This window comes from Homo sapiens, chromosome 1, assembly GCF_000001405.40.
Source record: "Homo sapiens chromosome 1, GRCh38.p14 Primary Assembly".
Lineage (NCBI taxonomy): Eukaryota > Metazoa > Chordata > Mammalia > Primates > Hominidae > Homo > Homo sapiens.
The window spans coordinates 170,432,289-170,572,827 of record NC_000001.11 but is presented as its reverse complement, the minus strand read 5'-3'; the positions used below and the strand labels follow the sequence as shown (position 1 = coordinate 170,572,827).

The 140,539-nt window shown below is 37.4% G+C and overlaps 1 protein-coding gene and 2 long non-coding RNA genes across 7 annotated transcripts, besides 2 other annotated features; 1 reads left to right on the top strand and 2 right to left on the bottom strand.

Moving 5' to 3' along the window:
- Positions 1-2,197: 2,197 nt before the first annotated feature.
- LOC124904453 (uncharacterized) lies at positions 2,198-5,310 on the bottom strand. The gene is made up of 2 exons (XR_007066728.1): positions 5,114-5,310; positions 2,198-4,690 (listed from the first exon to the last, which is right to left on the bottom strand). It is a non-coding gene; the product is annotated as an uncharacterized LOC124904453 (long non-coding RNA).
- Positions 18,994-40,662, bottom strand: GORAB (golgin, RAB6 interacting). 5 transcript variants are annotated; one of them, NM_001320252.2, is made up of 7 exons: positions 40,544-40,662; positions 39,177-39,364; positions 36,407-36,518; positions 33,261-33,618; positions 30,236-30,337; positions 27,983-28,123; positions 18,994-20,813 (listed from the first exon to the last, which is right to left on the bottom strand). In NM_001320252.2, exons 5-7 carry the CDS (start codon positions 30,289-30,291, stop codon positions 20,366-20,368), a joined length of 645 nt encoding a protein of 214 aa, NP_001307181.1. In that variant the 5' UTR covers positions 30,292-30,337; positions 33,261-33,618; positions 36,407-36,518; positions 39,177-39,364; positions 40,544-40,662; the 3' UTR covers positions 18,994-20,365. The 5 variants fall into 5 exon arrangements, 4 of the variants coding, with proteins under 4 accessions (NP_001307181.1, NP_689494.3, NP_001397823.1 ...); NR_027397.2 differs by lacking the exons at positions 36,407-36,518; positions 39,177-39,364 and having other exon boundaries at positions 33,257-33,618; NM_152281.3 differs by lacking the exons at positions 36,407-36,518; positions 39,177-39,364.
- On the top strand, positions 40,219-111,511 carry GORAB-AS1 (GORAB antisense RNA 1). Its single transcript, NR_125958.1, has 3 exons — positions 40,219-40,380; positions 110,409-110,619; positions 111,251-111,511. It is a non-coding gene; the product is annotated as a GORAB antisense RNA 1 (long non-coding RNA).
- Positions 53,513-53,713: a silencer, noted in NCBI's record as "peak452 fragment used in MPRA reporter construct". NCBI's record gives its function as "represses an SCP1 promoter by STARR-seq MPRAs in K562 erythroleukemia cells {active_cell/tissue: K562}" and the evidence as "EXISTENCE:reporter gene assay evidence [ECO:0000049][PMID:32103011]".
- Positions 84,757-85,472: an enhancer, noted in NCBI's record as "OCT4-NANOG-H3K27ac hESC enhancer chr1:170456497-170457212 (GRCh37/hg19 assembly coordinates)". NCBI's record gives its function as "activates a minimal SCP1, AML or CMV promoter by ChIP-STARR-seq in naive and primed H9 embryonic stem cells {active_cell/tissue: H9 hESC(naive and primed)}" and the evidence as "EXISTENCE:reporter gene assay evidence [ECO:0000049][PMID:30033119]".
- Positions 111,512-140,539: the final 29,028 nt, after the last annotated feature.

Below are 140,539 nucleotides of genomic sequence, written 5' to 3'. Positions count from 1 at the left end.
AGTAGTTTCAGAAGGAATGGTACTAGCTCCTCTTTGTACCTATGGTAGAATTTGGTTGTGAATCCATCTGGTCCTGGGGTTGTTTTTGTTGGTAGGCCAACCAACCATAAATAATTACTGCCTCAATTTCAGAACTTGTTATTGGTCTATTCGGGGATTCGACTTCTTCCTGGTTTAGTCTTGGGAGGGTCTATAAGTCCAGGAATTTATCCATTTCTTCTAGATTTTCTAGTTTATTTGCATAGAGGTGTTTATGGTATTCTCTGAGGGTAGTTTGTATTTCTGTGGGATCAGTGGTGATATCCCCTTTATCATTTTTTATTGTGTCTATTTGATTCCTCTTTCTTTTCTCTTTATTAGTCTGGCAAGTGGTCTATCTATTTTGTTAATCTTTTCAAAAAACCAGCTCCTGGATTCATTGATTTTTTTGAAGGGTTTTTCGTGTCTCTATCTCCTTCAGTTCTGCTCTGATCTTAGTTATTTCTTGTCTTATGTTAGCTTTTGAATGTGTTTGCTCTTGCTTCTCTAGTTCTTTTAATTGTGATGTTAGGGAGTCAATTTTAGATCTTTCCCACTTTCTCCTGCGGGCATTTAGTGCTATAAATTTCCCTCTAAACACTGCTTTAGCTGTGTCCCAGAGATTCTGGTATGTTGTGTCTTTGTTTTCATTGGTGTCAAAGAACTTATTTCTTTCTGCCTTAATTTCGTTATTTACCCAGTAGTCATTCAGGAGCAGGTTGTTCAGTTTCCATGTAGTTGTGTGGTTTTGAGTGAGATTCTTAATCCTGAGTTCTAATTTGATGGCACTGTGGTCTGAGAGACTGTTTGTTATGATTTCTGTTTTCTGTTGTTTTTTGTTTGTTTGTTTGTTTTTTGCATTTGCTGAGGAGTGTTTTACTTCCAATTATGTGGTCAATGTTGGAATAAGTGGTATGTTGTGCTGAGAAGAGTGTATATTTTGTTTATTTGGGGTAGAGAGTTATGTAGATGTCTATTAGGTCTACTTGTTTGAGAGCTGAGTTCAACTCCTGAATATCCTTGTTAATTTTCTGTCTTCTTGATCTGTCTAATATTGACAGTGAGGTGTTAAAGTCTCCCACTATTATTGTGTGGGAGTCTAAGTCTCTTTGTAGGTCTCTTAAGAACTTGCTTTATGAATCTTGGTGCTCCCGTATTGGGTGCATATATATTTAGGATGGTTAGCGCTTCTTGTTGCACTGATCCCTTTACCATAATGTAATGCCTTTCTTCGTGTTTTTTGATCTTTGTTGGTTTAAAGTCTATTTATCAGAGATTAGGATTGCAACCCCTGCTTTTTTTTTTGCTTTCCATTTGCTTGGTAAATATTCTTCCATCTCTTTATTTTGAGCCTATGTGTGTCTTTGCACATGAGATTGGTCTCCTGAATACAGCACACTGATGGGTGTTGGCTGTTTATCCAATTTGCCAGTCTGTGTCTTTTAATTTGGGCATTTAGCTCATTTACATTTAAGGTTAATATTGTTATGTGTGAATTTGATCCTGTCATTATGATGCTAGCTGGTTATTTTGCCCATTAGTTGATGCAGTTTCTTCATAGTGTCGATGGTCTTTACATTTTGGTTTGTTTTTGCAGTGGCTGGTACCAGTTTTTCCTTTCCATATTTAGTGCTTCCTTCAGGAGCTCTTGTGAGGTAGGCCTGGTGGTGAGAAAATCCCTCAGCATTTGCATTTGCTTGTCTGTAAAGGATTATATTTGTCCTTCCCTTATGAAGCTTAGTTTGGCTGCATATGAAATTCTTGGTTGAAAATTCTTTTCTTTAAGAATGTTGACTATTGGCCTCCACTCTCATCTGTCTTGCAGGGTTTCTGCAGAGAGATCTGCTGTTAGTCTGATGGGCTTCCCTTTGTGGGCAACCCGACCTTTGTATGTGGCTATCCTTAACATTTTTTTTTTCATTTCAACCTTGTTGAATCTGATTATGTGTCTTGGTGTTGCTCTTCTCAAGGAGTATCTTGTGGTGTTCTCTGTATTTCCTGAATTTCAATTTTGGCCTGTCTTGGTATGTTGGGGAAGTTCTCCTGGATAATATCCTGAAGCGTGTTTTCCAACTTGGTTCTATTCTCCCCTTTCCTTTCAGGTACACCAATCAAAGGTAGGTTTGGTCTTTTCAAATAGTCTTATATTTCTTTCAGGCTTTGCTTATTCCTTTATTTCTTTTTTCTCTATCCTTGTCTTCATGCTTTATTTATTAAATTGATCTTCAATCTCTGATATCCTTTCTTCCACCTGATCAGTTCAGCTATTGATACTTGTGTATGCTTCATGAAGTTCTCATGCTGTGTTTTTCAGGTCCATCAGGTCATTTATGTTCTTCTCTAAACTGGTTATTCTAGTTAGCAATTCCTCTAGCCTTTTATCAAGGTTCTTAGCTTCCTTGCATTGGGTTAGAACATGCTCCTTTAACTCGGTGGAATTTGTTATTACCCACCTTCTGAAGACTACTTCTGTCCATTTGTCAAATTCATTTTCCGTCCAGTTTTGTTCCCTTGCTGGTGAGGAGTTTTGATCCTTTGGAGGGGAAGAGGCACTGGTTTTTGGGATTTTCAGCCTTTTTGCGCTGCTTATTTCTCATCTTCGTGGATTTATCTACCTTTGTCCTTTGCTGTTGGTTACCTTCGGATGGAGTTTTTGCATGGTCATCCTTTTTGTTGATGTTGATACTATTGCTTTCTGTTTGTTAGTTTTCCTTCTAACAGTCAGGCCCCTCTTCTGCAGTTCTGCTGGAGTTTGCTGGGGGTCCACTCCTGACCCCGTTTGCCTGGGTATCACCACTGGAAGCTGCAGAACAGCAAATATTGCTGCCTGCTCCTTCCTCTAGAAGCTTCATCCCAGAGGGGCACCTGCCAAATGCCAGCTGGAGCTCTCCTATATGAAGTGTCTGTCAACCCCTTCCAGGAGTTGTCTCCCAGTCAGGAGGCATGCGGGTCAGGGACCAACTTGAGGAGGCAGTCTGTACCTTATCAGAGCTCGAGCGCTGTGCTGGGAGATCTGTGATGCTCTCTTCAGAGCCAGCAGTCAGGAACATTTAAGTCTGCTGAAGCTGCGCCCACAGCCGCCCCTTCCCCCTGGTGCTCTGTCCCAAGGAGATGGGAGTTTTATCCACATTCCTCTGACTGGGTCTGTTGCCTTTCAGAGACACCCTGCCCAGAGAGGAGGAATCTAGAGAGGCAGTCTGGCTACAGCAGCTTTGCAGCACTGTGGTGGACTCCACCTGGTCCTAACTTCCTGGTGGCTTTGTTTACACTGTGAGTGGAAAACCCTCATACTTAAGCCTCAGTAATGGCGGACGCCCCTGCCCCCACCAAGCTCAAGCATCCCAGGTCAACTTTAGACTGCTGTGCTGGCAGCGAGAATTTCAAGCCAGTGGATCTTAGCTTGCTGGGCTCCATGGGGTTGGTATCCACTGAGCAAGACCGCTTGGCTCCCTGGCTTCAGCCCCCTTTCCAGGGGAGTGAATGTTTCTATCTTGCTGGCGTTCCAGGCACCACTGGAATACAAAAAAATATTCCTGCAACTAACTCGGTGTCTGCCCAAACAGTTGCCCAGTTTTGTGCTTGAAATCCAGGGCCCTTGTGGTGTAGGCACCTGAGGGAATCTCCTGGTCTGTGGGTTGCAAAGACCTTGGGAAAAGCGTAGTATCTGGGCAGGATAGCACAGTCCCTCAAGGCGCAGTCCCTCATGGCTTCCCTTGGCCAGGGGAGGGATTTCCCTGACCCCTTGCACTTCCCAGGTGAGGTGATGCCCCACCCTGCTTCTGCTCGCCCTCCATGGGCTGCACCTACTCTCTAACCAGTCCCTGTGAGATGAACCGGGTACCTCAGTTGGAAATGCAGAAATCACCCGCCTTCTGCGTTGGTCTCGCTGGGAGCTGCAGACCAGAGCTGTTCATATTCAGCCATCTTGCCCCTACCAATCTAGTTTTAAAATGTAGATAAAAGACTAGAAAGAGCCATACACACTGCTTTTTCCCAAGGCCATGGGATTTGGTGGACAAAAGGTTTCAAGTCTATTTGAGCAGTTAACAAGGTATGCAAAGGGGCAAAATAATCCTGGTGTCTTTTTCAGTGTTGCTCTGTTTCTAATAGGACTTGAAGAAGGAAGGCATTTGCTAATGGAAATAGAGCAGTGATTCAAAGTTAAAACCATTTTTCATGACATAGCAATAAAGAATAATATAACGCTGAAGAAATAACATTAAAACCCAAGGCTTAATAAGAAAACAACTATGAAGTTTTTCCACAGATAGACAAGAGTCACCTGAAAAATGAGAGACTAGAACCTCCTGAACAAAGATTTGTAGGCCAAAGAGTAAGAAAGATGAGACTCTTCCAGGTAAGCAGCCTGTGTGTGTAGTCAAGGAGGCCCCCTGGAGGGAGGGGTGGAATGCCAGCTGCCAGGTGACAGATGATGCAAATTCTTGGACATTACACTGAAATCTAGGACTTCCATTCACTGTTGTTTGATGAAAAGCTCTTCTGTGTCCACCATCTGATTCTTCCTGGACCTGGCTTCTTTGTTAAGACTCATTCAGTCACCTATGTCCTGTGCTCTGCCCTTATGTCATTCTGGACTCTTCTAATCTCTTTTGGGCTGAGTACAACATGCTTTTTTTTTTTTTTTTTTTAATTCTCATTGCTTTCTGATTTTCTGTTTAGGAAAAAATAAAGGCAAATAGGAGAGGAATGAGAATGGGCGGAGAGCAGTGAGGAGCATTAGACCTGCCTATAATCACAGGTGCCTCATTAGGACTGATTTATGTTTGACCAACCTAGAAAATGTTTTTACCAAAACAATCCAGTCCTAATTCATAGAGCTGTGTAGTCTTTCACCCTCAATCTGACTTAAACTAAAAACACGATTTAAACTCTGTAACTCACACATTGCCCAAGGCAAGGATTTAAAGTGAGAGTCAAGTGTGCAGTCTTTGACAAAATATACTTTCTCACCCCCTGTCACTTCTCCAGTTACCAAATCTTTTCCAACTTGTCTGGGCCTTCTGTGGCTGGAGCATAAATCAGGAGAAATGGGGGTGGAAATGGCTTTTTTTTCTTCAAAGCAACAGGTACCCACCTCAACGGAGCATTAGAAATCCATAATGGTACAGGACACATGGTTTCCATTATGCCAACGGAAAGCCTGTCCTAGCTGCTCTCGACTGTCTCTCTGGTGCACGACATCACAGCCTCTTCTTTGGAGAACTCGATTTTTAAAAATCTGGAGAAGTTCTTGGATTCAAATCAAAAAGGGATCTTTTAGGCTCTCAGATCTAGTTTCTTATTTGTATATATACAGAGAGAAAATGCTGATGGTATGGAGGCTTGGCATAGTCTCTGAGAGAGATTCTGTTAGAGGATTACTGACTTTAAATATCACTATCCTTTTGGGATTTCAGACTCCTCTGAGGCTGTTCACAGCCTGAGCCAGAATGGTCACGAGAGGCCTGGGAACAAACATGACATGCAACCTGAGGCAACAGCAATATGTTTATGACTTTGTTTCCTTCTCTTTTTTTCTTATTTTTTCTCTCTTTCCCTTTTTCTGTCCTTCCCTCTCTGCCTCCCTCTTCCTTCTTTCCTTCTTCTATTCCTCCCTCCCTCCTTACCGTCTTTTTTTCTTCTTCTTCAATACCTTTATTATTGATCTTTTGACTTTTCTTTTTGGGTTTTATAGTATATTCAGCATGCTAGCCCAGTGGAAAAGTTAATAAATATTTCATATTTTTAAAATGCCTTATTTCACTCCTTGTTTTTCCTAAGATTATTATTATTTTTACTCTGCTACTACTTATATCAGTGGGGAGTAGCAATTGAGGTTCATAGACAAATGGGTCAGCTCATATGTATGATAAATGGATCTTTCTATGCCATTGAGAATTATCTAGTAAGTAGGAAGACCAAGGACTCATGAGAAACCCATTCATCAAATCTTCTCACAGTGAAATGCCAAGAGATGTATGCGTAAGGCCTGTCCTGCAAAGAATTACAAGCTAGTGGATGGGGTAAAAACAGAAGAGAACCAATGTTTATTGAGTATCAAATAGTCACTAATCCTTTCAGTAAGCATACATTGAGTATCTACTATGTGCTAGGAACTCTTCTAGGTGCCAAAGATACAGCAGTGAACACAACAGACAAAACCTGACCGACTTACTTTGTAGTATAAACCCTAGGCATTTTTTTATGTAACTTTATTTGATACTCCCAAGAACTCTCTAAACTAGTTATTATTATTCTCAGTTTAAACATGAGAAAACAAAACTACAGATAGGTTAAATTACCAGTTTGTTAGGGAGAGAGCCTGGATTTCAAGCTAAATCTGCCTGACTTTAAAGCCTACATGCTTTCTATTACACCACATGGTCGTTAGAGATTAATGAAATCCTAAGAGATACCTATAGGGCAAGACAGAGTAGGGTAATTGCCAGTTGAGAAGAATCCAGATGAGTGATGCCTGGCAAAGGGCTGAGGCAGCCCAGGAGAATTTCTTGGAGGCCCTGAGTCTGAAGGATAGATGGAGCTTTGGCAAGAGAAGAGATAAAACAGGGCATACAAAGGTGCACAGACAGGTATGTCCATGGCTCATTTAGGAACAATGAGTAGAAATAGCTTAAATGAAAAGACATGGTCTCACAGGGGAGAATAGGGAGACAGAGAGAAGGGTCTGGGACAAATTGTGGTGTGTCTTAAACACTAGGGTTTGTACGGCATCCTGGGGCAGTAGAGAATGTGGAAGATGGGACTTAGACATTACGACAGTAAATGTCCTACTGCTTTATTACTACTAAAAGATGTTCCTCTTTCAAAGTTATCATTTACTTATTTGTGAAAGAGGATAATCTTGGACATATTTTTAGGTGACTTCAAAAATAACTAATAAAAACATTTGTAAATTGATGGACAAAGGACCAGCATATTATTAAATTTTCATGCTGGATATATTTTTTAATATCGATCAGATTCTTTTTTGGGCAGGCTTACTGTTCATACAACTGGATACATGAGTATTAAGCCAATAAAACGGGTTGAAGAATGTGAGAAATTTATCTACTACATGAAGTCATTGTTTCATATTTTTCTGAGGCTCCCAGTGGACTCTGAACACCAGATTTTTGTTACTCTCTGCTTTCCACATTGTACTTTCCCATGAGGAGATTCTTTTGATATCAGCATGGGGTATATGGAATTCTTTGGGGGTGAAAGGTGTACTTTCTATTATAGTAACTTTCAATTTAACTAGTGCATTTCCATGCAAAAACAAAAAACAACAACAAAAAAAAACTGCTATCAATGCAATAAAATTTGAAGGGACACACCGGATCTGTGTTTTAATTTTATTCTGGTGGGGTAAAGTTGCTGAGTAAATTTGTTGAGCAGCTGGAATTATTAAAGTCACACTAACATTGAAAAAAGAAGGTCCTGACATCAACATACTCGAAGATCTGAATAATTTTGGTCAGACTCCAGTTTTGAAATCCTTTGCTCTGACTTGTTCCTTCCTTCCTTTCCTTCTTTCTTCCTTCCTTTCTTTTTCTTTCTCTACCTTTTCTTTCTTTTTCTCTCTCTCTTTCTTCCTTTCTTATATTTTCTTTCTTTCTCTCTCTTTTCTTTTTCTTTTTCTTTCTTTCTTTCTCTCTTTCTTCTCCTTCTTTCTTTTCTTTCTCTCTCTCTCTTCTTTCCTTCCTTCCTTCCTTCCTTATTCCCTTCTCTTTCTTTCTTTCTTTCTTTCTTTCTTTCTTTCTTTCTTTCTTTCTTTCTTTCTTTCATCTCTCTCCCACACTGATTTGGTTTCTGGCTTTTCTCCTTTTTCTAATGAACCCAATTCTATGTGGATTTTTAAATTTCGCCTGCTATAGTGCAAACAGTTCCTGTGGTATAACCTTTAGGTCAATTCTTCAAGTATTATTTGCTTGGTCTGTTCAGGAAAAATAAAATCACTTTCTTCTGCCCAGATCCTATGTAATTGCATGAATGCTCTGATTTAGTTGGCTCTGCAAATTTATCCCAAGGTGCTTTGACTGCAAAGATGGAAGAGAATTCATTATACATTCCTTGCTGAAATAGTGACCTGCAAATAATGATGGGGAATCAACCTTGATCGCTGGACTTTTCCTTTAGTCTAATTTCTTCTGAACTTCAGACTGTAACTTTTTTTGACTGGATAGCCTAAGGACATACTGGAGTCTGACCAAGGGGGTGCACAGACCTGGATTTTCACACCATGAAGCTGGTAACAGTTTTGACTTCAATACCTTGAAAAGTAGGTGATTTCAATTGCCCTGTTTCCTTTCAGGGGAAAACGCTCTCTTTGCACCTAAACAGTCTTCCGGTGCTTTTGACTGACAAGCATATTGTTATGATTATGACTGGACTTCTTGACTCCTGCAGGGATAGCATTTAAAACTGCCTGAGACTGGCACAAATCAAAATATTCATCAACTTAAACTATGTCAGCTAAAATGGGAAAGCCAAAATTGTAGTGTTTTATATCATGTCAGAAGTCCATGAACACAGTGCAAAACCTCTTAACTGTTTCCTTGCCAAGAGAAAAGCCTTGTACGCTGCATAATCGAACTTATTTGGATTTTTTTTTTTTTCAAAATTACACCTGTCATGAAAATGCCTTGTGTTTCCCCTTTCATAGTGCCCATCAGTTTTTTGGGTTTGTTAACTCTTCCTTCCCATTCATTGATTCATTTGATCATTCAATGCACACTTTTGAATGCCTATTGTGTGCAGGGCACTGTGTTTGCCTTTGTGGAGAAAGGGAACTAAGTCCTTGCACACTATTTACTGGTGGTCTGCTACAAGGTAGAGATATATCCATAAATGGCTACAAAATAAGCAGTATAAAAAGCAGTATAAAATGTGGTATGTATAGATAAGCTGCCAGGATAGTTCAATAAATATGAAATCACTTCTACCCAGGCAATGGAAAGCTGAATATTGAAGGGATTGTCTGCCCAGCCTCCACTTTTTCTTTCCTCCATCAGTGGTGGGTACTTCATAGCCATTTTATAAAATGGGATCCTATCCTTCCCTACAAGGGGTCTCTCAGCTACAGTTAATTGATTATTGACCCTGTTGGCCCAATCAGAAGATCCATTAGAATCCAAATATCAGAACAAGAGATTTCAGTCTCAGCATGGCAGGACGAGGAGCATAAATTTAGGCCCTGTCTACAGAGGGGAAGAGAAAAGCCATGAAGAGAATGAACAAAGCCACCACGCAAAGAACAGAAACCAGAGGAAGCATGGTTCTGATAGAAATCCACAGCTTTGGTGCTTTCATGAAGCATGATCACATTTCTGTCTTAGACTCCAGTCCTTCCCGCTCCTTCTAGCACCTGCATTATATTTTCTCTGAGGGAAGTGGTGGGCAAAAATGAGTTGATTTCTATTACTCACATCCCAAAGAACCCTATCTAATGTGGAAGGCTTTGTAAGAAAGGAGGAAGACGAGTTCATTTCAATTTTACAGAGAATAAAAAAGAGAATAGAAATCCTAGTGTAACAGGATAATATTTTGATGTATTAACCAATGTGTTTTCCCCGTGATTTCCTGTTACCCTTGACCCTCCCCCATCCCGGCAGCTAGACCATGAGTCATTCCTTGCCTCAAGGGAGGGTTGTCACAGCAGAACCAGAGAACAAAAGAGACAAATTCTTGGCTTTCAAGTTTAAAAAGCTGAGCTTCAGGCTTCAGACAAAAAATATTTGGAAGAAGAAGATTTGATTAATTTGAGCCAATTTTTTCCCCTGCCCTCGTATGATAAAAATTCCCCTGGCTGGGATACAAGAGGCGATTCTAAGGCAAAGCAAGATGGTTAGATGCCGCTGAGTTCCTGGGAAGGGGCTCCTGCACTCTTCTGCTGCCCCTCCCCTTGCTGAGCCCTGGCCTGTGTGTGGGTTTTTCAGGTTCTGAGAATCAGGAGACCTGTGGCTTATTTCCTTGTTGGAATCTAGGAGATGGCAAACCTCAGAGAAATCCTCTATACTCAGCATTGGATCAGAGGAGCTGCCTGGTACATCTAGAGCAGAAGCGTCTAGGGTTTCCTCAGAGAGTTTTCTGTAATCTCAGAGTGGTAAGGGAGGTGAGCCTATTATTTTCTGGGACCTTGAGATGAGTGTAGAAGTGGCTGAGAGAGACCCAGACCTAGAGGAATCCTGCAGTCTGGTCTAAGGGATAATGAAGATGTAATCCACATGGGAATGGACTGAGTACTGGGTACCAGTGGTACTATCTACAGCTTAAAGGATGCAAGCCTGGAAAGATAACAACCAACAACCAAACCTGAGACACACCAAGGACCTTGAGTCATTCTGGGAAAGCAGCTTGGATACCCTCCGGGTAGCAATCTGAGCATGTTAGACCCACAGCTCTCTACTCTTTGCACTGAATACTTCCCCAAATGGAGACTCTGATTAGATAGTTTAGACATCATTTAGATATGGCATACACCTCTATGGGGCAGAGTTCCTGCTAATCACTCTAAGGATGGCTGGCCTCCCTTTTGGGTCAGCCTATATTTCACTGCCTGAAAGAACTTGCTGGAGTTCCTGATTCAACCCACTATGGCATATCAGTTTTTTTTTTTCTTTTAATTTTTTTTTTGAGTCAGAGTCTCTGTCTGTCACCCAGGCTGGAGTGCAGTGGCATGATCTGGGTTTACTGCAACCTCCGCCTGTAGGGTTCAAGCAATTCTTGTGTCTCAGCCTTCTGAGTAGCTGGGATTACAGAGGCACACCACCACACTTGGCTAAATTTTTTGTGTTTTTAGTAGAGACAGGGTTTCACCATGTTGGCCAGGCTGGTCTCGAACTCCTGACCTCAGGTGATCCACCTGCCTCGGCCTCCCAAAGTGCTGGGACTATAGGCATGAACAACTGTGACCGCCCAGCATGTCAGTTATTTATTGCTGCATTAAAAAACACCCAACACTTAATGTCTTTAAACAACAACCATTTTATTTGCTTCTGATCGTGGGGATAGAACAGAAGAACTGCCCATTTGATCCTAGCCCAATTCGCTGACGCACAGAATGGTGAGAAAATAAAATGGTTGTTGTTTTAAGCAACTCTTTTTCCTCAAAGTCATGCTGAGACATGGTTTTTATAGAGTGAAGTCATGCTTTTTAGGTGTATAGTTTTATGTAAGCCGTTGAGTTTTGGGGAAGAATTGGTACCTAGAACTGAGATGCTGTTGTAACAAAAATCTAAAACATATGTCTTTGGCTTTGGGACCAGGTAGCAGATAGAGGCTGCAAAAGCTGTGGGGAAACCGCTTGCAGAAAGATGGAAAGTGGGCAGCCCATATTATCCAATGGTGGAACAACTGGCAAAAAATAACGCCCATGATAACTCAGAAAATAGAAAATGTGCCTAATGAATTTCTGGCAAAGGAGATTTCTAGACGGAATAGTGATCATTTGAGTGCTTCTAGATGCATATCGTAAGGTACCATGAGAGAGATACTACAAAAACAGACAAAAATGTTTCAGTTTGCAAGCAGAATTTAAAGAAAATAGAGAGGGCTAAGACTTACTGGGTTGGAAAATAAAACTGTTTCTCATCCTTAGCCTTGCCAGCTGCTAGAAGATTGTGAAAGTAAGAAACAGGCTGAGGGTAAATTACACCAAGGGCGTGACTATAAGATCTTTTGTTAAGGCCTCAAAAATATTTAAGGTGGTGATGCCTTGAACTTCTCAGCCAGACAAAAGGGCTTCTAAGAAGCTTAGTGACTATATTAGTCAGCTTAGGCTACCATAATAAAATACCACAGGCTGGGTGGCTTAAACAACAAAAATTTATTTCTCACAGTGCTGGAGGCTAGAAAAATCTAAGATCAAGGTTCTGGCCAATTTGATTTCTGTTGAGCGCCCTCTTCCTGGCTTGCAGATGGCCACCCTTTCACTATGTCCTCATGTGGGGAGGTGTGTGTGAGCTCTCTGGTGTCTCTTTTTATAAGGATACTAATCCTATAGATCAACGCCCAGCCCTTATGACCGCATTTAAACTTAATTACCTCCTTACAGGCCCTATCTCCAAATATAGTCACATTGGGGATTAGGGATTCAACATGTGAATTTTGGTGGAACACAGCTCAGTCCACAGTGGAGGTATTGTTTCACAGCTGCCTAAAATAAATATGTCTTTGGGGTTATGAATGAACCCCACCAAGACTCTGTATTAGTCCATTTTCTTTTCTTTTCTTTTTTGTTTAAGATGAAGTCTTACTCTGTCGCCCAGGTTGGAGTGCAGTGGCGCGATCTCGGTTCACTGCAAACTCCGTCTCCTGGGTTCAAGTGATTCCCTTGCCTCAGCCTCCTGAGTAGCTGGGATTACAGGCATGTGCCACCACGCCCAACTAATTTTTGTATTTTTAGTAGAGATGGGGTTTCATCATCTTGGTCAGGCTAGTCTCGAACTCCTGACCTCGTGATCCGCCTGCCTTGGCCTCCCAAAGTGCTGGGATTACAGGTGTGAGCCACCGTGCCCAGCCATAGTCTGTTCACATACTACTATAAAGAACTGACTAAGACTGGGTAATTTATAAAAGAAAGAGGTTTAATTGACTCACAATTCAGCATAGTTGGGGAGGCCTCAGGAAACTGACAATCATGGCAGAAGGTAAAGGGGAAGCAAGGCACCTTCTTCACAAGGCAGCAGGAAGGAGATGTGCCAAGCGAAAGGGGAAGAGCCCCTTATAAAACCATCAGATCTCATGAGAACTCACTCATTGTCACAAGAACAGTATGGGAGGAACTGCCCCCGTGATCCAATTACTGCCAACTGGTCTCTCCCTTGACACATGGGGAAAATAAGGATTATAATTCAAGATGAGATTTGGATGGAGACATAATGCCTAACCATATCAGATTCAAAGACAATCTACCAAATTTTAAAAGAGTTGTATTGACAAAGCACCACCTGCTTGAACTAAAAGAGGAGACTTTACAAAATGAAAAAAGGCCTCAGGACCATCAAAAGTTTTTATGGTCAGGAAGCTGGCTGAGAAAGTTACTAAGTTGCAAACACGGATCATTCCTTGAGGAAAAAACAAAAACAAAAACAAAAAACAGATATCTCAGAGTGCAGAGCCAAGAATTGTGGAAAACCTAGAACTAGGTAACCACTCCCAGAAAGCAGAATTAAACCCAAATTACACTCACTGTCTCCAGAAAAGAGAGTCCTGACAATATGTCCCAGGCTAGATTTCAGGATGCTTCCCATTTGCTTCCTGTTCCTCTTCTTCTTTTTGTTGTTGCTATTTTATTTTTTTCAGACTGCATCTTAGTCTGTTGCCCAGGCTGGAGTGCAGTGGTGCAATCATAGCTCACTGCAACCTTAAATTATGGGCTCAAGCAATACTCTTGCTTCAGCCTCTTGAATATCTAGGACTACGTGTGTGCCACTATGCCCGGATAGTTTTATTATTTTAAAAACTTTCTGTAGAGATGAGTTCTCACTATGTTGCCCAGGCAAATTCATGGCCCCAAGTAATTCTTCTGCCTCAGCCTCCCAAAGTGCAAGTAATACAAGTGAGAGCCACTATGCCCAACTACCTTTCCTTTTAAAAAGGGACTGTCTCCTGAAGCTATCCTATTCCCCTCACCACTGTATATTGAAGTGTGGTGAGGACAGGTAAATTTTCATTTTAGTTCACAAGTTTTTAGACTAAGAGGAGTCACGTTGGCAGTTCGAAACCTGAGGTGCCTCATTCACATCTGGACTTGATTAGATGACGAAATCCTGGACTCCACATCTGAAACCAGAATGGGATGGATGAGGCTTTTTGGGGAGGCGGTGAATACATTTTTGTATTTGTAATGGATGTAAATGATTGTAACAAGGCAGCCAGCCGACTGTGGTAAATTGTTTGCAAAGATCACAACAATCCCTCTCATTCCTATATGAATGCCCCTTTGCAATGTGACTTTCCTACTCCTCCCATCAAGTTGTCAAGACTGTTTGTTCACCACTTGAATCTTGGCCAGTCCTATGACTTGCTTTCATCAGTGGACTGCAGCAAGTAATGTGATATGACTTCAAGAAGCCCTGCATCTCCTACTGTTGCCATCTTGGAACCCTGGGACCTCCATGAATAGAAGCCTGAGCTAGCTCCTTGAGACTGAGAGACTAAATGGAAAAAAAGATCTAGGTGACAGGCATCACCAACAGCCAGAATGTGAATGAGGCTGCCTTGGATCATCCAGCCCTAGGAAAGCCACCTGACTACTGCAATCACATGAGTGATCCCCAGCAAGATCAGCAGAACTTTCCAGCTGAATCTAGACCAAATTGCTGACCCACAGAACCATGAGCAAATAAAAGTGGTTATTGTGTCAAGACACTAAGTTATGCGGTGGTTTGTTATGCAGCCATAAACAACAGATATATGTGGCTAGAATGGCATAGTTGGTTTCCCTTCTCTAACAGCATGTTGCACCAGCAATAGGAACAGGACAGGTTGGGGTAATTTTCCTCAAATGGAGATTATCATAGTATAGGCAAAGGCTTCAGGAACTCATTTCTCAGCTCATGCACTAGGATATGATTTCAGGATGTCCTCAAGTCCTCTCCAGGCACACCATTCCCCAGTTCTCTCACCTGGTCTCTGATGCTTGGCATTTCTTTAGCTAGGGGCTAAAAGTTATACTACACAAATTAAAATACATTACTTTAAAATATTCCACTACATTAAAATGCAAACACTCTTGGGAGAAGTGATCTACTAACTTAAAATTTCCCCAAGATTCAAGTAACTGTCTTCAGATCTTCTCCAAAGAGCATATTTTGAAAGAAAGAGCACTGGCGCCCTGAAAGAGGGCTTAGGCTAAGAGAAGCCATTGTTTGCCTAGACTTTTGTCTAGAATACAGACCTGTCTTGTGCCATGGGAGACTAGTAGGACCACAGGAGACCTTGCCCTCTTCATTTCGTATCTTCTGAAGTGGTCAGACAGACACATGGAGAGGAATACAGCAATAAGACACCTGCTTCTATCTGCCGGGCTTTCCAGTGTCTCTGTCAGAGTTGGGTACTTCTTGTCCCATCTTATGGCTACTGGGCATCTCATTTTTCATCCTGTTGAAACACCTGGCACCACCATAGTGTGCAGTTTAGTTGATCACTAGTTCTAGGGTCCTCCCTCTCTTCCACCAACAGCATAGTGGTAGGGAAGGAAAAGCTCAGACTAAAAAGTTCGAGATGCTTCTGGCTGTGACACTGGAGCCATGCCTACTGGTAATTTCTGAGGGAAATGCACATGAGGTGAATGAACCACAGTATGGGAAATGACCCAACATGCTTCAGGGCTAAGCAACTGTAATCATAATTCTACCAGACTGTACTTCCATATTTATGGCTACTGATTTTCAAGTTTGTGTCTGAACTGCCTGGTTTTTGCTTGGTTACAGATATGAGATAGTTAATTCTGCAGTTTTAAATTTAGTGAAAGCTCTGGCATAAATACACAGCTTCAGAATGCTGGATACAACTAATGGCCACATGTACTATACACATGGTAATATTACCCAACAACTGAAATAATGGCTCATGAAATGACTCTTCTAACTCCAATTGTTCATTTCCTTCTCATTCTCCCTCTAACAGCAGTGACACTATACATTGCAGGGTTGTTTCACTCCTCAGCTGAACCTTTGGCCTACTGACTTATCCCTTGAGGCATGCTATAATCACTAAGAAATGTTATCCCTGTCACATCTTATTGCTTAATTATGGTTCTATTTTAGGCTCATGGAATCATTTGGCTTGGAAAGACCTCCCTTATATGTGATCTTTGAACAAGCCTCCATGTTGAGTTATCCTTGAGCTCACATTGTCTGTTCCATTTACATCTTGTTCTGACTTAGGCAATACTTACTGACCCTTGGTTCCACAACACCCTGAAAAATTGTAATGAGTGCTAACATTTATGCTGTTTTTCATCTAACGAGATACCATCAACCCTCAGTCAGAAAGGTCTGTTCTTAAAGTAATTTTTCCCAATACTTGATGGAGTTTTGCACTGATGAATCCCAATGGGTCCCCTATTTTAAATCAGTGACAGTCAAAAACCTTCCCTCTTTCCAATTCACTCTTGTCCTGGGGACTGTACTTTTCAAACTCAAAATCTGCATATATTGTCTTTTTTTTTTCTTTTTTTGACAGGGTCTCACTGTGTTGCCCAGGCTGGAGTGCAGTGGCATGATTTTGGCTCACTGCAACCTCTGCCTCCCAGGCTCAATTGATCCTCTACCCCAGCCTCCCAAGTAGCCTGGACCACAAGTGCACACCATCATGTTTGGCTAATTTTTTGTATTTTTGGTAGAGATGGGGTTTTTTTTGCCACATTGTCCAGGCTGGTCTTGACCTCCTGAGCTCAAGTCATTCGCCCACTTCAGCCTCCCAAAGCACTGGGATTACATACACTGTGTTAACATAGATATTTTTGTTTTTTGTTTTGGTTGTATATGTGTTGCTCCATAGTACTAAAGGCAAACTGAAAGATATGGTAGGTCCTAGGCACATGCATAGATTGCAAAACTAGATAGAATAAAATTAAGAGTGTTTTACAAATTTGGGACTTCTGGAGGATACATCCATGTTCAATGTTCCAATCACTTAGTTTGCTTTCCATTAAGACATTGTTTCATATCAACCTGTTTTATGAGTGTAAATTCTATTGCTTCAATTAAAGTATAAGCTTCTGAAGAACAAAAGGCAGAGATCATATGCCTCTTACATAGCTCTGTCCCTATAGATAGCTATACTCAGTTGTTTGATCAATTGCATAAATAAATGATATCGTATTTTCAAGACAGCTGTTTGGCTTTAGAAGCTTGCACAAATAGCCTGACATTAAGATAAAGCCAGATTGGAGAACAGTGTCCTGCTTCATCCCACCAGAGAATAGTTCAAATCAGGCCTAGGATAGATCTATGTTGAGAAAGGGTATAATTACCCTGATCCAGAGTGGCCCCAGGTCTTGCCTGGCAGACTGAGTTACATCTATCAGGGCCTTTTAAAAGGCTGACTTGGTTCCTTAGAAATATAAAACTCAAAACATCATTTATAAAGGTCACTGGGAATGGCCTGGGTCAGAATAACTTGAGTTCATTTTGTGCCAATGCCATGAAGAGGAAGTTGCTGAATATTTAGATAAGTTCCTTGAGAGTACTATGTTGCTAAATGCAAAGAATGAGAAGTTTATAGCTGAATTTTTACTCTATAATTCAAATGCCAATCCAGCAATGAAATATGCTGTAGGAATTCCAGTAAGAGATTATCATCTGACTTGGAAACCAGCTGTCCTCAGTGAGTACAAAGATTTACCACCTGCAAGTGCTGTAATTCAGCAGAACTATGCGGAGGTGAAAAACTCAAGTTTTTATTTAAGTGCAATGAGGACTGTGCTTTAAGAAATTTTGCTTCTCTGAAACCCCCCAAAAATGGCCCTAAAGAAAGGAATAGAAAATCAAAGTATAAAAACCCCTCTATTCAGGAATTTAAGTTTACCCAAGTAAATGTATACTTTAAGTGAGAATTACTACAATTTGGTAAAGATTGTCTTTTAAATAGAACAAGTGAGATAACACAAAGGAGGTGGCCCCTAGGTTACTTTTCACATCATTAGGAATCCTGATACACCTTTGCTCTAACAATTTGAGAAGTGGAAGCAAGGAGAGTAGTTTAACCCAAGGAGGGACAGCTCTATAAAATGCTGCAATAAACTCATGGCAGTAATTTTGAGCCAGTAATTTCCTTCACAGAAATTAACAATTATTGTGTATTTGTGAATTTATATATCAAAGCCCTTCAAATGTACTGTATTTTATTTTAAATATGTCTGTGTCAGGGCGATCCCGGAAAAGCCAGTGCATATGGTCTTCATACCAATGAACCCTCACTTCTCATTCATTTGCTCTTGTTCCTCCCACAGATGGGATACAGCTGCCTTTGTATAAAACTGATGCAATATGATTTTGTCACTTATATCATCACCTGAGCACTCTGATACCACCCTGGGAAAGCCAAGCAAGATAACATTTTTTCAAAATAATGGGTTCAGTGGACCTTTTACAGCCACATTTGAAAGCACTTTTCTCTCCCTCTCCCTCTCTCTCTCTCTCTCTCTCTCTCTCTCTCACACACACACACACACACACACACACACACTCTTCCTCAACGGGTTATAGAGCAAAATTTGCAAGTGGAGGGATGCAGTGCAGTGAACTTCACAGCCTGAAATATGTAAGTGACACACCTGGAATATGGAACTGCAACTTTACTAGCACTTTAAATTTCAAATGAGCCAGCTGGCCAAGCTGCTACTGAAATCTTTGGCTCTCAAATTCTTCACTATAAAATAAAACGAGGCTGGGCGAGGGGGCTCACGCCTGTAATCCCAGCATTTTGGGATGCTGAGGAGGATCACCTGAGGTCAGGAGTTTGAGACCAGCCTCGCCAACATGGTGAAGCCTCGTCTCTACTAAAAATAGAAAAATTAGCCAGGTGTGGTGGCAGGCACCTGTAATCCCAGTTACTTGGGAGGCTGAGGCAGAAGAATTGCTTGAACCTGGGAGGTGGAAGTTGCGGTGAGCCGAGATCGTGCCACTGCACTCCAACCTGGGTGGCAGAGTGAGACTCCATCTCAAAAAAATAAAAGATTAAATTAGATTATCTCTGAGGTCTCATCTAACTTATATTTTTTTCACGGTTCTCATTTCTTCATATATCTTTGAAGGGTTTACACTGAGAATTAAGATTGCACATGCCTGCATTTAACCAATATTATAAAACCTCACTGATAATGAATTTTCCTTAACAGAGGCTTAATAAAAGTAAGTAACTGTATGTACCACAAGGAGATCCAAGATGCATTATTGTCACACAATGCTTAATACATACTAAACTGTTTGAAATTTTTTTAAGGTAAATGAAAGACACTATAAGTACATCAGACTTGTTTATTCCTTAGAAAAAGAAGTGTGTTAGACAATGAAACTGTTGGCTTTTATGTATTTCATAAATAAAAGCACAACTATCTATAGAAATGCTTCTGTTTAGAGAAGTCAGTAGTAAAATGTTATACTTTCAACTCAAATTACATAATATAAAAATATAAAGCTCATCTATATTACCAGAAGATAATACCCTCAAACAAACCCATTTAAAAACAGGATGTCCCTAAGTTTTTCAGAAACTTTTATGGATACAATCTTATACTTGTGCTTATGTTCTCTGATAATAATTCTTTTTTTAAAAAAAAAAAGTCCTCAAAGGTAATATTTTTACTTTTTGGAATTTCTGATAAATAAATCATAATGTGATATTCACAGACTTTGTGAGAAAATTACAATATTTATTTACACATTTACATATAGCACAATGTATTGGTCAAGTACTAGTAACAGGCAATTAACAAACTAATAAGAAAATCAGCATTTTAACAATTTAAACGCTTCATGACAGGGTAATTCATGTCCAACATATCAAAAACATATTTATAGATAACTTTAGAAAGAAAATACATACTTTTTTTGATAATCACAAGTAGCAATGAGATTTTCTATATTATTTTCAGTCTCACTTTAGAAATGTTTTAATTGTCTAAATTTAATCAATTCATCGATTAAAGGAAAGACAATAAAATAGTAAAATTACATGTGTTTATATATAAGTGTGTGTGTTTCAAATAACAAAACGCAGGTTGTAAACTAAAATCACTGGAAGGCAAATTGAAGACAAAAGTGATGCTGGTTTAAGTTGTTTGGTTCTTCACATAAATTCCAGTTTCCAAGTTGTGTTTTACAACTCTAGTAATATCCAGATAGATAATTCAACCTGCAACTTTTTTCTTCTATTCCTGTTTTTCTCTTGTTCACACTGTAATTTTTGTCTTTTTACTGATACTGATTAAATAAAATAGGACTTCCAGTCTTAATACGTCTCCCAGGAGAAGTGAAATGAGTTTAACTAGGTATTGAGTATCATTTTCCATTTTACTTTTCTATATTTATCTGATCTAAAAACACTCCAACCATGTAGTTTTTCTTCCATCCTTTTAAGTCACTTACTTTCAGTAAAAAGGGTAAACGGAACACTGAAAGAACCGGGCCAAAATCAAGGTGAAACATACCCCTAGAAATACAGTTATCATAATTTTGGATTTTAGAATGGCCAAACCTATTAATTTACTAAAACTAATCATGAATTCAAAAATCAGCATTGTTTTAAAGAGGTTTTTATTGGAGGTCAGGGCATGATCTACTGCAAAAAGTATACTTTACTCAATACCATATTAGCTCAAAAGAATACCAGAACTTCATGTGGCCAAAGCAGCTGAAATGTCATTACCTTCTTGATTTGGGCAGTTTGGACTAAGAAAGGGGATGCTACTGGAATTTCCACACTGGTCATCTACCTTTGGGGAAACAGCTTGTTCTTGACACTTTCTGTTCTCTTTAGCAAATTCTAATGTCACACTCTCCTCCGCAGGCTGAAATGGCCTCTCTAAACGAACCACTGGTCTCCTTGATTCTACTTCTTGTTCGTGTAGCAATCTCTCGACCTCCACCTCAAGCTCCAAAGTCTCTTCATCGGCTTCTACATCTAGTTGTTGCATCAACTCCTCCAACTTCTTGGCCTTTCGGAGCTCATTTTGCTGTATGATCGTACAAAGGTGTTCAGTGAGTTGCTCTTTTATCTCAGTCTTGCGCTGTATATCTAGCTTTGCTGCAATGTACTCTGCTTCAGCCCTGTCAAACCGCTTCCTGTAAGGATGTGTATAAAGATAGGTCCATCAGTTTTCCATTGAAGAAGATATTCAAAAGAGGATCTAGAAACAATAACTCAACTCCAAAATTGGGAAAAAATATATAATGAAGATACGGATATTACTACTTTACAAACACTTGTCTACATGTTGGCCAGACTAGGCTATGGCTGCTGAAACTTTCACAGTATCCTTACTTGAATTCACCTAATGAAAACATGTTATTCTGCACGAATGTTTTCTTTACAAAGCTGTTTTTGAGTGAAGGCAGGCTAAAAGGTTAATTCAGTGGTATGCTAGTTCTGGGGTGGGAGGATGGGGAGCCCTGATTTGTAGCGTTTACATTTCCATGGGATAATTACTACCACCCTGTCCAATTTCAAGCCACCAACGTGATATTACTGAATGCAGAACTGGGAAGAGATACACAAAATCCACATGAACCAGGGTAAGCTAGCTTCAGCACACAGCTGGTTAAATTTATGAGAAGACAGACAAGAGATGGAGAAAGTGGAAAATTGTTCTCTTGATTAATAAATTAGAAAAAAAGAAAAATTCTGATGGAGAAAGATACGGACAGTGGTCGGGAGATGAATATAAATGGAACAGAGCACACCCAGCAAAATGATACTGGGTGAGGGCAAGAAGTAAACATCAAGTAGAAAACCTCAGGATAGCTATATGCAGGATTTCTCAACCTTGGTGCTACTGACAATTTGGGCCATATAATTATTTGTTGTGAGAAGCTGTCCTGCACTGCAAGATGCTAAACAGCATCACTGGCTTCTACCCATTAGTTGCCAGTAATTCCCAAAATTTATGACAACCAAAAATGTCCCCAGGCATTGCCAAATGTCCCTTATTGGACACAAATGCTCCCAGTTGAGAATCCTTGGGTTAAGTTGTTCTCATTCTCTCCACTACTCCTCTTACACTCTTACTAGGAAATTTTACATAGTTACACATGTATAAACTCTGTTGACAGGTAATCTTATGTGAAGTCTTATGTGAAATAGGGCAATTCTACTAGAGAAGTCACCTTGCAATCTCACTTTTTTTCTTCTGCATTAGGTCAGTACAAAAAGAAGAGTTATCGTGTCTTAATTTATTGTCTTTTGCCTTTTCTATAAAATTTGTTGCTTTTCTTTTTGCAACAAGAGGGTCCTTCCTCTCTTGCAAGAAAAAAGATTGATTTCCAACTAGTTCTTTAATTTCATTACCATTAGCAGTTGTGAAGGCCATGCTGCTTTACCTGTTATGAGTGCCTACATCAACTTAGTGTAATAAGTAGCTTCTAGTACAAGAGTTATAGCAAAAAAGAAACAGGTATATCTCCTAATTTAGGATTCTCTGTCTTGGAAGAAAATACAGTGAAAATAATAAATGGCTTTCATTTTAGAAAACTCAGGGTTCAAAACCTTCCTGACATTTACCATGTGTACCCATTTCGGTCAAGGCTTCTTGTGGATACAAAGAACAGATATCCAGTCAAACTAGCTCAGGTAAAAATTGGGTTTTATTGTAGGATACACGAGGCAATTTCATAGTCATGTCATCAGAATCAAAGGCTATTCTTTTCAATGCTTAGAAGCGACACATTTTCTCTCATTTCAGCTTTCCTATCATACTCACAGGCCAATATGGCCACCACCTGCACTCTGTATCAAATTCACTCCACCCAATCTCTCAGTGATCCAATTCCACACTCTCAGAGGAGAACATAGGTTTGCCCGGCTCATCTCAGTTTAAACAGAACTCTTAGTGTCAGGCCATGCCGTGAACCACTATTTAGCCTATGGATTAAATGTACTGGAGTCGGTAGCCCATCACTATTCTAATTAGGTATGCCCCAGGTCAGCATCCTGAGTCCAAAACACAGCCAGGTTCCTCTGGAAGGGGTTGGGGAAGAGGCATGCAATAACTGAAAATTCCGGCACAGTGACTCTGAGCAGTTACTTAAGCTGAGTCTTGGTCTACCTGTAAAACAATGATGATAATAATACCTCATAGGAGTTTTGAAGATTAAACAGTATAAATGGGGCAAACTTCCAGTTTTGTGCCTGGTAGGTGCTCAAGAAACAGAACTTCTCATTTAGAACACCAGAATCAAAAAGTACTGTTAATATATTAGTAAGCATGAATCTAAAATTAAGATTATGGAAAATTTAGGGACCTGGTATTTATACTTGAAAACTCATTTACATAATGTTAATTTATCCTATTTCCTTTTTTAACTGTAAATATAGTAAATGTAAAAATGAGAGCACCCATTATCTTTCAATAACCCTCTATGTTAAAAGAATTGTTCTAAAGGAACTCTACTGGATACCTAGTTCCCTTATCTCCATACTTTATAACATACCCTGTTCATGTAATGTTCTTGCAACAAGACAAGAGTTCTGACATTCTCTATAGGTGTATGAATACCCTGCCCTGACCCTGCCTCAAACCTCCCTTTTCTGCAAGTCTGTGGTCTCCTTCAGCCAGTCAAAGTCAATCAGTAGAGATTTACAGTCTGGATTCATGAATACTGAATTGAAATTAACATTTGCGAACAGGTCCCTTGGTTTCCATTGATCTATCACCCTGGATAAATCACTGAAGATTTTGTATTTTGTTTATTTATTTAAAGTCCTTCTGGCCAGAAATACGAATATATATTCTCCCACAGAGTGATTTAATGTTTAAAATATTGATTAGTTTCACAAACTGCACTACCAGCCTATGGTCAGGTGGGTAATACCAAATTAGTGTATGATGACATTCTGGAACAAAATAATAAGAGCATTATACATAACACAGTAAGACAGAGTGAACTGGAAATGTAATTATAGAACTGTTTTGTTATTTTAAAGGGGGATGGAATGAATTAATGAATGTTATTTTTAAAGGATTCTAGAAATTGTCTCTTTGTTTTGGTATCCCCTGAAATGTTTAAAAACTCAACCATTAACCCTCAGTATACCACTGGGTTCCACGGGTCCACTTTTAGTTTTTCAGTTCCTTTTCTGAGCAGTTCTCACTATTTGTATAAATTAGCATTTCATAATTTTTATCTTTTCTTAAGTCTTTCAAATAATGAGAAAATTTACTTATTTAAAAAAACAGAATAAAATAAATTATATTTTGCAATTACCAGAGAGGTCCAAAGAACCCTTTCATAAATCTAAGATATATTATAGGATTATTGCAGTATTTTTATATTTCCTGTATCTTGAAACATTTTGCCATTTCATCATCCTAGGAATTATTTCATCATTACTTATCAATTATTCCCTTTTGTAATAAAAAGAAATTAAAATAAGAAAATGATCTGAAAGGATGATGCAATAACTTATCATTGTTGAGCTTCTTTACTGTGCTGTACAAAGTATCATGTCACCTCCAGAAAGTATAAAAGAAGACTGAAAACACCATTTTTGTAACCTGTTTTTAGTTTTCATTTTCTGCCTATCCAGTATTTGCAAAGTGGAGACAACTGACAGAGGAAGACATCTTGCCACTGTTAAAGAAATCAAAAGATGAATGGTGTGGTAGGCTAAAAAATGGCCTCCCAAAGATATTCACTTTCTAATTCCTGGGACCTGTGAATATTACTTTCTATGACAAATGAGTGAAAATTATCTTATATGGAAAAAGATGTGATTAAGATAAAGGTTTTGAGGAGTTTATTCCAGATTATCCAGCTGGACCCTAAGTGTAATCACATGCATCTTTTTAAGAGAAAGGCAGAGGAAGTTTAGAGAGAGAAGAAAAAGCAACATAACTATGGAGGCACAGAATGGCATGGCGTGGCCACAAGCCAAGGGATGCCCACAGCCACCAGAAGCTGGAAGAGGCAAGAAATGGATACCTAGAGTCTCTGAAGAAATCACAAATCTGACACCTTGATTTTGGATATGTGGCCTCCAGAAATGAAAGAGAAGTAATTTCTGTTGTTTTAAGTCACCCAGTTTGGATTACTTCTTATGGTAGTCTTAGGAAACTAATACAAATGCAGAGACACATTCTAGAGTCTAGATGATAAAATCGATCATATGTGAAATCTCAGATGAGTCTTCAGCAAAACATATCCTAGGTGAATTTTCTCAAACTTAAGAATCAGTCAGTAAAAAATATATTTCTAAGCATAGAAAGGAAAAATGATTTTATCATAGAGTTAATCATTTCAGCAGGGAGAACATACACCCAATATTTTACAAGTATCTAGACTATCTTGTGTTGCTACAAGGATGTAACTATACTCTCTCAGCTTTTTATGTTTGTGAGTCAAACATTACTTGATACAAAGATGGTTACCATGCTTACATTCTTATTAAAATTTTAAAGTTGTTTTACACAATCCCTTTTAATCTTACTTTTAAAAATTACTCATAAAGTGATTTAAAAATATTCGTCTGTGGGTGTATGTTTGCATGTATGAGGGTGTCTATGAAACCTAGATGGTCAATAGTGATTTAAAAAAATGTTCTACATGCAGCCACTCTGGATTTTATAAACTGGTCTGCACAGCATATGGCAACATTGTAATCCCAGTGGTGAACAGTAGCAGTAGTAGCAGTAGCAGCAGTAGCAGCAGTAGCAGCAGTAGCAGCAGTAGCAGCAGCAGCAGCAGCAACTCTCTCAAATTGGCTCAAAGTGCTAGTCTTCTCAGAGGTGTCTATCCAAACACTGCTCTACAGAAGCCAATTTTAAAGCAAGTTCTGGCCTATTCACTATCCAAGAACCTTTTGTGGACATAGCACTGTACCAAATACTATAGAACTAAGATATCATTTTTATTAAAAAAAGAAAAAACAAGGAAATCTCCCATAAAAACTGACTGTCCTAGGGATTATCTTTCACTTCAAATCTGGACCATAATATTATTTTACCGATCTGTAATTTCTCAATAACCACAAATGCAAGTTTAGAAAATAATACCTTAATCTTACGCATGAACAAGACACACTACGGTTCTAGTCACCAAAGTCTTTGTTTCCCTTTGACTCAACGCAAGAGCTTCGGCTTTTGAAAATAGCAGCACATGGCCAGGCGTGGTGGCTCACACCTGTAATCCCAGAACTTTGGGAGGCTGAGGCAGGCGGATCACCTGAGGTCAAGAGTTGGAGACCAGCCTGGCCAACATGGTGAAACCCCATCTCTATTAAAAATACAAAAAATTAGCCAGGTGTGGTGGTGGGCACCTATAGTTGGGCTACTCAGGAGGCTGAGGCAGGAGGATCGCTTGAATCTGGGAGGCGGAGGTTGCAGTGAGCCAAAATCGCACCACTGCACTCCAGCCTGGGCAATAAGAGTGATACTCCGTCTCAAAAACCTAAAAATAAAAACAAAAATAGTGGCACACAACATCTACTTACATTCAACTACATCAATATTAGTACCATGAGAAACTGTCATCTGTAACTTACTAAAGATTTAAAAATTTACTAAAATTTCATTTAGGATACTTATAGACTATAGGATGTTTTTTCCTTTAGTAATCCCACCTTCTTTGTTGTGGTTCTTAGAAGGCTAAAACTATGACATTTCTTATATAATACTGAATATGAAAAAGCGTCTTTCTCCAGTTTCCACTAGGACAAAATTAAAATCAAATTACTTTTCTTTCTTTTTTTTTTTTGAGACGGAGTCTCGCTCTGTTGCCCAGGCTGGAGTGCAGTGGCGCAATCTTGGCTCACTGCAAGATCCGCCTCCCAGGTTCACGCCATTCTCCTGCTTCAGCCTCCTGAGTAGCTGGGACTATAGGCGCCCACCACCACGCCCAGCTAATTTTTTGTATTTTTAGTACAGATGAAGTTTCACCGTGTTAGCCAGGATGGTCTTGAACTCCTGACCTCGTGATCCACCTGCCTTGGCCTCCCAAAATGCTGAGATTACAGGCGTGAGCCACCGTGCCCGGCCTCAAATTTCAACTGAGGTACCTAGTACTTCTACCTTATAATATGAATTATTCATATAAAAGGCTACAAAGGCATAAAAATGTTCCTCTGGCAAACTTATGTTACAGAGAATAAAATGTGCTACAAATCAAGGCTTAGTTTAATCTTAAATAAAATCTCTGTTATCTCCCTTAATGACCTTATTAATGGAAACCTGGAACCTCTGGTTATCAGCTACTGATGGCATTCTTTTAAGTAGTTAATTAATAAAGACAACTCTAAGTCTAATAGCATATGGTCCAACAACAATTACAAAAGTCACAAGGACAACCACAAGACTCTTTCTTAAACACTCAACAGTTTATTAAAAACCACAATCAAGCATTTCCGCTTTAATAAATTGTTATATAAACATTCTGATGTTGTGGTTTACCCTGGCCTAATGAGGCATTCTGATTCATTTCTAGTGTAACAGAGTAAGATAGAAAACTGAGTCATTAACACAGCATTCCCTTGTGAAAAAAGACAAACCAGGATGATTAAAGCAATGTTGAAAGGGCTGAAAACCCTGAAATTGGACATATTTTTTTGCCCTTTTATCTGTCTGCAAAGTCCATGTAATTCATTACATGTGTTAGTTCATTTTAAAAATACTCCATGGTATTTTTTCTCTTTTAAAAAATGCCAATGGTTGAAACCAAGGAAACATATATTAAACCATTTCATACAGAGTATAATTGAAAGGAAAAAAAAAGAGAAAATATTTCAAATTTCCAAGACAGAGGATATGCTTAAAATATTCATAAGCTTTTAAAAACTAAACTAGATCCTCTTACTCTGATGAAAGCTAAAGTGAGGACTAGACTTCAATCCTATAGGACTATATCAGATATCAAAAATTTTAATGGAAAGAACACAGACTTGGTGTCAGAGTAACAGTTTTGGCGAAACCACTCAGATATTTACTTTGCTAGATGCTGAAAGATGAGCAAAAACACTTCCAAACATTAAATAGCTGAGGGTTTCGCAGCAAAGACTAAAACGTAAATAAATAATGCAAGAACTGCTCTAATGGCACACGAACAAGGTTAACTAGTAGGGCAGAGTTAAGGAAGACTTCACTGAAGAGGAGACACTTGAATTAGCACAAAAGAAGAATAAATACAGCACTGAATGGGGTTGTTTTGAGGCTTCAATGATGATATACATAAAAGCCCCTGGAACAGCTGGCAATAAACATTAATTAAATCATACTCCTTGTTCAGATTCAATTTCCCCAACTCACCGAGCGTATGAATAGTCTAAGCTGGCCTGATCAATCCGGTTCCTGAGAATTCCAATGTCAGCTGACACCATGTCATCTAAAGCCTGCAACTCCTTCTGGATCCGCTTTAGTTTCATGGTCTCTGCCTGAGTTCTTTTGGATCTAGAAAATCAGGTATGTGAGTGGGAAAATAAGAACATTTTAAAACCATGTGTCCATATACAATGTAAGTGAAAAAGCAAGATACTGCATATACATTTATAATTTATATTTTAAAAGTTAGAAAAAAATCAGAAAAATTGAAATAAAGTAAAAGCTGGTTAACATTTGAGTTTTTGAAATTTTATATTTGCATGTTTCATAAAGTAACAAATAAGTCTAAAAAAACTCAGCAAATAGTTCATTTTAGATTGATATTCATTCTGTAAAGAGAACAAACACTAAAAGAATATATCTGTGTTCCCTTTACATTGAAACATTCAACAGAGCTTTCCAAATTTCTAGTCTTTAATTCTTCCTCTTGCTAAGCCCATTTTCATTTGTCTGATACTTACCTGACATTAAGAACAGATAGATGTCTATACTAAACCACACCTCTTTATATATCTGAGAACATCCACTTAGTTTTAACTTTCTTGGGACCCATTTCCCCAAACTTTTATTGCTTTGATTCTTGTTCTCTAGGAAAACTACTAGTTACGAAAATTCTTTATGGAGCTGAACATCAAAACACTCATTTTCCTTATTTAAAAGCACATCCAACCTCATAATTTCTCAATCCCCTCTCCCAAGTACAATATATACTTAAGAAAGGGAACAAACAAATAAAAAAGCAACCCTTTAATCATGATTTCACTCATTTCAAATTTTCACACACATTGTGAAGGAAGAAGAAAAATCCCCACATAAATCCACCATGTTACATAGCACATTCTCTTGATTTCTACTCTTAGGCATTTACCCTTCCTTTCTGCCTACAAAACTTCACTTAACAGTATGATTCTTTTACGTCAAGTACTTCATTGTCCATTTATTAATAGTTCAAACGTTGTATTTCCTTACACTTCTGTTTATACTGGTGCTGTCTAAAATCAAAAGCACTTATGAGAAGAACTGCTGAGCCTGTACATCTTTTTGTAAAACCACAGAAAACAGCCTTCCCATCTCTTAGAAATTGAAGACTACTAAAATGCTTTAATTATTTTTAAATAATCACTTACCAAAAAAAAAAAAAAAGAGGGCACTACTCTTTTATCTGCTGGTTTTTTCCTTTGAAACATAGTAACTCAGTGAGTTGCATTATTTCCTATGCTTCAAGAAAGATCAAGGTGTACCAGTAGTAGAAAAAGAAAAATCACCATTTCTCAACTACACTCACTCCTCTGGCAGACAAAATTCTGAACTACTCTTATACCCATCACCTTCTTCCCTCTTCTCCTGCCCCTACACATACTCTAGCTTCAAGCAGTAACAGTTTGACAGACTTTTCTGGAAGTCTAAAAAGAAAATGTACTTCCTTGCATTTAGTTTTCACTATTCACAACCATGGATATATTGACTAAGTTTAGTTTCCTAAGGCCACAGGAGATTAGACAGAAACTACAAACTCAGCAAGAGTGGTGGGGGATGGGAAGAATGATTCCAATGGGAATGTTGTTGTGTGCGGCTGGTACAATGCAGTAAATGTGAAGGGGCTGCTGATAGACACTGGAAGGTGAAAGAAAAATTGAATCTCACACAGTGCTCATAATAATGACCCTGAGTCATCAATAAAAAGTTAAACTATATCATGTATCTTCTACTTGTGGAGGCGGGGCAAATTATTTAAGAAAAATGCCCATAGGAAATCCAATTAAGATTCATGGGAGTATGTCACTTATGTAGAAAACCTTATTCCTCTACACATCAAATGATTAAGGCCTCCCCACATAAAAATTAAAACTTGCATTTGTTGCTAATTTACATATACTGATAGCTATTTACTGCTTCCCTTATGAATGTGTAGATGGTTAAAACTGGGAGCACTAATGAAGGTCTTTAAAACTGCAACTATATTTACAAATTTAATATGCTCTATGCTTAAAAAGTTCTCTTTAATAAATTATAACTAGTATTTCAGTATCACTTATAAAGCATAATTTGTTTAGTTAGTCTTAAAAGTAATGGTTGAAGAAAAAATATCAGTTTATTAAAAGAGACATGGGAAAACAAATATAACACATGACACAACTGGTTACAGGTTACAAACAGCCTCTCCTGGTTCAGGTGCCTCACCTTTCTGCAATAGCTTTAGCCAAAAGAGCTTTTTTACGTTTATTTTTCTCTTCCATTAGCCGTTGTTCTTGTTGGAGGACTTCCCAACGAGATTTTTCTTGCCTAGGGGGCAAAAAAAGCATAAAAATGAGTTTATGAAAGAAAAAGAAACTGCTACCCTATCCAACACCTTACCAGTCTCAGTCCTCTAAGTATAAAATTTAATCAAGAAGATTTATGTATATGTTCTTTCAAAAGTCCTCTTAAAAGAAACCCATCTGCAGTTCATTATTTTGCTCTAATGGGAACAAAGACTACGATCTAAAGTAAAGAGGCTTACATAAATTGGACCTCTGAAATCCATTATATATATAATCTAGGAATCCACAAACTGGAAGCCAGAATACTGTGGCATGTGTTTAGGAGTACAAAGAAATTTGTGTAAGTTAATTATGTATTATATGCAGAATGGAGATTAATAAAAATTGGTTTGTAGCTGATGTCATATTATTTATACCTTTTAGAGTTTTCTATAAAGTCTCCACCACCTTAACATGTTTCAGACAATAACCAATGTTTATTTCATATATTAATATTTTCTTTCAATTTGCTCACTTTTTCCCAACTCTTAAGACTTTTTTTTGTCTTTCTTTTTTCCTTTTTGTGGAGAACAGGGTGTCGCTATATTACCCAGTCAGGTCTCGAACTCCTAGGCTCAAGCTATCCTCCCGCCTCTGCCTCCCTAAGTGCTGGGATTACAGGTGTGAGCCACTGTGCCCAGCCCAACTTGGACATTTTTAAACAAAGTAAAACACTAAGAGCTAAGACTGGAATGCTGGGCTAAAGAAAAAAATTCAAAGATGTGAAAACATGTATTGTCTTACAATCTGTCCAATTCTAAAATAAATACATTAAAATTTCCCATAAAGTCATGAGCTTGATGTCAACTCAAATTAAACAAGGTATTGGCAAAGCTATTTATTCCTATTACTGTCACTTCTTACAGCCATTATATCACATACCTCTATTCCCAAATCTAGTAGCCCCTTCCAAAATTGTCCTTCTCTCTCCATTTCTACACCTTCCACCTTAGTGCTGGGACTGGTCATTTCTCACTTTTACTACTGCAGGCATCTCCTCACCAGGCGCCTTAGTTCCACAGCTCACTATGCACTCTCTTGCATATGATCTACAATATTGACACCTGGGATTTCTCTAACCTTTATTTTGATTGCGGCCTTTAGCCCTCAGAGAGCTTCATGGTAACTTGCTGCATTAGTGAACTTGCTAGGAAGGAAGGCATCCCCTGCTTCCGATCCTTTCTCATTTCTTTAATTCTCTACTTATTCATCCCCTGCTTCTGCTTCTGATCCTTCCTCAGTTCTGCTTTTTTTTTTTTTTTTTTTTTTTGGGACAGAATCTTGCTCTGTTGCCCAGGCTGGAATGCAGTGGCATGATCTTGGCTCACTGCAACGTCCACCTCCCAGGTTCAAGCAATTCTTGTGCCTCAGTCTCCCAAGTAGCTGGGACTACAGGCATGCACCACCACGCCCAGCTAATTTTTTTGTATTTTTGGTAGAGACAGGGTTTCCCCATGTTGGCCAAGCTGGTTTCAACTCTTGGCCTCAAGTGATGTGCCTGCCTCAGCCTCCCAAAGTGCTGGGATTATAGGTGTGGGCCACCACGCCTGTCCTCCTTCCTCATTTCTTTAATTCTCTACTGTTCTCTGGCTTATCCTTTGCCACCTCTCCCAGAGAAATGAGGTATCATCTCTGAACATTCTCTAGGACACAGCTTTCCTTTCTCCTCCTTAAAACCTCAAAATTTCTCCTTTACGTGAATGGTTTGAGGTTACAGGTCTTTTATGAAAATTCTTCCAAGTATCCAAAAAAAGAATAAGTTTCCCTATAACATCCAATCCAAATTGTCCAGCTCAATGTAAACTTACCTCCTATTTGTCTCCGGCCTTTGTTAGTAAACTACACTTAGAGACACTTTAATGTATGCACTTGTTCAATATAGGTTTCATAATTCATGTGGTTTTATAACTCTTGTCAAAATGATTTCTTAGTTGTAAACCCCTAGTGGACAGGAAACATTTTAAATTCACAGGATAGAATCTGGATCAGCAGAGATTAAAAAGATGTCAGAGATTAGAAAAAAAAAAAGATACTTTGAAAAGAACTCAGAAAAGAGAAAACAGAAAAATGTCATTCCTTCTCTGTGAGAGATAAATCAGGAGCAAACAAAGAAATAAGAGTATATATTAAAACACAAGCTATCAAATAAAAAATTCTAAGAATTTGCAAATCAAAAAATGGCATCTTCCACAAGAACAGTGTAGCTAAATTATGAAGGTTGTTTCTAATACAAAGACAGTAAAGAATAAATAAAAAGAAATCTAATGATGAACTGAGTTATATCATTAGTCCCCTAAATTTCCTACACTCTCTCCTTTGACCATCCCTTCACGTCTCTCCACAAGTTCCAATTTCTGGGCCAATGGAAATAGTCTGGAAGTTGAAAAAAGGGGTCAATTTGGGCAGAGGCACTATGCATATAAGAACTGCTTCTGAGCTGTGATTGCGCCATTGCACTCCAGCCTGGGCAACAGAGCGAGACTCCATCTCAAAAAAAAAAAAAAAAGAAAGAAAAAAAGAACTGCTTCTGCTCAGTGTAAAAGGCATAAACTTTGGATCCAGACAGACTTATCTGTAAATCTCTACTATTTACTAGCAGTGTATTAGCTTTAGAAAGGTATCATCTTTTCTGAGTCCCAGATACCTCATGTATAAAGTTTAAATAATAAACATGCATTGTAAGGCTGTTATGAAGACTAAAGAACATAAAACATACAGAATGCCTGTGTCCAGCTTATATTTAGGCAGTAGCTATTTTTCAATAGTTTATACATCACATTCCTATGATTGAATGAATATAAAGGAGAGAAAATGTTAAAATAAACAAATTATATTTCCTTAAAGCCCATTGGGAAAAAACGGGTTAAATGAAAAGTCTCATGGACTTTTCACATAGACTTACTAACAATTCCACTTTCTTTTTCTCCAATTTGCAATCTGGCTTTGGAGGTAGAATCTCAACATTGTTGTGACCATCATGGGAATTCTCAAGTCCCAGTTCCTTTGGCTGACTTTCAATGCCCTGTGGTTGTCCATCACCAACGGGGGAGGTGAGAGTGAAATGACTCGGAAGAGTAGGGGAAGAAAAAGGTGGTTTTTGAACGTTAACTCTCTGTTTTGGTGCTGAAAGCAGCTGCTCTGGAAGTAATGAGGTTGATCCATCTTGAAGCCCAAGTTTTTGGCTTTGCTCTACAAGGGCTTTTTCTCGCTGAAGTTGTTGTCGACTTTTCTTCGCGGGGAGACGTCGCTGTGGTTCAAATGGATCTATGTAAAAGAAAATAGAGGAAAATTCCTTTGTGTGGGCAGCAAATAATTATAATTCCTCTAAGAAAATAAAAAATTAACATTAAACGTTGATAATTCTAGTGGTTCTCCTACCCCATTCTCTATCTTGAAAGTCTAGGGGAAAAACAGCCATCTTCCTGTAGAGTTTCAATAGTTTTCAGATCATAATGTTAATATTTAACAGAAACTGCCCCATCTCTTAATTTATCTTCAGAGAAAGTCCATCAGTGAGTTAGGCCTTAGGTCACAAAGTGAAGTTTCTTTTTCAACTTGATTTCATAGTTGTCAAAAGAAAGCAACTAATTTTGACCAAATCAGGGAGGTGACTGAATTATCTGGTTTTAAATTTGATTTATGGTTCTGTCTGCTCTACTGAAACAAAATGGTGGTTGCATTTTCAAATGGGATTACCCTCTCTTAAATTTTAACAGCTTTTAGGGCAATTTGGTACATATGTGATACATATTCAGATGCTATAACAGGCATGTAATTGAGTGAAGTCTCTTATTTCTAGGAATGCTAGTTAACCTTAAATTGTTGTCTTTCATCCTACAGAACAATCCAAGGTTGTACTCCCCGAAGCCTAGTCAGGCTCTAATCAATGCATTCAAACTGATTTTAATAGTAGCCTCAGTAAAGCAATAGAAGATAAAACAACTGGGGGGAAATATCTTTAAAGTTATAAATAATAACACTTCTATTATACTTTTTGGACTGTCCATGCCAGTGTTAACATCTTAGGGCAGACAATTGGAGAATCTGACCCACATTCATACTATATTTCATAAGATCTATAAATAGCATTCTCTCTTAAATGCCTGGGAAGTGAAGTTATCAGTTCTTGTAAATGAACAACTCAAATGGGACTTTCAAATTTGGCATATTGACTTTTGAAGCAAAACAAGCTTATTATTTGAATTTCCCAAAGTATAGTTAAAAGCTCTAGAGTCACAATTCCAGCTTTGCTTCTGCCCAGCTCAGTGACCTCAGGTAAGTCAATTATTTATTCAATACCTTAGTTTCCTCATCTATCAAGCTGGTTGAAAATTAACCTGCTCTACTTAATGCATGAAGTTGGTGTAAGAATTAAATGAGATATGTACAGAAAATATTTTTTAAAAGACTGAAGTACTATCAAAAGCAAATGTTATTGTTGACTTTAGCCAGAAACACAAAGTATCCTGTATCTTGCAACAGGAACACATTCTTGGCTCTGATCTTTATTCACACCATCAAAAAATGTCACTTAGCCTGCTTATCTCCCTGTTGAACTCATTAGCTGAATTATTAATAGTTCCTCTGAAATTCAGGTAGTAACTTCTATTTTATTTTGCATTTTTACAGAACCTACCTATAAGACTGAAAATGCTAATTTTAAACAATAAACAATAAGCAAATCAGGCCACTTAAACACAGAACATATTGCTTCCCACACTCTGTATTAGGGGCTGCAAATATCAAGGAGACTGTGGTGAACTGAGAAGCGTAAGTCTAGTGTAAAGGGGGCAAATTCCGAGTCACCTTTAGTCAATTGCTATCATTAAAAAATTTAGGTCACCATAGCCAGATATTTTGATTTTTATGATTACAATTTAGACTTTTATGTAAAATATCTTGATTTTTAAATGTAGGGAACTGTTTCAATCAGGAAAATCTAGATTACGCTGTAGGGGCAAATCTTAGTGGTTTTAAACCACAAAGGTTTATTTTTCATTAATGCCAAGTGCCAACTAAAGGCTAACAGAGAGGTTCTGCTGATTAGTCTCTCAAGGCTCTAGGCTGACTGTACAGTCAGTATTCAGTGTTGCTGGCCACCACAACACAAGGAGAAGAGAGAGGTCAGGAAGGTCTTGCTATAGCAATTAACTGCTGACCCAGTAGTGACATAACACTTCTGCTCACAATGCAATGGCTAACCTAGTACATGGACCTACCCCCAAACAAAGGCAACAGGTATAGCTGGCTTAGCAAATAACACAATGATTATCACCATTATTAACTAAAAGAAATGTAAAGATTGGATAAAAGAAAGAGAGACAAAGAAGAAAGAAAGGAATGAAAGAGGGAGGGAGGGAAGAAGGGAAAGAAAGGAAGGCAGGCAGGAAGAAAGGAGGGAAAAAAGAAAGAAGGGGAAAGAAAGGAGGCAAAGCTGAAAAGCCACATACATTTTTGGGTTAAATTAAGCTAATGGGCTACCAGTTTGTGATATATACTCCATATCCTTTATTTAAGCCCTGCTCCCTCCACCTCAGAAAACTATCATTTGAATCATATGTTGATTATTCTCTTCCTTCTCTAATAGTCATATTGCATCTACAAATATTTCTAAAAAGTATTTACTTAGTTGTTTGACTTTATAAAAAGGGTTTTGTGCTGTACATCTGTTTTACTTAATATTACACTGTCAATAGTCATTCATATTGTCTATGTTTCAGCAGTCATTCATTTTGTTGTATAACATTTCATTGTGTGAATAAACCAGAGTCTATTGATCTTCTTCCACTGATAGACATTTAGGTTGGTTACAGGTTTTTGCTTTTGTAAATTTCAATAATGTGTCTCTTATTTTACATGTACAAGAATTTGCTTTGGATATTATCTAAGAACTACTGAGTCACAAAATATAACTTTAGAAGAAATGTGAAAATGCTTTCCAAAGTGTGCTCCCTCTAGTAATGTATAAGATCCTGTGGATGCACTTTCTCTTCAATACACGATACTGTCAGATGTTTTAATTTTTGTCAATCAAATGGGTGTAAAATAGTACCTCACTGTATTCTTGATTTGTAATTCTCTGCTCCTTGGTGGTGATGAGCATCTCTTCATATTTCCTTTTCTAGGAAATATCTATTCATGTCTTTTGTTGACTTTTCTTTTGTCTTGTATTTTTTATATATCAGCAGAAAACAATTAGAAAATACAATTAAAGAGAATATATTTCAATACCAGAAATTATTACTTATCTAGGAACAAATCTAACAAAAAGATGTTTAGTACCTCTATAGGGAAAACTCTAAAATTTTATTGAGAATTTAAACAAGTACTAAATAAACGGAGACATATACCACGTTAGTGGCAATGTTAATAATATGAAGATGAAATTGATCTAAAGATTCAATGCAATTACAATCAAAATTCCTAATGGGTTTTCCATTAAATTTGGTAAAATTATTAAAATTTTTATATGAAAAGATAGAAGGTCAAGAATACTGGCTGGGTGCAGTGGCTCACACCTGTAACTACTATACTAAGTATAGTAAGAAACTAATTTCTTAAGACATGGAAATGTTGGCTATTAAAAAAAGGTTGACATATTTGAATACATTAAAATTAAGGCCTGGAGTGGTGGCTCATGCCTGTAATCTCAGCACTTTGGGAGGCTGAGGAAGAATTTCTTGAACCCAGGAGTTTGAGACCAACCTAGGCAAAATAGCAAGATCCTATCCCTACAGAAAAAAAAAGAAGAAAGAAAGGAAGAAAACTAGCATGGTGTAATGGCACACAGCTGTAATCCCAGCTACTTGGAAGTCTGAGGCAGGAGGATCGCTTGAGCCCAGGAGTTCAAGGTTATAGTGAACTATGATCGTGCTACTGCACTTCAGCCTGGGCAACAGAGTGAAAGCCAGTCTCAAAAAATAAAATACTTTGTTCATCAAAAAGATAAAAGTGAAAAGATAACTTAAAAACTGGGAGAAGATATTCATAATGTAACTGGCAAAGAATCAGTATGAAGAATAACTCTTCTGAATAAATAATTTAACTAAAAATTGACAGCATGTGGCTGTACTGTTTTCTTCCAATTTTTCATTATGAAATAGACCATACATCAAATATATGCATGTGTTACACTCATAAACACACACACTCAGTCTTCCAACCTATATGATTAAAAAGAAAGTTTAAGAAATAAAATATGACAGTAGTAGAAGTAACTACTCTTTAAGGATAGACATAATCCTCCTTTTAGAAGAGAGAATTTATTTCCTGTCTCCCAAGTTATATGACTTGCTTTTGGTAAATAAAAGTAGGAGTGTCACATGTCATTTACTGGTGAAAGGATTTAATTGCCAATGTTCAATTTTCAATCTTCTTTTCTTCCTACTATGGTAAACTCCTACAAGACAGCACCAAAAAACGGAGTGACTGTGCAACACAGTCACCTGCCAAACCCACATTAAACATGAAACGAGTGAAAACCAAATCTTTATTTTAAACAATTGACTTATTAGGGCTATTTGTTACTTTAGCTTAACTTGTCTTAACCTGATTTCATAAATACCAATACCTCTGAAATTCCCTCTCCCTGATCACATTCCCACGCCTCCCCACTATATACAATCATACGTCACTTAACAAAGGGATACATTCTAAGAAATGTGTTGTAAGGCAATTTTGTCCTTGCGCAAACATCAGAGAGTGTATTTACACAAACCTAGATGGTACAGCCTACTATATACTTAGGCTATATGGTACAGCCTTTTGCTCCTAAGCTCCAAACCTGTACAGTATGTCACTATACTGAAGACTGTAGGCAACTGTAACAACGGTATTTGTGTATCTAAACATAGAAAAAGCATAGTAAAAACAGGGTATTATAATATTACCAGACCATCACCATATATGTGGTCCGCTGCTAACTGAAATACTGTTATTGAGTGCGTGACTGTATATATTATATATACAGCTAGCTGATCCTTGGTATATGAGGATAATTGGTTCCAGGATCCCCATGTATACCAAAATCTGTGCATACTCAAGTCCCACAGTTGGCGCTGTGAAGACCACATACACCAAAAGTTGGCCCTCCATATACTCAGGTTTTGCATCCCCCAAATACTGTATTTTTTAAATGCACATTTGTGTATAAGTGAACCATCACAGTTCAAACTTGTGTTGTTCAAGGGCCAAGTGTAACTACATATACTGTATTAACAAACATTTTAATGCATGTGGCTACAGTTAATACTAATATATTCCCACCAGCTGTACAGTAGCCCGCTAGATGAGTATACCACAATTTATTTATCCATTCCCTTGTTAATGGACACTTTGGTTGTTTCCAACTTCTTAATATTATAAACAAGACTATTAACAACTTTCTTGACTATGTTCCTCAATGCCCATACAGGGGTCTCCAGAGTACTACTGTCCTTATTTTTCCTGGCAACCAACTCCATCTTCCTAAATTATTCAATAAATTTTTAAAGATAGAGAACAGCTAGAAATGGCTTTAAAATTAAAGGGCCAAATCCTCTAATTTTACAAATAAGGAATCCAAGGAGAAAAGATTTAGAGGAAGAGCTGGAAGTTCTATATGCCAATCACTGTGTTTAGCTACGGGTATACAAGGAGGTTAAGATATTTTCCGTCCTCGAGGTGGTCACGGACTAGCGATTTGGTTTCCACACTACAGTGGGCCTTGAAGTTCAGGTCCTCACCATCCTCTATCTACCCCCGGTTGCAAAGATATTTCAAAATATACTTCTACATAATGAATATGTTGTTTAATTTAGATTTTTATATTAAGTCATCTTTACCCTGGAAAATGCGCCTCTGCTAACACACAAACTTTGTGAAATCTTCCCAAGCTCCATCCAATCCCCGGCAGAGTGAGGTTCCTCTTGTCTCTGAAGCAAGTTCTTGCAATATCTACTATCACATAACTTTGTGGTTTGTCTCCTCATGAGTCTACTGGAGTCAGACCAGAGGCCAGGGCACTTGTACCCTGTATATCAAAGTATGTGAATGGATGTTGAAAACACAAAGCAAAAGAATTTGAGTATATCAAGCAACACAGAGTCAGTTAACTACATAGCTTAGCCTAACCTTTATGATAGAGTTTTTAAAGTCCCCTGGACCAGTCAAAATGTCCCCAGTCGATATAATCTACATTGGCCCTATCTTACTAATTTACTTCTTTTCCCACTTGTCTGCCCTAGATTATTCTCATATTTATGCTAAAAATGCACAAGCTACCAGAGCAACATCCAATTTCCCCACAAACGCTAACAAAAGGTTTACTTCATTTGCTACCAAAATAAAGTATTTGAATTAAGGTACCAAGAGTGATGTACACTTCTTACAGAAATTGTGTGTACTACCACGATAACCATACAGATCACTGCGAAATTTCAACCACAAGCAAAGTGCAATTAATATTACTAAGTTTTCCACCAACAATCAGCAAACTTAATTCCTTCCACAACAACAAAAAAATTGTACAAGCCCATTCAATGATTACTCTATAAAGCCAGAGAGAGAAGCACAAGGTTAGCTTACTCCAAAGTCAGTAAGACTGTATGTATATAAACATATAAAGTCTTCACATCTACCCTCTCAAAGACCCTTTTGGTTTGCTGATTCTCAAAAATTGGGAAGTACTGCAAAAATCATCTGGCAACCAGAAGTGAATGCAACACTCCAGATGAATTGTGAAAAGTACCGAATTTTTGCCTTTATTCAGACGCCTGTGCTCCTTTTTTCCAACCATCTGCTTCTATAAATTCATCACAATTCTAATACGGTGTGCGCCCCTCCTCCTTCCCTTACCCTGACCCTAACCTTCCAACCGTTGATTCCTGCAGCAATCTTCCCTAAGGGAGACACCCCGGCTGTAGGCTCACTTCCTCTCCCAAGTCCCATTCCTTTCACAAGAGTCAAATCCCTACAGTGGATTCCTGGACCGTTTTTTCTAAAAGAAGATCCCAGTCCTCTGGCTTGCCCCTCCCGTCGTGACTCCCAGTAAGTCCTCCTCTGAAACCCCCTAATCCAGTCCACGTACTTACAGCGCCTTCCGCTAACACAAACGTAGCCGCTTCCACGCCCCCTTTCCCCGCCAAAGCTGCATCCCCGCCTCTTCCCCTTAAGACCCAAGAATTAAACCACTGTAAACCCATCTTGTAACCTTTAGTCTGCTTTAGTCTCCTCAGTTCCTCCTCAGAGAATCCTGCCCAACCTTGCGCCATCGGCCCGGGCCACCGGCACCCCCAAAAGTGCCCAAATCTCGCAGCCGCGACTGCCAACACTGCTGCCCAGCTCATCCGGGTTTTTCCCCGGCCGCGGCCAATCAGTGCATCGGGCTCCAAACACAAGGCCCTCTCTCCCCGGCCTCAGGGTCCGGCTTCCTTCCAGGCTGCCTTCAGCAGTGCCTGACAAACTGCCTAAGGAAACCTTGCCACGCAGACATTCGTTTCCTCTGGCTTACCTCTACTCTCTCTCTCTCTCATTGTTTCTCACTGTTGCTGGTTAATCGCTTCAGGAGCTAAGGGGGGAAATGGCGATGGGGATAAGGGTGGAGATAAACAGGTATTTGGGAAGGAGCAACAAGTCGGTGGCGGAAACGGGAGATCTAAGTGCCTTTGGGGTCCTGTACCTGTGGGGCGGGAGCGGTGCTCTCTGTGGCTCTTAGTGTGCCCTAAAATCCTTGTGTTTTGCTGGGAGTGTGCACAGCGCTGGAGGCCTCCTTCAGATTAACTCAGGAAATGATCAGATTTAGGATTTTGATGATGAAGAAACATTTAAAAGGGGTGGGGTATAATTGATGAAAAGGGAACAGGCATAACCAGGTCTCTCGCAGGCCGGAGCGGCTCTCAGATTTCTTTTGCTTTGGGTTGTTTCCTTTGTGAATAATTATAATATGTAACTTTCCTCTTAAGGGATTTCTTTTTCTTTTTTTCTTACTTTTTTTTTTTTTTTTTTTTGAGACATAGTTTCGCTCTTGTTGCACAAGCTGGAGTGCAATAGCACGATCTCGGCTCACTGCAACCTCCGCCTCCCGGGTTCAAGCGATTCTCCCGCCTCAGCCTCCCGAGTAGCTGGGATTACAGGCGCCGGCCACCACACCCGGCTAATTTTCTGTATTTTTAGTAGACACGGGGTTTCACCATGTTAGCCAGGCTGGTCTCGAACTCCTGACCTTAGGGTATCCGCCCGCCTCGGGCTTCCAAAGTGTTGGGATTACAAGCGTGAGCCACTGCGCCCGGCCGGGATTTCTTAGTCTCCCCTTTAAATCTGTTTTTCAGAGAAGACATTGTAAAACGTCGGTGCTGGGGGATGGGAAAGCATTTCTTAGGATCCTGCCTGGAATCCTAATACCGTAATTCGGGTTCTGCCTTGAACACTAACCTGAGATCCCATTTCCTCATTTGAAATATGGTTGCAAAGATTAAAAGATGCAAGCGTTGTCAAAATACACATAGATAAGGATGATTCAAGAGAGACCTAGTTATACTATTTTTCATGGTTCTCTTTCACTATTTTTGCAGTAAGAACAACAAAACACCTCATCTTGGCTTACATTTTAAAATACTTTGGCTTTAGTGTGTTGATATTTTTAAACAAAATGAAAGAAAGGAGTAAAGTACAAAATAAAACACGTCAAGAAAAGTTGAAATGAGTACTTCAGATTTAGTAAGTGATAAAAAGTGAAGGATGTTTGGAATTTCCCATGTAAATCCGAGCTTTTAAAACTTAAAGTGGTTTCTGAAATTTGGGGATGCTGCAGATGCGTCATTTTAAATATGTACTCATTTTTTATAATATTAAACAATCAAAATGCCTGGAGGAGACAGTTACCACCAGTTTCTGAATATAGACTGAATATAGACTACGTATATTCAAGTTATAGATTATCTAGCTCCAAAGTAGTAGATGGGGATCAGTGGCAATCTGGTAGTTAATTCAGTTTCCTAGTTGCAGGCAACCGCCATCTAGTTCATCTAATAACAGTAAACCACCTTGTGTGCCCCATGTTGAATTTTATACATAAATGTTCTTTAGTTCACTCTGGGGGAATTTCAAAAATTATCCGTAATCTTAATAAAGATGTAAATTAGGATATTTTAAAAGGTTTTGCATTGGCCCTTAATGAGAACCAAAGCGAAAGTGACACGTGGTAAAAGATAATAAAATCCGTCTGTATAAAAGTTATAATTTCCAGTTTGCTAGGTTCTAAATCTCCTGTTTGTTGTTTCTGTTGGCTCTCCCTCATGGTGGCTAGTTTCTTCAAATGTTGTGTAATATTTAAGTGGGAATTTATCTTCAAAGTTCTTTGTTCTGCAGAAGTCTTCTCTTCCTTGAGTTAAGAAAGTGTCTCTACAGATTGGTTTTATTGGTCCTAAAGTTTCAGTTGTTTTAATCCAGATTTAAGGTAATTTTTTCAGCTTCTACTGTAAATTTGGTTCTTGGGTCCCACCCCCATATATGATATAGGACTCAGGTCTCAGTATTTTTTAATTGCCTTTATATGTATACAAATTATACACAACTTTATTTCAACAATCTTGTCTTCAAATATGTGAAGGAATCCCAATCCCTAGGATCTATATTTACATAGAATCCCCCTTTCTATATCTCTTTAGCTTTCTTTTAAGTTCTATGATGTATTTTTTGATTATGTAAATAAAAACATGTTATATGTTTTTATGTAAACAAAAAACATAATAATATTACTCACAGATAGCAAGCCTCCTTACTGCTTTTCCAAAGCAACAGTCTTAAGTTTTTGTGTTTTTGTTTTTTTTTTAAAGACAGGGTCTCACCCTGTCACGTAGGCTGGAGTGCAGTGGCATGATCTTAGCTCACTGCAACCTCTGTCTCCAGGACTCAAGCGATCCTTCCATGTCTTTGTCTCCAGAGTAGCTGGGGCTATAGGTGCCCACTACCATGCATGGATAATTTTTATATTTTTTTGTGGAGACGAGGTTTGCCATGTTGCTCAGGCTGCTCTCCAACTCCTGAGCTCAAGCGGTCTGCCCAACTGGGCCTCCCACTTGCTGGGATCACAGGCATGAGCCACTGTGCCTGGAGTTTTTCTAACCCTCTGTGATCATATGGTCTGTCTTTTCTAGACTCAGCTTTATTTCAGCAATCTTGTCTTCAAATTATGTGTAGGAATCCCAATCCCCAGGACCTATATCTAGGTAGAGGCCCCCCCTTTCAACATCTTCTTTGCTTTCTTTTAGGCTCTGTGATATATATTTTTTGTTTACATAAATAAGAACATGTTATACAGTATTTAGCATCTTTATGTGTTTATAGAAGGGGACCACCTATGACAATTTAGACAATATCTCTGGTTGATTCTCCATCAGAGCGCCTAGAATATAAAAATGAAGACTAATTGTGTCTGTAGCCTGGTCAAAACAGTAAAATGCTTTCCCAGCACACTTTGAATAAAATCCCAGTTCCTGCATGTTCCTACATGATCTCACCCCTGTCTACCTCTCTTATGTGATCATTAGGCTGTCTTTCCCTTTACTCTGCACTCACTATAATCCAGCCAAAATTGGCATTCGTTGGGGTTTTGGAATACACCAGACTCTCTTTTCTACTATCCTCTACTACCTACCCAGAGCTTTCCCAAATGCTGTCCTTTAATTATTATCTTTCCCTTGTCTGGCTGGTTCTTCCTGCTTCTTTACGCTTTGGCCTTAAATATTCACATAGACGTTCTATGACCACCCTATCTAAGTAGCACCCGCCCACTTCTATGTTTTTTATAACTTTTTACAGCACTAATTAAAAGTTCTCATCTCTTCTGTCTACAGACTGAGCTCCTTGCTTTACCAGCATTTATCCTCGAATGTAAAGTGACCCATCCAATTCCCTTTTTTATACTGCCAGTTGCCTCTCTTCCTTTCCTGTCCCTGCTCCTTTGCCTGACTCTTCATTTCTACCTACGACTTGGGGATATAGGACTGCCTTTCTAACCCTTATGCCTTCCTTACTCAGGATCTGTAAGTAAAAATCTTTGAACTTATTTCCTATTGTGGTTGTGTATTGAATTTGTGCCTTCCATCTGGAGAACATGGGGCTACCCCAGACCAAGTTTTGCCCTGGAGAAACACAGGTTGGACTCCCAGTGCCAGAGCAGTGGTCAGAAAGGCATTGAGTGGATGTGGGTCAGACAAGAGCCACAAGGGTGTCTGCCAGTATAAAAGAGATCACCCTGTGAGGGACCCCCTGGTTGTGGGTCAGACAACTAGGATGTCTACCAGGTAAAAGAAGTATCCCATGAAAGGCACTCTGTAAACACCCATATCTAGTTCCCCTTCATTTCCTGTAAGGTCAGGGTTGCTGTGGTACTACAACCCCAGTTTAGCTCTGGGCTCTCAAAACAGTAAGTCTTGCACACCTGTCAGATTTACTTTAAAATACGATGCTATTATAAGTAGCGTTATTTTTAATTTCAATTTTTAATTAGTTTGTTATTTATACCTGCTACAGTCTTAATTTTGGTATACCTCACAAAATTCATATTCTGGAACTTAATCTTCATGTGACAGTATTAAGAGGTGGGGCCTTTAGGAGGTAATTTGATCACGAGGTCAGGGCCCTCATGTATGGGATTAGTGTCCTTATAAAAGAAGCTTGAGGGAGTCGGATTGCCTCTTCCATGTGAATATGGAGCAACAAGATTCCATCTATGAAGCAGAGAGCAAGCCGTTACCAGACACCAAATCTGCCAACACCTTGGTCTTGGACTCCCCAGCCTCTAGAACTGAACAATAAATTTCTGTTGTTTGTAAATTATCTAGTCTAAGGTTTTTTTTATAGTAGCCAAATGAGCTAAGACAATATAGAAATAAAATGGACTCATTGTTGATCTTGTATCCTCTGACCACAATAAACAAATATATTAGTTGTAATCGCATTTTTTGGTAGATTTCATTGGATTGTCTACAAAGACAATCATGTCTGCAAATAAACAGTTTTACATCTTTTTTTTTCTAATCTAGTTGCTTTTTATTTCCTTTTTTGCCTTATTGCACTGGCTAGACCCACCAGTACAATGTTGAATAGAAAAAGCGAGATTGTATACCCTGACTTGATTCTGATCACAAGGGAAAAACATAAAGCCTTTCACCATTAAGCATGATGTTAACTTTAGGTTTTTCATTAATGCCCTTTAACAGCTTATGAAATTCCTTTCTGTTTCTAGTTTTCCGAGAACCTTTCTCAGAATGGATAGTGGATTTTGATGCATGCTTTTTCTGAGTCTATTGAGATGATCATATGATTTTTCTCTTTCATATTGTTAATATAGTCAATTGCATTGAGTGGCCAGTGTTACACTAATCTTGTATTTCTGGGATAAACTCCATTTAGGTATGATATATTATCCTTTTTATATGTTGGGTTTAATTGTTAATATATTTTATTTAGAAATTTTACATATGTTCATGAGGGATATCTGTCTGTAGTTCTGTTTCTTGTAATGTCTTTGTCTGATTTGGGATCAGGGTAATATTCTGACACAATGAGTTGAGAAATAGTCTCTCAAATTTTTTGGCTGACTGTGCTACTGATATTCATTATATACTTGATAGAATTTACCAGTGAAGTCATTTGGAGTTTCCTTTGTGGGAAAGTTTTTAACTTCAAATTTAATAACTTTAATAGATACAGGGCTATTCACATAATCTTCTTGAGTGACTTTGGTGTTTTTTCTCTCAAGATATTTGTCCATTTTATCCAAGTTTTTCAATGTATTGGCATAAAGTTGTTTATAATACTCTTTTATTGCTCAGTAAAGAGTTAACTTAGTGGACTTGGGATGCTCAAACCCTGCACTTGCCCAAGAAAAGACTAGCCTTTGACTGGCTCCTAGGAGATAAGCTCCAAGCTTTTAGAATATCCCACCTAATAAGATCATCTTTATGTACATGGGGCTTTTGGCCTTACCAGATAGTTTATGCTAACAACGTGATTCAGTAAATGGCTGTTTTTGTTTGTTTGTCTTCCTGCGCCATGCTGTATCAGTTTGATGCCTGGAGGGGCTGGAGATTGGGTAGCTAAAGTTAGTTGTATGAGTGCTCTCTGCCTATGTGATTGACCCCCAATAAGAATCCTACACGTCAAAGTGAGCTTCCTGGTTAGCAATCAATACTTTGTATGCATTGTCACACATAATTGCTGGGAGAATTAAGTGCTGTCCACACAAATATACTAGGAAAGGACAGCTGTAAGCTCACACCTGATTTCTCCTGGACTCTTCCCTACGTGTCTTTTAATTTTGCTGATTTTAATCTGAATCCTTTCATTGTGATAAACTGTAACTGTGAGTACGACTGCTTTTCTCAGTTCTATGAGTCTTTCTGGCAAATCATCAAACCTGAGGGTGGCATGGAGACCTCTCATATACTTATCATTCTTTTAATATCTGTAGACTTTGTAGTGATTTCGCTTCTCTACTGATATTGGTAATTTGTGTCTTCTCTCTTTAAAATTTTTTTTGTCACTGTCATTAGAGGTTTATCAGTTTTATTAATTTTTCTCCAAAAAGTTTTTGGTTTTGTTGAACTTTTCTATTGTTTATTGGCTTTCTATTTTATTGATTTCTGTTCTAATCTTTACTGTTGTATTTCTTCCGCTTTCTTTGGATTTCATTTGCTTTTCTTTTCCTAGTTTCTTAGGGTGGAAACTGAGTTCATTAATTTAAAACTTTTCTTCCTTTCTAAATAAGTGCTTAATACAATAAAATTTTCCCTAACTATCACTGTAGCAGCATCCCATGAATTTTGATATACTGTGTCTTTATTTTCATTCAATTCAAAATTCCTTTTTATTTCCTCTTGATTTTTTGATTCATGGATTATTTGAGATTTTGTTATTTGGTTTCCAAATATTTTGGAGCTTTTCTGGAGAACTTTCTCTTATTGGTTCCTATTTTTAGTTCCATGTCATCAAAATTTAATTTGTATAATTTAAATCCTTTTAAATTTATTAAGACTTCTTAAATGTCTCATAATATAGTTTCCCTTTAATTTTTTTTTTTTTTTTGGAGTTTCGCTCTTGTTGCCCAGGCTGGAGTGCAATGGCATGATCTCAGCTCACTGCAACCTCTGCCTCCCAGGTTCAAGTGATTCTCCTGCCTCAGCCTCCTGAGTAGCTGGGATTACAGGCATGCACCACCACGCCCAGCTAATTTTTGTATTTTTAGTAGAGACGGGGTTTCTCCATGTTGGTGAGGTTGGTCTTGAACCCCCGACCTCAGGTGATCTGCCTGCCTCAGCCTCCCAAGATTAGGTTTTTAAGTCCTCTATAGCCTTACTCATTTTCTGACTCCTTGTACTATTATTTATTGAGAGATGAGAAATATCCTATTATAACTGTAGATTTGTTCATTAATCCTTGCAGTTATCTCAGTTTTGTTTCATGTATCTTGAAACTCTGTTATAATAATAACAGGTGAATAAATGTTTGTGTTTGTATGTCTTCTTGATTCTTAGACTCATTTATCATAATGAAATGATCTTTTTCTTCCCCCTAATTTTGGTCTGAAATCTACTTTATCTGATATTAATATAGCCACTGTAACTTTCTTTTGCTAAATATTAGCCTTGGTATATCTTTTTCCTCTTTCCTTTTTCTAATGACTGTATCTATTTCCTTTATAAACTTATTAGCTATATTCTTTGTTTTGTTATTTTAGTAATTGCTCTAGGGTTTGGTATGTATTTTTAACTTATCATAGTCTATCTTCAGGTAGTATCATACCACATGTACTATAAGAACCTTATAAATATACACCTCTGCTTTTTCTCTCCTGGCCTTTATGCTATTGTTTCATACCTTTCATTTATACGTATGTCTTAAAATCCACACTGCAATGTTATCATTTTTGCTAAAATAGTAAGTTAACTTTTAAACAGATTTAAATAAAAATATATATTTACACATGTAGATAAAATTTCCTGTGTTCTTCACTTCTTTGTGTAGATTCATATTTCCACCAGGCATCATTTTCATTCTACCTGATGGGCTTTTTTTTTTTTTTTCTTTTTTAGTATTTCTTACAGTGTAGGTCTGCTGCTGATTAATTCTTTCAGCTTTCATCTGTAGGAAAAGTCTTTATTTTGCCTTAGTTTTCGAAAGACATTTCACTAGACATAAAATTCTAGTTTAACTTTTTTTAAAAAATTACTTTATTCTCTTCCACTCTTCTAGTTTGCATTGTTTCTGATGAGAAATTTGTATCATCACCTTTGCTCCTTACATAATGGGTGTTTTTTCTCTGTCTTTTAAGATTTTTACTTTATCACTGTTTTTGATCAATTTGAATATGATGTACCATGGTATAGTGTGTAGCTTCCTTGCTTTCTTTTTTTTTTTTCTTCTTTTTCTTTCTCTTTCTGTCTTCCTTTTTTTCTCTCTTTGTCTTTCTTTCCTTTTCTCTTTCTTTCTTTCTTTTTCTCTTCTTTCTTTCATTCTTTCTTTTTGTACTTCGGGTTCTTTGAGATACTTGAATGTCTGGGTTTATAGTTTTCATCAAATTTGAAAGTTTTCTGACCATTATTTCCTTAAATATATTATTGTTCTCCCTTCCTTTTTCCTCTTCTTTTGGGGCTTCCATTACATGTTAGCTACTTGAAGTTTTCCTGTAGCTCACTGATGGTCATTTCATTTTTAACATCTTTTTCTCTCTCTTTACTTCATTTTGTATAGTTTCTATTGCTACATCTTTAAGTTCACTAATATTTTTAATAATTTTTTCTCTAATGTCTAATCTTTTATTAATTGAATCTAGTATATTTTTTTATTACAGACGTTGTAGTTCTCATCTCAAGATATTCAATTTAGATAGTTTTTATATCTTTGATTATTTAAGGTATTTTTATATCTTTTCAACATATGGAATACAGGAATGACAAATATTAATATCCATGTCTGCTGATTCTAATAACTATGTTAGTTCTAGGTAAGTTTCAATTGATTAATCTTTTTACTCATTATTTTTATTTTCCTACTTCTTTGCATGACTGGTAATCTTTTGTTTGGTTCAAGACATTGTCAGTTTTACCTTGTTGGGTGCTAGCTATTTTTCTTTTCCTATAAATATTTTTGAGCTTTGTTCTGAGATACACTTAAGTTACTTGAAAATAGGCTTATCTTTTTGAGCCTTGATTTTGGAATTTGTGACATAACCAAAGCAATGGTTAGTCAAGGACTAATTATTCAATGATTAGTCAGGGACTAATTATTTCCTGCTACTAATGCAAGAATCTTCTGAATACTCTACCAAATGCTCTGGGAATTGTAAAGGTTTCCAGTCTGATTGATGGGAACAGGCACTATGCCTGGTCTGGTGTTTTTGCATAGTTCTTTCCCTGGTGTTTTATCCCATTTTGTGCTGCCATATCAGAATACTACAGACTGGGTAATTTATAAATAATAGAAATTTATTTCACAGTTCTGGAGGCTGGGAAATATAAGGTCAAGGTGCCAACAGGTTTGGTGTTGGTAATGGCCTGGTGTTCACTTCCAAGATGGCTGTTAAACATGACGTCCTTTGAAGGGGAGAAAAACTGTTCCTCACATGATAGAAGAGTGGAAGGGCCAAGCAAGGGAGAACCCACTCCTGGAAGCCCTTTTATAAAGGCATTAAACCCGCCCATGCAGATGGAGCCCTTGTGACATAATCGCCTCTTAAAGGCTGTACCTTCCAAAACCATTTTGTTGGCAATTAAATTTTAACATGTGTTTTGGAAGGGACAAACAGTCAAATCATAGCTTCTGGCTCATGTAGTTTCCTCACTTATATGTGCTGATCACCTTGAGGGAGACTGTCTGCTGGTCTCCATGATTCTTCTTCTATGCAGCTCACTCCTTTCTGATACCTCGTCATACAAATTCTAGTTTCCTTGCTCTTCTTGCAGTCTGAGCTTCACCTCCTCAAGTAGGAGTCCTCTAGGATTTGTCCAGTCCCTCCCCTGCCACATGCTGTGGCCTGAGGACTCTCAAGGCAGTCAACTGGGGAAATCATAGGTCTTGCCTCAATTTTTTTCTCATCTCTTAGAGATCACTGTCCTTGGTTGCCTGATATCCTGTCTCTTGAAAACTATTGTTATTCTATTTATTTGTTTATTTTGGGTTTAGAAGGAAACATAAATTAAGTCCCTGTTACTTACTCTGTTTTTGTCAAAAGGGCAAGTCCCAGCAAAGTTTCAACTATTATTCCATTTTGTAGATGAGGAAACTGAGGCACCAAGAGATTAAGTTAGTTGTCCAAGCTTTCACAGCTTGTTAGTCATAGAGCTAGAATTCAAATATTAGCTCTTGAATACTTGAGCAGTATAACTTCAGAATTTACAATTTTAACTACTACTATCTACTTTCATATTACTTCTAAGCTTGCTAAGAACTGGGCAAACATTTCATTAAATGTTTATGTAGCTCATATGAGCAGAATGTGGATGACTAATGGTCCTTAACTCCACATCCCCATGATATTTGCATTTTCAAAAGAATATGCTTATTTATTCAGTATGCTTGTTTATCACATACTATTAAATATATGATAGAAATATGTATTCTAACAAAGAAAAATGAGAAATATTTATGAAGTGTAGCAGAAGCTGTTTTTAGTTATTAACTCTTCCAGTTTCCCTCTACCTTGGAATTTTCTGGCTTGGTTTTCCTAAGTTATTCTTAATTTTTGCCAATTTCTCTTAATCCATTCTCAGACTATTACCAATGGATTAAAAGTTTCCCTTTTTTAAACCTTTGTATCCATTCATCAAAGACTGGGAAAATGGTGGTTATTTGTATGTAAATCACTTAAAAATGAAGAGCTACAAGTAATTTAACAGCTTGCATTTTCCTTTGGGAAGCATTCAGAGATCTTTTCCAATAGCTTTCGGATTCCAATTTGTTCTTTTTTGTTAGAACTTTTGTCTGTCCCTGAGTGCATAACTATTAGGTAGGCAGGAGAGATATGTGGGAAAGTACTTTTTTTTTTTTTTTTTTTTTTACTGCTGCATTACAGGTAACTAGAAACAGTGCTGGAGATGGTGGCTGAATATTGTTGAATGAATGAGTGGATGGATGGATGAATCAAGCTGGTGGCCAGCTAGAGGAGCCTAAGGGAGACTAGACTAGACTGGGCAAACATACGCTGTAGACAGCATATTCAGACTGAAGTGAATACCCAGCACCCAGGCAATTGAGTCTTGACTATATTGTGTTCTGGCTTTGGGATATGGTTATGTTCTACTTACATTTGAATACAGTTGCATTTTGATTTCATCTAAAATAAGGAAATCATACTGATGACTCAGAAGATACAAGAAAATTGAGTTTCTCCTGTCTTTTACTTATGCTGTCTTCACTGGAACATTTTAAATATGTATTTCAATGAAGAGGCAATTCCATTTAAGTGAACTAGTATTTCAAGCATTTTTAAAAAACAAAAACACATAAAAAGCATTAACTAGAACTGCCAGGCAAAATAGCCCTCCTGTTTAATAGTTTCCATCAGTCCTCAGTTTAATTACCACATTATTCTGCCAGCTTTCTCCAGAAATAATTGACTGAATGAAGTCATTTCATTTGATATTTACAAACACTAGACTTGTAAAGGGGGTATCTGTCAATTCCCCCTTGGCTTGGAAATGACTAAGGCTGACCTGGCAGTACACAACTGCTATTTTGGGCTCAGCATATTTTCATAGTCACCAACTCAGTAAGATGATGGGAAAGAAAGAGAGGCAGGTAAAACTTTTGGCATTTGTGCTCAGTTTTCTAATTTTGTAATTTTTGCTGTGAAAAAATGAGGGAGTAAAACCCTGATTTGCTCTAAGACACAAACAGGTTGGAAGTGATGTTTTTGTGTGTGGTTGTTAGAATATCCTGTTAAATTCTGAATAGTCTAGAAGGAATCTGCAAAGCTTTGGGTAGCTATAGTGAAAGCTTAAACTGGCTTATCAATCATGATAAAAATGAATTACAAAGGTCAGTCTGTTAATGTTATTGATTTAATGTTCTGGAATCAAGTGTTCTTCATTTAGATTAAATAATAAAATATTATTTTGAAGGCATAATGTCAAATGGATAGGAGATAAGATGAAGATTAGGCTGGAAATTATTTTATCTCAGGCAGCCAACAGGAAATTTCAAAAGACAAGGCTAATATAAGTGAAGTTTTTAAAGAATTGAAGTAGAACACCAAATCGCGGCACTATAGATTCAGGTTTATAAGTGTCAGTCATTACTACATAGAAAAAAATGATTCAGAAGCTTCTGGTGGTCTTCAGAAGGAATTGTAGTAATATTTACAATGTGATGTTTTCATAGTGACTATTTATAGTCTTAAAATTTTGAAGGGTGGGGAGATTGGAAGAAAGACCATTTTGGGTAAGGTGTTAATTTAAGAAACAACAGAATAGTAGAAGTGATAAACATCTTAAGAGGCATATAAGAAGTGAGATGGGCCAGGTGCGGTGGCTTTTGACTGTAATCCCAGTACTTTGGGAGGCCAAGGCAGGCAATCAACTGAGGTGAGGAGTTCGATACCAGCCTGGCCAACACGGCAAAACCCCATCTCTACTAAAATTAGCCGGGCATGGCAGCGCATGCCTGTAGTACCAGCTAATTGGGAGGCTGAGGCAGGAGAATCGCTTGAACTGGGAGGTGGATGTTGCAGTGAGCCGAGATTGTGCCACTGCATTCTAGCCTGGGCGGCAGAGTGAGACCCTGTCTCAAAAAAAAAAAAAAAAGAGATGGTTGAAGCTAATATAATTATGAAGAGTATAGAAAGAATGAACTCAGATTTATTTCTTATTCGAATCTACATTTCAGCTACACAGGAGTATGAAATCTCTTAAAGATGAGCCTGAGTAATCCAGAGTATATTTTCATCCATAATATCATCAATAATTTCAGTTCAGTCATCTCAGTGACAACTTAGACATTTGGTGAAAACTCATTTTCATTTTATATGATAGCAGCAGGTTGTGCAGGACATGAAGGCTATACAGTTTTGTGAGGCCTCCTTAAGTAAAAAGTAAATGCAGCACTGTAAATATACACTGAGTTATTGGGACTAGGAAGCCTGATGAGAGGCCCACAAGCTTGAGCTTTAGTAGCTTCAGGTCAGTCTGCTTCTGGTTAACAAATTTAATTTCATTTATATAGAGTGAAAAGATTCATTGTAAGTAAAGCGTAACTAGAATATGAATGTGGTGGAAAGAGGAGTAGATTGGGATTTAAGACCTGTGTTCTAGCCTAGGCTGACTCATTCATTTTCATTGCTCATTTACTGAATGCAGCATTGTAAAAGGTATTATGGAAGTGGCTGTGAATACAGTGAATACAAAGGTCCGTGCTTCTGGAATAAAGCACTCCATGCCCAATCTGAATTTAGGAAATAGTGTACACTCTACCCTTCTTAGTGACACACTATAGGCTTCGGCATATTAATGGCTCTGAGGGGTTTTACTGTTAATAAAAACAAACACATCATAAACACACAAGGTTTAACTTCATTTATTCCAGTTTTTAGGTTCTTTTCTTTTTTAATTTGTATAACACATACTGACATCACCTAGAAGACATTTTGGAAAATGCTGTTATAAGAAATTTTCTCACTCTGCTTTCTTGACGATTATACCTGTTCTTAGGTTTTCCTCTTTGGTCAAGTAGAAACTCTTGTCAGGTAATGGAATCCATATTCCCAGCAGTGTATTTGAGACAGACCTGTACACTTTGGACTCAGCCAGCAGTTCTTATTAAATGATACCACCCATCAAGCAGATATTGGCTGTGTGGGGTGTGATAGGTGCTTAACTGGGATGTAGGGACTGGCTTTTCACAACCCAGGCTTATTCTTCCTGATTCCTGGGAAGACTTTCCTTTAAGCATTCTTCAGTCGTCTTAAATGAGCTTTCTGCGTTAGTGGTGTTGCCTTCTGTGCTTGTTTATAGAGGTTACTACACTTGGCATGTGGATACCACCCAAGCAGCCTGTGCAGGGGTTGGAGGCTCAAGCAAAAGTAAGATTCTACTCCTTCTTCAGACTATTTCTGAATGTGGAGGCTGCCTGAAAGAAGGCCTCTTGCCAAGTATGGCTTGGAATTTAAACTTAATGCCAGTCACCACACCTTTTTTAGGGTAATTACCACTTAACCAAACATTTCTGAGTTCCTTATAAATTGGCCCCCTCAGTCATTTAACCATTTTAGTAGCTCTTCTCTGAACTCGGTCCAAGTTTTCCACAATTCTGGTAACAAGGGACTCTCCAGGGAATTCCATGTCCAGGTGCGGCAACCTTGCCAGGGCATTTGGTGGAGGGGGGCGAGGGAACAAGAGAAAGATGACAATCATCTAATATCCCTTAGGCTCTCATAAATGTATGGCAGCTTTCCAAATAACAGAGTTGAGCTCACAGTAAATGAGTAGGCGAGTAGACTGGAAATGGCTCCTTCTTTCGTTTAGGTGAAAGAAAAGCCAATGGCCACTGGCCTGCAAACAAGTAGTGATGGGGTGTGTGTGAATTTGAAGAAATCCTTCACTTTTAGGATTAACATTATAGCCGTACTTAATGGTAGGAAATCATTCTAAAGCAAAGGTTGAGAGGTTCTTAACAGGGATATTCCAAGGAAAGGCAATGGCCTAATCCAATGTTACCATTGCCCTTTATTCATCATTGGCGCTGTTTTTATGTAAATAAGGTCAGGAAAGTCTTGTCTATTATTTTTGTTTTTTCAGTATTTGATGGGTCTGAATGAAAATCTGATGAAACAGATGTTACTTGAAGCTGAGTGACTTTCTCAGGGTCAAGCAAATAAGTAAATGGAGGAGCCAGAATTATACCCCAGGTATGTATAGTTTCAAGCCCTGTACTTTTTACTTGACTGTAAACAAACAAAGCAAACAAAACAAAAATATTCCTGTTCGTACATCCTGTGTCTAACACTGGTTCAAAAAGTGAAATGTTAACATTTATTGGCAAGTCTTTTTTTTTTTTTTCTTAGTTACTGTCTTACTGTGTCCACATTTAAAAAAAAATTGTGGTCATTAGCTTACCTTTTTTTTTTTTTTGATAACTCCCTTTTATACCAAAAAATAAGATTCCAAAGACATCAGCATCTGGTACTCAGGTGAAAGTACATTATGTCAGTTTGTTGGGGTTCTGGGTGACCCTAACAAGGATACTGGTAAAAGATTAAGATTTAAGTTCAAAATCAATAATAAATTCTTGAAAAATATAGGGTACTTTTATTTGTTGATGTTCGGGACATTAAAACAAATATTTAACATCTGATTCCAAAGCTAATTAAATATATGTATAATGGACCACCCTACAAAATACATTAATAAGTTACTTATGCATGGAGCTATGTATCTTTGTGGCCACTAATGTTTAAACCATATTTAAAATGCATAAATATTGTTATAAAACAAAACTAGGCAAGGAGAACCATACCAGAAGGAGTATAATAGTTAACAACAAATATGCATATGGTTGTAGTATTTTAAAGATACTTTTTGTAATTATGAGAGTTTAAGATTTCAACTGAAATGCAATTATTTCCCACAACCTAGAAAATTACTTGATACTAAGATTCTCAATTCACCATTGCTGGCATGGGATCACATGGCTAATACTGCTGGAATTGGGCTTTTGTTCTAAGCTCCTTGCTCTATCATAGATTTCTCCCTGATCATCACGGGATGATTGTTTCCTTAACAATAATCCTGTAATCAAGTGAGGCTTTTCAGGGAGTCGAATGCTAATATCGAACTCAGAATTCTTCTTTTCTTCTCTGGTCTAACAACTGTTTGTGCCAGCCCTATCCCACTGTAGAGGTTGAGTTCTGTAGATCCGTATCTACTTTGAACACAGCTGGACTCTCAGGTAGTTTGGTCTTTGGGGGCTGATATACCTAAAATAACTATGAATAGTTAAATCTGACCACGTGTGATATGGCAGTTGCCTTTTAATTTTAATGGAATATTTTAGAGCATTTTTATGGAAAAGCTCTTAAAGTTCTTTTTTTCACTACCTTAATGAAGGGGAAAATGTGTTGCTGTAGCTGTTATTTTTTATAATAAATTTAAAGGAGTTCCTACAAATCTTAACAAGTAAAATCAAATATTTAATGCTTTTGGCAAAATGCCTTTATAAGATTTCCAGAACAAAATAAAATGTTCTGTAGTTAAACTTCTTTGAATAAATTAGACTGAATTTCTAAGGGTACTTACATCATGTATCAATATTTTCAAGTTAATTTGATATAAGGAATCATCAAACAGCATCATTACAGTAGTTACTGTTGCAACTGAAAAGACTTATGCTCACATTTTAAACCAGAACAAAAAGCTAGATTCACAAATATGAACATTCCAGATAGAAACCCAATTGTTTTGCCGTTTTTTTAAACACCACATTTCTTTGATATATGCAAATCAGGATAGCCTCTAATACTAGCTGTTGGTATGGGCTACGATTATAAAAGATATTGTGGGCATTCTAACTCTGAGACTTTGTGAAGGCTGGTTCTTTTAGACTAGGGGCAGTGATGTGCTGGTAATGTTTAATAAAAGCCTCTCCAGAAAGAAAACAAAAAATTTGATTGTTGGTTTCCATAGTGTAAACGTGAATTGTGGAGTTAAGAAGAGATATGTACAATCACCCCTTACCAGCTGATGCCAGTGGCATCAACCAGCTCCAGGAGACTACTGAAGAGGAATGACTTTATATTTGTTAAACATGCAATATGGGAGCAATCAGTTATAAAGGCCCAAGTTTAACAGGAAAAAATGTTTAACTGAGTAAGATGGACTAATACCATTACTTTGGGCATAGACCTTCTGAGACAGTTTTGACAAGATTTAGTCACCTTATCAAATGGAGCATTTTGAAAAAATGCCTAGTCATAAACTTAAGTAGCTGTAGAATCAGTGGCTTGACAAAATGAATAGAAATAGAAAAAATTAAAGGGGTAACTTTATGTTTCTTGTTATTCATAAAGAATTTTTACCATTGCTTTGCTCTGAATGAGGTTTGAGTTGGATCCTTGAAAATCATCATCATTTGTATGATAGTTCTGGGAAAGATGTTTTCCAGGAAAAGTATTTTATTAAAATAATTGTAAATAATATTTATTTTGACAGTTTCTGTTCTTCTGTATTATCTCATTGAATCTGCACAACAACTTTCTTATTATCTGTCCCATTTTTCAGATGAGGAAACTGAGGAACAAATAATTTAAGTAACTTAAATTCCACATCTAGTAATTGGGTTAACCCAGACAGTCTGACTCAAGGGTTTGTGCTGTTAGTCAATACACTTTTTTTTTTTTTTTTTTGAGATGGAGTCTCGCTCTGTCACCCAGGCTGGAGTGCAGTGGCACGATCTCTGCTCACTGCAAGCTCTGCCGCCTCCCAGGTTCACGCCATTCTGCCTCAGCCTCCCGAGTAGCTGGGACTACAGGCGCCTGCCACCATGCCCGGCTAATTTTTTTGTATTTTTCGTAGAGATGGGGTTTCACTGTGTTAGCCAGGATGGTCTCAATCTCCTGACCTCGTGATCCATCCACCTCGGCCTCCCAAAGTGCTGGGATTACAGGCGTGAGCCACGGCACCTGGCCAGTCAATACACTCTTATGCCTCAAATATATTTTTTTAAAGAAACCTAGTCATTACTATAGTTAGCCAATGATTTCATATATTTTAATGTTCTTTACAGTAATTGAAATTATGTAAGATTCTTTCAACATATGTGGATAAGAGACATATTCAGAGGGGTAGACAGTTTGTAAAGGGCACACATTTTAAGGTTAGAATAGTTCTGGGCCAGATAATCTTTAGATTACATTAACAAAATGGAGATTAAATAGTAATGTGGCTAAACTATACTCTTGCCTTTAGTTAATAGAAATCATCTGTCAAGAAACTATAAATTTGTACTCTTTATATTGCTGCTTAGGCCAGAAAGAATTTAAGATGCCTTAAAAATACACAGGCACAAATATATATATGTATATATACATATATATATGTATATATATATGTATATATACACACATGTAAATATATATACATATGTGTGCAACTATATTATATATATGAAAATAAAGAAATGTAATTTAAGGGAAGATAAGACTAGGAAAAAGAAAACATGGCAGAGAATGAGGGTAGTACACAAACACTATGTTTCTAGGTATCATATACTTTCTAGAGCTGGATCATACTTTTGCCCTGAATCTTTTCAGAACCAAAACAGAGGGGGGAAATGATATGCAGTGTCATATATATATATATATATATACACACATACATACATATATACATATATATACACATACATACATATATATACATATATATACATATATGTATATATATGTATGTATGTGTATATATATATATTAAAAGTACTTAAAAGAAGCGTAGAAGTTTCTCCCATAAGTGATAATAAAAGTTATATTATGAAATTTAGTAAGCAATGCGCTCAACATATTTAGAGTACAATGCATGTTTTGCCATTTAAAAATATATATATATAGACTGATTGATTAGCATAATTCTATGGCCAAACAGAATGGTCAAATACTGCAGTCCAGGTATGTAAGCAGCAATGGCTTTGTCTGGCTACCTAATGCTAAAATGGATGGGTAGACAGATAATTATGTGCTACACTTGATGGCATATACTTTTAGTCTGGGAATTAATTTCTACTTTTTAATCTGACAGGCTTTTGTTAAAGATTCCAAAAGAAAGATCTTTTTGATTAAAATTGTGGAGCACCTAGAGTTAGCGAGGTATTAGCATGTAATGTAAAAAGAAACAAACTCAAATTGGATAATTTGAGAAAAATTTAATGAAGGGACCATTTACAAAGGTGTGAGCTATGTTAAAGGAAATTAACAAGGAATGATAGCAACTGCTAGGAACCATGACCACCAAGGCCACAGGAACAAGGAAAGGAAGTGGTAACCAGAATCCAAGAACTTGGTGGCTGTTGCTTGCTGAAGTTGTAGTTGTAGAAGGTACCTTGACAGGAGTTGTGGCCCTTTGTAGAGAAAGTCAGCCACTGCTATCCTGTGGCCTGCCAGGGAGGGAGCTGGAGGAATAAATACCCCATCCTTTTTCTCTTCCTACCTACTTACTCCTGCTGGTGCCTCCCACTAGCCTAACCCAACAGGAAGTCAGAGGGCAAAGTGCCTGATTGAGGTAGCTCATAGAAGTCAGCCTCGCAGGGCACAAAACAGAAAAAAGAAAGATTGTGAATTTATCTGGATGGGCAAATGGAGATTACCTAGCACAATGTATACATTTCTTCATTTTCTTAAAAAAATTTATTTGGAGGAAATTTTAAAAAATAAACAGAAGTACAGGAAATAAAACATAAACTTGTATTGCCAGCACACAGGATATAAACAACTATTAACATTTTTCCCCAATCCCAGCCTCTGGCAACCACTAATTTGATTATTGTTGCTGTAGTTTTGAACTCCCACCAGGAATATATGAGAGTTCTAGTTGCTCCACATCTTTGTCAGCACTTGGTATTATCATTAAAAAGAAATTTAGGCATTTAATAGGTGTATAGTTGTATCTCATTGTGATTTTAATTCGCATTTCCCTAATGGCATCTAATGTTGAGCATCTTTTCATGTGTTTATTTGCCATCTGTATCATTTCTTTGGTGACATGTCTATTCAAATCTTTTTGCCCATTTTTATGCTGGATTGTATATTTTCTTATTATTGAGTTTTGAGGGTTCACTTTTACTTCACAAAAAAGTTACTGACCATCCTTCTTTGAACAAAGTTCAAAGCATGGGCAGGGGCAAGACATATGGGGTACCTACCTCAAGCATTATAACTTTGTAAGCAACAGATGGAGCTTTAGCTATGGAGAAACCTTCAGAGGCCTGAGAGGTCAATAACACCTAAGCAATTTGTTTCCAGAGTGAGCCCATTAGGACAGAATTAAAAACAAATAATTCTTTAAGGATAGTATCTTATTCTCTTCGGGCTACTGAAACAAAATACTATAGCCTGGGTGGCTTAAATAACTAACATTTATTCTCACAGTTCTGAAGTTTGGAAGACTGAGATCAGGGTGCCTGTATGGTTGGGATCTTAATAAGGGCCCTCTTCCTGGTTTACAGATGGCTGTCTTCTCCTAGTGTACTCACATGGCAGAGAGAAAGAGAGAGAATCTCCTGTCTCCTGTCTCTTCTTATAAGGGCACTAATCTCATGATTTATTACTCCCAAAGGCCCCCTCTCCAAATCCTATCACACTGAGGACTGGAGTTACAACATATGAGTTTTGGTGGTGGGGGGGTGGGTGGGGGGCACTGAAACATTCAGCCCATAGCAGGTGGCCTTACATTATCTTTTAGATGGCTTCTAGCCAGGCCCTAAAACAACTGTCACAATGGAAGTGAGACGAGTAAGTCTCTCCTGGAAAAACATGTCATCCACCCTTTTCCTTTTCTCTCCAAATACATACCACTTTCCCACCTCCATCTAAAATATTCTAATTTATATTTTATTGAAATTTGTACCAAGGCTTTTGTTAATGAACCATTTTCTATTATGAAGGGGCCTTAAAAGGGATGTGATGTACAAAGTACCAAAGCATAGGTCAAATTATTTTTTGACTACGTACCAAACCAGGAAAATTGTATATTTTTAAACAGAAGAAAAAAGAAGAGGAGGAGAAGAGAGGATGAGTTAAGAGGAGAAAATAAACATTTCAAAATCTTATTTCAGTGGTACTTAAAGGATCTCTGTTACTTTCAGAAACTTTTGAGACAGCTTAGGTATTATTTATTTATTTATTTATTTATTTATTTATTTAGTAGCCTAAAGCAACTTTCCTGTCAATGACCTATCTAACCTCTGTCACTAGAAAGCTATGTGCTGGCAAACTGGCCTCTACAGTTCAAGGTTGGAGAACCCCAGCCAATGCCCCGAGGGTGGGACAGAACCTAGGCGCCAAGCAGTATCCTCAGGCTGCAATTTGCTGGACACACAGAGTCCTGTTCTGCAACCTCCCCCTACGTTGTGGGTGAGTGGAACCCATTAAAATTTAAAAATATTTGCAGAAATCAGAGGGGGGAAAAGGTATTTCTGGAGGGCCAGTACTCAGTGCACTTTCATGCGTGCCAAAGTTTGCTGGCATGGCTCAGGCTTTGATAGAGAACATCTGGGCGACTGCTGCTGCAGCATGTAGATGGGGCGGAGGGCAGGGAACAAAGGGGGCCTGTGAGAGAATGTTCAAGTGGGGGAAATGCTCTCCACGAAGGAGGCCTTACTTAATGTCTATTCCATGCTCAGCTAGGGGAGGGGAATGAGGAGAGGAATGGAAGGTTTTGCCCTCATGTGGCCTCAATAATGAACACTGGAGACTGAGTGGCAGCATAGAACTGGCTGGTTGGGCTACAGAGACCCTTATTTCCACCACTAGACAGACATGCATCTTAGGGTGAAGATGCAGCCAACAGCAGTCACCACCACCAGTGGCATCCTAATGCTGCTTCTTCTCCTAGAGCCTCTTTGTTGGAACCCAAGGGAACAGAAGATGGATTGGGGAGGATGGAGGATTCTATTTTCAGTGGACACAGATTTGTCATTGTTTCCCCTACTGCCAATTCCATTCATATAAACAAGATTGCATATTTTGAATAGGTATATTTCAAACACAAAAGTGCTTTTATTAACTGAAAGTTAAAGTCAGACTGTTGGAAATTTATCATTTATGAGTAGGATTTTGTATCGGATTCTTATTTATGTATGTCTTACCTTACTCAGTATCCATGTATATGTAAGAAAAATCCATCTTTAGACATTTATCAAATCATACCAATGCTGATGTATGATGGGAACCACTGTAGTTCTTTATAAGAATGAATAAACTAATACCCCCTTTACTCAGATAATGATTGTGTTATAAGCTAGCCTGTGTTCTCACAAACATGATGTATATATTTCATTTATAATATCTTTCCTTACCTCTTCCCTTTCCTCCCAGCTCATTGCTTACCTTCTGACTCAGCTCTGAAAAACTAGCTCCACATTTTTAACGCTGCCAAGAGCTCCCTTCTCTGTGGATTCATCTAAGACAACAGATATTAACACTAGGATTGTGATGGCAGTGGAGTCAGTACCAACTGACCCAAGTATTCCTAGCCTGTGGAATCTTTAGACTCACTTAATTCATTCAACATATACTTATTAAGTGCCTACTGTGTCATGAACTTCAGGGATATGAAATTCTGCAAGATAGTCTCTGCTTTTCAGTACCAGGAGCCCCAGATATTATACTTAATGTTTCAAATAGTGGATTCTGGGTTGCTTGAAAGTCAGTAGGCAGCCTTTTTGTCATTAAATTTCCTTTATTGCTCTGATGCATTTTATTTTATAGTGACTCTGACTACTTCAGATTGTTCACAATATTTTAAAACTTACGTTATTAAGATTGCTCAATTCTGCTGTTCAAAAACTGTTAGTAAAATGATAAGGTTACCTTATGGCTTTGAATTTTAGGTGCTTTGGTATCCATGATACATACGTGTATATATAGTCATGCACCATGCCACGACGTTGCAGTCAACTACAGACCACATGTATGATAGTGCTCTCATGAGATTATAATGCCATATTTTTATGGTCCTTTTTCTATGTTTAGAAATATTTAGATATACAAATAATTACCATTGTGTTACAGTTGCCTACAGTATTCAATACAGTCACATGTTGTACAGATTTATAGCCTAAAAGCAATAGGCTATACCATATAGCCTAGGTGTGTAGTAGGCTATACCACTGTTTAAGTCCACTCTATGATGTTCACGAAACAACAAAGCCATCTAATGACATATTTCTCAGAATGTATCCCCATTGCTAAGCAACTCCTGATTGTGTGTGTATATATATACGTGTGTGTGTGTATATGTGTTCCAAAATCAATTTTATAATTAATATTGGTCCTAAGTTCAGAATTCATTTCAACTGTTTATGTTAAGAATTACATTTTGCTAGATCATATGGTAGCTTTATTTTTACTTTTTAATTTTACTTTCTCATAATGGCTATACTAAGTTAAATTCCTGCCAACTGTGTGTAACCGTTCTCCTTTCTCTGTATCCTTACCAGTGTTTGTTCTTTTTGTCTCTTTGATAATAACCATTCTAACTGGGATAAGTTGATATTTCCCAATGGTTTTGATATGCATTTCCCTGATGATTAGTGATGCTGAACATTTTTTCATATACCTGTTGGTCATTTATATGTCTTCTGATCCAATAATCCCACTACTGGGTATATATCCAAAGGAAAATAAATCTGAATGTGCAAAAAAGATCTGCTTTCCCATGTTTATTGCAGCACTATTCACGATAGCCAAAATATGAAATGAACTTATGTGTCCATCAGTAGATCAATGGATAAAGAAAATGTGGCATATGTACAATGGAATCCCATTTAGCCATAAAAGTGAACAAAATTGTGCCATTTGCAGCAACGTGAATGAGCTTGGAGGACATTATGTTAAGTGAAATAAGCCAGGCATGGAAAGATAAATACTGTACATTCTCACTTATATGTAGAGGCTTAAAAAGTTGATAAGAAGTATGGAGTAGAATAGTCATTACTTAGAGGGGGAGAAGGGTAAGGGGGTGGGAAGATAGAAAGAGGTTGGTTAACATACAAAAACTAAATAGGAGCAATATAGTTCACAGCGCTATAGGGTGACATAACAACAACTTATTCTATACTTTCAAATAGTAAGAGAGAAGATTTTGGATGTTCCCAACACAAATGATACATGTTTGAGATGATGGATATGCTAATTACCTCAATTTGGTCATTATACATTGTATACATATGTTGAAGTATCACACTGTACCCCATAAATGTATACAGTTATCTGTCAATTAAAATAATAATAATTTTTTAAAAGAAAAAAATTACATTTTCCCGCTAGTACTTTCACATTCCTAATTATTATTTTTTAATATATTAAGACATTACTTTTAAATTGTTCAAAGACTTTCCCTTTTCCTTTCCCTCCTTTCCACAAGCAGTAAACCAGATCTATCTGAATGACAAATTTATGGTCAGTTACTCCAAGAAAAGCAGTTTTTCAACTAAAATAGTTGAATATTTCTTAAGATCTATCAAGTATTCTCTCTATACAGTTTGTAATTATAACAAACTGTCAGCCTCCTTATTTCAGAAGTAATAGACATCTGGTACTATATATAAATAGAGTCTACAACTCAAACACCAAAATAATGATCTTGGCCAATTTTTAGGCTGATAAAAGCGATGATTCCTTTTCTGCAGAAAAGAAATACACATTAAAGCCAACTTTTACCTTCATCCTCAAACAACTATGTATGTGTTAGTCTCTCAGACCACAGTGCAATCAAATGAAAACTCAGGATTGAGAAACTCACTCAAAACCACACAACTACATGGAAACTGAACAACCTGCTCCTGAATGACTACTGGGCAAGTAACAAAATGAAGGCAGAAATAAAGATGTTCTTTGAAACCAATGAGAACAAAGACACAATGTACCAGAATCTCTGGGACATATTTAAAGCAGTGTGTAGAGGGAAATTTATAGCACTAAATGCCCACAGAGAAAGCAGGAAAGATCTAAAATTGACACCTAACATCAAAATTAAAAGAACTAGAGAAGCAAGAGCAAACAAATTCTAAAGCTAGCAGAAGACAAGAAATAACTAAGATTAGAGCAGAACTGAAAGGGATAGAGACAGGAAACACCCTTCAAAAAATCAATAAATCCAGGAGCTGGTATTTTGAAAAGATCAACAAAACAGATAGACCACTAGCCAGACTAATAAAAAAGAAAAGAGAGAAGAATGAAATAGATGCAATAAAAAATGATAAAGGGGATATCACCACCAATCCCACAGATATACAAACTACCATCACAGAATACTATAAACACCTCTACGCAAATAAACTAGAAAATCTAGAAGAAATGGATAAATTCCTGTAAACATACATCCTCCCAAGACAAAACCAGGAAGAATTCGAATCCCTGAATAGACCAATAACAAGTTCTGAAATTGAGGCAGTAACTAATAGCCTACCAACAAAAAAACGCCCAGGACCAGATGGATTCACATTGAATTCTACGAAAGGTACAAAAAGGAGCTTGTACCATTCCTTCTGAAACTATTCCAAACAATAGAAAAAGAGGGACCCCTCCCTAACTCATTTTATGAGGCCAACATCATGCTGATACCAAAACCTGGCAGAGACACAACAAAAAAAGAAAATTTCAGGCCGACCTCCTAGATGAACGTTGATGCGAAAATCCCCAATAAAATACTGGCAAATTGAATCCAGCAGCACATCAAAAAGCTTATCCACCATGATCAAGTTGGCTGCATCCCTGGGATGCAAGGCTAGTTCAACATATGCAAATCAGTAAACGTAATCTGTCACATAAACAGAACCAATGACAAAACCACATAATTATCTCAATAGATGCAGAAAAGGCCTTTGACAAAATTCAACAGCCCTCATGCTAAAAACTCTCAATAAACAAGTTATTGATGGAATGTATCTCAAAATAATAAGGGCTATTTATGATAAACCCACAGTCAATATCACACTGAATGGGCAGAAACTGGAAGCATTCCCTTTGAAAACTGGCACAAGACAAGGATACCCTCTCTTACTACTCCTATTCAACATAGTATTGGAAGTTCTGGCCAGGGCAATCAGGAAAGAGAAAGAAATAAAGGGTATTCAAATAGGAAAAGAGGAAGTCAAATTGTCTCTGTTTGCAGATGACATGATTGTATATTTAGAAAACCCAATCGTCTCAGCCCAAAATCTCCTTAAGCTGATAAGCAACTTCAGCAAAGTCTCAGGATACAAGATTAATATGCAAAATTCACAAGCATTCCTACACACCAATAACAGACTAACAGCCAAATCATGAGTGAACTCCCATTCACAACTGCTACAAAGAGAATAAAATATCTAGGAATACAACTTACAAGGGATGTTAAGGACCTCTTCAAGGAGAATTACAAACCACTGCTCAATGAAATAAGAGAGGACACAAACAAATGGAAAAACATTCCATGCTCATGGATAGGAAGAATCAATATCATGAAAATGGCCATACTGCCCAAAGTAATTTATTGATTCAATGCTGTTCCCATCAAGCTACCATTGATTCTCTTCACAGAATTGGAAAAAAAAATACTTTAAATTTCATGTGGAACCAAAAAAGAGCCTGCATAGCCAAGACAATCCTAAGCAAAAAGAACAAAGCTGGAGGCATCATGCTACCTGACTTCAAACTCTACTACAATGCTACAGTAACAAAAACAGCATGGTACTAAAACCAAAACAGATATACAGACCAATGGAACAGAATAGAGGCCTCAGAAATAATGCCACACATTTTCAATCATCTGATCTTTGAAAAACCTGATAAAAACAAGAAATAGGGAAAGGATTCCCTATTTAATAAATGGTGCTGGGAAAGCTGGCTAGCCATATGCAGAAAGGTGAAACTGGATCCCTGCCTCACACTGTATACAAAAATTAGCTCAAGATGGATTAAAGACTTAAATGTAAGACCTAAAACCATAAAAACCCTAGAAGAAAACCTAGGCAATACCATTCAGGACGTAGGCATGGGCGAAGACTTCATGACTAAAACACCAAAAGCAATGACAACAAAAGCCAAAATTGACAAATGGGATCTAATTAAACTAAAGAGCTTTTGCACAGCAAAAGAAACTATCTTCAGAGTGAACAGGCAACCTACAAAGTGGGAGAAATTTTTGCAATCTACCCATCTGACAAAGGGCTAATATCCAGAATTTACAAACAACTTAAACAAATTTAGAAGAAAAAACCCCATCAAAAAGTGTGCAAAGGATATGAACAGACACTTTTCAAAAGAAAGCATTTATGCGGCCAAAAAACATATGAATAAAAGCTCATCATCACTGGTCATTAGAGAAATGCAAATCAAAACCACAATGAGATACCATCTCATGCCAGTTAGAATGGCGATCATTAAAAAGTCAGAAACAACAAATGCTGGAGAGGATGTGGAGAAATAGGAATGCTTTTACATTGTTGGCGGGAGTGTAAATTAGTTCAACCATTGTGGAAGACAGTGTGACAATTCCTTAAGGATCTAGAACTAGAAATACCATTTGACCCAGCCATCCCTTTACTGGGTATATACCCAAAGGATTATAAATCATTCTGCTATAAAGACACATGCACACGTATTATACCCAAAGGATTATAAATCATTCTGCTATAAAGATACATGCACACGTATGTTTATTGCAGCACTGTTCACAATAGCAAAGACTTGGAACCAACCCAAATGCCCATCAATGATATACTGGATAAAGAAAATATGACATGTATACACCATGGAATACTATGCAGCCATAAAAAGGATGAGCTCATGTCCTTTGCAGGGACATGGATGGAGCTGCAAACCATCATTCTCTGCAAGCGAACACAAGAACAGAAAACCAAACACTGCATATTTCTCACTCATAAGTGGGAGCTGAACAGTGAGAACACATGGACACAAGGAGGGGAACATCACACATAGGGGCTTGTCAGGAGGTGGTGGGCTAGGGGAGGGATAGCATTAGGAGAAATACCTAATGTATATGACGGGTTGATGGGTGCAGCAAACCACCATGGTATGTGTATACCTATGTAACAAAACTGCACATTCTGCACTTATATCCCAGAAATTAAAGTATTTAAAAAAACCATAAAAAAAAAGGAAACTGTACCCTGGGTGACAAGCTCAATTTCTTTTTGAGGTTAAGTTACATTTTTATGAGATGCCTGTCTTTTGGACAAAGACCATTCCTAATATATCTAAATATCAGTATTTTGAGTATTGTAGATACTTAAATGTTAAATAGAACTTGCATTCCTGAAATCAAAACATCATACAAAATGAGAAAATGGGATATTAGTCTTTTATGCCAATAGGTACAGAAATTGACGTCAAAATCCTGAAAATAGTCTCGCAATTTTCTAGCCTATATTGATTGAGAGCAAACCTATATGTAGAATGTTTGTTTCACCCATCTCAAAAAGTGTTGGGTCCCTTTTATGTTATGTAAAGACTTAAATGCCAGATATAATTCATTAGATTCAAAAGAAAATCTAGAAATTATCATTAAATTCAAGAGTGATTCTCTGAATTCACTCTCCTGAAGCAAATAATTAAGTCTGGACTAAAGCCTTAGAAGATGCTACTCCTATTATATTTTCTTCACCAAGCTAACCATATGAGTCCTTTCAAATTATTTCTCCATTTAAGAGTAGTTCTAGTGCTTTGGATCCATATTATAATTTCTTCCTTAATCTGTATGCAATCTCTAATGACATCTAATATTTGATGTTTTTTTTCCTTCCTTCATTTACTAGAAAAGCACATGGGAACCTGTCCTGGCTTGCAAGGCAATTGAAATGACAAAAGCATCCAGTGGTCAGTCTTACAAATGCAATGACTTATTTAAATAGCCAACAGTTACACAGTTGATTTTTAAAGAGGTCTTCTGAGTTTGATGTAGGGACCTGGTGCCAATGAATTCAGCATCTCAACAGTTAAGTACACCTCATGCAGTTGTTGTCTAGTCATGAGCTGTTCACGGGATAAAACATCTGCATACAGAAAAGGAGTTTAAAGTTGCCCAGCTGGACATGAGGGGAAGACTGTCCTAGCTGCTATAGATGATCCAAAAGCTCTCTGTTTTCCATGACAGATTTTATAGTCTTATTTTAGCCTATCTCTGGATGAGCTCAGCTGTCTCGTTCAATACTTTATCTGCAGAGCAGCCTTGCTCCGCAGTTTCAGCCAGTCAGTCCTAGCTTTGGCACATATATATTGGGCTTTATCAATGGCAGTAAACACTGTCTTTATATATCCCTCATGCAAGGTGATGTAACATGTTTACTGAACTGGGCTGCATAAGCATTTCTGCTACACAACTCCACAAACAACCTCCACTGCTGTTTGAGATTCTGAACTGATTATTTGCCACCTACTTGGCCTCGAGGTCACCCTTATTTGAACTATTTTATCAACCAGGACCCAAGAATAGCAAAACCCCAAATTTTTGTCACAACCCACTCAACAATAACCCAGAGCCTAACATCGATGCCATTCAGTTTCATTTGAATCATTCTGCATTCCCATTATATTAATAATATAGGCTGGGCACGGTGGCTTACACCTGTAATCCCAGCACTTTGGGAGGCCGAGGTGGGTGGATCACAAGGTCAGGAGATCGAGACCATCCTGGCCAACATGGTGAAACCCCGTCTCTACTAAAAATACAAAAATAAGCTGGGCGTGGTGGTGCATCCCTGTAGTCCCAGATACTCAGGAGGCTGAGGCAGGAGAATCACTTGAACCCAGGAGGCAGAGGTTGCAGTGAGCTGAGATCATGCCACTGCACTCCAGCCCAGTGACAGAGTGAGACTCCGTCTCAAAAAATAGAATAAAATAAAAAAAAAATAATATAAACACTGCAGTGGTTCTATTGATGTAAGCTCGAGTATCAGCTGATAATTTTGACAATTTGAATTTGCACTTATAACCATGATCTATCTAAAAACTTTCCGGAGTCATTCAGAAATTTCGTAGCAGATGAGATATCCAGACTTGCCATTATATAGTTGTTGAGATCTGTACAAATGATCTTGGACTAGTCATTTTGCCCAAAGAAAGGTGACTTTTTCTTTTCTGTAAAGTATTATTTTAATTTAAAAATCTAACATTGATGGAGAAACACATCTAAGAAATGAGATTGAAAACACCTGAGCAGATGTCACAATGATGCAAAGAAATAAAAATCTAATAGAAGGTGCTGAAGTCATATACTTCATAACACAAGGCAACCATACTTTTAATATAATAAAAAACCCTCTGCTTTTATAGTAAAATTGGGCATATCAATACTAGTCTTATTTAAGTGAAAGGTCATTTTAAAAATAGTAATATGTATTAAGTTTACATAAAATTGACAATAATCAGGGCAATATTTATTTTTCCTTTTAAAATGAATGTAGGATTAGCAGTTCTGTAAAGCAGTGAATCCCCTTTCAGGGATCTCGTTCATCCAAACTAAAGCTATTGCTCCTAATAGAACCAATAACAACAAAGGTCTAATACAGTTACTGCAATAAAGTCTTTGGTGGAACCACTCAAGCTAGTATTCCAATGTTTACAATCTGATTTTTGGGGCTCCATTGACCACAGAGGAGATTAAAGACTACAATTCATCTCCTTCCTGCAACATGCCTCATGGGGAGAATATGTTGTCCCTAGTGATGTTTAAATAGTTCTCCAGCTGATATGTTTCTATAGGTGTTTTTCGACCTTTTTATAACCTCTGCCCTTTTTGGAAAAAGAAAAATCTCCTATTTCTCTGGAAATTATCTTATGCTCTGCCTGCAAAAAGAGAAAACCAAAAAGAGATAAGGAGTGATCATTGCTCTATTTGTTTTCTGGGTTCCTTTACCAGTCGAGAAAATTAACTGAGCCTTTTTCTTTCTGTACCTTTGGGAAAATCCTTTATCATTCTTTTGTTTCTAAATATTAAAAAAATAGAATGTTGAACATGTTTTATTCAAACTGTATACATTTCCTTCTTAGGTTCTATTGCCTCCCTCTGGACATGCAGCTTGTCCTGAAAAATGGAAATAGCAGTTTCTCAAATGTTTAGGAATAACTAAATTTTGGGAGGCCAGGATATGTTTTTAGCCCTTTCAGGGATAAAAATATGGATTTGGCTTATGTATATGTGAAAATTATAACCTAGTTTCTTATCTATTGAACAAATAGTTTTCAGATAAGATGGGCAACAACTGACTTCAGAAGACAATGAAAAGACTATTGTATCATTCTCCACTTATCCAGCCAAGTACACATGAAGGAATTCCTAAGGGGTATATTGAAACTATTAGTTAGAAATATTCTGAAGGCTATTGTACTTTCACCTTTATTGCCAGAAGACAGACTTTGGGCAGTAACAACTGGTTTGAGATGATTTGCACAGCAACTATATAAATGGAAAGTCCTGGTATCTCATTTGCTACCAAATTTCTGAATGCTTCAGGAAAGTTTATTAATGGAAGATCATGATTACAAGTAACAATTCATATATTAAAAATTATCAGCGATACTTGAGCTTACATCAGTGGAATCACTTGAGTGTTTATGTTGTGCATTGTTCTTTTTGTCTTCTTTAGCTGATAAACTTCTTCATTGTCAGATGATAATACAGTTTGATATCTTTACCCATATTGTTCTTAAAATCATCCCCAGTTATTACTTAAATCTGTTTTTTAAATTCTAGTCCTAACTCCATTTACATGGTTACTAATAATCAATCATTTACTTAGAAAAAGAGAAGATTTAAATGGAGTTTCTGGACTTGTCATGCCCTCTCACTTATAACGATAGCACACTACTCCTCTGTGCTTAGTACATATAACCTTTTGTTAAACCTTTTGGTCACATCTCCAATCCCCTGAATTAGACGTTTTCTCAACTCTTGCTGTGTGCCAGGCACTGGGTTAAGCATTCACATTCGCCTGCCACTTAATTCCCATAGTAGCCCACTGTCCCACGTACAGAATGTTATCCCCATGTACAGTCAATGTTATCCCCACTTCCCACATACAGAAACAGGTTCAGAAAGGTTAAGTGACTTGTCCAAAGTCACTCAATTAGTGAGTGATGGAGTCAGAATTCAAACTCAGATCTGTCTGACTAGAAAGCGTCTGGTCTGCAATGTGACTCCATATAGCCTTCAGCAGTAATATCAGACCCTTTATCTTACAGGATCCTGAGGATCCTCACTGAACTACTTCTAGAGCCAATCAATTTATTTCGCCTATCTGGTCTGACTTTTGATAAAGAAATAGTTCACACCCCCTTGAACAATACACAGGTCACATGTTGATGCTCTCATTCATCTCGTTTCCTCTTATCACCCTGAGGTAGAGACTATTGCTAAGAAAATCCCTGTTATAGTTTGCTCAGGCCAAACTATGTGGGATGTTGGGATGTCTTCTTTGATCCTGTAGAAGCAGTTTCTCTCCTCTGGAACTTCTGTGAGTGAAATAAGAATAAGATTTCCCTAAACTTAAATATTCAGGGAGCTGCTAATAGACATTAAAATATTGCTATCTGTTATGTGTAAACAAAGTTTACCCATGACCATAATTAACACATCAAAATTCTTGGGTGAGAACAACCTAGAGAGAGCATTGCTGTCACAAGATATGGGGATGATGACCATGTCTCTGGGAGCATTTTTCCACCTTTGAGAATTGAAAAATGTCAGTTGACAGAAATGTAAGACCCCAAGAAAGTTTTGATCATGGCAGGGGAAGCTGTGTATATTAAAATGCACTATCAGGAATTTCTTCAGTGAGGGAAACCAAATTTGAAGATCATCTGGTTTCTCTCAGGTATCTCATTTCCTTTGCAGTAGTACCATTTTATCTGGTAGAATTTGGTTCTGGAAATTTCTAATGATGAAATTAACTAGTGTTGCTATGCTCCAGAGCTGAGAGGTAAAATCAAGTTTGTTAATTTGGACCAGTTTCTTTCCTGACAGTACTGGCGGCAAGTTGGTTGAATTTCACAAAATATTAATATATTGAGATTCAGCCAATTTCACAATGAAGGAAGGTATCATTCTTATGTACCGAATGATAAATGTTCTCTGAGAAGATGCAACAGAATAGACATTAGCATAAGACATTTGATGTCCTGGTTTACAGGAAAGACATTTTAAAATGTACAGAGACAAATAGAAACCAAAAGCCAACATTTTATGAATTTAAAATAACTTGTATGTTCTCCCACTTAAAACTAGGTAGCAAATTAAATATTGTCAGCTTGTATCAACAGAGTAGGTTCTATTTTTAGAAAGTTCAAATGCTTAGCTTAAACTGAATTATTATTTGAGATATTTAATGAATGAGTTGGTTCATAAAGACTGATAGTATTTTTAAGTAGATGTCAATTATATTGAATCATTACCCGATTGAGTGGTCCTATATTTTATATTTATTTGGTTTGCTAATATAGGAAAGATTAGTTTCAGTAGAAGTCTCCTCTACTGAAATAGAGAAATAAGGAAAAGAAGTTGCATAATAATTAGAAATTATTTGTTGGGTTCCAAAGTCTGGAAATGTAATAATTTTTTTTTCCCACCCAGCTTTATATCACTGAATTCTTACTAGATGTGATCACCAGATCTAAGACTACATTGCAGATGGGTATTGCTTTTCCCCAAAGAGTACATTTATTGTTTTGAGTATTCAATATAGCCTTCTTGGAAGTCGTTCTGCTGGACTGTTTCCCTGTTGTACACAATTGGGTTATTTTGAGTTCATAAAAATTGAAGATAGTTCAGTTCATTTCACTGATATTTATGTAATGTCTGTGCTAGAACCTGGGAAAGATACAAAGTTAATACCCATCCTTAAACTTCAAGAAGATACCATCTGGTAAAAATATTTTATTTTTGAATAGTACTATTTGTCTTTTATAATGAATGCTACATGCCGCATCTTCATTTTACTCTAACCATGAAACAGAGGAGATGAGAAAACTGGGCATAGAGAGATTATAGAGTCTTTTTAATGTATCATAGCTCGTTGGTTTAGGAACCAGGGCTAGATCCAGTCTTCTAATTTCTAAACCAGAGAACACAAAAAGTCTGAAGGTGGGCTCTAGTTCTGGGTGTCCTGTTACTAGCTGTGCAACCTTGAATTAATCACTACCTGTGGTGCCTCAGTTTCCCCAGCTATATTATAAGGGGTTGGCATAGATTATTTCTAATATTCATTATGGTTCTAATGTTCCAAGACTGTTTTCCCTAAGAGAGGAAGTGTGACAACCTGAAAGAGAGACCATGCTGTTAAGGCATAGTCTTCTCAACTTTCTCATCCTGGGCTAATCCCCTTCTGTGTCTTTCTGTGAATCGAGAAATAATGATTTTTTTCTAAAAGCATCTGCTTTATCCTTTTTCCTGACATCACTTAATTATGTAGGTCAGTGCTTTTGGCATCTTCTTTAAGACTTCACTGCTATGGTTCCCATTTTTAGGGTCTCTTTTTCAAAACTATATTTGGCCCCTTTGTACATGTTAGAGTTCTATGTATTAGCAAACCCTTTGGACTCTCCTCAGTAGCAGCAACACTTGCTGTCTAAGGACTCATTGTAAAGATTTAATGCCACTTCCACATCATCTTCCATGACCTCATTAAGACTATCCAGTTGTATAAACCATGGAGTGTTGGGAATTTGAGGCCTATCAAGTTCAAGACTAAGGAAATCATGTCCTTTCTCAAATTAGACTCTTTTCCACACACTATCCATATCACTTCCCACCATCATTTTTCAATATTTTTCTTAACCTGGTGGCAGGGGATTGTACCAAAATCCCTGACACATTCCACCCTCAGCCTCAGTATCCTTGATGAGCTATAAAAGTGGGTGTTACATCCAGTGCATCCTGGATACACATTTACTTTCTGCTTTATCAGCTGCTGTATCATTTTGTGTTGCATGGAAGAAATTTAAAATGTAATGTTTTCTTCCAAGGACATGTAGTATTTGAATACCATATTCAAATACTATATTCAAATTTGAATACTATAATACAGCAAATTTGATTTATTTTTAGCTTGTTTGTATTGTATGGTTATCTGTGTGATGAACAAGCTGGAGTTTTAATTTTAAATTCTCTGTTGAGTTTCTGCTAAGGAAGAGAGTAAGATGGTCCATGACTGCCTTAAAGCCAGACACAGTTTTTTCACATGCAATAAATGTGAAGGAAGTTATCTGTTTCCATGAGAGACTGATTCCATCTGCATTAAGAGCAAATTGTCGAAGACATTCACCAATTTCCATCATGAACTTGAGAAGTCCAGGAAATTTCTCTACTGTTGCCTAGTCTGTATTTACTCCCTATTCTAAAAGTTTGGTGCAGGCTAGTCACTGCAGCATTTAAGGTAGCTAAATTGACCATGTCTGGAATTTAAAATTCCTTTAGCTACACTCTTATATTTACATAAACTGAGTACCTTATCTATTAATGGTCAGAGACAGCAAGTGTAGTAGAAAAGGCATTGAGGCAATTTATTTAGTCATGGCAATGGGACGTATATGGTGGTGATAGTTGCTCTCTCTCTCTTTCTATATGTGTGTGTGTGTGTGCATGTAGGGTGAGGGGGTGTAGTTGAAGGGGTACTCACATAGCAAGCAAGCAAAATCTGATAAAAATACCACTGAAATTATTGCATATCAACTTAGGTGTGTCCCCAGCCTAATTGGAACATATTATGCCCCAATGAGGAAATCTGGCAGCATTGAGTTCTTGGACTCCTTCCTCTGAGAAACTCTTTTGGTTGAGTCTGGTTGATTCCACCTGACAATCACCTTCACAACTCATGTCAGGAGGCACCTCTTTGGTAAAACCTTTCATGACATTTCCAAACTCCAGGAAGAACTAACAGCTTGCATCTCTGTGCTTAGTGTGTTTTATATACCGGTGATAAATACTATAAAGGATGTTTCCAAATCTATCTCTCCAGCTAGATTGTGTGTCATTGAGGGTAGCAATTCTGTTTATATTTTTTAATAGAGGCAGTGTAGCCAGTTAGGAAGAACCTGATCCTCAAAGCCAAACCCAATTTCAAATTAATTTCACTGCGGTGTGTTGTGTTGCCTTGAATAAAGTACTTAAAGCTTAGCCTCAGTTACCTCATATGTGAAATGTGTCTAGTAATGCCTTTTTTTTTTTTTAATGGAATCTTGCTCTGTCACCCAGGCTAGAGTGCAGTGGCACAATCTCGGCTCACTGTAACCTCCGCCTCCTGGGTTCAAGCGATTCTCCTGCCTCAGCCTCCCAGGTAGCTTGGATTACAGGCATGTGCCACCATACCTGGCTATTTTTGTATTTTTAGTAGAGGTGGGGTTTCACCGTGTTGGGCAGTCTGGTCTCGAACTCCTGACCTCAGGTTATCCGCCCGCCTTGGCCTCCCGAAGTACTGGAATTACAGGTCTGAGCCACTGCGCCTGGCCAGTAATGCCTAATTCTATAGAACTTTTTGAATAAGTACAAAAAGGTCCTCACATATTTCATTTCCTTGTATCTTAATTAAACACTATTGCCTACCAGAAACATAGAAACATTCAATATTCTGATGTTCTTGGACCTAGACTGTCCGGGTAACTTAAAGTCTGTTCTCCCTCTTCCAAAAGAAGTTACCGCCTTCTCAGTAAGGATGGCCTGACAGGGGCCTTGGTGATAGCCAGACTTCATCACTGAGTATTTTCAGAGAGACCACAGAGTCAACTGTTCAGGAAACTATAAGAAAGGATGCCATCTCTATGTAGAAAGCTAACTCAGATGATCTCATTCATTCAACAGATAGTTTTGGAGTACTTACTGTATGCCTGTCAACTGTGCCAGATGCTATGAAGATTACAAACTAGTGAATGACAAAGATTTTAAAGTTAAATTAATACAAAATTACAACTAAATAAAGTATTATGAAGGAAAGAAATAAGAGCTGAGATCCTGAGTTCTTTTCCAAATCTAACCTATATGATTCAATGTCTACATTTTCATGAAAGTAGAACATTGACCCACAAATTGCAAATGGAAATTCCAACATCCTTTGTAAATGTGTTCAACTCTACTTATTTAATCTTTTGTTCTATTCTTCCTGATAGCCCATCTAGTCAAAGTCTTCCTCTGGTGGCACAATCAGCATCCCGGCGTCTACGCAGATGTTGTTTCTTTTACCTGGAGCTTACTCCATTCCACAACCTAAAATGTTGTTCATCACCCAGAGCCTAGTTCCCCCACTTGTAAAATGAGCTGGTGAGACTAAATGGTCTTTAAAATTTCTTAGTTCTAGAATACTTTGGTTCATTTAACCTTGCCAGTGAAGGAAGAGGGAAGATTTTGTTCCCTTCATTTTTACTTCTAAATTGCATTTTCTGTGCTTGGTCATCATGATGTATTGTTTTTAGCTTTTCCTCGTATCAGAACTCCAAACAGAAGAAGCTGGAATGTAGGGCATGCATTACATGAAAAGTGAAATGTTTTGAAAGGGCTTTGAAGTGTTGAATAGGAATATTGTATTAAGAACATTCCACTAAATGGAAGAAACCTGGAAACTGGACAAGCTGTGGATGTGCAGATGGTATTACTAACCATCAGTCAAATAGAGAACACAGGCTATTTGTATAGATCGATATGTCATGTGTCTCTATACATTGGGAGGTACCAAGAAGTTGTCAGCAGTTGTTATTTCTGTATGTATTGCCTCCAAGGAGAATAATCAAATTGCCTGTGTTATACAGCCTAGAAATTTCAGTTTAGTCTGTACCAATATGAATGAATCTATTTAAGATGTCTTGTATGAGAAAGGATGCTTTTATAAATGCAAACGGACATAAATGGGTTTGTTTGTGGATGGGTCAGTGAGGGGAGGTGGGAGCAGAGAGGAAGATCCCCTAGCTTAATAGTTCTTTAAAAAATCTTCTTTATTCTAATATTAGACAGTCTACGAACTATAATTATCCAGTGTGCTCCATATCACCCCACGACATTTTACGATTAGAATGTGGGTGAATTGCTCTGCCTCAGCCAACACTAATATTAAAGAACAGCAGAGAGTCCTTTAGGTAAGTCTAAGCATGAATCAGTCAGCTATTGGAGTATTTCAGAGGGGTGTTATTTCTCAGAGATAAGGGAACAAAGAGGTCTTAATATCCGGCTCAGCCAAGGCAGGAAATTGCCTACTTCCTGAGCCAGTGTGGTAGAGGCTGTGGGATGGGAGCCAGATATATTGGAGGGAGGAGGCAAGTAAGTGCTGGAGACCTCAGGATTTTATTGTAGGGCACATGGACTTTGTATGAGAATGTCAAAAACTCATTTTGTCTTTAGCACAGGAAGATGCTTGGCAAAGAGTTAATGACACTAAAGAATTCTTACAAATGTTATGGATGGGTGTTAATTTTCACAGATAGGCATTCATTGTCAGATGTTTATGCTCTCCATTCCTGAAACTCCTCCTGTCTGTGGTATGTGCCAATTTTTTAATTTTAAAGACTATCAATTATCCTGTTAATCTTAAATTCTATTATAAAAGTGTAAAGTACCGGGTTGACCTTACATCCTAGTCCTAATTACATACATATGTTTTTATAGACCCCTATCCAACCCCATTGACACTAACAAACTAGTTTGCAAAGCTCTTAACCTCTCCTGCTTTCTTTCCCTCATTTGTCAATCGAGAGTGTCAAACTAGATGATCTCAAAGGTTCGGATTCTAAAGAAATGTAGCAGAAATTCCATCAAGTACAAGGCTGTATAGTCAGAAAAGGATTTAGAATCCTAGATACTTGAGTTTAAACCTCTGTACCTCCTATTATCAGATGTGTGACATTGTGAACATTCTCTAATCTTCTCAAACTGGTAACAACACTTGTTACTGGAATAATACCTGAATTAAAAAGTTGTCTAGAATTAAATGTCATAGGACATTAAAGTGTCTGGCAGACATGTATTTAGTAGTTGTTCCTTTTCCCTTCCTTCTCTTCCTTTAGTGTTATTGGAATTAATGGATTTTACTAGTTTTTATTAGAAAAAGAACCTAGATTCAGATAGTTGTATTAAAAGAACAGAAGAGAAAGGTTAATTTACAGGATCCAAAGATGAGTTGAATTTTAGCAAGCAAAAATCAAGATGAAAGTCTATCTATGTAGGGAATAATGTAATCAAAAGTATAATAGCACTAACAAAAAGGTGTATATGGGGAATACACCATGGTGTCTGTTGATATTGAAATGTAGTGGCTGGAGTTAAAATATGTATTCTATCTATCTTTCTATCAGTTAATTTTTACTCAAATGTTTGTATATTGTACACAATGTTCTACATCATTTTCTCTTTTAAAAACATTTTGGTGATCATCTCATATCTATATATGAAAATCTTTTTTATTTCTTATTTACTATTCATAATATACCATTATATGTATACATTATAATTTCTATAAGCAGTATTCTGTTGATGGATATTTAGAAGACTACTATATTTTGCTTTTATAAACAAAGTTGCAATAAATAATCTTGTATACATTTCATTTTTTATATGCATGAGTAAATCTGTAGAGTATATTCTAAACGTGGAATTGCTGGTTAAAGGGTATGTGCACTTATAATTTTGATAGGCATGGTCAGAATGCCCTGCAAACAGATTTTATTTGTTTAAATGTTCACAATCTATGTATAAAAGTGTTTCCTTCAAATCTGAATTTATTTTAATATATTTAAGAGCTGTTTATATTTTCTTTCCTATGATCAGTTTGCTCACATTCTCTGCTCATTAATTTACTGAATGGTTGGGTTTTTTCTTATTGATAAATAGGAGTTCTTTATGTATTAGAGAAATTATATCTTTATTTCTTGTGCAAATATTTTCTCACCATTTTTTCTTGATTTCAATTTTATTGTGAGTGTTGCCATGTAGAATGTTTTCTTTAAATTTTTTGTACCAAGTTTATCAATTTTTCAGTGACCTCTGGATTTTGTTTCTACTTAAATTTTCTCACTTGAAAGAATAAAATATTTTTCATGGCTTTTTTTCTACTACTTTTATGATTGTATTTCTTATACTTAAATATTTGATCAATTTTAGATTTATTCTGGTAAACAATATAAATCTAAATTTATTTTTTTTTCAGGTAGTTACCCAGATTTCCCATAATGTTAGTATATAATCCATATTTTCAATGCTATTTTGAAATGTTCCTGTATCTTTTACTATGTAATTATATGTATTTGAATCTATTTCTGGAATTTCTTTTCTCTCTCATAAGCTTATCTGTCTATTCATGTACAAGCATCTTTTTTAAAAAAAATCTGTTAAATTTTTAATATATTTATAATATGTATTAAAATGTGATAGAATAGCTTCCTTTTCTTGATTTAGTTTTTCAGAAATTTTCTGGCAATTTTTACTTGCTTATTTTTCTGATGATCTTTAGAGATTAGCTTAGTCTTATCAACCCTCTCAAACAAATATATCAAATTTATAAATTAAGTGAAATTGACACTTTCATATTTTGGGGGTATTTCTTTGCAAATACATGGTATTCCTTCCCAGTTGTTTAAATGTGTATGTGTTCATGTGTGTTTATGCTATGTGTATATGTGAATATATGTGCATATTTTGTGACTCTTAGGAGCATTTAAAAATTTTCTTCACTTCTTATTTATTTCTGGTTAAGTGTCTTCCTAAATTTTTGTTGTTTTCAGATTTGATCTAATAAGAACACAGCTTCATGCCCAGGAATTACATATAAAACAGGTGTCTTAGTAGAGTTGAAATGAATAGTTTGTAATAAAGGAAGGAAACAAATCTAGTTTAAACAGGTAGAAAGATACTTAAACAGACCCATACAAGACAAACACAAAAATTACATTTGATACTCATGAAAAGGGGTAATGCTAAAATACCCCTGGTCACCCACTAGATTGGCAAAGATCATAAAGTTTAATAGCATACTGTGCCGATGAGGGTAAGTGACAGGCATTCTTATACATAATTAGTAGGTGGGTACGTTGTTAAACCTCACTGGAGGGCAATATTGTGATAGCTACTGCAGGAGACCAGAATATGCCACCTAAAAAAATGTTTCTTAAGAATTAGATGGTATCTCACTCTGTTCCCCAGGCTAAACTGCAGTGGCATGGCAGTTCACTGTGGCTTTGAACTCCTGGGCTCAAGGGATCCTTCCACCTCAGCCTCCCAGGTAGCAGGGACTATAGGGGTAAACCACCACACCTCGCTTTTTAAAGAAATCTTACACACAGGAGGAGCTCTGTAAACAGAGCAGAAGTTTACCTGTAAGCTTTTGTTAGGGAAATTGACATGTATAAAGGAAATGCCCGTTGGTAAAAGCATCTCCTCTCTGTACCAGGAAGAGAAAGATGAAATCACTAGAAACCTTCATCAGTGGAGAAGGCACTAACTTAAATCTGCACAGTAACCTTACCCTTGTTTTACCAAGTTTTTTTTCTGTGCATCTGCCCATAATAGGCCTTCCCCCATACCCTTATTTCTTTGTTTCAGTTGAAGATGATGCCTGAACTTAAAGCTACTTCTTAGGAAAATTATTCATTCACTGAGTGGCTCCCATTTATACATGAGGTATACATGTTAATAAACTTCAGTTTATTTTTCTCTTGTACATCTGTCTTTTGTTAAGGGGTCTGTTTCAACTAAGAACCTTAGAGGGGTGAAGAAAAAAGTTATTTTTTTTCCCTACAACTCTTTGAGTTTAAATGGCCTAATGTTCAGAGGCTTAAATCAAGTCTCAAGTCCTCCCTCCCTGTCTTACACTTGTTTAATAAAAAGAAAGCTACTGTTGCATTAAGGGCCAAATACTTTAGGCTATTATTTTTATTAATGTTTTAAAAATTTCTTCTCATGCAGTCACCCTGCAGTAAGCTATTGAGTTTCTGTCAAATAAACAGCAGTAGGAAAAAACTGTAAAGAAAACTGAAATGAGAATAGTCTGTGTTGGTGTTGCTGGTTTTTAACTTTATTTTCTAAAACGTAACCTGTAGCAAAATGGGAATATTGGGCTTTTACCATTACTTTCTCTTTGCTGATTAAATGCAAGAATGACTGGATGCTGCATAAAAATATGCTTATGTTTATGTAAGCTGTTTATGTTTACATTTAGGAAATCCTGGAAGAAGACTTTTTAGGAAAGGTGGAGGATGCAAATAGTGGGTTAAGAGTAGCTTTAGGTACCTGGGAATATTAACACAAAATTCCATTAAAAAATAAATATTGGTAGGGGTAAAGGGTGAGCTGCTTTTAATATTTTGAATTAATACAAAGGATACATTATTATTGATGACAAATAACAATTAGAAAGCATTTTTTTTCAACTTTTATCTTAGGTTCGGGGGTACACGTACTGGTTTGTTATACGGGTAAATTGAGTGTTGTGGAGGTTTGGTATACAGGTTATTTAGTCACTCAGATAATAAGCATAGTACCTGGTAAGTAGTTTTTGGATCCTCACCCACCTCCCACCCTCCACACTCAGGTAGGTTCCAGTGTCTATTGTTCCTTTCTTTACGCCCATGTCTACTCAGTGTTCACCTCCCACTTACAAGTGATAACATGCAGTATTTGGTTTTCTGTTCCTGCATTAATTTGCTTATGATAATGGCCTCTAGCTCCATCCATGTTGCTGCAAAGGACATGATCTCTTTCTTTTTTTATGGTTGTATAGTATTTGATAGTGTATAGGTACCACATTTTCTTTATCCAGTTCTCTGTTGATGGGCATCTAGGTTGATTACATGTCTTTGCTATTGTGAATAGTGCAGTGTTGAACGTATATGTGCATGTGTCTTTATGGTAGAATGATTTATATTCCTTTGGGCATATACCCAGTAATGGGATGGCTGGGTCAAATGGTTGTTCTGTTTTTAGTTCTTTGAGAAATCTTCAGACTGCTTTCCACAGTGGCTGAGCTAATTTACATTCCCACCAACAGTGTATAAATTTTCCCTTTTCTCTGCAACCTCGCCTGCACCTATTATTTGTTGTTTTTTTAATAATAGCCATAATTCTGACTGGTATGAGATGGCATCTCATTTGTTTTTGATATTTATTTCTCTACTGATTAGTGATGTTGAACATTTTTTCATATACTTGTTGGACATGTGTATGTCTTCTTTTTTTGTTGTTTGTTTGTTTCTTTGAGATGGAGTTTCACTGTTGCCCAGGCTGGAGTGCAATGGTGCAATCTCAGCTCACTGCAACCTCTGCCTCCTGGGTTCAAGTGATTCTCCTGTCTCAGCCTCCCGAGTAGCTGGGATTACAGGTGCCTGCCACCATGCCCAGCTCATTTTTTCTATTTTTATTAGAGAAGGGGTTTCACTATGTTGGCCAGGCTGGTTTCAAGTTCCTGACCTCAGGTGATCCACCTGCCTCGGCCTCCCAAAGTGCTGGGATTATAGGCGTGAGCCACCGCGCTCAGTCTTATGTCTTCTTTTTAGAAGTTTAGAAGTGTCTGTTCATGTTCTTCACTCCTTTATTCCCCCCGTCTTTTTTCTTTCTTTCTTTTTTGAGACAGAGTCTCCCTCTGTCACTGAGGCTGGAGTGCAGTGGCATGATCTCGGCTCACCACAACCTCCACCTCCCGGGTTCAAGCAATTCTTCTCCCTCACCCTCCCGAGTAGCTGGAATTAGAGGCACACACCACCACGTCCAGCTAATTTTTTTTTTTTTTGAGACAGAGTCTTGCTCTTTCACCCAGGCGGGACTGCAGTGGCGCTATCTTGGCTCACTGCAAGCTCTGCCTCCCGGGTTCACACCATTCTCCTGCCTCAGCCTCCTGAGTAGCTGGGACTACAGGCGGCTGACACTGCGCCCAGCTATTTTTTTTTTTTATTTTATTTTTTTTTTTTTAGTAGAGACGGTTTCACTAGCTATTTTTTTTTTTTTTAATTTTTTGTAGAGATGGGGTTTCACCATGTTGGCCAGGCTGGTCTTGAACTCCTGACCTCAAGTGATCTGCCTGCCTCGGCCTTCCAAAGTGCTGGGATTACCGGCATGAGGCACCACACAAAGGAACTATAGTGGCAGCCACCAGGAAGCACCCTAGTTGGGCATCTGAGACTGTGCTGAAAGTAGGCATGGCCAGGCAGGGACTCTGTGAGAGGGTGACAGACAGGAGGGTGCTCAGATCAGACTGGCTCCATCCCACAGGCAAGAAAGCCTTTTTCTGTCGAAGTCTGACAGTCAACAAAGACCAAAGCCACCTAGAGGAGTATGATGAGCCTTAGGGGATAGGCCTCCCTGGCCATGTCCCACTGCAGCTATTCCCACACCAAACCCTCTGGGCTCCCTGTAGGCTGGAGTTCTGTCCCTGCCATCTCTCCAAACAGCTCTCCCTGTCAGCTCAAATGTCCATGGGGGTCTCAGGGTCTCTGCAGCTAGGATTCCAGAGGTCTGTGGCAAGAGTGGGTCACTCCTCATCTGTTCAACTCACTTCTGCCCCAGAAGCTGCTGGGGGCCAGAAAGGAGTCATGGTGCTCAGCAGCCCAATGCAGGGTTCCCAGCTTCCTCCCACTTCAACCCAGGGTCTGCGTCCTCCCTCTGTCCACTCCAAATGCCTTCCCTCCAAAGATCTGCTTGGAGTGTGCCAGTCTTCTTGATGGTCTTGTCATTCCATGGTAGACGCTCTTCCTGGCAGCATCTAGTTGGCCACCTTGGCTAGAATCCCTACAAAGCTATTTTATTAGGTGAGTTGGGTGAGAACCTATTTAAAGATGTTGTTGAAAGATACCAGAATATGCCACCTCAAAATATGACTCTGTTACATAGAATATTCTGAGCTAAAGACAGTTGAGAACCTGCAGGTATAGGAAGAGCTCTTACCTTCCCCTAAATGCCTAACAATAGAATATAAATCTCCCCTTTTGTGAAGGATGTTTACATTTATAAAAGAAGTTTCCATTTGTAAAGATGTCTCCCTACCAGGAAGAAAGCTAATCCTGGAGACAACTGTTATCACCAGAGAGATCTTATCTGCATAACAAGACAAACCTTATTTACCATAATATCCTCCTCTCACCTTCCCTGCACAGAGCCCCAAACACCTTTTGTTTTGGTTAGCCTAAGATGGTACATAAGCCTCAATCATCTGGTTGTGTAGCAACCTGATGGGTTCTTGCCTGCTGCCCAGAAAAGCCAATTCACTGAGAACAGCAGTATTGCAGCAAGGAAAGAGTTTAATAATCACAGGGCCAGCCAAGTCAGAGGAGGAGAGGTATTTCTTAAATCCATCTCCCTAAAACTTCAGAGGCTAGGGTTTTTAAGGATATTTTAGCAAGCAGGGGGCTGGGGGAATTGAAACAATGACTGGCTAGGGATGAAATCACAGCGGTGTCTAAACTGTCTTTGTGTGGCTGAGTCACTTCCAAAAAGGGGCCTCAGGACCAAGTTTTGTCTCTTGGTCTGTCAAAATGCTAAATCTGAAAAATGTCTCAAAGACCAGTTTTTTAGTTTTCACAATAATGACGTTATTTATAGAGTAGTTGGAGAAGTTATCATTTCTTTTTTTTTTTTTTTTTTTTTTTGAGATGAAGTCTCACTCTGTCGCCAGGCTGGAGTGCAGTGGCACGATCTCAGCACACTGCAACCTCCGCCTCCCAGCCTCCTGAGTAGCTAGGACTATAGGCGCATGCCACCATGCCCAGCTAATTTTTGTATTTTTGGTAGAGACGGGGTTTCACCATGTTGGCCAGGATGGTCTCAATCTCTTGACCTCATGATCCACCCACTTCAGCCTCCCAAAGTGCTGGGATTACAGGCATAAGTCACCGCACCCGGCCATTATAAATTTTTGGACTTCCAGTTATGTGACTCTGGGGTCATAAGCAACTTATAGAAAAGTAAACTAAGGAATGGCAGGTTATTGTTTAACAACATATATATATATAATAATGATATATATATATAAAATAATGATATATACATATATACAGTGTCTTGCTGGAGTGTAGTGGCACAGTCAGCTCACTGTAGCCTCAAACTCCCAGGCTCAAGTGATCCTTCTGCCTCAGCCTCCTAAGTAGCTGAGACTACAGATGTGTGCCATCATGCCTGGCTAATTGTGTTTTTAACCTTTATTTTTGTAGAGATAGGGACTTAAGCAAAGTTTAAGTGCCTACAATAATTCTAACCTAGTCTTATGAAGTCAGCTTTAATCTCCAAACAAGGAGGGTGTACAGATTATTCAGGACTTTGTGTTCTTGTGAATATATGGTTCTTTTAATATTATGAAATATCACTCTTTATTGCTCTATATTTTTCTCATCTTAAACTCTACTTTGATATCACTTTAGTCACACCAGCTCTCTTTTGGCTAATGTTCACTTAGCATGTCTTTTTTACATTCTTTAAAATACTATATATTTTTATATTTATGGTGTGCTTTTTATAAGCAGCCATAATTGTATTTTTTTAAAAATGTGAACTGGAAGTCTTGTTAACTGAAGTGTTTCATCCATTTACGTAAAATGCAATTACTGATGTAGTTGGGTTTAGTCTCCCATATTGCTATTTGTTTTCTATTTTTCCCTTGTTTTTGTTCCTTTATTATACTTGCTTTGTAATAATAAAATACTTTTTATATTTCATTTTTTCTCCTCTGGTAGGCTTGTGTTATGTTTTTTAATATAATTGCTTTAGTGGATACGCTAAAAATTATAAGACACATGCTAACTTATTATGGTCTATCTTAATACCTTTTTGGCTTTTCCAACAATGTAAAACATCTAGAACAGTATACATCTATTACCCTCTACTCCACCTTTGCCATTTTTGCTATTGTCATATGCTTCTACATGTGATAATCCCCATAAAATACTGCAATTGTTCTTGCTTTAAACAGTCAATACTTTATATTTATCTACATATTTACCTTTCACAAAGATGTTCATTGCTTCTTGCACTTTCAACTTTTATTATTTTCTTTCAGTCTAGAACATGTTCTTTTATATTTCTTGCAGTGAAGATCTGTTGGTTGTGAATTGTGTCAGCCTTGGGTGTGTGTGTGTTTCAGCACTTCATTAGTTTTATCTTCTATTAGTTATTTTTTCTTCATACTAGAACTAAATATGTCTTCTTCAATCTAAGCTCTTTTCCATAATAAGTCTTTATAAGCTAGAAAACTTTCTACTGGAAAACTAATATAACTTATGTGGCTATTTTCAGATTGAGGTATCCATTCTTCGCTTTTCCTTCCACCCTAAGCATGGTCTTGCCCATTATTCCACAGGTAGGCAGGGAAGAGAAACAAATCAAAGACATATGAAAGTACTGAGGAATATACAAGCATTCTCCAAAAACAAAGTGAAGTTATTAGAATCATATTAGTACTAGAAATCAGTCTCTTTGAGACATTAATACCTTTTTCAATCTTACTTTTGTACTCTGCATTTTTTCTTCCAGTGTTCCTGTCTTATAATTTTATTCTATATGATTCATTTGGTGCTGTGGCAGTTTTCAAGTCTAAATTGGAAAATAGCCTCTTCTGGGTTTCTAGTTACAGTTACAAAAGCCAAATTTAAAACATGTGATTAGTGGAACCATGTCATATGCATATTTAACTCAGTCAACCATACATGCTGTACCAACTTAAAATGAAGAACACTTTGAACAGGGTGGAAGATTTTACCCACCATTTTCCTCAATGAACACATGAACCAGACAGTGTGAATTAGGACACATGAATCTGTCCTTGGTTCAGATGATCTTGGTTCCTATATGCCTCTGCTGATGTGAGTATCTTACCTCTCTGATTTCAGAGCCTGACCCCCGACAGAGCACAACACCATCATAAAAACACATTTACAGTTAGGTAGGTACTCTTTTAAATCCTACTATAAAATCCCCCAATTACCCAGTAGCATTTGCTGCCATATCATTTGGCCATCACAAATAATTTTCTCATAGAAGTGTGATTTAATTGGAGGCTATCTGCAACAACATGAAATGTATCCTTAAGACTTTATTATTAAATGGGCTGGGCGTGGTGGCTCATGCTTGTAATCCGAGCACTTTTGGAGGCTGAGGCGGGTGGATCACTTGAGGTCAGGAGTTCGAGACCAGCTTGGCCAACATGGTGAACCCTCATCTCTACTAAAAAACAAGTAAATAAATTAGCCAGGCATTGTGGCACACACCTGTAATCCCAACTATTCAGGAGGCTGAGACAGGAGAATCGCTTGAACATGGGAGGGGGAGGTTGCAGTGAGCTGAGATGATGCCACTGCGCTCCAACCTGGGTGACAGAGCGAGACACTAGCTCAAAAAAATAAGACTTTATTATTAAGTGCCCCTAATGGTTACCACCTTTTCTTTCACAGATATCATGAAGTAGGGTCACCGTTTAGCCAAGGAGAAAGACACAGAAAACAATGGGCAATATATAATACTCCATAAAAAGTACTATGCTAGAGACATGCACAAGTGCTTTATAAAGAAGGAATCTTAGTGCAAAGTGCCCAGAAATTAATAAGTAGGCAAATGGATTGAAGAAAACATTATAACCAATAGGAATAACAAGGACAAAGACTGTAAAACATCAAATTATGTGGCAGGTTTTTAAGGTGCAAGATATTTGTTATAGTTTAAAACCCAGAATATGCTGATGATAACAAAGGTTGGGAAGGAAGGTTATATTACAAAGTGAATTAAAATACTATTCCAGGAAATTTGGACCTGATCCTCTTGTTACAAAAAAGTCATCTTCTGGTTTTGTTCTTGTACATCCCTTGTGAGAAAATATGACCCAGTTAATTTTGGACTTCTGCACTCGTACCAGAGATAGGGCTTGAGTTTAGATGTCCCAGCTGAAATTCTGCACTCTTTCTACTTCATTCTATTGCTTTTCATGGATAGGATACCAAGTCACTTTTTATATCTACAGATAAGGCTAGTCTTGTTATTATTTGCTCACTACTGCTCTGGTAGTGATCATCTGTCCTCCCCCATTTTATGAGATAGTCTGAACTCTGACAGTGAATCTGGGCCTTTCTTTCATTTGGAGCTTAAGATGGTGGCAAGTCTACAAAGTTGTCAAAAGCAGACACTTGGAATGTAGAATTACAGGGCTGCGAAACTGATGTGGAAAATTCAAAACACCCTGCACTTAACACAATGCCAGAGCTGATTAGTGCAGTTTATTGCTAAACCCCAAGGGACACCTGAAGGCTTTTACCTTCAGTCTAGAACCCCTGGCCTGAGTGAAGGTGTAATGCTGCGTTAGTTCCACACTCTTTCTATTAGAGCTTACTCAAAGCTGCCGACACCAGATGTGTTACAAACAAACATTAATTCTCCTCCGGCATCTGGATCGTATGTACAATAAGGGGCAAGATTTATGCCCTGCTGAAGCATTCCCCGGTTTTTAGCACAGAAGTGATTGAACTCCAGATGTTAACAAGATGCAGCGACCTTTTAGTATTATTAAAAACATGATTTCTTGTTTTGCTCATGACAAAAACCATTGGATTAACTTATTAGAAGTGGAGCTGCTGTCCTGCTCATTGGAAGCTGTGTCTACTTTAGCTATTGGAGCTTGTCGTCAAAGATTTTATGAAGAAAGAATGACTCATCAGCTCCTAAAATCATCAACTTTTAAAGTTTCTTTCAAAATCATGGGTTACAAAGACAGAAATTCTCTGAGAACTGCAAATAGATTCAGAAAAGAATGTAAGTTAAAACAAGTGTTTGTATGAATTAATCAAATGAGCATCTGTTCCCTTTCAATAATTTTATTGTTATTGAGAAACATGGAACTGTAACCTAAAAGCCTTAGAGCTAGAATTGTTCTTCAAATATTATCTCTTCTGCCCTGTCCTCCTTTAGCCCTTCTCTTTCTCTACTTTCAGAAAGGCAGAGAATAATCTCATTTTAAAGTCAAGCAAATGGGAGCAAAAAAGATCCAATACTTTGATATTTACTGTCTCAAAATTACTAGTGAACTCACTGAATTCAGATCAGCTATTTTAAAAGTACGGTATCCTCAATGATAAAATGTACTTTGCCCATAGTTTATTCTTCCATAGTTGGAATGAGTCTTAAATTCAATGTGAATGTTTAATGTTTGCTTATTTATTGTGCCTAAAGTTGTTATTTATAGTGCATATGACAGTCAATGACATCTTAGAATAAGAAAGTATGTTAACTTTTGATTTCATTAAACAAAAAATAGTAAACAATCATCTAGTATTTTTACTACTATCATAATCAGGGAATCTATGAAAAGTGTTATCCTGATCAGAAAATGCCTTCTTTTGGAGATACTCATGTTATGGTGTTCTCAGCCTTACCTATTCAGGATGAAGGAGGCACTAAGATGATTTTAATATAAAACTTTAGCATAGAAAATATAATCATGTTAAATAGTTTTTATTAATCATAAATTTAACCTACTATTTACAATATAGCTTTCAAGAATTTGTGGACTTAATATCTAAATGGTTTATGAATTGTAAGACCTTAAGTTTTCACTCTGCTTCAATTTCTTTGGTTATTTATTCTGTTCTATTGTTTGCCATGATACACTTCATTATTTCCTTATGTCTCTTGGGGTGACTTTGGAGAGTACAATAAATATACCTGTAACATATATAAATAAAAAATAGTGAGCACCAGTATTTGTTCCTGCTTCCAAGTGGCTCCTGAGGGAGGATGAGCTAAATAGGTGTGCAGCGGACCACTCTCTCCATGGACCTCCAGAATCCTGGCTGCAGGAGACCTGCCAGCAACCCCCATGGACATTTAAGCTGGCAGAGAGAATGGCTTGGAGAGTTAGCAGGGACAGGATTACAGTCTGCAAGGAACCCACAGGGTTTGGCATGGGAATGGCTGCAGTGGAGCATGGCCAGAGATGCCCATGCCTTAAGGCTTGCCATGTTCCTCTAGGAGGCTTTGGTCTTTGTTGACTGCTGTACCTGGACAGAGCAGGGATATTTTGCCTGTGGGACAGGGCCAATCTGATCTGATGACTCTCCTGTCTGCCACCAGCCTCTCCCGGAGTTCCTGCCTGGCTGAACTTGTTTGCAGTGCAGCTTCAGATTCCCAAACAGGGTGCTTCTTGGTGGCCACTGACATAGTGAGATGACCCTGCCTAATCATCAGAGAGCTTTTGAAGATGTACCCCTGCCAGCATGCACCTGCCTGCAGCTGCACTCCACTGATTTGCCATAACACACTTGTCTGTAGCCTCCCATGACTGCTTTGCTGGCATGCACCCTGGTGCCACTGCCCTAAGTGCTTTGTCTGACACTCCCCATCGGAGTGCTATTGCCAGTAGACAGGGAGTACCTCAGTCCCTCCAGCAGAGCAGGTGCTTAACTTTGAGGAGTCTGAGAAAAAAAGCTGTGGGCCTGATCCCAGGCCCCCAGGTATACAGCATGCAGCTCAGAAGTGCTGAGCTGAGGCTTGGCCCCCTGAAATCATTCAGAAATGAAGCCAGTTGACTAAACCCAGCTTAAAACCACAGTCAAACCCTCAAGGGCATCAGAGAATATAAAAGCAAAAAGCCCTATTGAAAAGAAAGCAATGCAAAGATTAAAGGAATATCAGCCCACAGAGATGAGAAAGAATCAACATAAAAGCTCTGGTAACTGTAAAAGCCAGAATGTCTTCTTACCTCCACATGACTGCACTAGCTCCCTAGCAATGGTTCTTAACCTGATTTAAATGGCTGAATAGACTGACATAGAATTCAGAATCTGGATGGCATTGAAGCTTGTTGAGATTCAGGAGAAAGTTGAAACCCAATCCAAGGAATCTAAGGAATCCAGTAAAACTATTCAAGAACTGAAAGACAAAATAGCCATTTTAAGAAAGAACCAAACTAATAGAGCTGAAAAACTCACACAATAATTTTATAATACAATTGGAAGTATTAATAGTAGAATACAGCAAGCTGAGGAAAGAATCTCAGAGCTTGAAGATTGGGTCCTCCAATCAACTCAGTCATATAAAAATAAAGAAAAAATAATTTAAAAAATGAACAAAACCTCAGAGAAATATGGGATTATATAAAGAGACCAAACCTATGATTCATTGGTATCCCTGAAAGAGAGGGATACAGAGGAAGCAACTTGGAAAGCATGTTTGAGGATATTTTCCATGAAAATTTTCCCAGCCTTGCTAGAGAGAATGATATTAAAATTCAAGAAAAAGATCCAAAGAAACACAATCAGAAATGACAAAGGGGACAATCCTACTGATCCTACAGAAATAAAAAAAAAAAACCCTCAGAGAGTACTATGAACATCTCTGTGCACACAAACTAGAAAACCTAGAAGAAATGGATGAATTCCTGGACACATACAACCTCCCAAGATTGAACCAGGAAGAAATTGAAACCCTGAACAGACCAACAGAGTTCAGAAATTAAATCAGTAATAAAAAAACCTATCAACCAAAAAGAGTCCCTAACCAGATAGATTCATAGATGAATTCTGTTAGATGTATAAAGAGCTGATACCAATCCCACTGAAACTATTTCAAAAATTGGAGTAGGATACACTCCTCCCTAACTCATTCTATGAAGCCAGCATCATTCTGATACCAAAACCTGGCAGAGACACAACAAAAAAAGAAAACTTCAGGCCAATATCCCTGATGAATGCAGATGCAAAAATTCTCAACAAAATACTAGCAAACCACATCCAGCAGCATATCAAAAAGCTAATCCACCATGATCAAGTAGACTTTATTCCTGGGATGCAAGGTTGGGTCAACATATGTAAATCAATAAATGTGATATATCACATAAACAGCTAAAAACAAAAACCACATGATCATGTCAATAGAATGTTGAATTTCAATAAAATTCAACATCCCTTTATGTTAAAAACCCTCAATAAACTAGGCATTGAAGATACATATCTCAAAATAATAAGAGCCATCTATGACAAACCTACAAGCAATATCATACTGATAGGGCAAAAGCTGGAAGCATTCCCTTTGAGAACCTGAAGAAGACAAAGATGCCCACTCTCATCACTCTTGCTTGACATAGTTCTGGAAATCCTAACCAGAGTGATCAGGCAAGAGATGAATAAAAGGCATCAAAATAGGAAGACAAGTCAAACTGTCTTTGCAGATGATATGATTTTATACCTAGGAAACTTGATAGTTTCTGCCCAAAAGCTTCTATATCTGATAAACAACTTTGGCAATGTTTCAGAATACAAAATCAATGTACAAAAATCAGTAGCATTTCTATACATCAACAATGTCCAAGCTGAGAACCAAATCAAGAATGCAATCCCATTCACAATGGCCACAAAAGTAATGAAATACCTTGGAATACAGTTAACAAGGGAAATGAAAGATCTCCATAATGAGAATTTAAAAACTGCTGAAAGAAGTCAGAGATGACACAAACAAATGGAAAAACATTCTATACTCACAGATAGGAAGAGTCACTATTGTTAAAATGGGCATACTGCCCAAAGCAATCTACACATTTAATGCTATTCTTATCAAACTACCAAAAACATTTGCCTCGAATTAGAAAAAACTATTCAAAAATTCATATGGAATCAAAATAAAGCCTGAATAGCCAAAGCAACCCTAAGTGAAAAGAATAAAGCTGGAGGCATCACATTGCCTGACTTCAAACTAAACTACAAGACTATGGTAACAAAAACAGCATGGTACTGGTACAAAAACAGACACACAGACAAGTGGAACAGCTTAGAGAACCCAGAAATAAAGCTGCACATCTATAATACAGCCATCTGATCTTTGACAAAGGTTACAATAACAAGAAATGGGGAAAGGACTCCTTATTTAATAATGGGTGTTGGGATAACTGGCTAGCCATTTCAGGAGATTGAAACTAGACCCTGTCCTTTTACTATGTACAGAAATCACTCAAGATGGATTAAAGATTTAAATGTAAAACCTAAAACCACAAACCCTGGAAGAAAATGTAGGAAATACTATTCTGGACATAGGCCCTGGCAGAGATTTCATGATGAAAACTACAAAAACTATTGTAACAAAAACAAAAATTGACAATGGGACCTAACTAAACTAAAGAGTTTCTGTACAGCAAAAGACACTATCAACAGACTAAACAGACAGCCTACAGAATAGGACAAAATATTTGCAAACTTTGCATCTGACAATGATGCAAAGTGCTTGGATTACAGGCGTGAGCCACTGTGCCCAGACATCTTGCCCCAATTTCTAATGGGCTAATTAATTAAAATATAACTTCCAAGCAAATCATCTTGAAATAAGAATCATAGTATTAGTTTGTCCTTGTGGCTCATCTTTTAAGCAGAATTTTTATAAGTAAAATTCTAGAAAAGTAGGGGCCGCATATAAATAACTTCTTCCTGTATCCTGTAACCTAAGCCAATATTGCTTTCTAGAAATCTTTCACAAGGAACTGATACAAGTGTGGACAAAGCTTTATGTGTAGAGGTGATGACTGGAATGTTATTTCTAAAAATGATAAACTGAAAATCTAAATACCAAACTATAAGACAAATTTTTATTAAAATAATAAAGGATCATAGGGATCATTAAGCTAGAAAATTTCTGCAAATAATTACTGATGGTATGCATCAAGTGCTTATAAATGGTACAGGTAGAGAAACAGGCATCAAATAATACATAGAAAAAATCTTGAATATGAATTAGAAATTTGATAAAATTAGGAGTAATTATAACAAAATTGGATGACAGATTTATAGACTTTTAAATAGATTTTTCTTTAAAATCAGCATCATTGGAATATAAATGACATACAATAAAATGCACATATATTAGGTGAACAATTAATAAGTATTGGCAAACATATAAACTCATATAACAATCACTTGAATTGATAAAGAATATTTTTATCACCCCCAAAATTTCCCTTATGCCCATTTGCTGTCAGCATCCCTTCCTTTACTCAGTGAAGTATCTACTGACCTTCTTTCTGTCACTATGTATGTCTTGCCTATTCTAGATGTCATATAATGCAATGTGTAACAGTATAATGGAATACACATACAGTATAACAGTATGTACTGTTTTGTTTTTAACTTTCTTAAGTCAACATAATATTGTTGAACCTTAGCCTTGCTGTTGCATATGTCAGCAGTTCATTTCTTTCTTTCTTTTTTTTTTTGTTCCTTTGGCTAAGTAGCATTCGTAGTTTGTTTAGCCTTTTATCTGTTAATGGAACTTTAGGTTTTTTCCAGGTTGGAACCATCATGAATAAAGCCGTTATGAGCATTTGTATACAGATTTTTTTTGTGAATATATGTTTTCCGTTTTCATGGGTAAATACCAAGAAATGAAATCACTGGGCCAAACGGTAAGCATACTTTAATTTGACACATATTGCTAAACTCTTTTCCAAAATGATGCATCTTTTACACTTCCATCATCAATGTATAAAAATTTCCCTTACTTTTTATTCATAACAACAATGAATACTGACAGTTTAAATACCTTTAAGCCATTCTAAATGCCTGTCTAGTAATATCTCATTGTGGGCTTGATTTTTGTATTTCCTTGATTACAGATTATATGGACCATCTTTCCCCCTATTTATTTACCATTTATACATTTTCTTTTGCAAGCAATTGGTCAAATCTTTTGCCCATTTTCAAAAAATTGGGTTGCTTCTTTTCTTATTATAGAGTTGCAAAAATTTTATATGTATATATTTTGGATACAAGCCTTTTATCAAATATATGTATTACAGATATCCCCCCACATCCCTGTCTATGGCTTGCATTTTAATTTCCTAATTTTCTCTTTTGGAGAGTTAAAAAAATTTTTTGATAAAGTCAAATGTATTGTTTTTTCCCTGTTATGTTTTAAAAAGTTTGTCTTCTTGGTCAGTCTAGCCAGATGTCTATATTTTATTGATCTTTTAAAAATAAGTATCTTTTAGATATTTGGTTTTTCTCTGATTTTTTTCTTCTCTATTCCATTGAGTTTTGCTCTTGCCTTTATTATTTTCTTTTTTTCTATTTTATGCTTAATAGTATAATTGATTTCTAGCTTCTTAGAATGAAAACTCAGATCACTGATATTACATATTCTTTTCTAATACAAGCATTAAAACTATAAATTTATCTTCAGGCAATCACTTAGCTGTATCCCATAAATTTTGATATGTTGTGTTTTCGTTTTCATACAATTTGAAATATTATCTTATTTGCCTTTAGATTTTTTTCTTTCATTCATGGGTTATTGAGAAGTATATTGTTTAATTTCTAAGAATATGGAGATTTTTCATATGTCTTTGTGTTATTAGTTTCTTATTTAAATTTGTTGAGGTCAGAGGGCATACTACATATGATTTGAATCCATTCAACTTATTTAGACTTGTTTTATGTCTCAGCATATGGTCTATCTTGGTAAATGTCCAATTTGCATGTGAAAAAAGTCTATCCTGCCATTGTTGGTATATGTCAATTAGGTGTCACATTGGTTGATAATGTTCAAGTTTTCTAGACTGATTTTCTGTCAACCTGTTTTATTACTAGGAGAGATGTGTTATTACATCCAACTATAATTGTGGGCTTTTCTATTTCTCCTGTCATTTTTATTAGTTTTTATTTTACGTATTTTTTAAGCTGTATTATAAAGTGCATACACATTTAGGATTGTTACATCTTTTCGATGAATTGGCTCTTTTGTCATTATGAAATGGCCTTGTTATTCCTGATAGTATTCCTTGTTCTGAACTACATTTTGCCTGATATTAATATAGCCATATAAGCTTTCTCTTTAGTGTTTCTGTGGTATCTTTTTCTATTCTTTCACTCTTAACCTCTGTATATTCTTATATTTAAGGTGTTTTTTTTTTTTTAGAAAACATAGAGTTGTGTTTTGCTTTTTTATCCAATGTGACAATCTCTGCCTTTTAATTGAGATGTTTAGGTCATCTAAACAGTGTAATTATCAATTGATAATTGATAATTATTGAGTGTAATTATCAATACAGTTAAGTTTAATCCTTTCATCATATTTGTTTACTATCCTAAATATTTCTTCATTTTTCCTGTTTATATATTTTTACCATTTTCATGGCTTTTTGGGTCTTAATTGAGTATATTTAAATATTCTATTTCCTTTTTTTTGCTTATTATCAATGTGGTCTTTTTTTGTAGTGATTACTCAAGTTTTATAATAAGCATCTTTAACTTCTTTAAGTCTGCCTTCAAATAATATACTACTTCATGTATAATGTAAGACTCTTACTACCATACAACTTTATTTGCATAAAATTATGTCATAATTGTGCTAATATTGTCATAGATTATATTTTTACACACATTAGCCTTCAATACATTGTTGTTACTGTTCTAAACAGATTTTAAAAAGTAAAGTAAATTACAGTTAAATAAAGATTTCTCATATTTATCCACATATAGCATTTTCAGGGCTTTTCATTTTTGTTATAAATCCAAGTTTCCATCTGATATTCCTTTGGTCCTAAAGAACTTCCAAACACATTTCTTTTAATTCATGTTTTCTAGTGACAAATTCTCTCAGCTTTTGTTTGTATTTAAATGCTTTTAGGTCATGTCCATGTTTGATGGATATTTTTTCTGTATATTAGCTTCTAGGTTGACACTTTTTATATCCAGCACTTTTAAGGCGCTGTTTCATTGTATTCTTGCTTTTTTATTTCTGAGAAGTCATTAATCATTCTTACATTTGTTTCTCTGAATTTAATGTGTCTCTTTATTTCTGGCTGCTTTTAATATTTTCTTTTTATTACAGATTTTCAGTAATTTGATAATGATAGGACTTCCTGTGGTTCTTTTTGTTTTTATTTTGCTTCTTGAATGCATGGGCATTTTTGATATATGGGTTATAGTTTTCATCAAATTGGGAAACTTCTGATTTTATGTATTCAAATAGTTTTTCTCCTGGGAATCCATTTACATGTATGTTAAACTATGTGATATTGTTCCACAGTCACTGAGTCTCATCTTTTTCTTTAGCTTTTTTTCTCTGTGTGCTATAGTTTGGATAGTTTCTCTTGCTATGTCTTCAAATTCATTGATCTTTTCTTCTGTAATGTCTAATTGGCTGCTATTCCAGTCTAGTGAAGTTCTGGACATGAACTTCAGTTTTAGAAGTTCAGTTTCACTCTTCTTTAGTTTAGATTTCTCTTGTTCTTATGTTCATGCTTTACTAACTTCATGATCCTATTTATTATAGCTGCTTGAATATCCTTGTATACTAATTCTACCATCTCTATCATTGCTGCATCTGTTTCTATCAATTCATTTTTATTTTGGTTATGGTCATAATTCCTGGCCTATTGCATATTTAGTATTTTTTGATTGGTTGCTGACCAATGTGAATATTACATTGAAGAGTCTGTGTATTTTGTTTACTTCCTTTTGAAGAGTGTTAACTCTTGTTTTGAGTGCCAGCTAGATAAATTGAGGTTTCATTTAATTTTTTCAGGCTTATTTTTAAACTTTCTCAGTGCAGGTCTAGAGTTGCCTGTCTTCTGGAGCTAGTTTAGTCCTACAACTAAGGTGCAATATTTCTTGAGTCTCTGTTGTATGGTACAGATGTTCTAAAAAGTCTCTTCCCTCTGGATGACTGGAATTTCAAATGTGGTCTCAAAAGTGTTTTCACGGAGACAGCTGGGGAATTGTAGAGCTCACTTCATTTTCCTACTCTCTTGTAGAGAATATAGTCATGTATCTGAAAAGAGTTGTTTCTTATATTTTGTCGAGTTTCTAGTTGTTTATAAGAAGACAAATCAGGTAAATGTTATTCTGTCACTGCCAGGAAAGTAAATTTGGTCATAATATTATTAAAAAGATACTTTTTTATAGACTTTTAATTTTCAACAATTAACATGTATTATTCAACAAATATACACAATATTATTGTGTGAATTTCCTTATTTTTTCTGTAACAATTGAAGCTTTGAAGAATACAAATTTATTACCTTAGAATTCTGTAGGTCAGAAGTCCAGCAAAGTCCTACTGGACTAAAATTAAGGTGTTGAATGGGCTGCATATCTTTTAGGGGTCCTAGGGGAGAATCTGTTTATTTGCTTTTACAGGTTGCCTGCATTCCTTGGCTCATAGCCACTTTTTTAATCTTCAAATTAAGAGGCATAGCATCTTCAAATCTCTAACTCTGACTTTCTTGTCGTCTTTCACTTAAAAGGACCTGTGATTATAGTAAGCTCAACTGGATAATCCAGTGTCATCTTCCATCACAAGATCCTTAAATTTATCATCTTTGCAGACCCTTTTACAATGTAAAGTAGCATATTCAAGGTCCCAGGGGCTAGGAAATAGACATCTTTGGGGAACCATTATTCTGCTGACCACAATTATTAAAGTTTTTGTTGTGAATTATTGGGAGAATACATCATCATTCTTAGAATGTACTGTAAGAAGAGATATCTATTGATATACACCCCACATGATCTGAAAGACACTACAACACTTAGGCTTTGATAACACCTAAGCAAATTTAACTATTCACTTTTCTAAGGCCGTGTAAACTTGATATGCCTGCTTATGTCACAGTGGATAATGCCTAGTCCACAAGGTAGATAGCATATTTGCAGACTGTTGGAATTTGCTAAATATAGCCCTAACTTTTGTTTCCAGGTCTCTGAATTTCTCTAACCTACCCTTGATTTATTGAGACATCTCTAAGTATATCTGACAGTAGTAATTTTTAGAGCTATTACTACTCCCCAAGTACTGTGCTGAAAATTTTATTCTTAAAAGTTATAATAGCAAAATATTCTTCTTGTGACATTCTATATCTGTAGGTAGGACCATGTTTTTCTGAACTGAGGCTTAAAACCGTAGTCTCTTTTGTCTGATTTTTATCCTGATTTTTACTTTATCCACTGAATCAATTGTCAGATTTTGTAGACTTTTTCCCTAAGAAATCTCCCTAAAAATTTCTCATACGCTTGTTTCATTTTAATTCCCACAGCCATAACTGTATTTCAGGCTCTTGTTCCTGTATTTGAATGATCACAAATGTCTCCTAATGAGCCTCCTTGCTTTTATTCTTTTTCCAAACCACCACTGCTAGATGAGTCTTCCAAAAGATGCATTCTTACTAAAATATTTTTTAGACTTTCCTCAATTTCTATTGGATGAAAATTTAACTTTTCATTATGATATAAAAAAAACCACACTTTCATTTTAACAATTTAATTCCTCCATGTCTTATCACAAACTCAACTTCCTTTTATTTTGCTCCCTTTAACCATTCTAGTTTTCATCAACATTAATAAGTTTTTATGGTGGTCTTTTGTGGAAATGTTTTAGCAATTTATTAAACTATGATTTATCTTTATCAAATGATTTATCTTTCTGTAATTATATACTTTCTATGTTTTATACTCCAACTAAATTTTTGAAGGGCAGAATTCATGTTTTGTAGGTCTTTGAATCCTTTACAATATCTGGAACTAGTATTTAATACACGTCTACTTGTGGGTAAAGGAGAATGGGATTCAAGTCTACATTTTTTTCCAGGGTTTCTTCTGGTGGAGACAGGGGTGGTCATATGAAATAATCAATGTTTCCTAATAAGTAAGTTTCAATAATAACTAGTGTGCATATTGTTTTTAATTTTTTAAAAAACTAGCATTTTGTTTTTGTATCTTCATAATCATTCTTTAGGGTTAGGATAGATATCCCCATTTTAGCAACTATGTGATCTCCATAAAGCAGTTCAATTCATGATGAACAGAGCCAGGTCTCCCTACTCCCACTTCTATGTTCTTCTATTCTACTCTCTGACCTCTCAGAATTTCTTATTTTATTTAAATATTTTAAGTCTCCATGCAACAACCTTAGTAACCACACAGACTATGTTGATCATTTTTCTCTAAAACTTAGCTCATTCTTTTGGTTCTCTTTTGGCAGAATAATCTTCCTGTAGCTTATGAATCAAATCTACTTTGTTTTTACAGTAGAATCTAAAAGACTCCTTACTATTTTTACTACACAGCCTTGTATTCTCCATTCCTCTGTTTCAGTTTACTTTTTTTTTTTTGTATAATACAAACTAAGAAATGCAAAGTATATTTGGATTGTCTTAAAATTCTCCCAGATACCTCTGTGGTTGACTCATTGTTAAACCCCATGGTAACTCCAGTTTGTTTGGCTAAACTCAGGACTGGGATTTGGGGAATTATGATAATTATGGCTCATCTTATGATCCCAGGCCAAGTATTTCATTTTTCTTTGCTTTAGTTGCTTCATCAGCAAAAGGTAAAATCTATTGTGTGTAACCAGAAGGTCGAATACAAAGGATAGAAAAAGTTGCATGCAGTTTGTGAACATAGGATACATATAAAAGCTAAGTATAGTCATCTCAACTGCCACAGGGGAATAGCATTTTAGATCTTTCTCCCAGGAGCTCCAGCAGTACATACATATCGCAGCCCCATTTTCCACACCAACTCACATAATACATTTTTAAATAATAAAACTGAGAGATTTCAGGATCTCAGATATTGAGATATTTCAAGATGTCAATAATATTAGTGATGATGATGATGATGAAAATGGTAGTTACAAATTGTTGGGCCTTGTGTACCATGTTTTGGGATTTATTATCAAAACTGTCTTTATACAAATCTGTGAGGTATATATTCTTATATCCCTTCTACAAAAAAACAAAAACAACTGAGGCTCAGTCAGCATAAGTGGCTTCTTTGAAGTCACAGAACTAGTGAGAGGCAGAGCCAATCTTCATCTCTATGACCCCAAGTTTGAGCTCATAACCAGCATACTGTACCACTTCTACTACCAAGGCACTAGGTACACAGCAGTGAGCTGTGAAGAGGGAACTACTCTTGTTCTTATGACAGTTTGACTCATTTTATAGTGACTAATTTAACTCATTAAGGTAATGATATGTTAAGAGACTATACGTTAGAAAATAACGGTAAGTTTTAGCTTACTTATATTTTGGTTTAAGTATATGATCCTATACTCTCTTTGCTGGTCTTCCTTCCTTCCTTTTTCCTTCTTTCATTCCTTCCTTCTTTCTCCTTATCTTCCCCTTCTTCCCTCCTCACTTTTTTCTGCCAATTTAATGGCTTTGGACTTCATCTGTAATACAAGAAGTATTTATTAAATTATGGTTTACTTCCAACACCTTTTCACCAAGTCTCCATTATATTGTAGCAATATTTTGGAAATGTTCAGGACAAACTCATGACTTTCTTGACATGGCATCTGATTTGAGATAATCTCAAGTATTAGGCAATTGGTTACTAATATTATAACTTTTATCTAAGCAGGTGTTCCCCAAGTTCGTTGGTATTGAAGCAGAGTTTAAGACATTTTAGCAACACAACAGGGAATCTGCTTTGCTCTTACAACAGAACCTAACCTTCATCTCTTGGCTGTAGGGCAGAGACTTGGCACACACAACTGCACACAGGATAGGCAGTCACCCAGATGGCTCAGAGATATTTATATATTCATTACATATTAATTGGCCTCCTCTCTTGTTGAGGTATCAAGACTTTTGGCTCTTTTTAGATCCTACCAACCTATTCATTGATTCCATAACTAAGCAGAAGGCATGGGAGTGAACAAACATATAAAACTCCCTAATTTCATGGGGCTTATACAATATGTGTATGTTATCCATATTTGACAATCTTCTTTTTCTTCTTCTTTTTAATCTCATTTTTATTGCCCTTTTCCTTTCCCCAAATTTTTTCTTTTTTTAAAAATTATACTTTAAGTTTTAGGGTACATGTGCACAATGTGCAGGTTTGTTACATATGTATACGTGTGCCACGTTGGTGTGCTGCACCCATTAACTCGTCATTTAACTTTAGGTATATCTCCTAATACTATCCCTCCCCCCTCCCCCCACTCCACAACAGGCCCGGGTGTGTGATGTTCCCCTTCCTGTGTCCATGTGTTCTCATTGTTCAATTCCCACCTATGAGTGAGAACATGCGGTGTTTGGTTTTTTGTCCTTGCCGTAGTTTGCTGAGAATGATAGTTTCCACCTTCATCCATGTCCCTACAAAGGACAGGAACTTATCATTTTTTATGGTTGCATAGTATTCCATGGTGTATATGTGCCACATTTTCTTAATCCAGTCTATCATTGTTGGACATTTGGGTTGGTTCCAAGTCTGCTATTGTGAATAGTGCCTCAATATACATACATGTGCATGTGTCTTTATAGCAGCACAATTTATAATCCTTTGGTTATATACCAAGTAATGGGATGGCTGGGTCAAATGGTATTTCTAGTTCTAGATCTCTAAGGAATCGCCACACTGACTTCCACAATGGTTGAACTAGTTTACAGTCCCACCAACAGTGTAAAAGTGTTCCTATTTCTCCACATCCTCTCCAGCACCTGTTGTTTCCTGACTTTTTAATGATTGCCATTCTAACTGGTGTGAGATGGTATCTCATTGTGGCTTTGATTTGCATTTCTCTGATGGCCAGTGATGATGAGCATTTTTTCATGTGTCTTTTGGCTGCATAAATGTCTTCTTTTGAGAAGTGTCTGTTCATATGCTTCACCCACTTTTTGATGGGGTTGTTTGTTTTTTTTCTTGTAAATTTGTTTGAGTTCCTTGTAGATTCTGGATATTAGCCCTTTGTCAGATGAGTTGATTGCAAATATTTTCTCCCGTTCTGTAGGTTGCCTGTTCACTCTGATGGTAGTTTCTTTTGCTGTGCAGAAGCTCTTTAGTTTAACTAGATCCCATTTGTCAATTTTGGCTGTTGTTGCCATTGCTTTTGGTGTTTTAGACATGAAGTCCTTGCCTATGCCTATGTCCTGAATGGTAATGCCTAGGTTTTCTTCTAGGGTTTTTATGGTTTTAGGTCTAACATTTAAGTCTTTAATCCATCTTGAATTAATTTTGTATAAGGTGTAAGGACGGGATCCAGTTTCAACTTCCTACATGTAGCTAGCTAGTTTTCCCAGCACCATTTATTAAATAGGGAATCATTTCCCCATTTCCTGTTTTTGTCAGGTTTGTCAAAGATCAGATGGTTGTAGATATGTGGCATTATTTCTGAGGGCTCTGTTCTGTTCCATCGGTCTATATCTCTGTTTTGGTACCAGTACCATGCTGTTTTGGTTACTGTAGCCTTGTAGTATAGTTTGAAGTCAGGTAGCATGATGCCTCCAGCTTTGTTCTTTTGGCTTAGGATTGACTTGGCAATGCGGGCTCTTTTTTGGTTCCATATGAACTTTAAAGTAGTTTTTTCCAATTCTGTGAAGAAAGTCATTGGTAGCTTGATGGGGATGGCATTGAATCTATAAATTACCTTGGGCAGTATGGCCATTTTCACAATATTGATTCTTCCTACCCATGAGCATGGAATGTTCTTCCATTTGTTTGTATCCTCTTTTATTTCCTTGAGCAGTGGTTTGTAGTTCTCCTTGAAGAGGTCCTTCACATCCCTTGTAAGTCAGATTCCAAAGTATTTTATTCTCTTTGAAGCAATTGTGAATGGGAGTTCACTCATGATTTGGCTTTCTGTTTGTCTGTTATTGGTGTATAAGAATGTTTGTGATTTTTGCACATTGATTTTATATCCTGAGACTTTGCTGAAGTTGCTTATCAGCTTAAGGAGATTTTGGGCTGAGACAATGGGGTTTTCTAGATATACAATCATGTCATCTGCAAACAGGGACAATTTGACTTCCTCTTTTCCTACTTGAATACCCTTTATTTCCTTCTCCTGCCTAATTGCCCTGGCCAGAACTTCCAACACTATGTTGAATAGGAGTGGTGAGAGAGGGCATCCCTGTCTTGTGCCAGTTTTCAAAGGGAATGCTTCCAGTTTTTGCCCATTCAGTATCATATTAGCTGTGGGTTTGTCATAGATACCTCTTATTATTTTGAGATACGTCCCATCAATACCTAATTTATTGAGAGTCTTTAGCATGAAGCATTGTTGAATTTTGTCAAAGGCCTTTTCTGCATCTATTGAGAGAATCATGTGGTTTTTGTCTTTGGTTCTGTTTATATGCTGGATTATGTTTATTGATTTGAGTATGTTGAACCAGCCTTGCATCCCAGGGATGAAGTCCACTTGATCGTGGTGGATAAGCTTTTTGATGTGCTGCTGGATTTGGTTTGCCAGTATTTTATTGAACATTTTTACATCGATGTTCATCAGGGATATTGGTCTAAAATTCTCTTTTTTTTGTTGTGTCTCTGCCAGGCTTTGGTATCAGGATGATGCTGGCCTCATAAAATGAGTTAGGGAGGAGTCCCTCTTTTTCTGTTGATTGGAATAGTTTCAGAAGGAATGGTACCAGCTCCTCCTTGTACCTCTGGTAGAATTTGGCTGTCAATCCATCTGGTCCTGGACTTTTTTTGGTTGGTAAGCTATTACTTATTGCCTCAATTTCAGAGCCTGTTATTGTTCTATTCAGAGATTCAACTTCTTCCTGGTTTAGTCTTGGGAGGATGGATGTGTCGAGGAATTTATCCATTTCTTCTAGATTTTCTAGTTTATTCGTGTAGAGGTGTTTATAGTATTCTCTGATGGTAGTTTGTATTTCTGTGGGATCGGTGGTGATATCCCCTTTTTCAATTTTTATTGTGTCTATTTGATTCTTCTCTCTCTCTTTTCTTCTTTATTAGTCTTGCTAGTGGTCTATCAATTTTGTTGATCTTTTCAAAATACCAGCTCCTGGATTCGTTGATTTTTTTGAAGGGTTTTTTGTGTCTCTATTTCCTTCAGTTCTGCTCCGATCTTAGTTATTTCTTGCCTTCTGCTAGCTTTTGAATGTGTTTGCTCTTGCTTCTCTAGTTCTTTTAATCGTGATGTTAGGGTGTCAATTTTAGATCTTTCCTGCTTTCTTTTGTGGGCATTTAGTGCTATAAATTTCCCTCTACAAACTGCTTTGAATGTGTCCCAGAGATTCTGGTATGTTGTGTCTTTGTTCTCATTGGTTTCAAAGAACATCTTTATTTCTGCCTTCATTTCGTTATGTACCCAGTAGTCATTCAGGAGCAGGTTGTTCAGTTTCCATGTACTTGAGCTGTTTTGAGTGAGTTTCTTAATCCTCCATTCTAGTTTGATTGCACTGTGGTCTGAGAGACAGTTGGTTATCATTTCTGTTCTTTTACATTTGCTGAGGAGTGCTTTATTTCCAACTATGTGGTCAATTTTGGAATAAGTGCAATGTGGTGCTGAGAAGAATGTATATTCTGTTGATATGGGGTGGAGAGTTCTGTAGATGTCTATTAGGTCTGCTTGGTGCAGAGCTAAGTTCAATTCCTGGATATCCTTGTTAACTTTATGTCTTGTTGACCTGTCTAATGTTGGCAGTGGGGTGTTAAAGTCTCCCATTATTTTTGTGTGGGAGTCTAAGTCTCTTTGTAGGTCTCTAAGGACTTGCTTTATGAATCTGGGTGCTCCTGTATTGGGTGCATATATATTTAGGATAGTTAGCTCTTCTTGTTGAATTGATCCCTTTACCATTATGTAATGGCCTTCTTTGTCTCTTTTGATCTTTGTTTGTTTAAAGTCTGTTTTATCAGAGTCTAGGATTGCAACCCCTGCCTTTTTTTGTTTTCCATTTGCTTGCTTGATCTTCCTCCATCCCTTTATTTTGAGTCTATGTGTGTCTCTGCATGTGAGATGGGTTTCCTGAATACAGCACACTGATGGGTCTTGACTCTTTATCCAACTTGCCAGTCTGTGTCTTTTAATTGGAGCATTTAGCCCATTTACATTTAAGGTTAATATTGTTATGTGTGAATTTGATCATGTCATTATGATGTTAGCGGGTTATTTTGCTCATTAGTTGATGCAGTTTCTTCCTAGCCTCGATGGTCTTTACAATTTGGCATGTTTTTGCAGTGGCTGGTACTGGTTGTTCCTTTCCATGTTTAGCGCTTCCTTCAGGAGCTCTTTTAGGGCAGGCCTGGTGGTGACAAAAATCTCTCAGCATTTGCTTGTCTGTAAAGTATTTTATTTCTCCTTCACTTATGAAGCTTAGTTTGGCTGGATATGAAATTCTGAGTTGAAAATTCTTTTCTTTAAGAATGTTGAATATTGGCCCCCACTCTCTTCTGGCTTGTAGAGTTTCTGCTGAGAGATCAGCTGTTAGTCTGATTGGCTTCCCTTTATGGGTAACCTGACCTTTCTCTCTGGCTGCCCTTAACATTTTTTCCTTCATTTCAACTTTGGTGAATCTGACAGTTATGTGTCTTGGAGTTGCTCTTCTCGAGGAGTATCTTTGTGGCATTCTCTGTATTTCCTGAATTTGAATGTTGGCCTGCCTTGCTAGATTGGGGAAGTTCTCCTGGATAATATTCTGCAGAGTGTTTTCCAACTTGGTTCCATTCTCCCCGTCACTTTCAGGTACACCAATCAGACATAGATTTGGTCTTTTCACATAGTCCCATATTTCTTGGAGGCTTTGTTCATTTCTTTTTATTCTTTTTTTCTCTAAACTTCTCTTCTCACTTCATTTCATTCATTTGATCTTCCATCACTGATACCGTTTCTTCCAGTTGATTGAATTGGCTACTGAGGCTTGTGCATTCATCACGTAGATCTCGTGTTGTGGTTTTCAGCTCCTTCAGGTCCTTTAAGGACTTCTCTGCATTGGTTATTCTAGTTAGCCATTCGTCTAATCTTTTTTCAACGTTTTTAACTTCTTTGCCATGAGTTCGAACTTCCTCCTTTAGCTCAGAGAAGTTTGATCGTCTGAAGCCTTCTTGTTGCAACTTGTCAAAGTCATTCTCCGTCCAGCTTTGTTCCACTGCTGGTGAGGAGCTGCATTCCTTTGGAGGAGGAGAGGCACTCTGATTTTTAGAATTTTCAGTTTTTCTGCTCTGTTTTTTCCCCATCTTTGCGGTTTTATCTACCTTTGGTCTTTGATGATGGTGATGTACAGATGGGGTTTTGTCATGGATGTCCTTTCTGTTTGTTAGTTTTCCTTCTAACAGTCGGGACCCTCAGCTGCAGGTCTGTTGGAGTTTGCCGGAGGTCCACTCCAGACCCTGTTTGCCTGGGTATCAGCAGCAGTGGCTGCAGAACAGCGAATATTGGTGAACAGCAAATGTTGCTGCTTGATTGTTCCTCTAGAACTTTTGTCTCAGAGGACTACCCGGCCATATGAGGTGTCAGTCTGCCCCTATTAGGGGATGCCTCCCAGTTAGGCTACTCAGGGGTCAGGGACCCACTTGAGGAGGCAGTCTGTCCATTCTCAGATGTCAAGCTGCATGCTGGGAGAACCACTCCTCTCTTCAAAGCTGTCAGACAGGGACATTTAAGTCTGCAGAGGTTTCTGCTGCCTTTTGTTTGGCTATGCCCTGTCCCCAGAGGTGGAATCTACAGAGGCAGGCACTACTTGAGATGTGGTGGGTTCCACCCAGTTCGAGCTTCCTTGCCACTTTGTTTACCTGCTCAAGCCTCAGCAATGGTGGGTGCCCCTCCCCCAGCCTCACTGCCACCTTGCAGTTTGAGCTCAGATTGCTGTGCTAGCAATGAGCGAGGCTCCGTGAGTGTAGCACCCTCTGAACCAGGCGTGGGATCTAATCTCCTGGTGTGCCGTTTCTAAGACTGTTGGAAAAGTGCAGTATTAGGGTGGGAGTGACCTGATTTTCCAGGTGCCATCTGTCATCCCTTTCTTTGGCTAGGAAAGGGAATTCCCTGACCCCTTGTGCTTCCTGGGTGAGACGATGCCTCACCTTGCTTCAGCTCACACTCAGTGTGCTGCACCCACTGTCCTGCACCCACTGTCCAACAATCCCCCATGAGATGAACCCTGTACCTCAGTTGGAAATGCAGAAATCATTCATCTTCTGCGTCGCTCACGCTGGGAGCTGTATACTGGAGCTGTTCCTAATCGGCCATGTTGGCTAGACCCTGACAATCTTTACATATGCTAATGTAGGCACAGGACTCATGGGATTTGGTGACAAAACTCACATTGATATTTTAGGTTAATTATCATACAAATATTTTTAGTTTGTTACTCTTTGGATAACTTTGTATTTCTCCTTGGATAACTTTGGTTTACCTATGTTTCTCACTTTTACTGTTGTTTTCTTCAAAAACCCAGCACCCCCTCCCCAGTTCATTCTTCCCACTCTCATGATTTAATATTCTTGAGAACCCTCTCAGGTTTCATTTTATAGATGAGGAAATTAAGACTTAAAGAAATTAAATAACTTCCTCAAGTCTACACAGCTGGTAAGTAGTAGATCTGGGATTTTGATTCAGATCTATCTGACTCCAAAAATTGCACTTCAACCACAATTTTATTCTTGCATTATTTTAAAAGTTTCCTCTATGCATATACCATTAAGTACTTAATTACATGGTATTATGACTTCTTTGAGCTAGTCTGTGACTCCTGGAACAGTTCATACTCTGGTCTATAAGCATGGGAATGATGAAGCATATATCATCCTTAGTGCTCCTTTCAGTTTATGATGGTTCTGATCCATTGCAAAATTTACAGTTTCTAATACCATTAAGTTTCTAGAGAAAAATAAGCCATTTTCACTGGAGAATCTTTTGGTCTTCTGCTTAACCGTTTCTACTTTGTAGCATACTCAAGCCATCCTGCAGAAACTTTGTTCTGTAAATAACCCTGAAAACTTTGAATGACTGTATATAATTATCACTTGCTAAAGTGTCTGAAGAATTCCTTTTTTTTGGTGGGGTGGGGACGGCATATGTGAGCTATCCAAACTGCCAGTATCCCTGATCACATCATATATACCTTCTCGCCAGGAACAGATGAATACGAATATTACCATTTCTAATAGCTGTTCTGAACTTACACATTTGCTTAATAATGCCTGAGTTGAGGGTAGTGGGATTTGAAAGTGACCTTATATAAACAGACTGAGTTATTTTCAGAGAAATACACAGGGTCAAAGCACACAGGAAGAGTGCATGGTTAGGAAGCATGAGACCCAAGCCTGATTACAGAATCACAAGAAAGAAGAGTGAAGAACAATGTGGTACAATAGAAAGAGCACAATGTGAGATTTAGGCCACCTGTTTTACCTTGACAAAGTTAATTAATGTTTCTGTGCCTAGGTTTCCTAATTTATAAAATTTGGTAAATTATACTGTACAATGACTACGTAAGAATTGCCAAGGAGATTCTTGAAAACACAGATTCCCAGTTTCTACTTAAAGATTCTCATTTAGAATATCTGAGTTTGGACTAGGAATCTCTGTATTTTAACCAGTTGCCCAGGTGACTCTATTGCATACTATATTGGGAAAGAGATTGTATGCTAACCACTCATTGATTCTAAAATTCTCTGCTTCTATGGACTTTTGGTTTTACCCTTATTTTTTTCCTTTTAGGATCCCCATCACAAGGAGGGGAGGGCTACCATCCCAGCTGCAAACTCTCATTCAAGGTTTATGCTGCAGCCAGCAGTGTCCTTGGAGTCTAGTTCAAAGCTGAAGAGAGTGAACCATGGAACTGGGAGCCATTGGCGGAGAGGCTGGCCTGAAGGAAGGGAAGTGTTTCAGCCAGAATGTACTGACGCACAACCAGGAAACCACAAGACTGGTGAGAACCTTTCCAAAACTGAGCTTTATGATCAAAAGAGGTACAGGAAACAGCTCTGCCAAGAGTCCTTTCTGCTCCTGGCTGGAACCCTGAGCTTCTGAGGCTCTCTGAGTCAACTCTCTGAACAGATGCTGTCACCCAAGGAACCATCACTAAAGCATTTTTTTGCTTTGCTCTGAGGTGGCCTCACTGGTGGGTGCAAGTGAGTTACTGTCTCTTTTTCTCTTTCTTGTTTCTTTCTTTTGACAGAAGTTGCCATGTGATTACTCAATTCTGAATTTTAGAGGCCATAGGTTACTGCATTTATGCCCTTTGCCAACTGACTATTGTTTGGTGCTGGGCCTGCATACAAACACGACATCCCCAAACTCTTATCAATACCTAGATCACCTGATGTGAATCTATCAATACCCTGGACTTAACAGGGTATTGAAGGAAAGAGAACCGGCAATTCCTTCATTTCTTACATCCCAGCCAGTAGTCCTTCTCCCAGGCTAGTCTTCCTTTTGTTTCCCCTAAGAATGACTCAACTAGGAATTGCATTCTGATCCCTGTCACAGATATAAATCTTGTCTGGATACAAGGTCAAAATAATTGTGTTCCTGTGGATTCTTTTTCTTTTTTCAACCAGAGTAACTACCAGTTGCCATGAAATAAATCACATCATCATATGGCAGATCCAGCTAATAGCTGAGACTGGCAGGATAACTGAACCGTGTACTCAGAGCTAAATGATGGAGAAATTGGACTGGCCATGGAGCACTTCAAATTGATTGCTTAGTAATGGGATATTTTTCCTGGAAAGACAACAGAATACTTCTGAATTGTTGGTTCTGTCATGGGTACAGGCTCCCATGTACAGGAAAATAAAGAAAGTGTGATGAATTTTTCATCTGGCCTTCTGCCTACTTTCTTGCTTTCTGCATGTCTCCATTTTTAGTCTGTAAGCCCTGCCTAGATGACCAATCACTATTGCCCATGTGGCATAAAACCTACAATTTAACTATACTTCTTACCAAACTCTCAGCAAGTATGAGGTAGCCAACAGCCTTTTCAAGATAATGACTGAGTCTTAGCTTAGGTTTCAGTCATTTTAGGAAACATAAAAAATTCAATGGTGGGAGATCATACACACTCTGCAAAGATGTCAGAAGTCAAGTTTTGGGAGAGTCCACACACAAACTGAGCAGTGATGGTAAAATATATTTTTGAAATATTTCTCCTCTGTGACTGTTATGTGAAGTAGAGCAAACACATTGTGCTGCAGTGCTCTTTGGGACATGCCTTTTTTGGGAAGTGCTAACTTTATACTCTGCTGACACCAAACATTTGAATATAAAACCTTATTTTTTTCTCTCACTCTGCTCCACTTTTGGCTCAGCTTATTCTACCAAAACACACTTCAAAAGACTTCTTTATAGAAAGAATGTTTCAAAAATATAATATTTCCATCTGTTATTTCAATAATACATGCTCTGGGACTCTCTTTATGAACCACTTTCCTTTCTTTGCTCCCATTTAGATGTATAAATATTTGATTGTAAAGCTCTAAGGAATAGTCAGCCAATCGGGTCACTGAATTGTGAACATTCCTAACCCTATAATTTTGTCTGTAGCAGGCACCTCCTGCTGTGGAACTAACTGCTAAGGGATTATAGCAATGTAATCCTCAGACTGTTCCATCTCAAGGTTACTCTGAAGTGGAGGGAAGGAAGCCGTTTTAATTTTGATAAAATAAACTTTATTTTGTAACTTTATTATTTGTTTTTCTTTTTCCTTTCAACACTTCATAATAGATGTGTCTGGTAATTTGAAGTTAGCCTCTCTGGTTGAGGTGCCCTAAACCACCTCGTATTATTGTAGCTTTCTTAAGAGGCCACACAGCATTTGTTTCTGTCATTACAAAGTGTAGAACTTGAGTTTTTCTACCTCTCATGAGCTGAACCAAGCCACATATGGACCCTTATTAACATGGTCAATTAGGTGCATTCCTAATGGGTGGCAACAGAAGATGCATGGAAAGTGTCATGCCACCCATGTATGTTTGAAATGTCAGACCATGTGCAAAACTTTAAGTTACTTTTCTGCTTCCTAGGCTTTGCCTACCAGACCTTTATTTCAGCAATTATTGAAGCAATTGCATTTAAGGTTACAACATGAATTTCATGGGAACTCCCTGTTCGATATAAATGGAAACATGTTCCTTGGAATAAAATATCTTTATGAGTGAAGTTTAATATATTTTGAATCAGGCCCAAAGAGATCTTTTGCTGTGAGTGAAGAATAAAGTAAAAATTCCATTAATAAAATTTTATGGCTGTATAGGTGGAGAAAAATCTTTTCCACATAAAAATATTTTCATGTTTTTCTCAAATTAAAAAAATGGAAAGTTATTGATAGTCACTTAAAACTAAGCCTAATTATTAGAATATAGATAGCCAAATATTTCTGGAGACAATAGGGCAAAAATATTTTAGAGTTTTAAAATGTCTGTAACTTTAACCAAGAAATTATGCTTTTAGAAGTCTACTCAGGAAATACAACTTGAAATGCTGGATACATTTTAAAAATCATTTTGATGACATTGGAGAGGTATAAGCCAGTCAAAAATTGAGAGTTCAAGATTGTCAAGATGACAAAAGAACCAGGAGAGGAGCCTGAAAATTGGTGCTACCTTTCCTATCCAGGTCAACAAAATTGAGAAACTGAGGGCTGCTTTTGGCAGTTCCATGGGACCGAGGGGACAAAAATTAGATATTAGAATTTGTGAATGTGTCAGGGACCTGGTAAACAACCAGGTTTTCAGTTGGGATCCCTAAAGGGATACAAATTGGAATTAATAATGAACAGAATAAGTCCTTCCAGTGACTGAAACAAACTGTCATATCAGTTTAATCCCTTGTTATATTAAAGCAATCTTCCTAGGCTAATAATACACTGAAAACAAAATAAATACTCTATGGAGGGAGATAACATCATCAAAAGCATAAAGGTATTGCTAAAATATTTCATATACAATGTTAGCATTTAATAAAATATTACCACACCTTCTAGGAGGCAATGGCAAATGCTAAAAACTTAAGAGAAAAAAAAACAGGAAAAAATAAAATAAAACAGACCTATAGGAGAGACATTTATTAGAGTTAGCAGACATGGACCTTTAAATAACTTTGATAAATATTCTAACTAAAAGGACAACATGAAGAGAATTGTATAGAACTGGAATCTAGAAAAACAATGAAATTGGAATTCTAGAGTAGAAATGCAATAACTGAATTTAAAAGTCAATTTAAAAATCAGTGTGTGGGTTTAAGAGCCAATTAGACACAGCCAAAAATAGAATTAGTAAATTAGAAGATAAGTCAGTGAAAATATTCAGAAAAAAGTATAGAGAAACAAAGTAAAGGAAAGCACAGAGGATAAGAGACATATAGGAAATAATGAAAATATCTATCAAATGTGTAATCACAATTTTAGAAGAAGAAAAAGAGAGAGAATGGGGAAGAAGCAATATTGGAAGAGACAATGGCTGATAATTTTCCAAAACTGCTGAAAAACATCAACACATAGATTCAAGAAGAGTTATGAATTCCACATAGAAAACTATGAAGTAAACCACACCATAATAAAGGAACATCATAATAAAGCTCCTAAAAAACAAAGAGAGAGGGTGGCTGGCAAGATGGCTGAATAGGCACAGCTCCAGTCTGCAGCTCCCAGCGAGATCAATGCAGAAGGCGGGTGATTTCTGCATTTCCAATGGAGGCACCCAGCTTATCTCATTGGGACTGATTAGACAGTGGGTGCAGCCCATGGAGGGTTAGATGAAGCAGGGTGGGGTGTCACCTCACCCGGGAAGTGCAAGGGGTTGGAGAACTCCCTCCCCTAGCCAAGGGAGCCATGAGGGACTGTGTCATGAGGAACGATGCACTCTGGCCCAGATACTGTGCTTTTCCCATGCTCTTTGTTACCAGCAGACAGGAGATTCCCTTGGGTGCCTATGCCACCAGGGCTCTGGGTTTCAAGCACAAAACTGTGCAGCCGTTTGGGCAGACACCAAGCTAGCTGCAGGAGTTTTTTTTTTTTTTTTTTTTTTTTAATGCCCCAGTGGCGCCTGGAATAGCAGCTAGACAGAACTGTTCACTCTCCTGGAAAGGGGGCTGAAGCCAGGGAGATGGGTGGTCTAGCTCAGCATATCCCACCCCCATGGAGCCCAGAAATCTAAGATCCACTGGCTTGAAATTCTTGCTGCCAGCACAGCAGTCTGAAGTAGACCTGGGATGCTCAAGCTTGGTGGGGGGAGGGGCGTCGAACATTACTGAGGCTTGAGTAGGCGGTTTACCCCTCACAGTGTAAACAAAGCTGCCTGGAAGTTAGAACTGCAAACAACTTGAAATGCTGAGTAAATTTCAGCAGCTCGTCAAAGCTGCTGTAGCCAGACTGCCTCTCTAGATTCCTCCTCTCTGGGCAGAGCACCTCTGAAATAAAGGCAGTAGCCCCACTCAGGGGCTTATAGTTAAACTCCCATCTCCCTGGGACAGAGCACCTGGGGGAAGGGGTGGCTATGGGCACAGCTTCAGCAGACTTAAACATTCCTGCCTGCAAGCTCTAGAGAGAGAAGTGGATGTCTTAGCACAGTGCTCAAGCTCTGCTAAGAGATAGACTGCATCCTTAAGTGGGTCCCTGATCCCCATGCCTCCTGACTGGGAGACACCTACCAGCAGGGGTCAGCGGACACCTTATACAGGAGAGCTCTGGCTGGCATCTGGCAGGTACCCCTCTAGGATGAAGTTTCCAGAGGAAGGAACAGACAGCAGTCTTTGCTGTTCTGCAGCCTCTGCTGGTGATACCCAGGCAAACAGGGTATGGAGTGGACCTCCAGCAAACTCCAGCAGACCTGCAGCAGAGGCCTGACTGTTAGAAGGAAAACTAACACACAGAAAGGAATAGCATGAACATCAACAAAAAGGACGTCCAAAGAAAAACCCCATCCGAAGGTCACCAACATCAAAGACCAAAGCTAGATAAATCCACAAAGATGAAGAAAAACCAGTGTAAAAAGGTTGAAAATTCCAAAAACCAGAATGCCTCTTCTCCTCCAAAGGATCACAACTCCTCGCCAGCAAGAGAGCAAAGCTGGATGGAGAATGAGTTTGACGAACTGACAGAAGTAGGCTTCAGAAGGTGAGTAATAAGAAATTCCTCCAAGCTAAAGAAGCATGTTCTAACCAAATGCAAGGAAGCTAAGAACCTTGAAAAAAGGTTAGAGGAATTGTTAACCAGAATAACCAGTTTAGAGAAGAACATAAATGACTTGATGGAGCTGAAAACCTTAGCATGAGAACTTTGTGAAGCATACACAAGTATCAATAGCCAAATTGATCATGCAAAAGAAAGAATATCAGAGATTGAAGATCAACTTAATGAAATAAAGCATGAAGACAAGATTAGAGAAAAAAGAATGAAAAGGAATGAACAAAGCCTCCAAGAAATATGGGATTATGTAAAAAGACCAAACCTACGTATTATTGTTGTACCTGAAAGTGACTGAGAGAATGGAACCAAGTTGGAAAACACTCTTCAGGATATTATTCAGGAGAACTTCTTCAACCTAGCAAGACAGGCCAACATCCAAATTCAGGAAATACAAAGAACACCACTAAGATACTCCTTGAGAAGAGCAACCACAGGACACATCATCATCAGATTCACCAAGGTTGAAATGAAGGAAAAAAATGAGTGAGTTTCTTAATCCTGAGTTCTGATTTGATTGCATTGTGGTCTAACAGCAGATCTCTCAGCAGAAACCCTACAAGCCAGAAGAGAGTGGGGGCCAATATTCAACATTTTTCTTTCTTCCTTTTTTTTTTTTTTTTTGAGATGGAGTCTCGCTCTGTCACCCAGGCTGGAGTGCAGTGGTGCAATCTTGGCTCACTGCAAGCTCCGCCTCCCGGGTTCATGCCATTCTCCTGCCTCAGCCTCCTGAGTAGCTGGGACTACAGGCACCCACCACCAAGCCTGGCTAATTTTTTTTGTATTTTTAGTAGAGACGGGGTTTCACCATGTTAGCCAGGATGGTCTCGATCTCCTGACCTCGTGATCCTCCTGCCTGGGCCTCCCAAAGTGCTGGAATTACAGGCGTGAGCCACTGCACCTGGCCAATATTCAACATTCTTAAAGAAAAGAATTTTCAACCTAGAATTTCATGTCCAGCCAAACTAAGCTTCATAAGTGAAGGAGAAATTAAATCCTTTACAGACAAGCAAATGCTGAGAGATTTTGTAACAATCACACCTACCTTACAAGAGCTCCTGCAGGAAGCACGAAATATGGAAAGGAAAATCTGGTACCAGCCACTGCAAAAACATACCAAATTAGAAAGACCATCGACACTATGAAGAAACTGCATCAACTAATAGGCAAAACAACCAGCTAGCATCACAATGACAGGATCAAATTCACACATAATAATATTAACCTTAAATGTAAACGGGCTAAATGCCCCCCAATTAAAAGACCCAGAATGGCAAATTGGATAGAGTCAAGACCCATCACTGTGCTGTATTCAGGAGACCCATCTCATGTGCAAAGACACAAATAGGCTCAAAATAAAGGGATGAAGGAATATTTACCAAGCAAATGGAAAGCAAAAAAAAAAAAAGCAGGGGTTGCAATCATAGTCTCTGATAAAACAGACATTAAACCAGCAAAGATCCAAAAAGACAAAAAAGGGCACTACATAATGGTAAAGGGGCCAATGAAACAAGAAGAGCTAACTACCCTAAATATATGTGCACCCAATACAGGAGCACCCAGATTCATAAAGCAAGTTCTTAGAGACCTACAAAGAGACTTAGACTCCCATACAATAATAATGGGAGATTTTAACACCCCACTGTCAATATTAGACAGATCAATGAGAGAAAATTAACAAGGATATTCAGGAGTTGAACTCAGCTCTCGACCAGGTGGACCTAATAGACATCTGCAGAACTCTCTACCCCAAATCAACAGAATATACATTCTTCTCAGCAACACATAGCACTTATTCCAAAATCAACCACATAACTGTAAGTAAAACACTCCTCAGCAAATGCAAAAGAACAGAAATCATAACAAACAGTCTCTCAGACCACAGTGCAATCAAATTAGAACTCAGGATTAAGAAACTCACTCAAAACCACAGAACAACATGGAAACTGAACAACTTGCTCCTGAATGACTACTGGGTAAATAACAAAATTAAGACAGAAAAAAATAAGTTCTTTGAAACCAATGAAAACAAAGACACAACGTACCAGAATCTCTGGGACCCAGCTAAAGCAGTGTTGAGAGGTAAATTTATAGCACTAAATGCCCACAGGAGAAAGTGGGAAAGATCTAAAATCGACTTCCTAACATTAAAATTAAAAGAACTAGAGAAGCAAGAGCAAACACATTCAAAAGCTAGCAGAAGACAAGAAATAACTCAGATCAGAGCAGAACTGAAGGAGATAGAGACACGAAAAACTCTTCAAAAATCATTGAATTCAGGAGCTGTATTTTTGAAAAGATTAACAAAATAGACTGCTAGCCAGAATAATAAATAAGAAAGAGAAGAATCAAATAGACACAATAAAAAATGATAAATGGGATATCACCGCTGATCCCACAGAAATACAAACTACCATCAGAGAATACTATAAACACTTCTATGCAAATAAACTAGACAATCTAGAAGAAATGGATACATTACCGGACACACATACCCTCCCAAGACTAAACCAGGAAGAAGTTGAATGCCTGAATAGACTAATAACACTTTCTGAATTTGAGGCAATAATTAACAGCTTACCAACCAAAAAAAGCCCAGGCCCAGACGGATTCCCAGCCAAATTCTACCAGAGGCACAAAGAGGAGCTGGTACCATTCCTTCTGAAACTATTCCAAACAATAGAAAAAGAGGGACACCTCCCTAACTCATTTTATGAGGCCAGCATCATCATGGCAGAGACACAACAATAAAAGAAAATTTCAGGCCAATACGCCTGATGAACATTGATGCAAAAATACTCAATATAATACTGGCAAACTGAACCCAGCAGCACATCAAAAAGCTTATCCACCACGATCAAGCTGGCTTCATCTCTGGGATGCAAGGCTGGTTCAACATATGCAAATCAATAAATGTAATTCATCACATAAGCAGAACCAATGACAAAAACCATATAATTATCTCAATAGATGCAGAAAAGGCCTTTGACAAAATTCAACATCTCTTCATGCTAAAAAATCTCAATAAACTAGGTATTGATAGAATGTATCTCAAAATAATAAGAGCTATTTATGATAAACCCACAGCCAACATCATACTGAATGGGCAAAAGCTGGAAGCATTCCCTTTGAAAACCGGCACAAGACAAGGATGGCCTCTCTCACCACTCCTATTCAACATAGGATTGGAAGTTTTGGCCTGGACAATCAGGAAAGAGAAAGAAATAAAGGGTATTCATATAGGAAGAGAGAAAGTCAAATTGTCTCTGTTTGCAGATGACATGATTGTGTATTTAGAAAACCCCATCATCTCAGCCAAAAATCTCCTTAAGTTGATAAGCAACTTTGACAAAGTCTCAAGATACAAAGTCAATATGCAAAAACCACAGGCATTCCTATACACCAATAATAGCCAAATCACGAGTGAACTCCCATTCACAACTGATACAAAGAGAATAAAATATCTAGGAATACAACTTACAAAGGATGTGAAGGACCTCTTCAAGGAGAACTACAAACCACTGCTCAAGGAAATAAGAGAAGACACAAACAAATGGAAAAGCATTCCATGCTCATGGATAAGAAGAATCAGTTTCGTGAAAATGGCCATACTGCAGCCCAATGTAATTGATAGATTCAATGCTATTCCCATGAAGCTACCATTGACTTTCTTCACAGAATTAGAAAAAAACTACCTTAAATTTCATATGGAACCAAAAAAGAGCTCATATAGCCAAGACAATCCTAAACAAAAAGAACAAAGCTGGAGGCATCACACCACCTGACTTCAAACTATACTAGAAGGCTACCGTAACCAAAACAGCATGGTACTGGTACTAAAACAGAGATATAGACCAGTGGAACAGAACAGAGGCCTCAGAAATAACACTACACATCTACAACCATCTGATCTTTGAAAAACCTGAACAAAGCAAGCAATAGGGAAAGGATTCCCTATTTAATAAATGGTATTGGGAAAACTGGCTAGCCATATGCAGAAAACTGAATCTGGACCCCTTCCTTACACCTTATACAAAAATTAACTCAAGATGGATGAAATACTTAAATGTAAGACCTAAAACCATAAAAACCCTAGAAGAAAACCTTGGCAACACCATTCAGGACAAAGGCATGGGCAAGGACTTCATGACTAAAACACTTAAAGCAACGGCAACAAAAGCCAAAATTGACAAATGGGATCTAATTAAATTAAAGGGCTTCTGCACAGCAAAAAAAAAAAAACTGTCATCAGAGTGAACAGGCAACCTACAGAATGGGAGAAAATTTTTGCAATCTATCCATCTGACAAAGGGCTAACGTCCAGAATCTACAAGCAACTTCAACAAATTTACAAGAAAAAAGCAATCCCATGAAAAAATGTGGGAAGGATATGAACAGAAACTTCTCAAAAGAAGACATTTATGCAGCCAACAAATATATGAATAAAAGCTCATCATCACTGGTCATTAGAGAAATGCAAATCAAAATTGCAATGAGATACCATCTCACACCAGTTAGAATGGCGATTATTAAAAAGTCAGGAAACAACAGATGCTGAAGAGGATGTTGTGAAATAGGAAGAGTTTTACACTGTTGGTGGGAGTGCAAATTATTTCAACCATTGTAGAAGACAGTGTGGCAATTCCTCAAGGATTTAGATCTAGAAATTTCATTTGACCCAGCAATCCTTTTACTGGGTATATACCCAAAGGATTATAAATCATTCTACTATAAAGACACACACACACACACACGTATATTTATTGCAGCACTGTTCACAATAGCAAAGACTTAGAACCAACCCAAATGCCCATCAATGATAGACTGGATAAAGAAAATGTGACACATATACACCATGGAATACTATGCAGCCATAAAAAAGAATGAGTTCATGTCCTTTGCAGGGACATGGATGAAGCTGGAAACCATCATTCTCAGCAAACTAACACAGGAAGAGAGAACCAAACACCGCATGTTCTCACTCGTAGGTGGGAGTTGAACAATGAGAACATATGGACACAGGGAGGGGAGCATCACACACTGCGGCCTGTTGGGGGGCGGGGGGCTAGGGGAGGGATAGCATTAGAAGAAATACCTAATGTATATGATGGGTTGATGGGTGTAGCAAACCACCATGGCACGTGTATACCTATGTAACAAACCCGCACATTCCGCGCATGTATCCCAGAACTTAAAGTGTAAAAAGAAAAAAAGAAAAGAAAAGAAAAGAAAAAGAAAAAGATGGTTACAATATTCATCAAGGTCATAATGCCCACTTTTGTTGTTGTTGTTGTTGTTGTTGTTTTGAGATGGAGTTTCACTCTTTTTGCCCATGTTGGAGTGCAATGGCACGATCTCGGCTCACTGCAACCTCCACCTCCTGGGTTCAAGCGATTGTCCTTCCTCAGCCTCCCACTAATGCCCACCTTTTAAAGAAATACAATCAAACCCCATATTTAAATACAAGTTATTTACCAAGCAATATAGAGCTTTCTAAAATACACGTACTTCCATTAAAAAAAGAAAAACAACAACAACAAAAAATAAAAAGTATGTATTAGTTTGCTAGTACTGTTATACCAAAGTATCACAGACCTGGAAGCTTGAACAACAGAAATTTATTTTCTCAGATTTCTGGAGGCTAGAAGTTCCAGATCAAGGTTTCAGCAAGGTTTGTCTTTTTTTTGAAGCTTCTGTCTTTTGTTTGTAGTGGCTATCTGCTCCTCCCTGTATCTCCATGTCCTTATCCTTCTATGTGTGTCTATATTCTACTATCTGATAAGAACACTAGTTATATTGAATTAAGACCCACCATCATGGCCTCCTTTTAACACAATTACTTCTAAAAGACTTGTGCCTCTAAATAGTCATACTCTGAGGTACTGGGGATCAGGATTTCAACATGTGAATTTGGGGGTGGGAGGAGGCAGAGCACAATTCTGCCTATAACCATGTATAAGTGTGATTTTTATGATTCCATGCTTTTATGAATTTTATAAGTGGGATCTAAGTTATGTGTACACATGGGTGTTGAGTGGAATGATAGACCCTGCAGACCTGGAAGGGTAGGGAATGGAAGCGGGTTGGATGATGAGAAATTACTTAATGGGTACAGTGTGCATTAACCAGGTGATAGACACACAAAAGCTCTGACTTTACCACTATACAATATATATCCATGTAAAAGAAATGTGCTTTTCCCCTACATATTTATACAAATAAAATTTTTAAAATAGAGGAATTAAAAAATATGTGTCTCAAATGTTTTAACAGTAAGCATTTTGAAAGATTCTGCTAATAGTGTGGCAGGGTTCCCTGGTGAGAGCAAACCGAGATTCATAGTCTAGTGGCTTGTGATGGACCTGTGATCTCTGCAAGTATCTGTTTGCATGAACTGATGTGAGTATAGTCGTCCCTCAGTATTTGTGGGGAATTGGCTCCAGGACCCCTTATAGATACCAAAATCATAGATGCTCAAGTCCCTTATATAACATGGAATAGTATTTACTATAACCTATGCACATCCTCTTCTATACTTTAAATCATGTCTAGATTACTTATACCCAATAAAAGGTAACTGCTATATAAAAGTTGTCATACTGTATTTTAAAATTTGTATTATTTTTATTATCATAGTTATTTTTTATTGTTTTTCCTCAATATATTTTATCTGTGGTTATTTGAATCCAGGTATGCAGAACCCATGAATATGGAGGGCCCATATGTATAGGCTTTTGTGTAGGAGGCAGAGAGAGGAGTTAGGAGTGAGAGCAAAAGTCAGGGTGAACAACAATGGCCAGGACAATGGCATGATGTTTTCTTTTCCTTCTGGGCTAATTAAGTTTTTAGCCTTTTTGTAGAGATACTATAGACCAAACTTCAGGATCTATTTCCCAGAAAGGCTTTTGGGGACTCTGCACACAAGCAGAGCTGCTGTGGGGCCCAGTGACAAAAGGCAACATAGAATAGGAAAGAAGACCTCTCTCTGTGCTTCGTATTACAATGTAGGTCTAGCAGTCTGAGGGACAAAATGTTCATCAGCACAGACTGGTTTGCCTGGTAGGACAGGGCACTGTCAGAACACGCAAATGTGGAGTGCCTTGACAAAGATACTGTCAAAGAAATGTATGAACCTACTGATGTCTCACACACAGAAAAACCTCTGTTGGGATCTTACAGAAATAACTGAGAGAAATTGTGAGGCTTAAAGTACCCAGGAGCAGAAAAAGAAAAGTTCTTTAAAAATTGAGGTTTTTTTTTTTTTTTTTTTGGAGACGGAGTTTCACTCTTGTTGCCCAGGCTGGAGTGCAATGGTGTGATCTCGGCTCATTGAAGCCTCCACCTCCCAGCTTCAAGTGATTCTCCTGTCTCAGCCTCCTGAGTAGCTGGGATTGCAGACACCCGCCACCACACCCAGCTAATTTTTGTGTTTTTAGTAGAGACGAGGTCTCGCCATGTAGGCCAGGCTGGTCTCAAAATGCTGACTTCAGGTGATCCGCCTGCCTCGGCCTCGCAAAGGCATGAGGGATTGGGATTACAGGCATGAGCCACCATGCCCAAAGGTGTTGGGATTACAGGCATGAGCCACCATGCCCAAAGGTGTTGGGATTACAGGCATGAGCCACCACGCCCAGTCAAAAATTGAGTTTTTAAATGTCGATGACTTCATTTATGCCTACTATCATTTGGGTTACAATTAGAAACTTTTTCTATAAAGGTTTCTAGTTGTCCCTTTGGTAAGTTTTTTTTTCACCATAATATGATGGAGACATGTGACCTCATAATTTTGGCAAATGTTGACTTAAGAATTTTCTTGGAAATCTTTGTGTGTTTGGAAAGGATTTTTAGTGCATACTGTGCTACATGGCCAGACTTCACTTTCATACCCCACTTTGAGGTGGAAAGGCTAATTATTTCTCTAGCTGCTAGGAGTGCTGCTAGATAAAAGCACTTATTTGTCTGTCTTCTCTTGGAATTCCTTCATTGATGTCACACCACCTTTCCAAGGAAGCCTTTGTCTAATGAATGGAGGTTATAAAAGCCCTGCTCTTAGCTCCAACTTGTAAAACTCTGAAGGAACATTCAGTTTCAGAGCTGCCACTGAGTTCAGATAAACCCTTTGTTGTGACAGCACTTACAGTTCAACAAAAAATAAGCCAAATGTACATAATAACAGAATGAATAAATAAATAGTCCTTCAGTATATAATGGAGTACTAAATAACAATGACAGTAATCAAACTGCAGTTAGATGAATCACCATGGATAAAAATCACTCAATGTAATGTTGAGTAAAAGAAGCAAGACACAAAATGGTATATATTGAATAGGGATGTACTTTTTAAAAACAGATATATATCAACAGATACATAATTAGTTATACATCTGTTGATATATAAGAGTAGAATTGCTAGGTCATAGAGAATATATATGTTCATCTTTAATACATAGTATCAGTTTTCTAAATTTGCTGTACCAATGAAGTACTAAAATGAAGTAGTAAATAGCAATGACGATCAAACTACAGTTGCATGCATCAACATAGATGCATCTCACTCAACGAAATGTTGAGCGAAAGACGCAAGTCACAAAAGGGTATATGTTGAACAGGAGTATACATTTCAAAAACAAGCCTAAATTATCTTTGGTCAGAATTGTTGTTACCCTTTGTTGGGAGGTGGGGTATAGCATAATAACTAGAAAGACATGCAAGGGAGCTTCTGGGAGTTGTGATGAGTTCTCATTGTTTATCTGTTTCCCCATTGACATGGATGCATTTACTTTGAGAACATTTAAGTTGTACAATCATACTTCATGTATACTTCTTTCTTTTTTATGAGACGATCTATGAGTGCACATGTATACTTCAGTAAAGGAAGGGGGAAAATACTCTGAAGGGACTTTTGTTCACATTATGGGAAAACTACTTTTTTTCCTGTGAAGGGATGAGAAAGGAGTTTGGAAATAGTTCATTTGAGCTTGACTCCCTTAAAAGGAATTTTTAATAATCTGGAGGCTACTCCATGGAAATGGGAGATTTTTAAAAATCAATGTCTAATAGTTATTTCCCTTTTCAATCTTTCTAGATCTAGTTTCCAATCATGACTTCTGATTCTTGAGGCTTTTAGGCTTGAATACTTTTCTTAAATGAGACATTCCTTTTATTCATGTTGACTAATGAAGAAAAATGTGGCCATTTACATGTTGCTCAGTGTAGTCTGTGATTTAGAGCACTGGAGAGTCCCAAGGATGGATCATTGTTTGATATATGGAGTAGTTATTTAACACCGCATCTGTCTCCTGGTGCAAAGACCCAGAGGGAAAAGAGGCAGGTGGTGGGTAGGCATCAAACTTTCTTAGAAACTAACAAAGTTGAAAGCTCTGAATAGAAAACTTTGAAAACTCTGGGTTACTGAGATAATAAAGGGAGCCAGATTGGGAAACCTCTGAAAGTAGACCCCAAAGAGGAATGCTAAACACCAAAGTAATCCATTCCTGGGAGACACATTCAGGTAAGAGTAAACCCATAACAGATAATTCCCCCCAGCCTGTTTTTACTTTGAACATGTGTCTAGAGGCTGGAAAACTATCTCAACTGACAAAGATGTTTATAGCACAGTTAAAAATGTAATAATTTAGCATGAGCTAGAGATGCTATCCAGGAAACCAAGAAGCAGAGTAACAGACAATACAGCGGCTCTATAGTATAGCTAAGATGCTTCTTCAAAGCAGAGTGGGTCCCCAGTGAAGTGCAAGACAGGATTTCCTAGTTGCTTTTTTCTTGTATATACTTATAAACAAACATAATCAGATGCCCATTTTTCAGATACAAATTACAGAGATGAACTTATAGATGTATTAATGTTCTCAGCAATGATATTCAATCAGTTTGGAATGAATTTTATCTTTGCAAAAAGAAATTTGAAAAACAGAACTATCTTAGTATTTTGTGAAGAAATTTATACTCTAGAATTTCTGCCATCTTTTAATGTGATGGTGGCAACAAGTTTTTCAGGAAATGAGAACAAAAAATAAGACTGTTCCCTGGATTTACCTTTATATTTTCTCCAGCAGATGTGAAATCAGTGTGACAAATCAAAGGGAATGGTGCCCCTATGATGCTTGTTTCCTTAGTGCTCTTCATGTGACCTGCGTGTCGGTTCTGTAGGACTTATAGCACCTTCAAGGTAGTGACATATATTTCTTGCTGGAATCATCCTGATAACCTGTTGTCAGGCATCACTAACAAAATTACTTCACCTTGTTCCTTAATAGGTTTGGATTCTAGGGGTTTCAGGATAACTTAGAGACTCACCTGGCTCACAGAATCCTGGGAAATTTTATTGTCTTCAACATGGAGGTGACATCCAGGAAGAGAGCAGTGCAATGTCCCCAGCCTGGCTCAAAGGAGAACATTTTGATAAAGGCTTATATAAGTAAAAGTGCTTCCTTCACTTCAGCGATTTCACAAATCCGTCTCAATTTGAACTCTCTTACCTATCATCCAACAACACATGCCACATTCAGAGCGAACTGTGAAAATTATTATTTTTCTTGGAATAATAAACTTTCTATTCCTCCTTTCCTGTTACAAATATTGTTCCCTGGCTAAAGGGTGGAAAGGTGGGTAGCTCAAGTCTACCTACAGTATTCCATTTCATTAGTTACAGTGAATGGATCCAGGATGGGTACATGACCTAAGAAAAATCACTCATAATCCTTCCTTGGAACTAAACATATTCTCTAAGATTTCCAAGACAGGAGGATAGGAACCTGGGGCTGCTAGCAGAAGTGTGGAGAGAATTTGCTTGCAGAGTGAAGCCAAGTGGAGACAATTGTTAGAGACAGAAGAAATCTTGTGGCTTTGAGTGTCTGGCTAAAAGTCCTGAGGCTCTGATTCTTGTATCTCTCATTTCAGTTGTGTGAATTGCTCATGTATGCTCCAGAGCTTTGTGAATGAAGGAATTTTCTTTTTCCACAAGCCAGTTAGAGGTTCTGTTGCTACCAACTAAAGAAAGTCCTAATGAATAAAAGAACATTATCAAGAATAATAGGAAGGCCAAAGTCAGTGGCTTTTAGTTTGGAGATACTGTAGTCCCTTCTAATCTGTGGAGGATATTCCAAGACCTCCAATGGGTGTCTGAAGCCAGGGATGGTACCAAACCCTATACAGTCGTCCCTCAGTATCTGCAAGGGATTGCTTTCAGGACCCCTGTGGATAACAAAATCCACAGATGCTCAAGTTTCTTATGTAAAGTTGTGTAGTATTTGCATATAGCCTATGCTCATCCTCCCATATACTTTAAATCCTCTCTAGATTACTTATAATACCTGATACAATATAAATGCTATATAAATAGTTGTCATACTGTATTTTAGCATTAGGAGATATACCTAATGTAAATGATGGGTTAATGGGTGCAGCACACCAACATGGCACATGTATACATATGTAACAAACCTGCACGTTGTGCACATGTACCCTAGAACTTAAAGTATAATAAAAATATATATATTTTCAATCTGCTGTTGGTTAAATCCATGGATGCAGAACCTGTGGATATGCAGGGCTAATTGTAGATACTGTTTTTTCCATCTGCTGACCGAGATGGTTATTAAGTGACTAATGGGTGGGTAGGTGTGGATATGCTGAGCAAAATGATGATTCACATCTGGAGTGGGACAAAGTGGAACAATGTGAGATTTCATCATGTTACACAGAATGACATGTAATTTAAACCTCATGAATTATTTCCGGAATTTTCCCTTTACTATTTTCAGACCTCAGTTGACCATGGGTCCTGAAACTGTGAAAAGGGCCACAGGAGATAAGGGGGTACTGCTGTATTTATTTCCACCATCGAATCCAAATGGCCTCTTTCTGTATGCCTTTGGTAATTGGATATTAAATACCTGGCATGAATCTTGTGATAATTTCCAAATAGCTGGGGCATACCATAAAGCTTTTCTCTGAGAGCTGTGCTTCTCAAACTTCAGTGTGTTCTCTGGGGCTAAGGATTTGCTATTTTTTTTAAAGTCTCACATATGACAAGATATCTACATTATGCCCTTAATTGGCATAAAGAAGACAGTCACACATCTGCTGTATTCTAACTACTGTGTGAGGCAAGAGAAGTTTAGTGTGTTTAGTAAAGATAGCTCAGACCTCAAGTTACTGATTGCTAGGATTATATAAAAATAATATCATTTACTGCATTTATTATTAGTTAAAAAACAATGGTTGACACAAACTATGAGCAAATTGGGAATAAAGAAGAAACAATTATTATGGGCTGAGAAAACTAAAGAAATATGGAATTTGAGCAGAGTCCTGAAGGACAGGTAAGCTCAGATTGTGCAGAAGAAGCAGGGACAGGCTTTCAGAGAGTAGAAATTGTAGGGACAAAGGCTCTAAAAAGAGAGAATGTAGGTCTGTGTGCCAAGGAAGGAAACCTGATAAAGAGGACATTCACTCCATCCATTAACCATTGTTTATTTGTCTCTTTACTGACCACTCATTCCAATTGCAATGTCTTGATGAATTTTGATCTAAGGGTGAGAAGAAGGAACTAACCATCTCATCTCATCTGGAGCTCTTCTTGACACATGGTACCCTAAAAACATTTTGTATTTTCCTGTTTTCTATGGCATCCATGGACTTCCTTTCTGATCATTCATCAAAGGGCCATCTGCTCTGTGCTCAGTCTGTTCCATAAATGAAATTAAGGCATATATTATGTGGCTCCAGTCCAGCTTCCCCTTCTTCATAGCTGCTGTGTCCCTTTGAACAGCCCATGAGGCAAAACTGATGTCTCACCTTACTGCAAGGTGCATGACCCCTTTGCTTCCAATCTTATTTTACTTTGAAAAATACCTGCACCTCATGCTGTTCAGATGTTATGTTAGTGTATAGTGTTATTTACCATACACTAAACCACTAGTTGTTTAGACCCTTTGGCAGTAACCCATTTTACCAATGAAAGGTTTTAATGAAAATTCAACATTTCAGTCCAATTCTTCTATTACAGGAAGAATAACAACTTTCAATTTCCTTTTATATCCCAATTCCTTTTAAGTGCATTACTGACATTTGCTAACCAGGCTCCTTTATATTTTTGGGACCTTCACTTCACAGGGGAAGGTTGGAAGCTAGACACAACCTTAAAACTACAGAGTCTCAAATGAATGAAAATAGTCCTGGTGAATGGGAATAAAGTAACAAAACTAAAAATATTTCAAACGCCTTACAAAAACTGAGTGTGAGTGTGTGTGTTTGTGTGTGTGTGTGTGTGTGTGTGAATATGTAATTGACAAATACTCATCTCTACCAAACCAGAGAACCAGAGAAATACCTGTGGATGACTAGGAGGAAGAGATTTTTTAATTATATATTTTTTGTTAAAAAAATCACTGTTCCAAGATTTCCTGTGTCCTAGGTAGTATAAAATTTGACATGTTTTTAACCTCTGTGATTCTCACTTTGCTAATCAATAAATTGGTAATAATAAATACCTACATGCAAGAGTTTTAAGGACTAAATATTGAGCATAGTACCTATCTAGTATGTAGTAGGCACTCAACAATACCACAGTGTCTAGCATGTAGTAGGCATTCAATAATTATCTCTTGTTTGAATTTATGAATAATGGGTGAATGGAAATAATATACAGAAAGTTTTTGTCTTCCAGGAAAAATTAGTGTAATTTGGTGCCTTTATGCCCAAGGAAGATATATATCTACCATAATTTCTGTAATAATCAACTTATAGTTCTTTGCTTAGCTTGATATGAAAAGTCAGTGAAACATAAAACTGAGAGTTGGAAATACTCTTAATCAACAGCTAAGTGGCACTGGTAACATCCCCAAGATCTTTGTGAGCTGGAGTCATTCTTTTTTTTAGAATTTTAAACAAAAGGTAAGTTTCTGGGAGAAATAGGGGACAGAAAGCAAATATTTAATTAAGGTTCAATTTTCAGCAGTGAAAAAGGCAGGTAAACAATTGAGAAAAATGGATCATTTTTAAAGCTGTATTGAAGTTTAATTGACACACAATAAACATCAAGTATTTAAAGTACACAATTTAATAGACTTTGATAAATGTATATATGTTTGAAACCACCAACATAATCAAGAGAGTGGAGTATGTCAGTCACCCACAAGTGTTCTCTCACCCATGCAGTCTCTCCTCCCTCTTCCTTTTCCCCTGGCAACCACTGATCTTTTACTATAGATTAGTTTGGATTTTCTTGAGTTTTATATAAATATAATTATACAGTACATGTTCTCTTATTGTTGGCTTCTTTCAGTCATTATAATTATTTTGAGATACATCCTTATTTTTGCATTTATCAAGACTTCATTTCTTTTATTCCTGAGTAGTAGCCCATTGTATGGCTATAACGCACATTGCTTGTCCATTCTCCTGTTGACGGATGTTTGGATTGTTTCCTGGTTTTTGGTTATTACGAATAAACCTGCTATGAGTATTTGTGTACAAGTCTCTGTATGCATATGTGCTCTCATTTCTATGAAGGAGTAAAAATAACATGGTAGGTGTATATTTAACTTTTTAAGGAACTGCCAGACTGTCTTCTAAAATGGTTGCATCATTTTGCACTTCCATCAGCTATTCCAGTTCCTCCACATCCTCACCAGTCCTGGGTATGGTCAGTCTATTTAATGTTATACATTCTAATAGGTGTCTAGTGATGTGGTTTTAACTTGGATTTCCTTAATGACTAATGATATTGAGTATCTTTTTGTGTTCTTATTTGCCACACAGATATCTTTGATGAAGTGTCTGTTCAAATCTTTCCTCATTTTTAAAATTACGTTGTTTGTTTTCTTACTACCGAGTTTTACATGATCTTTATAGATACTGGATACTAATTCTTTTTTAGATGTATGATTTGCAAATATTTTCTCCCATTCCGTGGCTTGTCTTTTCATGTTCTTAACAGTGTCTTTCAAAGAGCAGAAATATTTAATTCTCATGAAGTACAATCTATCACTTTTGGGGGCCTGTTTTATGGATCATGATTTTGGTTTCCTACCTAACAAATCTTAGCGTAATCCAAGGTCACAAAGATTTTCATCTACTTTTTTCTTCAGAAAGTTCTATAGTTTTAGTATTTACATTTAGGTCTGTGATCATTTTTGAGTTTATACATATGATAAAAAGTGTGATAATAGTCATACTTTGCATTTGAATATTCAACTGCTCCTGAACCAGTTGTTGAACAGTATCCCTTCTCTGCAGAATTGCCTTGGAAATCTTTGTAGAAAATCAGTTGTCTATATATGTGTGTATCTATTTTTGAACTCTATTATTTTTCATTCATTTATTTTTATATCTTTATGAGAATACCACACTGTCATGATTTATGTAGCTGTAAATAAGTCCTGACTTTAAAACTTTATTCTCTTCCAAAGATGTTTTGTTTATTTTATGTTCTTTGCAATTTCATGTGAATTTTATACTCAGCTTGTCTATTTTTTTAAAAGGGCCTGTTGGCAGTTTGAATCTATTGAATCTATAGATCAATTTGGGGAGATTTGATGTCTTAACTATATTGATTTTCTCTACTCACAAATACAATATCTCTCTCCATTTCCTGTGGTCTTCTTTAATTTCAGCAATATTTTATAGCTTTTAGTGTATAGGTTTTGTAAATCTTTTGTCAGCTTTATCCTCCAATAGTTCATATTTTCTGATGCGATTGTAAATGATATTTTTATTTCAATTTATTTTTTGTTTCTAGTGTATAGAAATACCATTTATTTTTGTTTATTAATCTTGTATACTATAATCTTGCTAAACTCACTTATTAGTTCTAGTAGGATTTTCATAAATTCCATATGACTTCTTCATAGACTGCCATATTATCTGTGAACAAATACAGTTTTATTTTTTCCTTTCCAATCTGGATAACTTTCATTTATTTTTCTTACCAGATTTCATGGACTAGGTAGAGCCTCCAGTATAATAATAGAGAGAAGTGGTAGAGTGGGCATTTTTATTATCTTCTGTTACTTGAGGGGAAGACATTTAATTTTTCACCATTAAGGATGATATTAGCAATATATCTTTCATAGATTCCCTTTTTCAAGTAAAGAAAGTTTCCTTCTGTTCCTAGTTTATTGAGAGTTTTGATTATTAATGGATGTGGATATTGTCATGTGCTTTTCCTGAATCTATTCAGGTGATATATGGGGTTTAGTTTTTATAGTTTAATATGGTGAACTACATAAATTGATTTTTTATGTTAAACCAACCTTGCATTCATGGAGCAGACCTCACTTGTTCATGATATATTATTTCTTGTGTTGTATTGTTGCATTTGTTTGGATAAAGCATTGTTTAGAATTTTTGCATCTTTGTTTATAAATATTAGATTTATCATTATCTTTCTTTATGTATTTTTTTCTGGATTGGAATCCTAATAATACTAAAACCAAATAATAAATTGGGAAATATCCTTTCCTCTTCAATTTTTCTAAAAGTGTTTGTACAGAATTGGTATTACTTCTTCCTTTCATGTTTGGTAGAATTCAACAGATCAACAACTTAAATAAAATGGACCAATTTTTTGATAGACACAAATTACTAAAACTCCCTCCAGAAGAAACAAACAATTTAGATAGTTCTAGTCTTTATATCTATATGATCTTATATCATATTATGATATAAGATCACTAAATTAGTAGTTAAAAATCTTCACAAAGATTATGATTTGCCTTTGTAGGTACAGTTTTTTTCCTCTTATTTGTTGTACTTGGAATTAATTGAGCTTCTTGGATATTTGGGTTTACATTTTTCATCAGTTTTTTAAATGACCATTATTTCTTCAAGTATCTCTTTTGCATTTCCTTTTCTCTCTTTCAGATACATCTACATTAGGCTGATTGAAGTTGCTCCATAGCTCACTGATGTGTATTCAAATTCACTTGTATTTCTTTCTGTAAGGTCCTATCTGCTGCTAATTTCATCCAGTGTATTTATTATCAGACATTTTTGTTTTCACCACTAGAAGTTTGATTAGGTTTTTAGAAATTTCTTTTATGTTTTTACATAATTCTCTGAACATATGGAATGCAGTTACAGTAAATGTTTTCATATCCTTGTCTGCTAATTCAAACATGTGTGTCAGTTCTGTGTCAATTTCAATATACTGCTTTTTCTCCTTACCATGGATTGAATTTTCCTGCTTCTTTGCATTCCTGATAATTTTTGATTGGGTGCCAGACATTGTGAATTTTACTTTTCTGGGTACTGGATATTTTTTGAATTCTTCTAAGTAGATTTGAGCTTTCTTTTGGCATGCAGTTATGTTACTTAGAAACAGTTTATCTTCTTGCATACGACTTTTAAGATTTGTTACATGGGACCAGAGTATTATTTGATCTATTACTAATTATTCCACAGAGGTAAGACTATCCTGTGTACTCTTCTTAATTCATTGTGAATTTTCACATTTTCCTATGGTGATAAGGGCAGATACTCTTCCAGGTCCTGTGTAATTGCCACGTACTATTATCATTAAACTTTTCCAGTAGTTGTTTCCCTAGCTTGGTTGGTTTCTTTACATGCATGCACTGATCAGTACTCTAATGAATACTCAAGGGGGACACTTTGCTAGTCCTTGGACTTCTTCCTTTGTGCAGCTATGTACTTCCTGGTTCTCTGTCTTGTGAACTGTAGCTACGTTGGTCTCCCTGGACTCTTAGCTTTGTCTCTTCAACTCAGGGAGTCCCCTCAACTCTACCTGGATTTTCTCTTCATGTGCTATGGACTGGCAATCATCACAAGGCAGAAATCTGAGGTAATTGTAGGGCTCACCTTACTCATTTTCTGTATCTGTGGGACCCTTTTTCTCTGTTCCTTAATATCCAGTATCTTAAAAAATATTGTTTCATATATTTTGACTGGTTATATTGGTTTTTCCATAGAAAATGGTAAATATTGTCCTTATTATTCTGCCTAGGTAGGAAGTGCAAGTGTTGTTACACATTATATTTAAAAGCAATATAGCAGATGCTGAGAGGGTTTGAACAACTTATAATGACTCCAAATATTTGTACTACTCTAGCGTATACACCAGATTAGACATCATCCCTTAAACACAGGCTTACTAGAGCAATGAAGCAAATGATTCTTATTCACCAGCCTCACCCATGAAACAGATTGAATAGAGAAGGAAAATTTCTTAAAGAGGTGCTAAGAAGAATTAAAGAAACACCGCTCCCCACCAAAAAAGTTCAGGTCAATATTCCTTCATTTTTTGTAGTTTCTACAGAATTACAGAATGTTCATGACTTGATACCATGGAGTTGACCTGCATCTAAATTATTATAAAAGGAGTAACTTTCACTTTATCATTTCAAGGAACAGATAGCAAAAATTCTGCATGTTGTCTTTTTTACTTTCTATTGAGGCTTGTGGGTCCTTAATGTATTTGAAAGAGCTTATTTAAACCTCTCTGGTTGTCTCCTTGTGAGGGGTAAGTAGTCCTGACTGTATCCTAACCAGCTTAAGTGTTTACCACAGTAAGCAGGGGTTTTCAAAGCTACTTCACCATCCCAATCCATTTCCCAGTATAAGTGAGTTCTAGAGGGAAGCTCATACACTAGATGATGTCCTTGCTCTGGGATCCGTAGAGTGATTTGCGGTTCCTTACAGGAGAAGTTTCAGTGAAGAGTTCTGTCGCCCTTAGGCATACATTTTAGGGGTTGGACTTCCTATTTAAGGGCAATTAAATAAGGGGCCTTACTGTTTTAATTGGATTTTAGGTAAGCTATTCCTGTGGACAGTTTGTCAGTGTTTGCTATGGCCAAAGCTTTTCATTTACATTTGATATTCTTGTAATCTTGTGCTAGTCCCTCACCCCTAAAATAATTATCTTTTAAGTTCTCTGCCTTCCCAGATGGCAAAGTCATTAGCAAAGCTCTTGAGACTAGCTCGGTCATTTTGAGCAACAACAATTTTGAATCACGTACTTTAAATTGGGTCTATAGAGAGGACCTTGATTTTTTAGGCCTGGGGTGCTCTTTGATCACTTTTTCTGCTTCGGTTGGTTCATCATGTTTTCTTTCATTCATCTTCCACCAACTCAAGGATTTGTCTAGTGTTCAGTACAGAGGGGTAGGATTAAAAATGGCATAGTCCAGCAGAGTGGAACTGAATTAGAGGGGGCTGGGAGAACCTGATTAGTATGCTAAGTTGTGAAATGCTGTCTACTTACAAAGGTATAATTTGTATAACAAAATGGTCATTAATGTCCTTGCCACCTAAACAGTTTTGAGATGGCCTGTTAGAGAATAAGAGAATGTGTGAAGGATAAAGGAAAAGGGTTGTTGTCCCAAAGTGCACTGTAGGAGAGAATCACCTGATCCCATGAGGAGGTAGTGAAAAAAGGCAAGAAACTTTCTATTTGAGTGTGCCCTGGCGAGTTTTATCCATTACCTAATTATGTTTCCTCTACCCTAAAATATGAAGAATAATTTTTATTCCACTTCCAAAGTGTCTTCTCTCTCAAAATTATCCTCAGTCAAATAACTGCATTTGCTAAAACCAACTGGCATTTGTAGTACGCTGGCAAGAGAGTCACATATATTTATCTTTATTTTTAATGAAATTTTCATGATTTCTCTTTTAAATTCTATGTGAAAACATGCACGTTAGTTTCCTATTGCCATTGTAACAAATTACCACAAACACAATGAAGATTTATGATCGTTCTGGAAGCCAGAAGTTTGAAATAAATTTTAATTGGGTTAAAGTCAAGGTGCCAGCAGGATTGGTTCTTTCTGGAGACTCTAGGGGAGAATTCATTTCTTGGTCTCTTCCACCTTCTAGAGGCCATTTACATCCTTGGGTTCATGGCCATGTTCCTGTGTCTTCAAAGCCAGCTGCATAGTATCTTCAAATCCCTTTCTCCCTATCTTTCTTCATCTGTTATCATATCACCTTCGGTCTCCCTCATCTCCTGCCTCCCTCTTAAAAGAATCCCTATGATTACACTGGGCCCACTTGGATAATCCAGCATAACATCTTTATCTCAAGATATTTAATTTAATCACACCTGCAAAGTCTCTTTTGCCATATAAGATAATATTCACAGGCACCAGAGATTAGGATGAAGGCATCTTGGGGGGCCATGGTTCAGCTTACCACACACGGTATTTGGAGAAATGGGAAATATACTCAGGAGTGTGCTGGCTCAATATGTACCTTCAGGTAGCACTCTAGCCTTTTCCCACATGACCTCATTCTTTTACCTTATAGCAAATGCCTCACAGAATCAATTGTATTCCCTCTCTAAAAATAGAGCTCGGAGTACCATTTGTTGCTTGACATTGTTTACTGTTTACTTCATTTGCATGTAGTTTTGCTACTTATTAAAATGCTTACATTTTTTCTGAGATTCTCATTCATTTACTGACTTTTTTACAGTATTGAACATCTTTTATAATCCAAATACTACATTAGGCAATAGATATGCAAAAATATATAAAACATGGCCCTAACCTTTAGTAGGCTTATGGTCTAGAGGAAGAAGTAGTTTTAGGAAACTTCATTTTGCAAATGAGAAAACTGAGGCTCAGAGGGTAGTTAGGTGGCTTACCCAAGGTTTTTCATTCAGCAAATAGAAAACCTGGATCCAACTACAGATTTGATTTCAGAGAAATGACTCATTTAGTAAAGTAACTATTCGGAATATTGCTGCATAAAAGATAGGAAGCATCTCAGCTCCGAGTGACTTCTGATGAGAAATTTGAATGTTTGTCAAACACTTTGTGAATCTGATTCCGACTTCTCAGAATCCTATTTACTCTTACACACAATTCTAATAATTCATTTTCTCATTCAATGGCCCACTGGAAGCAGAAAGTAAGACTAGGTATGTGTTGAGGGTTGGGGAAGGAGGTAGGTGGAGAGAAGAGGGGCAGACAAAGGGAGAGCAGTGGCAGAATAGAGAAACCTGAAAGCTTAACAGTGAGTGAGAAAAAATGCTGCTGAAAACCAATAGAAGCAAGGATAGCATTTTCAGAGTTTTTATAGGTAATACCTCACCTACTGCCAAAAAATTAGAAACAACTCTATTAACTCGGTATTCTCCAGTGACATTTCTGGCTTAAAACATAGTAATCTGATACTCATTGATTCTACCGCTTTTTCATTCCCCCTAACCTTTTCTGTCTTTACTTCCCTCTTAAACCAGCTTTAGTTACATCATTAAATTTTAATAATTCCCTGGCAAACATCCTCAATACCCTTGTCTATCAACTACTTTCCTATATTTTCCCAGATTTAACTTAGAAAGTTGAACATAACTGTCTCGTCCCTGCCTGCCCCCCATACAACTGAATATGGCTGGAGAAAAACACATAGCCATATTGACTGGTCTCATTTCATATTTATATTCTTGTTCATTGACTTGTTTCCTATTTCACTGAGAAAACAGATGTAATCTGAATTGAAGCCCCAAAGTCTGGCAATTATATATTTATACACTATCTGCCACTGTACTATAAATCCAACCTGCTCTCATATTGGTTTGGTTATATTGGTTTCTCTGGCTTTACCTTCTTGGTCTTTGTGGATTTTTCCTCATTTTTCCAATCTTTAAATATTGGAGTGCCCTAAGGGCTTGGTCCTTGTATTTCTTCTCCTCTCTACCTCTTCTCAGACTTTAGATAATGTAGTACAACAAAGGTCTTTAAATTATATTTACATCCTAATGACTTATAAATTAATATCTCTAGTCTAGACTTTTCCCCTGAGCTCCAGATCAATATTCTCTAGCCCCTGCTTGTATTTTAACTTGGACACCTAATATACATCTCAAACTTAATATGTCTAGAATGAACTCTTGGTATCTGCCCTTTCCCTACCAAACCTACTCTTCCCACCATAGAAGTGAGCACTCATTGAAAAAAATTGGGTTCAAGTATGTCCTACATACTCTATGTGAGGTCCAGAAGAATATAATACATTTTAGAAAGATTTTTATGCAGAATGGTTAAAATCATTTTTTGAGAAGTTAAAGACCTATCTTTAACTTTTGGAAACATTCATAGACCTCAAACGTTGTTGGGACCATGGGAGTCATGAGCACAGAGACTGGCTGAACAGAGTAATGTAGAATCAGCAAGCTCTGAGATGGGAGCAGAGAGCTTTTAGTTCTGCTTCATGGCCTCAAGCAATGTCACTTGGCTTCCTTAAACCATAGTGTCCAAATCTGCAAAATTACACTTGACTTCTGAGATCCATTCTGTGTCCAGAGAAACCAATGTGTCTATGATGTACAAGATCTCCCTAGTCCAGTGGTTCTCACGTGTGGTCTCTGGACCACCAGCAGCAGCAGAATCACCTCGAAACAGATTAGAAATATAAATGTCTAGGCTCCAGCCAGGTATGCTGAATTAGGAACTCTGAAGGTTGGTCAGTCCCAGCAATCCATATATAATAAGTCCTCCCAGGCAATTCTGATGCATGCTAAAGTTTGAGAACTACTGCTGTGTTCTATCACAAGTATTTCACAGAGCAGGGATCTGGTTCCAAGGGCCTTAGTTACCTCTTGATGATCCTGTATAAATGAAATGGAATTGTTCAGTTTCAAGACATATGACAATTTCTATTCATGACTCTTAACCCTGAAATTTTACTAGAAAAGTTTTTTAAAGTATTGTTCAGACTTTTTTTAGGCTTTGAAAAATGGGTTCAATTTTGTAAGTACATGAAAGAGGGTTTGGACCTATAAGGATGATGTAAAAAGTTGCAAAATGAGACATGAGGAAAGATGAAAGAGGATGGGACTTTCTAACCTAGAAAAATAATCAAAGGAGATTTAAGAGCATATAGACTTTATATTTTGATGTGAAACATCCAAACTGTTTTTCACCTTCCTTCAGGATGAAACAGAAGAAAAATCTTAAACTGTGACATACAGGATTCAAAATAGCTATAAGGAAGAATTTTCTATATTTAAAAGACATAGTAGATTCTGTGTCCTTAATATCTAAACCAACCCAGAAAAAAATGGATTATAATCTCACCTGAAGGCAAGAGAATTATTCCTGTGAATCTCAGGAGATATTCTTCCTTAGTATAGCAAGTCTTCTAGATGGAGGATTCTCAAACTTGCCTGAGCATCAGAATCACCTGGATTATTATTATTGATAGTGATTCTTGGGCAACACTTTCAAAAAGAATCTGTGTTCTTTATTTTTTTTAAACTTATATTTTAGGTTCAGGGGTACCTGTGCAGGTTTGTTATATAGGTAAACTCATGTCACGAGGGTGTGATGTACAGATTATTCTGTCATGCAGGAAAGAAGCATAATACCTGATAGGTACTTTTTCAATCCTCACCCTCCTCTCACCCTCCATCCTCAAGTAGATTCTGGTGTCTGTTGTTCCCTTCTTTGTGACCATATACACTCAATGTTTAACTCCCACTTACAAATGTGAATACGTGGTATTTGGTTTTCTGTTCCTGTGTAAGTTTGGTTAGACGAATGCTCTCCAGCTCTATCCATGTTGCTGCAAAAGACATGATCTCATTCATTTTTTATGGCTATGTAGTATTTCATGGTGTATATGCACTACATTTTCTTTGTCCAGTCCACCATTGATGGACCTTCAGGTTAACTCCATGTCTTTGCTATTGTGAATAGTGCCGCAATGAACATAGACATGCATGTGTCTTTAGAGCAGAATGATTTATATTCCTTTAGGTATATGCCCAGTAATGGGATTGCTGGATTGAATGGTAGTTCTGTTTTTAGCTCTTTGAGAAATTGCGACAGTGCCTTCCACAATGGTTGAATTAATTTACACTCCTACCAACAGTGTATAAATATGCCCTTTTCTCCAAAAGCTTACCAGCATGTGTTATTTTTTGACTTGTTTTTTGTTTTTTTGTTTTTTTTTAGACAGAGTCTGTCTCGGTTGGAGTGCAGTGGCGTGATCTTGGCTCACGGCAACCTCTGCATCCCAGGTTCAAGTGATTCTCCTGCCTCACCCTCCTGAGTAGCTGGGACTACAGGCATGCGCCACCAGGCCCAGCTAATTTTTGTATTTTTAGTAGACCGTTTCACCATGTTGGCCAGGATGGTCTTGATCTCTTGACCTCATGATCCACCCGCCTTGGCCTCCCAAAGTGCTTGGATTACAGGTGTGAGCCACCGCACCCAGCCTTGACTTTTTAATAGCCATTCTGACTGGTGTGAGATGGTATCTCATTGTGCTTTTGATGTGCATTTCTCTAATAATCAGTAATATTGAGCTTTTTTTCATATGCCTGCTGGCTGCATATAAGTCTTCTTTTAAAAAGTGTCTTTTCATGTCTTTTGCCCACTTTTTAAAAATTTTACTTTAAGTTCTGGGATATGTGGGAACAATGTGCAGGTGTGTTGCATAGGTATACATGTGCCATGGTGGTTTGCTGCACCCATCAACCCGTCATCTTCATTTTAAGCCCCACATGCATTAGGTATCTGTCTTAATGCTCTCCCTCCCCTTGTCCCCCACCCCCCAACAGGCCCCAGTGTGCCAAATTCCCTCTCTGTGTCCATGTGTTCTCATTGTTCAAATCCCACTTACGAGTGAGAACATGCAGTGTTTGGTTCTTTGATCCTGTGTTAGTTTGTTGAGAATGATGGCT

What these genes read in the sequence shown, in the direction of transcription:
- GORAB (NM_152281.3), bottom strand. Translation starts at nt 40,604, where the DNA reads ATGGCGCAAGGTTGGGCAGGATTCTCTGAGGAGGAACTGAGGAGACTA. An exon ending in GCTAAAGCTATTGCAGAAAG is followed by an intron (nt 28,124 to 30,235) that starts GTGAGGCACCTG and finishes CTGATTTTCTAG; the next exon opens with ATCCAAAAGAACTCAGGCAG. An exon ending in TTAGACTATTCATACGCTCG is followed by an intron (nt 20,814 to 27,982) that starts GTGAGTTGGGGA and finishes ACATCCTTACAG; the next exon opens with GAAGCGGTTTGACAGGGCTG.